Source organism: Natator depressus, chromosome 15, assembly GCF_965152275.1.
Source record: "Natator depressus isolate rNatDep1 chromosome 15, rNatDep2.hap1, whole genome shotgun sequence".
Lineage (NCBI taxonomy): Eukaryota > Metazoa > Chordata > Testudines > Cheloniidae > Natator > Natator depressus.
This window is the reverse complement of record NC_134248.1, coordinates 6,252,511-6,394,553: the sequence shown is the minus strand read 5'-3', so window position 1 is coordinate 6,394,553 and position 142,043 is coordinate 6,252,511. Positions and strand designations below refer to the sequence as shown.

General features: G+C 49.5%; 4 protein-coding genes across 5 annotated transcripts; 2 read left to right on the top strand and 2 right to left on the bottom strand.

Annotated features, from left to right (window-relative positions):
- The first annotated feature begins 31,637 nt into the window (after positions 1-31,637).
- LHX5 (LIM homeobox 5) lies at positions 31,638-45,441 on the top strand. The gene is made up of 5 exons (XM_074972791.1): positions 31,638-31,965; positions 34,592-34,815; positions 36,764-37,041; positions 39,835-40,000; positions 44,246-45,441. Exons 1-5 carry the CDS (start codon positions 31,793-31,795, stop codon positions 44,611-44,613), a joined length of 1,209 nt encoding a protein of 402 aa, XP_074828892.1. The 5' UTR covers positions 31,638-31,792; the 3' UTR covers positions 44,614-45,441.
- Positions 45,442-64,483: 19,042 nt separating this feature from the next.
- Positions 64,484-83,929, bottom strand: LOC141999418 (serine dehydratase-like). Of its 2 annotated transcripts, none has more exons than XM_074972796.1 (8): positions 83,808-83,929; positions 78,479-78,664; positions 77,961-78,000; positions 76,621-76,760; positions 74,066-74,154; positions 70,753-70,980; positions 66,136-66,260; positions 64,484-65,447 (listed from the first exon to the last, which is right to left on the bottom strand). In XM_074972796.1, the coding sequence occupies exons 2-8, from the start codon at positions 78,644-78,646 to the stop codon at positions 65,254-65,256; spliced, it is 984 nt and encodes a 327-aa protein (XP_074828897.1). In that variant the 5' UTR covers positions 78,647-78,664; positions 83,808-83,929; the 3' UTR covers positions 64,484-65,253. The 2 variants fall into 2 exon arrangements, with proteins under 2 accessions (XP_074828897.1, XP_074828899.1); XM_074972798.1 differs by having other exon boundaries at positions 65,308-65,447; positions 66,136-66,255.
- Positions 83,930-100,477: 16,548 nt separating this feature from the next.
- Positions 100,478-112,000, top strand: LOC141999370 (L-serine dehydratase/L-threonine deaminase-like). Its single transcript, XM_074972715.1, has 8 exons — positions 100,478-100,782; positions 104,370-104,530; positions 105,303-105,342; positions 105,872-106,011; positions 106,217-106,308; positions 107,282-107,509; positions 108,252-108,376; positions 110,367-112,000. The coding sequence occupies exons 2-8, from the start codon at positions 104,378-104,380 to the stop codon at positions 110,573-110,575; spliced, it is 987 nt and encodes a 328-aa protein (XP_074828816.1). The 5' UTR covers positions 100,478-100,782; positions 104,370-104,377; the 3' UTR covers positions 110,576-112,000.
- A 2,129-nt stretch (positions 112,001-114,129) lies between these two features.
- Positions 114,130-132,384, bottom strand: PLBD2 (phospholipase B domain containing 2). Its single transcript, XM_074973118.1, has 12 exons — positions 132,149-132,384; positions 127,324-127,417; positions 126,646-126,801; positions 125,811-125,911; positions 124,241-124,455; positions 123,749-123,843; positions 123,221-123,381; positions 121,906-122,001; positions 121,167-121,238; positions 120,272-120,424; positions 119,135-119,297; positions 114,130-118,800 (listed from the first exon to the last, which is right to left on the bottom strand). The coding sequence occupies exons 1-12, from the start codon at positions 132,379-132,381 to the stop codon at positions 118,633-118,635; spliced, it is 1,707 nt and encodes a 568-aa protein (XP_074829219.1). The 5' UTR covers positions 132,382-132,384; the 3' UTR covers positions 114,130-118,632.
- Positions 132,385-142,043: the final 9,659 nt, after the last annotated feature.

Sequence of the window (142,043 nt, the reverse complement as noted above, 5' to 3'; positions counted from 1 at the left end):
TGATATTAAAGCCTGCCCCTCATGCATAGAAGCAAGGGAGGGGGGCTAATTGCTTCTTATGACACTATAATGGTAGGACTATTTACAGTAGATTAAAATCCAATTCATAATGAGGTATAATAACTTTGCAAACGCCAGGATTCGTCAAAGGGTGAGGCGCGCCACTGAGCCTCCGAGCCAAGCAGCCTTGGATTCGGGGTTCGCGGCTTGGCAATGGTGGGAGAGGTGCTTGCCAAAGCGAGGCTGGCTTTTCCGTCTTGGTTGTCTTCCCATAGATTAAGCAGAGAGGAGGGGGAAGGGTGATTGGCTCAGTATTGAAATATCTGCACAGACTGGGAGGGCGACGGCAGCAGCCATAGACAGAGTGATTCACAAAGTCCCCTCCACGATGTGAATGGATTTAAGGGGCTAGCCGGTGGTGTTACAGCCAACTGTTTGGGAAATATGAACATCATCCACAAAATGCCTGGAGTTCTCAGTCTGTTTGCCTGCCAGTTAATATTGCTCTTTCTCCAGGGGAATCCTGCCTCCTATACAAAGGCCTTTAATCCTCAGGAAAAATCTAAATCGGCTTTATAATGAGGCCACTGGACCTTCCTCTAGCTCCAGCACGCATTTTTATGAAGGGAAACCTCATGTGGTCAAGAGGGGTGCAATGCTGTATTTTAGTCTAAACCAGGACATTGGGCTCAAAGCAGAGGTAACCAGGTGAGGGTTAGTGGCCTATGATAGGCAGGAAATTAGATAGACAATCTGGTGGCCCTTTCTGCCCTTCAGCTCTGACTCCTGCTATGTCACATGCCCCAGGATCCAACACTAGACCACAGCTGGCAATCTATATACCTGTGTCCGTGGGGAAGGGGGCGGTTGCCTATGGCCACTGGGAAATGAGAGCTCCAGGAAAGGAAGAGTGTTAGGTGACAAGGGTTCAGTTCCTTCCTCTCTCATAAGCATTGTGTTCTCTTGGGCAAGCCTGGAGACACACCACTATTGCATTGGGGGAAGATCCCTGAAGCAATTTACCACCACGCCAAATCCAAGCTTCAGCAAATGTAGTGAGGGTGGCTTATATCTTTTTAAATAACATTTTTGCCCTATCCCCTTAGCCAGGTGCTCACCTGGCAGTCAAAACACAACATTCCAAGAGGCACCAAATGACCCAGAGGAAGGACTGGGGACAGATGGAGTTGAGAGACAAATTGTTTTCACGGAGGGTGAAATTCATCTTGTGCAGAGAAGACAGCACATGGCCTACATGTTGCTTTAAGTCTTCTTTGGAGGACTTAAGTGATACATAGGCCCTAATGTCGGCCTAGTTCACAAGGTTGAACTCCATTGGACACAAACTACTAAATACAGCTATAAGGCCAAATGGTATGAAAATCTTTAACATATGCTTACAATGGGGCTTCCGGGGATTGGTGAATGAGATTTACAGACTTTTATCTCTGGGTCATCAGGCCAAATCAAGGTCTTCTTGGTAGTGACTGGAAGTCGCTGCCATCTGATGGCCTAGGTGAAATGAAGCCAGTGCTCTCAGCGCTGTTCCTAACAGCGAGTTCTCCACATCACAAAGCCAATGCCATAGATTGGCCTCACTGTTGGAAGAATTGATTAGGCCATCACCATTGAAGTCCCCTCTCCTACTAGATGTGGCCTTTCCTGGTCAGGTTTAGGCCTGTTGCCTGGGACAGCATGAGGGAGAAGCTTCCCCTGCTGTGTCCGGGCTGTATCCCCACTCAGAATCAGTGCCGATCTAAGGCCTTCCACACCGTCACTGAAAACACTGCGGGGCATGACTGTGCTGGCTCTGTAGATGGAGCAGACCCATAGATGTCTCCTCAGCCTGTTTCCATCCTAAAATATCTCAGCTTGGGAGAGAGATGAGTATGTGACCTGAGCTTCCTTAGTGGTGCCCCTCCATGCATATGCAATGATAGGCCATGTTATGGTACCTGTTGTGGTGCCATGTGTTTCCACCGCAGTGGAGACAGCTGAGCCACTTGTGCTATCAGTCCCCTGATTTAAACCGGGACGGGCCAGGTGGAAGAACCCTTTTAGTGTGCGGGCCTTGAATCTAGAATTTGCTTCCCCTTCCCTAGATCAACAGCCAGAGTCTGTTAACTTTCAGGGCACCTGCAAAACCTACCGGTTCTCCCAACCCTTGCAGAAGAAGACTGGTTCCCAGGTGGGCATAAGTTGGCTATTGATATTGGTTGTTACTGATGAGTTAGCTGGTTAGGAAAGAGATGGTAACCAGGTAGGATATGCAATTGCGCCTTCTGTGCATAGGGAGAGCAAATGTTAACAAATAAAAATGCATGAGAAAATAAACAGCGAGAGCTCTGAGATGATGCAGAGCAGGGGTGGCAATCCTGTTTTCATTCCTCCTGGCATTCTCTCCTGAGTGTCCTCATTGAAAGTGAAATTCACCTCTGCCTGGAGGGCCAGCACAAGACCATCAAAACAGGGCATAAATCGGACTTAAGTGATGCATGGGCCTCATCCCTGCACAGGGAGGGAGTGACACCCTTACAGCAGAAGCCATTGTCCCTTGTAGTGATCCCCATGGAGTGGGATAATCTAAAGGCCTGTGACCCAAAAACTACAAATCCAGCACTCTTGGGATCCCCACAGCCTGTCATAGCCAGGATAGAAATGACTCACTATGTGATGCCGTTGCACCATGAACACTAATCTCTTAAAACAAGGATAGTTATATGATCCAGAACCCTTCTAGACAGTTATTTATATGATGGTCAACCTCCAGGTGCTAACCGAGATCAGGGCCCCTTAGTACTTGGCACTGTACAAGCACGTAGCAAAAGAGGGTCCCTGCCCCAAAGAGCTTACACTCTACATCAACAAAGGGCGGAGGGGAGATGACTTGCCTCCTGTCACACAGTGGAATAGAGCAAGGAACAGAACCCAGGTGTGCTAAGGCTGAGGCTCGCATGCTACACACTAGACAACACTGCCCCTCCCTCCCTTTAGAGATACAGGTCCCAGCACCACACTATCTGAGCAGCTGGATGGCCGTCTGTTCCTCTCCACGGCCCCTGCCTCTGGTCATGTTGTGAAACAGCCGCCAGATTTTAAAAAAAACCTACAGCAATCCAGTCATCAAGACCTAAGTCTGTCAATCACCCTGCTTCACCATCAATATCTCCATCTCGCTGCTGACAAGTCAGAGGACAAAAAACAGATGAAATATTTCTTAAAGGATAACGTTTCTTTCCCTGTCTGGTCATTTCCCCAGCTCCACCCAGGAGCTGCTAAAGTTGCTGTGGTGTCTGTGGTAAGGGGCAAATTGTAAAAGCAACAAAGATTTTAATTTTTTCTTTAGCTGTCTCAAAACAAGTTACAGAATGCCTGGAATCGAAAATGGGAAAGATCTATTCATTCCCATCTAGTCTATTTCTCTGCTGGAAAAGGTCTGTTCCCTACAATGGCTTTCATGCAATGTTTTCTCCAGGCTGTCTTAAGCAATGATGCTTCCACCCCTTCCCCTGGGACAATATGCCGTGCCCCAGTACATCTCACTGCTACTAAGGTTGTCCTGATGTTAATAGTGGGCTAGGCTGTGAGCCTGCTACTTGCACTTGCTCACAGGAGTAGGCTCACTGAAGCTGACGGCAGTAGTCTAGAAGTGAGGTCTTACTTAGTGGGAGTAGTGGCACAGTAAGGAGGTATCAGATCCAGGTGGTAACCAAGGGGACATTGTCCTGGTGACTCCCTAACTCTTTTAAGGGAATACCTACACAGGTGAGTCTTGCAGCCTCTCCAAGGGTGAGAAGATTGGGCTTCAGCTCTCTGGTAGGTACAAATTCTACAGTCACGGCCAACCTGCTGAGAAAGCCTTCCCCTGCTGTCCCCCCCCAAACCCTGCTGAAAAAAAAATCTAAAATTTCCCTTTGCTCAGTTTAGCTCATTATTCCTTGAACTGTCCCAAACAAATTCCTCTCTCTCCTTTGGGTTTACACCCTACAAATGTTTGTTAGGTGATTATCATGCCCCCTTTAGTCAACTCTTAACTAATTGTTGTGGCCAGATCCTCAACTGGTATAGATCCATGGACTTCAACCAAGCCACACTAATTTATACCAGCTAAAGACCTGGCCCAATGTTTTTAGAGCTTGTAATTTGCCTTCTTACATCAGTCCTTCCAACCCCTCAATCCTTTTTCTCTCTCTTCTTTGAATTTCTTACTATATAGTCCCAGAATTAGTGGGTATTTTCCCTCCAAAATGGGAAATCCATTGTCTTCAGAAAGCAGATCATTCATAATGTCCAACATCTGTCCACCAGTCTTGATGAGTGCACATAAAGGGTGCTGTATAGACTTAACTAATTAGGTAGCTTGTTTCCGACCAGCTTGGTTACAGAATTTCGTACACTGCAGAACCAAGTCAATTGTCAATATAAAGAGCACTGAAAGGCAGCATTTCTTCTGAAGTGAAGAGGTCTTTGCCACAGGGCCCCAGGAATAACATAGCCATCTTCCTGAAAAGGAAACAAACAGCCTCATAAGATTCCCTGGGGCGCTAATATATTAGATTTAGACAATAGGAAACACCATGGACAGTCATGTTGTATGTATAGATTGTGGAGAATATCCCTGTCAATTCCATGTAGTCTCTGAGAGCCCGTTGTAGTCTAGGGCAGCTGAATGGTGCCTAGATATCAAAATGATTTGGACAAGATAGATAGATAGATAGCAAAGCTTGTGACTGGAAGAGCATCTCCTGTTACAATGGTTAGTTGAGGGAGTATGGATGAGTGGAAAATATATATATATATATATATATGGTATGAAGGGCAGAACCTCTATGTATATAAAGCCTCCTGAACTGATGCTAGAGCAAGTTCAGGGCAAAAAAAAACCAATCCCCTTAACAGTACTTTACACTCAAGTCATTCCCCTCAGTAGACAGAAGATGCTCAGGTTATGAGGATACAACCTTAATCAACACAAGGATGCTGGGTCACTCAGTATGCCCAGGTTGTAAATGATGATACCTCTAGAAGCTGAGTACCTCCAACACTACGGTGGGTTGATGGCAGATGGAACGTGTCCCAGCTTATGAAATATTTACAGCAGCACTCCTAGAATCATACCAAGATGTCACTGGTATGAGGTTTCTTGGCCACAGATTGAGCCAATTATCTTCTGGTGAAAATGATGCTCTTTAATTCATTCATATTTAGAAGGAAAACACTACTTTTTCCCTCTATTGCTGTTTCCCATTTGAATATATGTGTGCGTGAGAGAGAGTGAGTCTGAATGAAAGAGAGGGAGAGCGATGAAAAGATAAATGGGTTGAGAGAATGGAACTGCATCTGGATCAGAGAGAGAGCCAATGGCTACTATCCAAGTGAAATTCCAACTTTATGAGATAATAGGCTTTTCCTAACCAGCATTCACTATTAACTTCAGCACTGGCTTAAACCCCATGGCCTCAGGCATGAGAGAAGCAGAGCTCATATACGCTAAATGTTAATACTGCTTTAGCACTGTAATAAGCTAAAAGGTGGATGCAAGAGCTGGCACATTAACTCCTCTTTTTCATCCTTTTAACACGTTTTGGGGTAATATGAATAATAAATATTTGAGCTCATGAAGGTTAACGGATTGATAGTGCTGAAGATGAACGTCCCCTATTTATGAGAAAGCCAGTGTAAGTAGCTGTCTCACAAGCTATGCCCGTCTCATGTTGAAGTGTCAGGGTGCTCGGCTCGGATCTGGACAGCCTGCCTTCTTTAAAGTAGGCCTCACCGGGCTGACTTCAGATCAGTCGAGATTCTTGTCAGCAAGGAGATAAGCTCTGGAGCGGGCTTCCAAGGGAGGGTGTGGAATCCCCATCATTGGAGGTGTTAAAGAACGGTTGGGAAAACTCCTGTCAGGGATGGTCTAGGTGTACTTCCTGCCTCAGTGCAGAGGGCTGGACATGATGACATCTCGAGGGGCCTTCCAGCCCTACATTTCTGTGATTCGATGTTAGTCATGAGAACTTGCTGCTTGTTTAAAACATGAGACTTTCAGGGCATTTGTATTGCATTGTAACATAATCAATTGAGATGATTCATATTTATTCATTCTACAATAGCATTTATAAGCCCCACTCTACTAGGGACTGGACAATCACCTAGTGTGTGAGTCCCCATCCCAAGGAGCTTAAAATTGAAATAAACAAAGCAGGGTTATTATCCCCATTTTGCAGAGGGGGAGCTGAGGCACAGAGAGATTAAGGGACTTGCCCAAGGTCATCCAGCAGGGTTGTGGCAAAGCTAGGAATTGAACTCAGCTCTGCTGAGTCCAAGCTGAACATCTTAACCACAAGATCATCATCCTTCTTTGAGAGGCAACTATAAGAATTAGCAAGAGTTTAGAGATTAGCTATGGAGACTGCGAGAGAGAGACCCAATCCTGAAGTCTTTACTCAGTCTGTACTCAGAGTCTCATTTTCAGCCTGACCCTCAACATATCCTGCTTTTGTGCTTCCCCTGTTTTTCATCGGTGCAGCTGGGGTAATTTAGACCTATAATAACTACCAGAGTGCACCCATTTAGACCTCCCCGTGACCTGGGTTGCACTCACAAATAGTTGCAGGAGGAAAATGGCAGATGCAATTAAAACTGAGTGCGAAAAGGCCCAGCTTTTAAAAAATCTTCATTGGAGTGAATAGAAGCGTTCATATGTGGTGTACTGAGGACGGTGCTGGAATTTAACGCTATCACTGTAAGAGCAAGGGGGAGAGGGGGGTTTCCAGGTCCTGCTTGCAGGCTAGGGGGCGCTGTAGCAAAGTCAATCTTGAAAAACTCAGTTTAAAGCAAAGCGCGGTGCATTGTGCGTCTCTGCCTTAGGGAACAGGCTGTTTTCTCTGGTTTTGGATTCTTGTGTGTTCTCATTCTGAACCGCAGGAAACACAGTAGTGTTACACTGCAAGCTTTCCACCAGAATGTTTATCTTTACCTGACTGTTCTGTGTGTGTGATCTGAACATAACGACATGCACCTCACCTCATTACGGAGGCTCCGACAATGGCTCCAGAGTAAAAGTCTCCATCTGCTCACACACAGCACTGCTATTAAATCAGGTGTCCCAAGAAAGGTTTGAATGACCTTGGGGGACAGAGCTGTATGAGACGGGAAGTTGGATTCCCTATAAAGAGTGTCCCCTGTTAGGAGGGGGAGAGTGGAGGACCTTATGTTCTTGTGTTCTTAATGCTCAGGAAAGCAAGATGGCCTTTTGAGAAAGGAAGCCTTTGTACATGAGAGAAGTGTCATGGTTCCCTCTAGTTCTAGGTCATGGAGACCGTCTATGTGAGAACTATTAACAAGAGTTAGGGCAAAAATAGGTGGGAGCTGGACTGCTATGGTAAAGTGCTAGTATAACCCACTGCTGAGTGAGTGTTACAGGTCCCACTTTGGGCCTCATCAGCACATGGCATGAATCTGTTTCAGCCCGTTCATAGGAAGCCTGGCTGTCTAACTAAAGCTGTAGCTGCTTAAGCTCTTATCTCAGGAGGTCCTCTGGTTCAAGTCCCAGTAGTGTAGCCATCACATAAGTGGGAAAAGATCTAAGGCTCTGTAGCTGGAGCTGTAACGCATTCATATCCTTGGTGGATCAGGACCAGTGGGTTGCAGGAGGACTGTGGGAGAGACAGAAGAGAGGATGGCCTTCAGTATGGTGCAGTGTGATCCAAGTAGGATGGCAGAGCTGAGCCGAGAAACGTGTGTGCAGGAATGATGGGGAAACAGCAGGAGTTGGGGGAAAGGACGATTACATCTCCCAGGGGAGGAGCAAGGATGGCGAAACAGGGCAACTGCAAATGAGTGCAGAGGAAGCAACTATAAAATATGGTGCAAATGGGTTAATAGGGAGGTAGGATGGAGACCCTTGGAGCCTTGGTTGTTCAGGGTGAGTGGCTGGCAGAGACAGAGATGTGTGTTTGCAGCTACCGGCAAGCATAGCATAGGAGCCCTTCCCACAGATTTACCAGCCGAGGTGCGGTGGGGTGGATGACTCTGGGAATTTGCCTCCTATGTGAACACAAATTACCTCATTGGGGCCTGTGGATATAACCAGCATATGCAAACTGGCGTGTGCCTGGGGCATGTTTTGTGTAAAGGCATGATGAACACTTGTCTATCCGGGGCGAGCGGGGGGGTGTATATTAGTTGTATGTGCATGACAGAGAGGTGGACACTGTATATACTGACATGTTTGATGCATTCTTGTGCGTGCAGAATCCTCCATGTGCGTGCTCATGCGTTCATGCACCCTGGCCTCTGTGTGTTTGCCTTTCACTTTGCTCACTGTACTGTGACAACAGAATGCTTCTTTTCCTGCGTACCTCTTTCCACCTCTCAATCCTTTGGGGATATCAAGGGCAAGCCAGAGAAGGGTTACCTGGAGAAGAGGGTTGCTAGGCAACCAAACACCCACCACCCCCAAGCACCACAAACCCAAAACTCGTTCCAGGCCTGCAACCAGATTAGCATATTAATGAGGCTCTAATTTCCCTAGAATTGTCTGCACGTACAGGCTTGCTCGCAGCACACTGGCCCAGGAGTTTGCTATGCAAATAAACTGGTTTTACAGGCTGTGGCTTAATTAACTCATCAAGCTCATCTTCCTAACAGAAAAGGCAGACTAACTGCAGATTAATGGACCTGTGTTTGCTCTTCTCTCTCTCCCTTTCCCCCAATCCTCCCCTTCTCTAGCTAAGCCCTTCTGCCAAATATGCCTCCTCCCTTCTCTGATATCGCCTAGTAGAATGAGAGCAAGGTAGAATCTCGATCATACAGAAGGACTAAAGTCAGAGGGGGCCAATCCTGCTTCAGTCAAAGTCAATGGGAGTCTTGCCATTGACTTCAAGAGGAATGGGTTGGATTGAACCTTGGATGTTATAACTACACCTCCGACTTAAGCGGGCAGGTGAGAGGTTTGCAGGTAGGGGTTGAACTTTGTGACGCTGTCTCTTTAAAATAGCCACCTCCAGTGTGGTTGGTTTTTGTTGGGGGGTTGGTTTTGGTATTTTTGACCCGCCATTTCTAGCCGAACGTCAGCAGATATTTAATTGCCAGCAGTGTTGGATCTGGGAGAGAGGGGCATTCTCCCTGCCTGCCTGTGAATTAGAAACGCCTGTCTTGGCTGCCTCCCACACTAAGCAACTTTCTCTAGTTCTTGATGTCTGACCCAAAAAAAGAGGTTTCACAGAAACTCGCAGGGAGAAAGTTAAGATGGCTGTGACTCTGTATTCATCTGTGAGGTTCCTTTGAACATTGACTGGCTTGTATGTGTCCTCTCTTGAACAGACATTATCTTGTCCCCCGCTCCCTCTCCCCTTCCCCTCCCCCCCTTCTTCATCCTCTTCACTAACTCTCTGATGCTTGAGTGGAGGTGAGAGGAGGAATTTTCTATGGGACAAGCATTGCTGGTTTGCCCTTGTTCACGTGCCCCCTCCTCAGATCCTTCGAACTAGCTTTACTTTGCAATATGCAATTAAATTTTCCATACAGAACAAAAGGCCCTAGAGGCAGTTTTCAAAGGAACTCACTGTTGTGTGGGTGAAATAGTTGAGTGCATTTTTATTTTTCTCAGATTTGCAGGGGCTGGGGTGTTCAGTTGAGGGAGTGGGACATACCTCCACTGAGTTCAGTGAATGGCTTACGTCAGCTGAGGGCCTGGCTCTAATGTTTAATTAATAATTTAGTTATAATTAATTATTTGGTATTTGCCTAGAAGCCCCAAATGAGACCATGCTAGGAGCTGTGCAAACACATAGTGAGAGACGGTCCTTGCCCCGAAAAACTTACAGGCTGAATAGAAAAGGTCGATAACGGGTGAAAGGGGATACAGGCATAGAGAGGGGAAGAGACTGGCTGAAGGTTACCCAGGAGGTCGGTGGCCAAGCAGATGACAGGTCCCAGGGCTCCTGAGTTCCATTCTAGTGTCTGACCCACTGATGGACCATATAACAATGACGCACGGAAACCACCATTTTCAAAGTTGGTTGTTTTTTTTCCATGAAGAGACCAATCCTGCCAAATGCTGTACTTTCCTGTAAGTGGATGAGGAGCCCCCCTGAATTCAATGGGATTAGTCATGTACCTGAAGCACATGCATTGCTGCATTGGGATCAGAGTACTCAGCACCTTGCAGGATTGAGCACTAAGCATCTAAACCCATGTCCTGGTGTGACATACCAAGGTACAATCCAGGCCAATGAGTAGCTGTGTCACCCCTGCCCTCTAAGCCAGGGTGCCCTTTACAATGGCTTGCTGCTGTAGCCTCCAACCAGGTCTGCTCACAGTCTCCAGCATGAAGATCATTCCCAGCTGTGTGTGTATGTCCAGCCACACCTTGGTTCTTACCAGCCTTAAAGATTACCATACAGTGACCCCAACACACTCCCATCCCAGATTTCTCCTTCTTCCCCCTGAAATGTATGTCCTGTGCTGCCCAGCCCTCTCCTGGACAAGACAAATACATTGAGTCTGTTATTCCTTTAAGGGAATAATATGCACACAACTTGTTACCCCAAATGGAGTTACCCAGACAGTTCAATTGAACACACTGGATTAGATAAAACAATAAAACTACAAAGAAATTTCAAGTGAGTACAAGTCATGAGGCAGAAAAGTCAGAAATGGTTACGCAAAAAATAAAGATAAAATGCAACTGGTGCCTAACTTAACAAACCACATTAGATTCAAAGCAAAGTTTTCTCACCACATGCTTTCAGCAGTTTTACTGGTCATATTCTTTTGGTCAAGACTCCCTCCCCGGAGTTAAATGGCTGCTTCCTTTGGCTACGTCTACACTATGAACCTTACGGCGGCACAGCTGTAGCGCTGTAAGGTCTCTTGTGTAGCCACTTCATGCCAGCGGGAGGGAACTCTCCTGCCAGCATAATTAAACTGCCCCCAATGAGCGGCAGTAGCTATGTCAGCAGGAGAGCATCTCTCACTGACATGGCACTGTCCACACGGACACTTTTGTCAGTGAAACTTATGTCAGTCGGGGGGGTGTATATTTTCACTCCCCTGCCCTACAAAAGTTTTACCAATAAAAATGCTAGTCTAGACAAAGCCTTGGAGTTTGGGGGTTTTTTGCCCCTGCCTCTTTATCTCCCAAAGAATGGCCACTTAGTAGGTAATGGTCCGTCAGCCTTGTTTACACCTGGCTGCGGTGTCAGCTTGCCCTTTGTCTCTGAGGAGCTGGTTTGGTCACTCCCCAGACTTCCCTGGAAAGCATACTGATTTCAGCTTGTTTATAACTTCCCCTATAATGCTGTTACGTGCATTGTGCTGTGATGTTATTGATCAGCAAATTATGAGTTTTAAATGGTGCCTCCCAAGGCATATGTTGTACAAAAATTACTACAATAGTGTATGGGGTGTGAATACAGGTTACTCTGTCACACTTGGCTTTCAGTGGGCACTGCAATTGCTCAGCTCCTCTGAAAAACAGGCTGATTGTTCAAGTGCCTAAATCTGGAGTTAGATGTTTAACTTTAGGAACCAAGCTTGGAAATTTGTGCGTTTTGTTCTGTCTCTTCTTATCCCCCTCCACATTTGGAAACATTTTAAAAGGCAATTTGGGGAATGGTCTTTTATAGTGGAAGAGCCCATGGTACAAGGATACAGGCCCTGAGCCAAAGCTTGATGCTATTGTCTTCCATGGGCTTTGGATCAGGTCCATAAACACTACAGTAGGAGAGGAACTGTTTAGAGTGGTCCAAAGGGGGCGACTATAGCTAGGGCGAATGATAGCAAGTTAAAGAAGTATGGGCTGGATGAATGCACTATAAGGTGGGTAGAAAGCTGGCTAGATTGTCGGGCTCAACGGGTAGTGATAAATGGCTCCATGTCTAGTTGGCAGCCGGTGTCAAGTGGAGTGCCCCAGGGGTCGGTCCTGGGGCCGGTTTTGTTCAATATCTTCATAAATGATCTGGAGGATGGTGTGGATTGCACTCTCAGCAAATTTGCAGATGATACTAAACTGGGAGGAGTGGTAGATACGCTGGAGGGGAGGGATAGGATACAGAAGGACCTAGACAAATTGGAGGATTGGGCCAAAAGAAATCTGATGAGGTTCAATAAGGATAAGTGCAGGGTCCTGCACTTAGGATGGAAGAATCCAATGCACCGCTACAGACTAGGGACCGAATGGCTAGGCAGCAGTTCTGCGGAAAAGGACCTAGGGGTGACAGTGGACGAGAAGCTGGATATGAGTCAACAGTGTGCCCTTGTTGCCAAGAAGGCCAATGGCATTTTGGGATGTATAAGTAGGGGCATAGCCAGCAGATCGAGGGATGTGATCGTTCCCCTCTATTCGACACTGGTGAGGCCTCATCTGGAGTACTGTGTCCAGTTTTGGGCCCCACACTACAAGAAGGATGTGGATAAATTGGAGAGAGTCCAGCGAAGGGCAACAAAAATGATTAGGGGTCTAGAGCACATGACTTATGAGGAGAGGCTGAGGGAGCTGGGATTGTTTAGTCTGCGGAAGAGAAGAATGAGGGGGGATTTGATAGCTGCTTTCAACTACCTGAAAGGGGGTTCCAAAGAGGATGGCTCTAGACTGTTCTCAATGGTAGCAGATGACAGAACGAGGAGTAATGGTCTCAAGTTGCAATGGGGGAGGTTTAGATTGGATATTAGGAAAAACTTTTTCACTAAGAGGGTGGTGAAACACTGGAATGCGTTACCTAGGGAGGTGGTAGAATCTCCTTCCTTAGAGGTTTTTAAGGTCAGGCTTGACAAAGCCCTGGCTGGGATGATTTAACTGGGAATTGGTCCTGCTTCGAGCAGGGGGTTGGACTAGATGACCTTCTGGGGTCCCTTCCAACCCTGATATTCTATGATTCTATGATTCTATGATATGAAATTAAGCACAATGATTCCTGTGCAAGCAAGAAGCAACTCCGCTGGCTTCAGTCAACTGACATCAAGGGCAGCGTTTAACCTAATGCTGCATATCAAGAAACACTTGCTAACAGTGGTGTCCCTGAGGGTCAGATTGTGCAATCTTTATGCACCTTGGTGAGCACTTGCTCACATGACTAGTTACAGTGACGTCAGAAGGGCTACTCCAATAAGTAACTCCTCACCAGGGTGAGTAATGATGACATACTCTGCCCTTGCAGAATACAATTGTCCCACAAAGGACTTCATTGAAACCCTTTTCCTGAAGTTGTTTGACTGGACAGAGTCCTAGAGAATATACTGTACTCAGAAGCTATCCTGCATTGGCAGAGAAATGGACTAGCTGACCTAACAGGTCATTCCCGTCTCTAATTTCTGTGGTTCTGTGCTTCATCCCCCTTATTTGAAAGCATTTCATACATGGCGTGTCTAGTACAGGGAAAGAATGATACTAAATAATCTTTTTTCATTTCCTCTCCTCATTGTCAGAGATGATGAGAGCTGAGGGGTATTTCTGCCATGACATTAGCAAAGCAATGGAATAGAAAGGCAGCCAGGGATTCAGCATAACAGCAGAAAAAGAAGAGGCTATTCACTCCAGGTGGGGATAGCATAGTGTACGCTGGGGACACTCTCAGAGAGCCCCCTATTACAGTCTCATCTCGGCCCAGGAGAAGGTATTTTGATACCAAGGGGACAGACCAGGCATGGAGAGACACAAATAGGGGGCGCTGGCAGGTCATGCCAGAGATTCACTAGCAGGCAGTTGTGGGCATGTTACTCATTCTACGTCCTGTGCTCAGGAGGAACAGTCTTGTGACTGAAATGCAAGCTGAGTGACCCAGAAAGTGAGGTTCAGCGCCTGGCTCTACCACAGTCCTGTGTAACCTCGGCCTCCATCTCTCTAGACCTCAGTTCCCATCTGTAAAATGGGGACAATAATACTTCCCCTGTCAATTTACATCATAAACTCATTGGCACAGGGGGTCTCTTGCAACTGGGCTCTGTGCAAGCGAGCTAAAAAGGGACTAGCCTGGCAAAGCCTCACTGCTGTAGCTATGCCGCACTAACCCCGTCGGATTTTCCCGTCCGTGTAGGAACACCACCTCCCTGAGCGCGGGGAGCTAGGTCAACAGAAGCATCCTTGCACTGACATAGCGGCATCTGCATCAGCCACTCCCTGGTTCATTCCTTCTTTCCATTCCTCTGACATTTTGCTCCTGATTTCAAAGGGAGCAAGACCAGGCCCTAAGTTTTGGGGGGAATCTGAGTCCTTATTGGGCTGATTCCTGCTTCCCTTATTTTTCCTGCTCTTTTTGCCATCAGTAATAATAAAGGTATTGCAATTATCTGTGATTTTTGTTGATGAATGGCAGAGCAGGTTCTTCTGTGTGTTTGTCATGAAGTGGGATAGGCCCCCCACTCACTCTCCTATCACTGTGTTGTTGGCTCATCATATTATTCCCTACAAATAACATTTTTGATTATTGACCTTTCTTCTGTTTGCGAATCACTCACAGACCAACCCTAAATTTTGCTAATAATTGATTTGTCCTCAGTGTTCTTCACACAGACAGATGTCAGTGTATAGATTGCTTGCACAGTGTTCACTTCCACTCTTCTCTGTTCACTATTTGTGTTGCATGAGAGGTCACCTAAGTCACAGGATATCATTTCATCGCTGGATGACAGAAACTTTCTAAGCAAGGGATTAATGAATAAGTGGCAAATGGCAAATATCACACTTTGTGGGAGGAAAGTTCAGATGAATATTCTGGTCAATTGTGCTAAAAAATTTGGAAACTTTGGGGATCCAGGAGCAATTTCATGAATACTCAGTGGCCCTCTGCATGCTCACAGGTAATACAACCCCACCAATAGCAGCAAAACGAACTCGCTGCTCTTATTCATGAATCACTTGCTGTATTATTCAAAAAGATCAAGTAAAAATTGGTTTTCACCAGCAATGTCAGCTAAGGAAAGAGGTTGTGGTATTAGAGGGAGCTGCAGAGTGGGGCTCAGTTCCTCTCTGCAACAGGCTACCTATGTGCCCCACCTACAAGTCACTTGATATCTCTCTCTCTCTCTCTCTCTCTGCCTCCATTCCCTAAGCTGTGCAATGGAGTTACTCTGCCTGATAGGAAAATTGTGATGGTGTCAAATACTATGCTGGTGGAAGCCATGTCTAGATAGGCTCAAAGATACCCAGGGAGCAGGTATGTTGAGTAAGTAGGTACAGTTTTTTACCCAGAGCTTAATCCTGTCATAAATCTACACTTAAAAGACCTATTGATTTCACCATGAATTGTGGATCAGACATAACCATCTTTCTGATTAAGGCAACCTTTCTGTACCACTTCTCCTTGCTAAAAGAATGCAGTGAGGTGGGAATATGTCTGGTTCTATGTATTTACCAGTGCTGGATGAAAGACAAACTTTATTGAGAGACAAACTTTATTTCCACTTGTAGATTGGAATTAAAAAAAACTTTCTCTGGGGAAATTCTGGGCCTGATCCCAGACCATTAGTCAGCAGGACTTTTGTCATTTACATCATTAGGAGCAACGGTGGGCATGACCGGTTTTATGTTTCTGCTCTATCTGCTGAACATGTTTATTTGGTTGCTCTTAGAAACTTTTACAAAATGTGTTTGGTTTTTTGTACTTTTATTTCTGTGTTTTAACAAATAAAATATTTTGTCCTGTTTTGAAAGAAACTTTTTATAAACCAAATTACTTCTTTATGAATTCTCAGCCCTTGCTACAAAAATAGTTACCAATTTTCTGAAACAAATACCTTACCTATACTGTAAAGCTATTGTCAAAGGATGCTCAAAACAATGAGTTCTAGATATTTGCACCCACCGCTGTAATTTACAAATAATTTTTTTATCTAACTTTTTTATGCAATAACATTTGGACTGCATGATTCCATAATATAGATTCTTCCCTTTCTTTTTCATAATCTCTTCTTTAAAAGGATGGTTTAAACATTTGTCTGAGAGTAGACAACTCTTTAATCTAGGAAGAAAAAAAGCAGAATGGTTGGAAGCAGAAGCTAGACAAATTTAGGCTAGAAATAAAGTACAATGTTTTTAAAAGAGTGAGGGTAACCATTGGAACAATTTACCTAGGAATGGTGGATTCTCCATCACATGCAATCTTTAAGTCAACACTGGATATCTTTCTAAAATATAACTATAGCTCATGTAGAAGTTATGGGCTTGATACAGAAATTACTGGGTGAGGTTCTGTGGACTGCATTATGCAGGATGCCAAAATAGGTGATCAGAATGGTCCCTTCTGGCCTTGGAATCTATTAATCTACTGACTTTCTGGGGTTTAAAAAGCAGCAGCTGATCTCCTGTGCAGTACCTAGTTCTCATAAGCATTTGGTATAATAGATCCATATTGTGCCAATGCATACTAATGTTCATATACATTTGCAGCACACAGAGCAATGCTTTGGAGACAGCCAGATGTCAGTTTGAATCAGACTCAACGATACACCTGTTCCGCACACCAGACCAGGATTTCTCTGCTAGCCCCACTGGTTTCTGTAGCAGCAGAGCTTTCATTTCCTAAAACAATTGGTTTTTATCCCTTATGGCTCTGAAAAAAATAAATTCTGAATACAACCCAATCGGGTGCTGTTTTCCTGAGTCTGCAGACAGACAGACACAATTAGACAGATCCTGGGTTCAGAGACAGTCGACCAGAATAATTAGAGGCACGGAAAAGGCTCCTCATAGAGAGAGATTGAAAAGATTGGGACTGCAGATCCAATTGACTTTAAAGGGGCAAGTTCAGACCCAGGATTTAGAGGGCTCTTTTTTGTTTTCTCATGCCGGTTTACTTGTGGAAAAGTTTGTCTCACACTTTATTTTGGATTGAGACTCCTGTGTGTCTGTAAAGTCTTTTGATACTAAGAGAGGGTTCCGGTTTAGGGTCAGGTTTTCTATGTAAATCTAGTCATCAGGCTTATATGAGCCCCTATAGGAAGCTGACCACAGTGTCCTTTGCTAACAGTAATGTGACAACACAGGAGCTGGTCCTACAAGCCCTTACTCATTTTAATAGTCTTTATTTCTTTTGCTCATCCCTTTGAATACTGTCCTACTGTTATATAGTAAAGACATGGTGATAACTAAATTTTGCCATTAAAGCACTCTTTTATTGTGAGAATCAGAACCATTCATATGAACATGGGTTTGAAGGATCTGGCCCATCATAATATTTCAGGACTGAAGGAGGCCATGCAACCTGTAAGGGCCCATCTAGTTATCTGCCTTGTACTGTTAACATGCTATGATGGCCTGATGTGTGTGTGTCTACTCATCATTGCACTGAAAATACCGTATTTTATAACATTACACTAAAACACACCTTAAGGGCCCAATCCTGCTAATTCTGACTCACCTAAATTATCTTACTTAAGTGAGTAGTCCTAGCCATTTCATTGGAACTACTTGCACAGGGAAGGACCACTTGTGTAAATATGGGTTTGCAGGATTGGGCCCATAACTTCATATAAGACTGGATCCAAACCTCTCTGAGGTTAATGAAGGTCTTAACCCTAACCCTAACCCATTGATGTCAGTGGGCTTTGGGGTCAAGCCCGTAGTGTCTTTGATTGGGCCAAATTCACATCTGGTCTTAATAAGTTCATCTCTATTGAAATCTATGAATCTATTGATGCTGAACCCACTTACCCTAGGGGGGAGCTAGTCCCCTCCCTTCCAAAATGTGAAAATTCCTCTATCATCAGCACAATAAGATACTGTGTAAATTCTGCTTTCAACATATAGGGACCAGTTCTGAGCTCATTTAAATCTGGTGTAAATCTGGAGTAGCTTTATTTTTCCTCATTGTAACTGAGATCAGAACCTGATTTGAAATGTTACCTCTTGCTTGGCTTATAACTAGCATAGTAGGTGGCCCCAGAATCCCACTACCTCTCTGAACCCCAGTTAAGGTGTCAGGGAAGAGGGGATGTTTAGCTGAGGTTGGAGCAGGATTAGAAGGCTCCCAGCAAGGGAACCGAGAGCCTGTGGGAGGCAGGGGATTGTTTTTTACAGCCTATTACTCCTTGATTTTTAGTCTTGATTCTCTAACGGAGCAAATGTTGCTAAAACCTCCCTTGGAAATGGGAAAGGCAAAACTATCTTAGCAAACATTTATTCACCAGCTGCTGGGTGAATTAGTGCAGGAGAGGAGCACAGACGCCCATCAGGAATCGTTCGGGCCACACTCCAGTGCTCAAAAGGATCAGCTAGAGAGGTATGCCCTTAAATATAGATGCACAGGGACTGGAAGCTATAAGCCGAGAGGAGCAGGTTTGCCTACGTGTTTGGATTTGATTACCTTCCGCAATGTTGCATGTTTCTAAGGGGGACTTCTACCCTGCCATTCTCCGCAGAAGCGATCATAGGAATGAACATGGCAGGAGGAAGGCAAGGTACATATGGCAAAGGAGAGAGAGGGCACATATGAGGATGGATAGTTAACTCGGCCTCCTCACTACATGGCCCCTCCATGCAATGGCAGGTGTATAGAGAGGAGGCCTGCCATAAGTGCAGACATCAGCGGTACAGTTTCAGCTAGGGAGAGAACTCTGTAGACATTCATTTCTTGGGAGCTGGGGCAGAGGCAGGAAACCAAGCCAAACGTGTGTGGTGGGGAATCCGCGCTCGGGCAGGTGTACCAGCTCATACCAGCTAATGAATAAGCGAGAGAAAAGTTGGGGGAGGGGAGAGCCTTCGCATGCATAGGAAAAGTGGCTGCTGGTATTTTGTTCGGATCCGATTCGATCGCACTGGGCATTGGTAGCAACGGGGGCCACCCCAGGGTGACTTTCCCGGCGCAATTCGCTTCCAGCGCACACACCGCGCCGCGCTCTCCTGAACGAAATGACCGAAAGCACCGTTCAGTCTGAATTCAGGGAGGGATCTCTGCGTTCCCTCCAGCTCTGGGAGCGCTGAAAGATGGAGAGGTTTGGGGTGATTCTTCAGAGGAAAACGCCTGTCTTACAAACAGGGGCAGACAAGGCGCCGGCAGAGGAGGATGGGCTCTACGGGGACTCATTTCAGAAGGCAGGTCGCCTGGACTGGTGGGGTTGAGAGAAAAGTGTGTCTGTGAGCGGGGGGGCGGGATGAATGAGAGACACCAAATCCAGGCCAAACTGGGAGTCTTCTGCAGAGAAATTATCAGAGTTCTTTAATCTCGTGGAAAGTCTGGGAACTTTGAAGTCTCCCGCTTTGCTCAGACTGTCACTGAACTTCACTTCTGTTCAAAGCATTGTCTGATAGTCGCTTCCGCGGGTGGGAGCTCGCTCGCTCGCTCTTTTTTAACAGAAATGTGATATTTATCCCAGTGGGATATGGCCGCCTGGTTTCTCTCTCATCTCTGACTGTCACACCAAAGCTGTACGAAGAGGTGTAAATGGCACAACTCCAGCAAAGGGCAGCAGGCTATGCAAATTGATATCCTTGAAGCCCTGTGTGTATATGACACCGATTGTGTTGTCTCCTGAATGTCCGGCTTGCAATAGCCAGATCACTGGCTAGCCCCTCGGCGGCTAGATCTGACTGGATCAGGATGACCCTTGCCTTGCTTTCCAGACAAGCTCTATTGCAAATCGTTAACGTTTGCTGGGACTTCTGATCTCCCTGTCTTTCCCCGAGGTTAGGGCTTCAATTCGAGATCAGAAAGGAATGTGAAATTTAAAATTAATCTAAGCTTGTTTTTTTCTCTCGTTAGTTCTGCCCCCACGATGCAAACGAGTCCAGCCTGCCCACTTGAGCTAGTTGTTTAATTATGTTGCTTTAAAATCAGAGTACATTGATGAACGTGTGCTTGTGTGTGAAAGGGTAAGCTGGGTTGTTAGGTCGGTGGGGTCTGAAAGACAGACAGAGAGAGAGAGAAAAGGAGAGAGAAAAAATCGTTTAACTACATTTTTGTGTGTGTGATAGTTGAGTTAGAAAGAAAGAAAGATATTCTTTCTTTCTTTCTTTCTTTCTTTCTTTCTTTCTTTCTTTCTTTCTTTCTTTCTTTCTTTCTTTCTTTCTCATTAAACCAACACCGCAACCGTCTCCAGAAAGAGTTAAATAAACCAGGCTTGCAATTTCTTTGTATGTAACAATCCAACTCGAAACACGTGGATTATTTTTAACTGTTTCACCCAATAAAGACAGCGGTGCTTCTCCTTCTTAGGTCTCAGATACAACCTTGTTTTGGCGGGGAGAGAAGGTTTCTTGTGTCCATTAGAAATCTCTGAAAAAATAACCCTTGGAAATTGATATGCTGTGTTTAGCGGGTTTAGCTATATTACGTAGAGCTTGTTTATTATTTTTAATCACAGCTGGTGAGAAAAATAGCATAACGATCAAACCTTTTCTGCACCGAGAAATAGAGCCAGTGCCTGCAACTGACAATTTATAGTAGAAAAGCAGCGAGTTCGCTCATTGTAATTAATTAGTTAATGTTTATACAGCGCGTGGAAGATATAAAGTCCTATCTGAGTGCTGCGACTTATAATGATATGATCATATTTGTGGTTGCTCTGCACTATGTTACTGCAAATCTAGCTCTTTGCAGAGGAGTGAGAAAGACGGGGAAGATCTGCGCGGGATCAGTGTTTGGTTCTGGGGAAGAGAGGAAGGAAGTTTGTAACGATGAGTAAGCCATTCTAGACGCATCGAGCTTTCAGCACCCTGGCCAGCTCCCGGGCGCTTTGGTGCGCAGCGAACTCTCCATTGTCTTCTTGCGCCAGGATTGCAGAGAGCACAAAGCGATGTGAAGAGACCGTACTGTGCGCGCTGCTCTCTGGGGAAGATGTGGGACTCTCCACCCCCTTCGCCAACCTCTTTTTAGGGGGAGAGGGAGGGAGGGCCGAGAGAAATCAGATTATTTCTTTCCTTTAAGGTGCACTGTCCGCCAGGCATAGGAAGCACAGGTATTCCACAATGAGCATCTTCACCAGGTTAGCCGGGATGAAAGAAATAATTATTAGATCTCTTTCAGATTCAGGCTTCAAGACTAACCAGATATTTAAATTATAGATCTCTGTAAATGTTATTTTATGTTTCTGCTTTTTTTCTTCTTGCCAGTTCCTTCACCCCCCGGAACAGCTATATAAACCTTCTTAGCTTAACGTGAGGGTTTAAAAAACCCAAATCTAAACAATAAAAACACGTAATTTTAAATTTTATTTTCCTTTAAGTCACCCTATTGGGGGAAAATATAAAATATTTTTCTAAGATCTTAAGTTAAATCTTTTAACAGCATTTCCAAACTAAAACCGTGCGCTGGAGAGAGACGCCCGTGTATTTAACAGCTGTGTGAGCCAACAAAGAAGGATGTTCACACTTTTTGGTTTTAAAGTGCGTTTAATTTTTAGCACCAAAAAGCTGGACGGCCTTCCAAAAAATAGCTTTCATTTTCCCCCCCGTGCAAATCGGACTGAGGAGTGAGGTGTGGAGATAAATAACGAAGGAAACGTGCATCTTTTAAAATAAAACCCAACACTATCGACTGCTCCTGAATCGTATCCAAAGGAGAAAAGTGGGACTTTCCGTAACTGAGTAGAAAGACTATTTAAAAAAACAACGATCTAAAATAAAGTTTAGGAAGAGAGAGGTGTGCGCATTTTCTTGGCTGACACAAGTTTCCCCGCCAGGCTGTCGTGAACCCTTCGAGCCATATCATTTCATCCCCGTAGAAATTAACCCCAGACACCAGACCTCTCCACCGGCTCAGGAGTGTGTGTGACTGTGACAACTCAGCCTTTGTCCCCACAACAGTCTCCAACCCCGGCAGCGGAACGTAGCGAAGAGCAGAGTCGGGATTTGTTTCCTTTCCCGTCTGTCCTGGGCCGCCTTGGGAAAGGATCGGCTTTAGATTCCGCAGACGGAATCTGGACCTGACAACAAGAGCGTTTTGTTCTCCGCGAGGGCCCCCCCCCCACACACACACACACGCACTTTGATTGGCCCCACCCTTTCAATAACGGGACCAGAGTGTTGCCCTCTCAAGCCCCTGGGGTAAATCTAGGAGGCAGGAGATTAAGTAAAGTTTCACAAGACACCCCCACACATACACACCGCCCTCCGTCCCCATCGGCTCAGGTCACTTCCAAAGATACTGGAAATTACTTTTAAAAACCCGCTACCCCGGATCCCTGCTTTTCCTTCTCTCCCCCTGCGGGCCCAGCTCCCAGGTGTGGGGCTTCCCCGCCTTGAGCTGAGCTGTGGATGCAGCGAGCTTTCTAATGCAGATTTCCCTTTTAACACTTTCTAAACAAAGGCAAATGAGGGCATTGCTCGCTATATCAACAGGCAATCATTAGGCGCAAATACAGAGAGACACACACAGAGAGAATTTCTCCACCAAAGTACGAGTCATTCAAAAGGGCAATTAAACTAACAAGGGGATATAAGAGAAGAGGGCTGCAACCAAAATTTGGATCAACAAACTCTGCAAACCCTCCCCCATGTTAGCAGAGACAGAACAGTTATGCCCTGGGCTGTTTTCCTCCTGCTGCTGAAGTTTTCAAGGGCTTCTGTCTTTCTTCCCAGCCACGCTTTTTATACCAGCATCGCGATCTTTTATTTCACTGTAACACAAATGCTAAAATAAAATAATAATAATAATTATTATTAATAATAATAATAATAATGCAGGATGGTAAGTGTTCGTTTGCCTTTGTTAGCTTTATGTAAAGGACACTCACTCACACTCGCACACACCAGAAAACTCAAGCGCAAATCTTTGTTCAAGATCAGGTCCACGCATCGAAACAAGATCCAGCCTGCGGTCGGTTCTCTTTCAACGGCAGAGCAGCCCACGCGCGGCCACACTGGAGCAGGGAGCAGTACTGCTGTCCTCTGTGCTGTGAGCCGTTGACAAGAGGCGGGGAAGTGAAAGAATTTGGGCATCAGAAACTGCACTAGCAGGCGTGTTTTGCGGGCGACTGTTTAATCGGGCTGCATTGGAAAATAACCCGGACACTAGGCTCCGTAAGTGCTGGGTGTGGGGAAGGTGCGGCGAAGTGCCATGCAAAAATACAATTCAAAATCAACTGTTCAAAATACCCTTCCTATAAGAAAACGCGCACTGGCTGGAGGCTGGGGATCCCAGACAGTTTCCCAGTCCAGGGCGTCCTTTGGCTCCCTGCTCCGACCTCAGGGCCTGATCCATTGAAGTCAGCTGAAAGATTCCCCTTGACTAGGCTTTGGATCGGGCCATTGGCGCTGCCAGGTCTCCTAGATGCAGGCTTGGGGAAGGCGCGGTCGCCACTCTCCCAGCCCGCAGCCTGGAAGCAAAGCCCGGGGCTCGCTGCGGGGGGGGGCGCTCAGGTAAATGTGCAGCGCACGGGGACGGACAGGGGAGAATAACATACTCCCAAACCTCGCTTCTTGGGGCTGGCAGGGCAAGGCAGCTCCGGGTCAAAGGAAGCCAGTGCTCCAGGAACCCGGCCTGGTTCCTTGGGAAAGCCAATCCAGGGGGCCTCCGCCCTTTTAAACACCTCCAAAGCGGGGGCCTTTAGGAGAAACAGGCGTGTTGTGGCCTGATTGCTATGAGGAGTTGTCACTAAATCGAATCGAATGACAACTGTGTATAGTTCTGTTTGTGTATACACCTATACACTACTCTGTATAACACACATGCATGTTCTACACACGCCTGGTTAGACGGATACACAATATCGAATATCATTACAATAGGATCCGTATTAAGGGATCTATACGTTTTTCCTCTCGGTGACATGCCCTATAGAATATATCTGGGCAACAGCGCTATGTTTACATCCGTCCAACCACTGTGGGGTGGATTTGGGGAGAGAGGGAAGGCTGAAAGATCTGGCCCACCGAGTACATGTATTACTCCTCTGTCTGTGTGTGTGTGTGTGACAGCTTCAAAGTAAGTAACTGAAAATCACCCTAAAATACCGCTTGTGTTCCTTCCCCCTCCCTCCCCCCCCCCCCCCCCAGAGCCTCCGGATACACCCGCTGCTTAAATCCGAACCCAGCCACCCCGGAGGAGCAAACGAAGCGTGCCGGGGAGCAGCGTCTCTCAAAGATCCAGGCGAGCTGTTTATTTGAAAAGGAGCCCAGCATTAATGTGCAGGTGATTTTTACACCGGTGATAAAACACCGGGAAAGCCATGGCGCGCTGAGGCTCCGTGCCTCGCCCTTCTGGTTTTCTTCTTTAAACGGCATTGATTGGATTTGGTCTGCCTCTCCCTCGCGCTAGTAATTCAGCCCTGCGCCTTTCAAAGTCCTGTTTGGGGCTTAGTTGGTTACCTTCATTTTCCATAACTTCCTCCGAGACACTCTGCGGGAGAGCCCGCTGTCGCTCGGAGAGAGAGAAAGATAAAGGACAGGGAAAATGAGCCCCCCTCCTTTTTGTCTCGGTAGCACATTCATTCTGTAGGTGAAAGAAATGCCCATTTAATGAGACAATTAATTACCAGGATTTAATGTACTTGATTTGGTCCCCGTCCCCCACCCCCCGCGCACCCTTTTTCCTGGCACTAGTGAAATTAAAAAAAAAAACAGAACGGAAGATGCCAAGAAAGAAAATCGGATTGGCATTCGGAGGTTGCAGGAGAAAGTCTCCTAGGATTGCAGACCTGCCCAGCTCCAAATGGCTAATGGGCTTCCAGATTCTTATCAAATATTAGCCCTGGTTGTATTTGCATTCAGTCTATAGAGAGAGACCATAGGAAACACACATGCCCTGGGTTGGACAGAGAGATCTTACCAACGTGTGTATGTACACACCCAGGGAGAAAGCGGTCACTCTGTACAGATGTTTAATTGCAAATATCTGTTATACTATTTTGCTGTAAATTAGTAATCTAAACGCTACCTTTAGACCTACACATTTATTCATACATATGCCCCACCCTGTGCAAAAACACGGGTGTGTTGCATGCAGTATAATTATCTTGTTTTGTGTTTGCACATGTGTGTGTTGCAATAATGGGGGGGGGGTAGTGCAATTATTTTGTTTTGCATAAGTATGCATTTGAGGGGGGTTATTTTCTTGTGGGTGTGTGGTGTCATTTTGTTATGTTTGTGCATGAGTGGTGTGTGTGCAGTTATTATTTGTGTGTTTGTGAAGATGTGTTATCTTGCTCTGTTTGTGAGTGTGGTGTAATTGATTTTTCCGGGTGCACGCAGGGGGTTGCACATTAGTGTTACTTTCTGTGTAGTGAAGTAACGTTAGTATGTTTGTGTGCGCAGTGGAATTGTTTTATTTTGCGTGTGTGCATATCTGTATGTTTTGTGCGGGCATGTATGTGTGTGAGTTGGGCATGCCGTGTTGTTTTGTATTCACGGATATTTGGGGAGGGAGGCAAGCAGTGTTATTACTTTGAGTGTGTGTGGAAGTGAGTGCGCTCTGTTATTTTGGCATTGTGCCGTGTTTTGTTGGGGGGGTGTATATATGTATATAGGGGGGTGCACTGAAGTTCCAAATTCCCCAGCTGCCTTTCCTTTAACCTTGGTATTAATTGAGGGCAGATCTCTTTAAACGCTCCTGTAATGCATTCAGACGCTGTTGGAGGTTTATCTTTTTTGTACCGTGGGTTATATTTACACCCAAAACAAAATAATTACACTTTTGTTGGAGAGAGAGCGCTGGTGATTAGACTCCGGCTCTTTGCAGCAAACCCTTTCTCAGTGGTAGACCAGTACAATTTTTCACGGCTGGCTGAAATCAAACGCAGGAGGTAATGAATCCTGTGAGCAATTTAAATTTACAATTTGTAACGCAGCCACTCAGAAAGCGCCTATAGCCCAGCCACGAGATTCTTGCTGGGTTTGTTTAATGTTAAAAACTGCACCGTCCCTTTACCAGGGGAAAGGAGGAGATTTTAATGATGAAAATCATGCAAAAAAATGTCTTGCATCTCTCGTGACGCAAGGGGGGGCGGGGGGGCTAGCACAGAACCAGCGATTTCGAGTCGCTTTCGCATCACCCTCTTCCGGGCCACTATCCCAGTGCTTGAACGGAAGCCACTTTTGCAAGAAAGAGCAAATGAAATTTCAATGCAAAATGGGGGAATCCGTCTCTCGTTTTTTTTTAAAATAGTATTTTAAACCTTCCAGTTGTTCAAGGGGAGCTCTCTTCAGAATAACACTCCCCCGGACACAATCAACCCCCAGCTGTTTCAAGTAACACGGCGAAGATAGACCAACGATGATGATGAACCACGACCAAAAAAACAAAAACAAAACAAAACTATGAAATATCAACAAACTCGTCTGCGGAGCATCCTAACAGATAGATAATTAATTACAAACACAAGGGGGAATATGCAAACTGCATATTACAAATTCTACAGGGCTTAACTGATTGGAAACAGATTATTATCTTGTTTGTCTTTTGTCTGTTTTACTTATCCCTCTGCCGTCTGTTGTGTTGTAATGTTGATACACTTTACTCTTGAAAGGGGATTTTTTTATATAGTAAATTCCATCACCATCTTGTATAAGTGACACTGCTTCTCCATGCATTACCCTGTTAAGACACAATAGGTTTATTAGTTACATATAGGAGGATATTATGTTGCCTGAATAACCATCTGTCACCACGGTTAGCATAGGGGTAATGTGCCTAATAGTTCTTGCTGGTGTTTTGGTTTGTAGTAGAACTTGGGAGGTTTAAGAAAGAGAAAGCAACCCCCTTTCCCCAAAGCTAATGGGGAAGAAGGGTTTGCTGAGGAAAGCATTTGGGGTGGGGGTGGGGAGGCTGGTGGAAAGCCACAGAGCCAAATGACGGTTGTTATCTGCTAGTTGCAGGTGCTGATTGCCCAGGCTAGAGTGACTGCATATTTATTCTCCACATTACCAGTCAAAATAAATACCAGGTGACATACAGGAAATGGACCCGGGACCTGTAGAGGACATGTTTACTGGTCTGAAAGGAGACACGAAAGAACGTGTGTGTGTGTGTGTGTGTGTGTGTGTGAGAGAGAGAGAGAGAGAGAGAGAGAGAGAGAGAAGATACCGTGTGTGGGTGTCATGTTGGTTGTATCAATCTGTATATAGCATGTGGTCTTTACAGAGACAAAACCCTATTTGCACTATTCTAGGTCCGTAGTTCTGTTATTTGAGTCTTCCTCTATATTGATACATAGACACCTACACACGCAAAGATACAAAGGAATTCAACACAGGTCAACATAGTGTGCATACAAGGATGTAGGCATGTGTTTGTATATAATAGGTGCAAGAACACAGAACATATATAATCTGAAATGCAAATGTACATACATACCCGTCTATACACACATCTCTGCTGTTCATTTCTGCCTGTGTTCATCAGAAAATATATATAATACATTAAAATTATAGAGAGAGAATTATAATATATGCAGTCTGATGAATACAGGCTGAAATGAACCTCGGATGTGTGACTAGACGGTTACAGATGTGCATTATACTTGTGTACCTTCTAGCTGTAGCTAAGACCGAGCTGTATAATGGAACTTCTCCTTTTATACACTGGCAATTTAAACACGGGTCAGTTATTCTTCCACAGTCTCTGTAGTGCCGAATGCAGACCGGCCCCCACTTTCTTTGGTTCAGACCCTATGAAACTCCCCGCACCAGCGGCTCCCCTTTCGCAGGAACGCCGGGTGGGGCCATGCCAGCCACACGCCGTGTTCCGGACGCGCTGCTCGGGGGGAATTTTTCAGCCTAGTTCGTTTGTGGCCCGTGTTCATGAGAAACCGAAATCAATCCGCCTCCTTTCATTTATGTTTTTAATGTCCCTGGATGTGTCCATGGGAGTTAAAATTCTCTGTGTGAGGGGGTCACCTGCAGCATACCAAAGACCACAATTACGATTCTTCCCCGAGTGTGTTTCCTTGAGGGGGTTGGTGGGGGAAGGGGTCCGATCATAAGAAAATCAGTTTGAATTATTTCGTGGTAAATGAACGCACTCCCAGACCCTGAGCATATCTCGGACCTTGCAAAGTAGCCGCTGGCTTCGCTTCAGTGTTCTCTCCTGCTCGCGTTTATGTGCAAACGATGGTAAAATAAATTCTCGGGGTGGATACATGGCTAGAACGTGGAGTAGCTTTCCAGGAGCTGGCTGATCTGTGAAATGTGGTGACTATGTTGTGTGATCACAACTGGTGTGGGAGGGAGGCGTGCGCAGATATAAGCGTTCGAATATTACCCGGGGGCAAATAAACATGAAGAATTGGTATAATTGTTATATTAGATAAGATAGAAAATGTGTGTGACTGTGTATATAATATAGTGTGTATAAATATGTAATAGCGGTGGGTTTAGACTACATATGTCTATAAATTATATATTAGTAAATATTGTATATGCACATAGACAATGAAGCAAACAGACCAAGGTGTGTGTATGTATGTATGAGTGTGTATGTGTGTTTTATATATTCACACGTTTGACTCATATTCCGGAAAGAACTATTCCATTCCAAAGCAAAAACTAAAACCAAAACCAAAAAACCACAGTAATTTTCGTGTTGCCCTGAGATATAATATTTTGACCTAACCGTTGTAAAAGTATTTCCTCAGATTTTTCTCTCCTCCTCCCTCCAGAGAATGTTACCCTTTTTGTGAATTTCAGACTCTGCTGTTTGCTCTAGTGAATGATCAGTTTGTTTATGTATGGAACGGAGACCATTAATGGATATTGACTTTTATTTATCCTACCAGGGGTACCTCTCCGCTACAATGGGGAATTTCCCTATTGACATATTAACTAGTGCAAAAGATTCATGAAATCCAGGTTTTTAAAGCCCCAAGAAGGAACCAAAAACGCTTTTGGTCTCCCGACTTAAAAAAAAATGCATACAAGAAAATCAGCGAACAACAAGAAACCTCTGTGCGTACAAATAGTTCGCAGGCTGCTGTCATAGAAGAAGGCTGGAAAGACTCTCAGGGGTTTTTAATTTCCCCTTTCCTTTTTGTAAAAGAGAGAAGGTATCACTAAACTTCAAGTCAATTACTTTTCCCTCGAAGAAAGATTTTTAGTAAGTGTGACAGGGAATTTATGTCTCTTAGATCCTTGAGCCAGCGATGCCGCTGACGGAAGAAGGGCTTCTCTCCGCACATCTACCTGGATTTCTAGCGGCCCCCGTTTGCTGGTGGGGTTCCGGCGCTTGGGAGAGAGGTTATTTTATTTATAGCAGGATTGCTCGGAGCTGCTTTTAAGCTGCGCCCCTCACCCTCTCCTCACCCCACACGGCTCCGGAAAAAATGCAGCTCTCCGCATTGGTGTCTAAGTGTTCTCTTCGTTACCAGACTTAATGAAATGACTAACTAAACATTTGGGTACTTTCCCATTAACAAACGCTTTGTGAAACACTTGTCCAGCCCTCCCCTTCTAGAGGGGTGGGAATGGGGGCGGGGGGGACAGAGCAAGAGAACCTTATAACTTAATCTATTGTGCCAGCGTTGTCATTTGTCCCTCACATGACAAAAGGAGGAGGAAGCCGGGGATCGGCCTTCCCAACCTCCCCCCCCCCACACACACACACACACCCACACCTAAGTAACAACAACAACCACATCCTGCAAACAAACCGTCCCCCCTTGTTTAGCAGGCCAGCTGCAGCCGGCCTCGCTCACTAAGGCATTGTGGATGGATTAATTGAAATACCTGTCTCCAAAACTCGGATTTACACACTTGAAAAGCGCTCTTACTGAAACATTTGCAAATATTAGATTTATTAGGTTCAACAAGTACATTAATCCAACGATGCTAAGTGAAATGTACTGATCTATCTATAGCTATACAGATTCACCTATCTCTAGGAAGCCCGATCTATCTATCTATCTCTCTAGCTATCTATCCCTGCACACGGATAGATTCATAGATTCCAAGGCCAGAAGGGACCACTGTGAACATCTAGTTTGACCTCCTGTGTAACAGGCCCGAGAACTTCCCGCAAAATAATTCCCAGAGCAGGGCTTTTAGAGAAAATCCCATTTTGAGGTTCTTCACTATTGTTATGCATTTGTATCTGTTTAACTGTATTTCTATCTATCCATCTATGGCTACACCCACTAATCTATTGCCATTTATTCTTATCTATCATATATCGATTGCTGTACCTTCCCATATGTCCTCCCCATACGTTCCAATCTACCTAACCAGCTATATACATTCTTCACTGTTGTTATACATTCTTATCTATTTCATTTTCTGTCTATCTGTCTACCCAGTTAATCTGGAGCTACACCTTCTAATCTATCTGTTGCTAGCTAGATCATCTATCAATAACATTTTATCATCTAATCTATTTTATCCATTGCTATACCCTCTCATTTATCTAATTGCTAGATAGATGAGCTATCAACATCTTATCATCTATCTATTGCTATAACTTCTTATCCATCCATCTATCCATCCATCTATCTCTCCCAGAGTAGCAGTTTAAGACAACAACTTTTATTTTAACTCTGACATATTTTCAGCTCTAGAACATTTCTTTAAAAAGGTAAATTCGTTCGAGCCATCACCTTGCGCACAAGGTGACTGGGTCATTTAAAAGTCCGCAGGACCTGCAATTAAAGAGAAAAATCATACACAGCAGCACAAGAAGAGTAAGGCTCTCTCTTTCCAGAGGGGGTTTGCTTTCCTGGTTCTCCTCCCTTCATTCTCATGTTGACTCTGGCTTTAAAGATGTTGTAAATTACTCAAAGTAAACCTTTTTTTTTAAATGCTCCCCCCGCCCATCTGTATAACAAAGGCCAACTAGCTCGCCGGGGGGTCAATTACCTTAATATCTGAGAAGTACAAGACAGATAACTTTTCATCCCAAGACATTGTCTGAACCTGCCTTCTCCTGGGGGGCACTCCCTCAGCATGCCAGTGGCCTAAACACCCCCTAGATCGGGGTCCTTTGGCTTTTCTCTTTTTTAAATTTGGATTCATGGAGACCACTTGACAAAAGAGCCAGAATTTCCACCTTTTCTGCTTATGCAAAGAGGCCATTAGCTGCTTTCACTGGCTTTCTGTTGACACGGAGGCGAAACAGAGCTGGTTTTGCAGGTGCAGTGACCTCTCTGAGGTCTCATTCCCCCCAGCGCCCCAAGAAGAGAAAGATAAAATATTAACCCCCCCTCCACCGCAAAAAGTAAATCTGCACCCACCCACCCCTGCAAACAAAATAAAGGTAAATACTTACTTAGCCCCCGCACCAGGTAAAACCTACTACTCAACAATAGTGGTGCCTTGTTTTTTTCCCTCTGTGCCAAGCACAAGGCTGGAGCCAATTTAGATATGCTATAAATTAAGAGGTTGCCATGGCCACCGCCTTCTCATTGGCCCTCGGCCTCTCTACGTTCCGCGAGACGTCACCAAATCTGAATAAGGATGCGCGAATTACTAAACTGGGAGACAAAGCTGAAGATGGGAACAGCGTGAAAGTGGAGAAAAGTCCCAACCAGCCATCTACACGTAGGAACACCGGGCTCCTGGCTTTTTATGATTATTATGATTGTTATGTGTTATTATTAATCCCTTTCGTGGACCGGCTGCTTCCACAGAGGCGCTGATGCTGCTCCAGGCCGAGATGCTGCTAAATTGAAAGGCACCGGGCAAGTCACCCCACCAGGATATCTTTGCTTGGCTTCCCCACATTGAACCTGCTGGGAGAGGTGTGGGGGGCGTGGGGGAAGAGTGGGGGGGGTCTGGGAAGTCCACGCGACACTTTTTGCCTGTCCTCAGGACGCCCAGGAGAAGAAGGCAAGAAGCTGACAGTGTTGTTCTCCGTTTCCCCCCTTTGCGATCGCTTTCGGCGGCGGGGTGGGGGTTGCATTCTGCTTTATTTTGCTGGTCTCGCCTTCCTCTGCGGAGGTCATGATGGTGCATTGTGCAGGCTGCGAGCGGCCCATCCTGGACAGGTTTCTGCTGAACGTGTTGGACAGGGCATGGCACATTAAATGTGTCCAGTGCTGCGAATGCAAGTGCAACCTGACGGAGAAATGCTTCTCCAGGGAAGGCAAGCTTTATTGCAAAAATGACTTTTTCAGGTAAGTCCCGCAAGGAGGAGGCGAACCCTTCCCCGCCTGCTTGGCTAGCATAGCGGGGCAAGGTTACAGAGCGATACCCTGCTTCTGCGCCTTGCCTAGCGTCCTAGCCACTAAGCTGAGCGCGTTCTGTAATTGGCACCTTGTTGGCGTCTCCTCCATCGGTCGCTGTGGACTCCAGATGCTGCAAAAGGTGTCAGATCTATATGCCACTCCAATGCCCCAAAGGAACCCTATATGTGCCTATGGGGGGGGGGATCCATTTATTAGCCGCACGCCAGGTCGGTTTCAGTGATTTTTTAAAATCCGCAGGCGTCTTGTTGTCCCTATTGTCAATTTCCTCCTTTTGCGATATTCCTCAGAGTTTTCTGTACAGAAGGGAAGATCCTAGAACTGGGGGGGGGGGGGGGGCTCCAAGCTCCTTGGTCGCTCTGTAACCCGATTCGAATGCTTTTAATGTAGGTATATGCACACGGTTGAGCCAGATCGGAGCGGATCGCACGCCAGGCGAGAGAGTACGGGTTTGTAGGTTACTTTAAAAAAATCATTCCGGAGTACAGAAGAATAAAACTTCTCTCAGCAGAAAACTGATTTTCGAATGCCCGGGGGCTTTAAAAACAAAGCTACTTGTATTGCGGAGAGGCAGAGCGTAAATCAGAACTCAAGTGCAGAGAGGCCAGAGAGCGGAATATGGGGGGACATCCCCAAACTCCTTTGCCCCAACATTCCTGCCTGAACTTGGAATTCTCAAAAGCACACTAAAGTTCCTAGCAAGGGTTAGGAGCAAGGCTTTGTGGTCTAATTGGCTATACGTGCACAGAGCAAACTTGTCCTGTGCCGTTCCCTCCCCCCCCCCCCTTTTTCTTTTAAATCAACAAATGAACTCATTGAAAATGTAAAATCGCCCTAAATATCGCCTGGCCTTTTGTTTCTGGCTGTAATTGAGGTAAATGTGGGCATTTGTTTAGCTAAAGGGTGAAAAGCTCAGGGGATGATTAATACAGAGTGGAGGGAGACGGCAGTTTTCCTAGTCCAGCAGGCCCTAATGAAGGTGAATTTGAATAGGTTAAGTGTCACACTCGCCTTTACACATGTAAACTATCTTTAACGGCCCCTTTGCATTCAGCACCCCTCACGCTGCAACTCCTTAAATGCCTTTAATGATTTTTGATAAGGTGCAGATGAGCCAATTATGCTCCAGGATAAGACAAAAAAATGACTTATGACTTCTAATGCTTTCACTAAATCAACGTCATGGAAAGTGAAGCTGTTAGAAGTTGTGTTTAAACAAGGGAGAGGAAAAAACAGTTTTATTCCTCACCTTCTCCCCCATCGTCCACCCCACTTCCACTAGCCCTCAAACCTCTAGGGAGCCCGAATCAACACCCCAAAGTGGAAACTAAATTACCTGCCTTGAAAAACAGATACGATTCTGTTGCTTGATAGAGATCATTCCCTAGGAAAAATATTCCCTTTCTGCAATGCATAATAGTAATAATAATCAATCATTCATTCAATCAATCGGGGAGGGGGCTGGAATGCAGAATAAAAGGAGATCAAAACTAGACCCATTTTCAGCACTGGTGTGTGGGTTGTTTTATTGGGGAAGGGGGAGACCATTTTTAGGATCCTCACATCCCCTCTCCCCACTTGTATTTTGAATTAAATAAGCAGCCCTCTGTGTTTCTCTTTTGGAACTAACCACCCCTCTAACAACCAAAGTGTCCCGGTTAGGTATTTACTAACTGAAATGTGACCTCATGGAAGAGAACAGGAATATTCATAGGAATTATGACTGTGAGGGAAGATCCATTGGTTACCTCCTATGTCCTCGCGAAATGCAGCCTGAAAAAGAATGCAAACGCTCTGCAGCTTTCTGGTGGATACAGTGGGGTGTAAAAATTGCTCCATAAATCCCGCAAAACCAAAGCGGATCGTTATTTTTTACACCGAACCGTGGCCGCTCCTTAAAGCGGCCCATCTGCATCACAGGCATTCACGCGCATCTATAAAAACCTGGTCCACTTCCCTCGCCTTATTCTGAGCTGCGATCTAGCTACCAATGCATGTCTGCCCCAAAATACAGCTCCGAAAATTGCCCCTTCGCCTCCCAACTTGGGCGCCCCAAAGAGAAGGATTTTTCCCTTCCTCCGCGCCGTGTCTGAGCAAAACCGAGTTGAGCAAATGCTGTAATGCCGAGGACACTTTCTACCTGCCGGAGATAAGGGAGGGATCAAACAAAACAGACACCCCAGAATATTTCCCATGGAGACGGAACTATTAAAGTGGGGGTGAGGGGGGTGTCCATTAGTATGGAGTCAAACAAGGGCATTCGGTGCTGGGCGATCATTCACAAGTAAACGCGAGTCCTCTCTTGGGCTACTTGAGACGCGTTTTGTTCGCCGCGAGAGGAATCATTTTGCGCACGCATTTTGTTGGCGACCAAATCCGCTTTCCTTTCATTGTCGGAATCCAGGCAATTGCTTTCATGGCCTCATCTCCCCACCCCTCTTCACCCACGCGCCTGCAGTTGGGGGGATGCACTTATAGGGGACTGGGAGGCCGGGCCGCTAAGCACCCGGGTATTTACTTTCCTCCTGTCTCTCTCTCTCTCTCGCTCCGTTTTTAGGAGGTTCGGCACCAAATGCGCAGGCTGCTCCCAAGGCATCTCTCCAAGCGACCTCGTCAGGAAAGCCCGAAACAAAGTCTTTCACCTGAACTGTTTCACGTGCATGGTTTGCAACAAACAGCTCTCCACCGGAGAGGAACTTTATATCATAGACGAAAACAAATTTGTTTGCAAAGAGGACTATTTGAACTCGCCCAGCTTAAAGGAAGGGAGCCTCAACTCAGGTATGGAGCGTCCGCCAGTCTCTAACCGGGGGTGGGACCGTAGAGGCCTAGCATAGGTGTGAATTTAAAACGCATCCGGGAGGGGATTTTAGTTTCTTATTCCAACAGCAAATTCTAGAAAACTGCGGGTCTTGAAGTCTTTTTTGTATTGGCTGGGCCTCTCTCTCTCTCTCTCTCATACACACACACACACACACACACACACACACACACACACACACTGGCACCAGATACAACCTGAGCTATCGCTGTCCTATACCCACAAGTATGGGTGTATTGGGGGGATCCTTTACCGATTTATTATTTTCGATCTTTATACGTATATCTGGGTGTGTCCCCCCTTTTTCTTTTTTTCCTATTTCTCAAAATACTGACGGTTCGGAGAGGGTGGTGGAGGGAGAGCAGAAAAGTGGACTAAAACCTGGAGGAGGGGCTGGGGGGAAGGGGCTGGAGTGGGAGGAGGATGCAGGGTAAAGCCAGGGTTGGAAGTGAAGAGCGAAGAGATATTTCCATTTAAAAAAATCCAGGCCGCACATTCAGCAGGCGCTGGGGAAAAGCGGCCGCTGTCAATTACATTTACAGACCCAGCTGGGAACATGTGACCAGACCCGGGAAGGGGGATGTGGCAGTTTGGGGAGACAGCTGTTTTTCTGGGTTCCTGTTTGATTTGGGCAACGAACATTACCTTCCCCTAAACGCCATCCACGCTCTGCGATCTTTAAAAAATCCCCATGGCCTGGGATATTTTCCCGGCTTCCTTATGTGCGAAGAGAATCCAGACAAGGCCCCAAGCTCCCAACCCTCACTCGGGAGCGATCCCTTCACTGCCATGGGGCTAACAGCGTCTGAGGCCTTCCACTTTCTCCCTCTACTGATAAACTGCCTTCCTTTCCCCTAGAATCACACACAGATCCTCAGATTTTCCTTCCTTTCTCTCTGTGAGAGCCCCTCATAAAACGCAATGGATTGAATGCCCCAGATCCCCAGCGCTTAGTCTGCTGTGTCTGTGTCTCGTTGCGGCGTGTGTGCACAGTGCAGGCTATTCGCATTCACAGGAGCACGCCTTGTGGGCCCGATCCTCCTCTCTTGAGACAGAGGCAGAACTCCCGTTTGACTTCCTTGGAAGCTGTCTCGGCATCAGGGCAGCGGGATCGGGCCCTCACTGGCACAGCGGTCTATGCCTGTGGCCTGTGCTCCCCCCTTCCCCTGGGGTCCTTTCGGTACCTGCGGCTGGATCTTGCCAGGCGGCTCCCTTGGGCGCTGCTCGGAGCCAGGCGAGCAGAGGCTGCCCGGCGGTCTTCACGTTAGGGCCCTGTTTGGGAGCGGGGGAGGCGAGCAGCTGGCCTATTTCCGACCCCAGGGTCGGGGTTTCGCTGGCTCCGAAGCGTGGGGGGATGAGCCAGGGCCAAGGCGGTGAAGGAAATCCCCGAGCCCCGGTGGTTACAGCCAGGACTTTGTGGCATGGGTTCTTGTTCCCCAGCTGCGGCTCGATTTGTGTCTTAAAGGAAAAAGCTCAGCTGGTCCAAACGAAAGCGCTTCCTTCCCCAGTGTGGGAGCCTTGGACAGCTCCCTCTATGCCAATGGGTTGCAAATCTGCCATCCGGATCCAGTCACCCTGTCGTAAATCCGATGCGACGCCACCGAAGCCAGAGGTTTCACACCGGAGTCACACCCTCTGCCTGCTCCAGTGGCAGAAAAGGCCAGGGGTGTTGCGCTTCCCTGTTGCCACATAGCCCGATGAGCCCATGTTGCTGCTGATTCAGACCCTCATTAACTCTTCGTGGTGTTCACTGGGGAGTGATTGATTCGTGTTAAATTAGCGCAGAGAGTTAGGAGGATCTGGCTTCCAAAGAAGTTCAAACCCCCCCCCCTCCCCGGGAGGGACCGTGGGGGTGAAGGTCCCGTCTCTGCCCAGAGTCCTCCATCTCCCTCTGCCTCTCCCTTGCAGTGTCCTCCTGCACAGACAGAAGTTTGTCCCCGGATCTACAGGACCCCATGCAGGATGATACAAAGGAAACAGACAACTCCACCTCCTCGGACAAAGAGACCACCAACAACGAGAACGAGGAACAGAACTCGGGCACCAAGAGGAGGGGACCTCGGACTACAATTAAAGCCAAGCAACTGGAGACTCTCAAGGCTGCCTTTGCTGCTACCCCCAAACCTACCAGGCACATCCGGGAACAGCTGGCCCAGGAGACAGGGCTCAACATGAGAGTGATCCAGGTACAGACAAGCGCAGCTACGAGAGGTGCCATAGCAGAGCATAGGAGAAAGGATCAAAAACAGGGACTAGAGTGACCGCCCATAGCATCGACAGGTGCTTAACCACGTGGGGCGAGCACGTATCCGAGTCATTCCTGCTTCCCTCTCTTTGGATCCCTTGGGGTCCAGCTCCCAGCCACCTACTTTTGTTACATCACAGCCTGTCGCCATGGAGATGACTGTGACGTCCCAAACTCAGCAGTCCCACTTCAGGGCTGTGAGAAGTGGGAGGGGGAGGAGGGGAGAGAAAATTCTGATATTTAAAGAAAAGGGTTCTGGCAAGATGCCAAAGTGTCGGAGGAAATTGGCATATATTAACAAAGGCGAGGCCAAGTAGATCTTTGCCATGAATATCTCCCCTTGGTAATAATTATACATACCCCTTTAAGAGGCTTTACGAATGAGGTAAGCCCCCACTTTATAGATGGGGAAACTGAGGCACAAGGCAGCGAAGTGATTTGCAAAGGTTCACCCATGTGGCAAAGCTGGAACCCGAACCTAGGATCCCTCACTCCCACGCCACTGCTCAATTCTTACTGTCCTCTTGTGGTGTTCTCTAGATACTGAACGCTTCCTCTCGCCTAACCAAGAGGACAATTTCCTCGTCAATATTATGATAACAGTTCTAATAATTGGCCACTGTTGTTAGTACTAGCGATGATGATCAGAGATTTTGTTTTGAAAGCTCTCTAGTTATATAATTGTTTTCTTCGTCTGGAGAGTCCTCAGGCGAAAGCCAGCACTCAGTCTCAAGCATTGGTGTGCTTAGCGCCCCCTCCAGAGCCCACTGAACTCGATGGAAAGGCTCCAGTCCTTTGGATCTGGCCCTTACGCCAGACGTGGATCTGCAGACTTGCTGACCAACCCAGGCCTGGAGTTTGGGACTCAGCCTTTCCCGTGCGGATTTGAGCCCCCCACGCACTCTGGGCAGCGCTTTGAGTGAGTTATCCAAAGTGGATCGACTCCCATTGATTTCAGTGAGCTTCGGATCAGACCCAAGTTCCCTAAAGAACTGACTCAGCTCCCATCGAGGTCAATGAAAAGGCTCCGGTTGACATCAGTGGGAGATGATGCCAACCCAAATGGAGGCCATGTTAGCCAAAAACAAAAAACGACCAAGCAGTCCCCAGTAGACTCCGGGTCCATAGGCTGTATCTGGTGCTGGATGCAAAATCCAGCAGGCCGGATTATTACATCTCCATCCAATACCTGATGGCAAGTTCTTCCAAACACGATGTCAACCAGATGCCTCAACCTTCGTTCAGTTCCCTGCTTACTTATTTGAAGCAATGTCAGTTCTTCATTAAAATCTTTTTATCCTGTACTTGCCTGGTGGGACTTTCAGGCTAAGCCAGTCAGCGGAAAAGAGTTCAGAGCGGTCCCCGCCCAAAAATCCATTAATCATAAATTAAAAGTGAAAATCATAAAAAAAGTTGTAAAGCAAAGGGGGGTCTAGAGAAGAAATTAACTTCAGTCCTTTAAACTGGGTCAACCCGAGAGCTGTCTGTCTTGACATTTTGCAACAAGATTTATTCACACTGTTGGTTAAGAGAATCTGCACATTTATATTAAAGAGGAAATTGGGAAGGAATCAAAACAATTCCCAAAACAGAGACATAGATTGAGGTAAACCAGGGAAGTATGTTCGGGTCTCTTGCTACTGCTAAAGTAATACATTCAAAGGCGTTTTTGCTGTACAGTTGGCAAATATATAGTGTAGAGCGTGTGAAAAAAAAATTGTTCCAGACCAAACAAAAGGGGGGATGGAGTGTTCTGTATTTCACCTCTGAAATCTGCAAGATGGGAAAATGTCCAAGAATTCCTGTCTTGCCCCCCCCCCCACCTCCCGCTTTAGCATCGGGCGCTGTACATATTCTCCGTGTTCTCATTTATTGCTATACATTTCTATCTGTCTCCATACACTCTGTATTGCTCTACGTTTCTGTCGATGGGTGGATAGTTAGATTAGGAAAGCAGGCACCCCCACAACTGTTTGCAGTTTGAAAAGTCCCTTTAATTGACTTTATGTCTTCTCGGCTTTAGAGGAGGGGGGGGGGTAGGACGCACACTTCATTATAAACCTCTCCAAGGGTGTGCAAAAATCCTTCACTCTTGGATGGTTCTCAGAGTTCACTCGCAACTTTCCTCTTCTTTTTAATTCAAAGCCAATCTGCTCCACTGGCTAAACTGCAGAGTTTAATCCCCCGGTTGGAAGTTTCTCTTCATTTTTCTTCAGAGCCTCTTCGCCTGCCTCTTGTAAAGGGTCCAGAAAGTATTCAGCTTGTCCAAAGAATGGGAAAGTGGATCTTCGGGGAGCCTGTCAGCTGGGAGTTGGCGGGGGGAGGATGTGACTTGCTGCTGCCTTCATCTGGCAAATCCTGCAGGAGAAACTTGGAACATCTTGAGGCGATCATGTGAAGGGAACCCGCCTCTTAGCTGGCATCCTATTAACACCACCAGCTTCCTGGTCTGGCTGTATACGCGTGTACAGCAGCAGATCTATGCGCCCCTACATCGCAGAGACCAGTCCGAGCGTTAGTCGATTAGTCTGGAGACTGCGGCTGTCCTGGGGCAGACACGTAGTGCAGGAGACAGGCCAGGCCAGTTAAAAGCAGGCAGATCAGAACTGTTGTGCCGGCCCCTCCAAAGCGCCCGTGTGGCTTGACGGGGCCTTGGGAGGCAGCTGGCGGGAGCTGGGGGGCTGGGTGGGGGATGTTGTCACCACGTTGCTGATGTTGTTTAATTTGCCCGCAGGTTTGGTTCCAGAATCGAAGGTCCAAAGAGAGGAGAATGAAACAGCTGAGCGCGCTGGGGGCCAGGAGGCATGCCTTCTTCAGGAGTCCTCGGCGCATGCGCCCTCTGGGAGGCAGGCTGGATGAATCTGAAATGTTGGGTTCTACCCCTTACTCTTATTATGGAGGTAATGAGCATTTTATGGATCACTTCCTGGATGACCTCCTAACACTCTTTGTATTCAAACATTGTAAAAACAAAACAAACACAGATCCCAGAGCAAACAAATTAAGGCTGGAGGAATCTTTCTTTTTCTTTCTTTCATTCTTTCTTTCTTCTTGATCATTTTTCATTCTTTCACTTTTCTTTGTCTTTCTTTCATTCATTTTTATTTGATCATAGTTCTTTCTTTCTTTTCTTTCTTGTTCATCCATTCATTTGTCATTTGTATTTGATTATTGTTCTTCTTCATTTTTCTTTCTTGTCCATTCATTTGTTCATTTTTATTTGATCATTGTTCATTCTTTCATCTTTCTTTTTTCTTGTTCATCAGTTCATTTGTTCATTTTTGTATTTGATCACTGTTCCTTCTTTCATTTTTCTCTCCTGTTAATCGATTTTATTTGTTCGTTCTTTTCTATCTGATCACTGTTCTTTCTTTCTTTTGTTCATTTGTTCTTTCTCGTTTCTTTTTATTCTTTCTTTTGCCACCTTTAGAAATTAAGGCTCTGAAGTCTATTACATTTTATAGCATTTCATTGTGTCTTTTAAACGAGAGAGCCCGCTGCTTGCGTTCTGTATTAACTGGCCGTAAGACTCTGGAGTTTGTCTTTAAGGGAAGGTCTTGGTGCTTTCTCCCAATCCGGTTCACGCCACTTCCTTCCAAAGTGTTAGCTCCGGATTCTCTTCATTGTTACCGCCTTTCCTGGCTGGGTGCAGGAGAGGGAAGGAATTTATGGGTCTGGTAAAATTGTTACCTTCTGTGCCCTGAACATCGCCTGAGTGGAGCAACCCCGGCGCGTAGGCCCTTGTCCTATATCCGGGAGCTCCGCAGCCGGGAGAAGTGAGGGAGCCGTGGTTCCCGGGTGTGTCTCTTTCTACTCGGCGATTGTACATAGACAGGAAGAGATGCGGTCTTTGGGGGGCTTTGCCGCCTCTCGTGCCCCTAGGGGTTAGATCGCACCCATGCGCTGCTGATGCAATCTGGGATTCCCGAGAGAAAGGAAAGAGTTAATCTCCAGTTAAAGTCCCTCTCCGTCCCGTACGTGAAGGGTTCCGGATTTCACGGGAGCTGCGCGGGGCGCCATAGAGAAGCTCCCGCTGTGATGCTGTAGGGCTCGATCCTCCAGACTTTACTACTGGGGGTAAATTTACTGCTCCGGCGCGCGGTCCTGCCCGGTTACCTTACTCCTGTCCTGTCCACAGCCAGGGGCCGGATTCTGACCTCAGTTACCCCTGGTGTGAATCCGGATTCACACCGGTGTAACCGACCCCAGATTCTGGCTCTGTAGGACTCGTCGCCTGAATAAAGTTTACTCCCAGGAGTAAACGCTCCGGATTTAGACGCACAGCTGGCAAATGATCATGAAACCCACCTCAAAGACAGGAGGAGAAAGATACCTTCCCTGCGGCTTGGGGGCTGTTTCCTGGCCAGAGGAGCGGCGCGGTGGGGGGTGGGGGTTGTGGTTGTGTCGGTTGGGCTTTTGAGGCAGAAGGGGATTCCCTCGTCTCCCAGTCCCGCCCTTAGAAATACATCGCATGGCAGATGGAGCGCGCTCCTGCCCTGACAGAGACTGGGTGGGTCTTTTAAAGGAAGCATCATTTGTACAGAAAGTAACACGCGAAAAGCAGGGGGCTGCCCTGCCTCTGCCGCTGCTCCCCAGCAGCGAAACCCGGGGATGCTGTGAGTTCATTGCCGCGGGGCTCGACTGGCGCCTCAGCAAACCCGCCCAAGGCGCTCGGAGCTCAGAGCGGCCCCGCGGCCCCAGCCCCAGGCTGTAATGGAATCTCGCTGGATTCGAGACGTTTGAATACAACCTATTCCCAGACTTTCCTTCTTCCCATCCCTCCGTCCTTGTCTCTTCCCATCTCTCCATCCCTTCCTCTCTCCTTCTTTCCATCCCTCCATCCTTTTTTCTTTCTTTCCATTCCTCCGTCCTTTTCTCTTTCCTTCTTTCCATCCTTTCCTCTTTCCTTCTTTCCATCCCTCCAACCCTTCATCTTTCCTTCACTTTCTTTCCACCTCTCTCTCTCTCTCTCTCGCCCCCGCTGCTCATTGGCCCGGAGATACCGATCACGGATCATTCTCGCCCAGAAACCAACGAGCTAAGGACCCAACTGGCCAAGGCAGCGGGTAGGAGGGAAGGTGAGGGCCGGTTGCCATGACTTTGCCACCCTTCCTGTGGCATCTGTTTGAAGGGTCGTCGCCCCCCCCCCCCACTTCCCCCGCAGCCGCCCACATCCCCCCGCCCTCCCTCGCCCTGAATGCGAGCTCAGCTTGTCGAGATCTCCTCTAATCCCCCTGTTAGAGATTCCGTCCGGTCTTTGGCCAAGTTTGCACCCCTGCAGCAAGTAAGAAAGGGGCATTGTGATGAAGCTGTCTGAATGAACAGAGCCCCGCTCCCACTCAGCCCCCGCCCCCCCGCGTGTGTGCCCGGGAACAAAGCTCCAGCTGCCCCCTTTTGTACCTCTTTCAGACGGCATTTGTTCCAATTACCTCCGAGCTCCCGGAGCATATGGAAGGTCACTATCACAGGGGCCGGGCCCTGCGTGTTTGCTAGTTGTTTTCTCCCCCTTGTCGGCTCCTTCCCCTCCCCGCTCGGGCCATGTGGCCCCTCGAAATTCGGCCCCTTCACGACACGCAGGGGCCGATCTCTCCCTAGCGGTGCCTGTTGGGGTGCGGGCGGGGGGGTGTCATTGCCCGGCCACTGAAGGCAGCTTGGGATGTGGGGAGGGGGCGCTGAAAGTTGGAGCTAGCCCTAGCTGGGGGTTGCCAGCCTGCCTGGCTGCTGCGTGAGCTGGGGGCTTAGAAAAATGACCCCTCCCTTGCAACCCTGCCATTGCTGAGCGGGGGAAAAATCCTCCTGTTCTTTCCTTCTGTGCCAGTTAAATAAGAGATTTTTTTCCATCCAGCCATTTACACAGTCTCTCTCTCTCTCTCTCTCTCTCTCTCTCTCTCTCTCTCTCTCTCTCTCTCTCTCTCTCTCTCTCTCTCATCCTCCTGTTTCTAGAGAGAAAGATCTCCCTGGAGTTGTGAGGGTAGATTTTTTTTTTTTTTTTACAGAGCGCTATAGACAGTGACACCTTTTCTAGTTCTTTTTATTAATTTTTGGTCAGTTACAATTATGGAGACTATTTTGTTTTTAGGTTTGGGAAGAAATTCAGCGCGTTCAGATACTCCCCCCCGCCCCCCCCCCCCCCGGTTTCTAATCATGTCCCGGATTTCGCGGCTTTCCAGAGACTTTCGCTATTTTCAAAGATTCCGACTGCGATGCTGTTGTTCTGGGGGGTGCTGGGGGGTTGCTTGTCAGGATGAAAGCGCAATCAATGTCGATATCACTTAGGGGGGTTCATCGACTTAAATACACTGTTTTTTTCCCATCCGCTCCTACTTATTTGAAGCAAAACCTTTTAAAAATTACAACCTAACCCCCTTTCCCATTTCCCTCGGGAAAATATTTATTAGACGTGTTGTTATAATTCTATCTCCTCTGAAAGCATTTCCGCTTTATCTGGTTAGTGGAAGACGTTGGGGCTATTAACGGTTACAGTCACTAGTGCCCGGTTAGGAATCTGTTTATGCTGTTCTTTTGCACGTGATGAAGGTGGGATATTCTGCAGCTTGGCGGCTTCCGAAAAAAGCGCGCAAGTGTCAGATACAAATCTCTGTAGCTGATAAAAATGTCCCGGGTTCTGATCCTAGACCTTGCTCCCCCTTTGGACAATTGAGCTGGATAATCGTGGGGCCCCAGTAACGCGTTTGAACCAAGCCCTCCCTGGTTTTTGTCACAGGATCTGGAAATCGGTGTCGCTCGGCTTAGGGTGGGGACAGGCAGTGAAAGAAGCAGCCAGCAAATAAATGCGGACCCTGAAAGCTCACTTGCATGAGCTGCTCTTCTGTGGTGGAGCAAAAGCGACGGGCCAGGCGGCGGCAAAGGCCCGCCCCTCTCCGCGTTGCTGTACCGGGCCCCTGACCGCCTTTGCTCGTGTGCTGGGTACCGGCTGCGGGGAGAGAGGTGCGCACCTGGCCCTCGGGGCTGTGTGGCCCTGCGCGCAGACAGTTCGCAGCCGCTCCTGGGGGTGGGAGGCGCTAGCTCCGGCCAGTCCCGGAAAACCCTCGGGCTCTGCGCTGGGGAGTCTGGCTTCAGCTGGGCCGGGGAGGCTCTGGAGCGCCCCGGCCCCGCCTCACCCTCCTCTCTCTCCCCTGCTCCAGATTACCAAGGAGACTACTACGGGCCAGGCGGGAACTACGATTTTTTCCCCCACGGGCCTCCCTCGCAAGCCCAGTCCCCAGCAGACTCCAGCTACCTTCCGACCTCAGGGCCCGGCTCCACGCCCCTGGGGCCCCTGGAGCCCCCGCTCCCCGGACACCACTCCTCCGAAAACCAAAGGTACACCGACATGATCTCGCACCCCGACACCCCGAGCCCCGAGCCGGGCCTGACCGGCTCGCTGCACCCCATTCCCGGCGAGGTCTTCAGCGGCGGCCCCAGCCCCCCTTTCTCCATGTCCAGCAACAGCGGGTACAGCGGCCCCCTCTCGCATCCAAACCAGGAGCTGAACGAGGCAGCGGTGTGGTAGGGCTGACCCAGCCAGGGGGTGTGGGGGTGCTGGGGACCCCCGGCTCCCTCTGCCCCAGGCAGATCCAGCCTCCTCGTCCCAGCCCCGGCTAAGACACCAGGAACCAAAACCGGCCGCCTGACACTGATGCCAAAATTCTCCGGAGTCCCACCCCCACCCCAAGCCACAGGACCACAGGCCGCGGGGGGTCCCCGCACTCAGTGTCTTTCTTCCTCGCCACGTGTGAGCAGGCACGGCTGCCGAAACGTGCCAGTGCTGACTAACCTCTGCAAGGATCTGAAGCAGCATCTCTTGGACCAAAGCTGAACTGGACTGGATCACAGATTTCCTGATTGACTGGACTGCCTACTTTTCGGGGGCGGGGGGGCTTTTCTTTCTTTCTTTCTTTCTTTCTTTCTTTCTTTCTTTCTTTCTTTCTTCAATCCAGAATTGCATCTTTTTAATCTTAATCTGGAAAGGGGGGAACCCCCTCATAATCCACTTTTTTTTTAATTAGAAGGTTCGTTTTGTGGTGATGGAGGTGGGAATGGGAATTGGTGGGTCTTGCAAAAGAAAACCTTCACTGATGACAAGGCGCCCCCTCGTGGTTAGTTCTGGTTTAGCTTTCCAGGACTGTGGAACTTTAATGTTTGGAGAGACTTGGGGTTTGTTTTGTTTTCCACTGGGCAGGAATATAACTAAAACTACCAATAAAAAAGCGATCCAAGTCTGAATGTCTCTGGCAAACACCACTTCAAACCCAAAAGTTTATTGGAGGCCACACGGATTGAAGGATGTATTATAGTTTTTGCTTCTAGTTTCTTTATTTTGTATAAAGAAGAAACAAATAAAGTATGTTTTTGTGTTTACTGGTTATTTATTGTACTTTAGTCAACTAATGCTCCAACATTTTTATATTCTTAAGGGGGGGGGGAGGGGAGTGACAGGAAAGAGGTTTACCTAAAAAAATATTTAAAAGGCTAATAATTTTTAAAAAGAAAAGAAATTGTCTTTCAAAAGCCTTGTGGATTTCCTTTCACCACTGCCTCTTGCAGCTGGCGGCAGCGTGACTAGCTCGTGTCGTTCAGTGTGAATACAAGGCCTGTTAGTTAACTAATCCTCATTCACCTGGTCCCTTTTTTTAAGAAAAGGAAAGTAGCAACTGGGGTTTAAAAAATTCTGCCACAATAGCTTTAGCTTCTTGACATTGTTGGAAAAGCTCTGGCAGGAGACAGTGCAGCTGAAATATTGTGCAGCGAGCGCTCTTCTTTACAATGTACTGTAATGGCGCTGCCCGGTGTCAGAGGTATTTAGTAGTTAGTGTTATTATAGCCCCCCTCCAGCATTGGGCAAGAAGTGTCTATGACATCAGGGGTTTCATCTTGCAGTCCTGACTCAGCTGAGTAGCCCTTACTCACGGAAGTACCCAATTTCTGCAGGCCCATTAAAACCCTTGTGAGTCAGGAGAGCTCCAATGCCAGGCTAGAATGCCAAGTCATCTTCCCTCAGAGACGTTTGCCAGGCTTTCTTCAAACTGCCAAGCCCATCCGAGCCAAGGGACCGAAAGACTTTCATCGGCTTCGTCAGTGGGCTTTGGATCGAGCCGCCGTGAGATTCAAGGAGGGGTTGCTTTCAGTTTGTTTTTGCCTCTTGAGATTCATATTAGCTTGAGGTCAATGCATACACAACACAGGCAAAGAGTGATAATGGATGTTTTGATTATCTTTTCATCTTCTCTGCAAACCACCCCCACCCCCCAAACAAGTCTCCAACCCTACCCAGAAATTGGAGCTCGAGAGGAATGATTTACCAAGCGAGCGCCGCACTTGTCACAATAGCCCAAGAAAAGAGACGGAGTGAGACAATTTTAATTAGGCAGCCACATTTCTCTCCTCCTCCTGCAGCAGCAGCCCGAGAGAAGCAGAAAGCCCGCTCGGAGAGGGCGGAATTGTACACGGTGCAGCCCAGCCAGCAATGGCGGACTCAGTAGACCAGCAGCTGTGGGAGTCTGTAACTGCTCAGCGCTGAGGCGAACAGAGTAGCCTTATCGCTATAACTAGCTAGGTGATCAGTTTTGTTAAAATAAAATTGTCTGCAATGATTGGCTTAAAAGTGTGTTTGTGTGTGTGTTTGTGTGTGTGAGAGAGAGGGAGACAGACCTCAGTTTCTCAGCATGAATAGCTGAAGGATGTAATTCAATTGTTTTATACACATAATCTCGTCACACACACGTACAAACGCGACTGACACAGATGCACAACTAGACACACAGCACACACACACCCCTATTTTCTTTTCGATGCTACTTTACAATTCTGGAAAGAATTGCCCTGGTTTTTTGTTAATCACCCCAATGCAAACAAGGCCTCTCTCTGCTAAGAAGCAAGTGCTGCCCATGGGGGTATTAGGAGTGAGGCTTTCGGGGGTAGAATGGGGGCTGTGAGACACATGTTGATTTCAAACTAACGGTCGCTGCGTGTCATGGGTGCGTCGTCAGTGCAGAGGTATGGGAAAGGCTGGTGCTGGCTCCAAAGGCTGCTGACGTTAGCCTCTCAGCCCAAGATGGTGGGAGAAGAGGGGGGTCACCTGGGAAACAACAGGTGAAAGCCCCAGAACCAGCGCTTAGCTTGTTGATGCTGCTGGATCTTTCTTGCAGTTGTTTGTTAACCCCCCTGAGCTTCCATTGTGCCAAGGAAAAGGGGCAGGGAAAAAGGGCAGAGACTGAGACCTTTTTACATGGCTCATGCTCCCTTTCAGTGTGGGTGAAAAATACCTTTTCCGGGCTGGAGCAGGGGGCCCAGGACTGGTGATGGCCCATGCTGCTGTGGGATTGCTCAAGAAAGCACAGCTCCCGCTCTGTGGGTGTCGGGGGAGGTGGTATAGTCAGCAGCCCCGTCATTGCTGGAGAAACCGAGTGGTGCTGCTGTTGTGCGCTGGTCGTTGTCTGGGGTACAGGCAGGGAAGGTGATGATGGGGCGGTTGGGGCAGGAGGCCTTGTGTTGAGGTGTAGCTAACTTGCAGTAGCCCAGAACCGTCCCTGATCCTCCCCTGCCCAATGTCTGAGGGCATGTGGTTCTTGTGTATCCAGTGCTGTAAAAGGTTCCTTCTCTTCAGGGCAGCCCAGCTGCCCCTCACTCTGGAAATAGCCCCTGCCACTGTGAGATAATCACGGGACCCGCTGGGTGAGGTGACATCTTTCCTTGGGCCCACATCTCTCACCAACAGCAGTTGGTCCACTAAAAGATACAGCCTTACCCACCTTGTCTGTCTCCTAGCCTAGGCCCAACATGACAACTGCCGACCACAAGGCCTCGCTGGCCCCTCGCTGGGGCCTTCTCCCCGTTTTATGATGGGCTGGCTTTCTCACAGGAACCCCAAACTGGTGACTTCCCTTAGGGCCTGACCCAGTGCCCACTGAAATCAGTGGAAAGTCTCCCTGGCTCAGCAGGGCCCAGAAGACTCTCCGGGGTCCACTATCCTGACTTGAAAAGAGACCCCCAGATCAAGGAGAGGAGACCAGAGCTTTGCCGCAATGCAGAGCCAGGGTCACCATTTCCCATCCACACTATTCTGGAGCTGGAGCGTCGGGGCACGAACCAGGCATCTGACTGTGGCTGTTGTCATCGAGTTTAGTTTTGGTCCATCAATGGCTATTAGCCAGGATGGGCAGGGATGGTGTCCCCAGCCTCTCTTTGCCAGAAGCCGGGAATGGGCAACAGGGGATGGATCACTTGATGATTTCCTGTTCTGTTCATTCCTTCTGGAGCACCTGGCATTGGCCACTGTCGGAAGACAGGATACTGGGCTAGATGGACCTTTGGTCTGACCCACTATGACCTTTCTTTCTTTCTTTCTTTCTTTCTTTCTTTCTTTCTTTCTTTCTTTCTTTCTTTCTTTCTTTCTTTTTCTCATATTGTCTTCTTCTCTTCTCTTCTTTCCTGCTCTTTCATTATTATCTATCTATTGCTCCACCCACTCCACCCATATACCTCCCCACCTACCTCTTTACTTTCATCCTCCCATTTCCCCCTCTAATCTGTCAGATGGCTTCAGAGGCCTGCAAAGCAGGGGGTCACTTCTTTAACAAAACAAGGACAGTTCTAAGACAGCTGGCCTAGGTGCAAGCCTTTAAAGTCCAGAATCTGTGCGTTTTATTTATCCTGCCTTGCACAGAGCTGTAATTCTTAATAAGATGTGGCAGTTAAACTATATTGATTCCAGCCCGTATCACTCACACAGCCCTGCTGCCAAACAGCTAAAGATTCTCACCTCTTTTTTTTTCTTCCCAGAGATATAAATAAATAAAGTCCAAGGAAGGCGGCAGCTCTGAACTAATATTTAAAATGCAAAATCATTGTGGAGTTTTTTTTCCCCCTTGGCTTGCAGTAAAAAGATATAAACAGAATAAATTACCTTCCCTTGGTGGATTATGAGACTACCTATCTCCTGACCTGAATTTTAAGTCCTAACTCGATTGTACCACCATGCACTAGTGATTTATGAAAACCCAGTCACTTCTCTGCATATTTTCTCTGTTCAGCCAAGTGATGGAATTTATCCTTCCTATACCATTAAAGATTTTTAACAACTGGGTTACCTATCATTGTAAATGAGCCATTCTAATGATGAACTGAAACCTACGGGATTCCTGAGGAATGAGATTGTGTTCTCACTCCTAGTTTGGCTAATGCTTTGCTTTTAGGCAGTACTGGTCTATTGTAGATTCTCAGCTGGGTGAGTGGCATTATCCCCGTTTTACAGGTAGGGAAACTGAGGCACAAGATGGAGACATGATTGGGTGGGTCAGTAGGAGACCTGAGAGTAGAACCCAGTGGCCTAATTTCCCAGTGGCCTACCCCCAGTTTTATGCTAGTGTAACTATGGCCTTACACCTGAACAAGTTTCCAGGTGCGCCTGACTCCTATACCATGGCATAGCTATGGGGTACCCAACTACACATGCCCTCAGCAGTCCCTGCCAGGGAAGCAAGCCACTCTTGCTAGCAGGATAAACATTGTAGAACCAGATCCTCAGCTAGCGTGTCTGCATCACCCTATTGACATCTCTGGAGCTACACCAATTTACACCCACTGAGGATCTTACTCATTGGACTGCACCAGTCTTGGCTCAGGGTTAAATTGAGCTTGTTCCCTTTTTTAATGTTGTTTGTTTTATTCAGGTAATAGGAATTTTTATAAGGGGACTGAGGCAAGTTTAAGAAGTTGTTAATAACTTTTTCAGAGCACTCATATGGTGATTATAAAGCAGAGGATCAAGGTCCCTTCCTGGGTTATTAGCTTGTGACAGAACGTCGGATTTTTATTTTGTTATTTTAAAATTTTTATTTATTTATTTTTATTCTAGGGAACCAAGATGAGCTTCCCGATTTCAAGTGATTTTTAAGCAAAATGGGAAATTGACACCAGCTTCATTGCAATTACTGGAGCTGCTTATTTGCACCTCTGTCGCAGTCCCCATCTCCAGCCTCACTCCTTTCCCTTGCCCACTCCATACTCCAGCTAGAGAATCAGTAGGGCTCCAGTTCATGAACACACATAAGGTCGTGCTTAGCGAGACACCTGGGAAAGAATTTGCTGTAGTAAATCAGATAGGCTGCACCAGATCTTTTTGCCTTAGCATCCCAGGTTGGCCTCAGATTGCAAACAGGGGTTTTGCCGTCCTGTCAGAGAAAGGGGAGGAATGGATTGTTGCAGACCCCCAGCCCTACTAGCCCCGCATGGAAAACTGCAGGCAGTGGCAGCCATGTTTCACACCATAAGAACAGCCATATTGGGTCAGACGAATGGTCCACCTAGCCCAGTATCCTGTCTTCCGACAGTGGCCAGTGCCAGATGCTTCAGAGGGAATGACCAGAACAGGGCAGTTATAGAGTGATCCATCCCGTGTCATCCAGTCCCAGCTTCTGGCAGTCAGAGGTCTAGGGACACCCACAGCATGGGGTTGCACGTACCACTGCATTTCCTGTTGACACAGTGTGGTGTACTGAGAACTCTGTTAAAATTGTGCTCTATCGCTTTAAATTCTCAGGGGGTCTCCTGGTCCTGCTTGCAGGCAAGAGGCTCTGCAGGGAAGGATGCAATCTGGCCTAGCACTAACAGCGGTCAGTTTGCAGCCAGGGTAAAGTGTGGTGAGGAGAATGTCTCTATTTTTTACAGCATAGCCTGCTTGGCTGTCTCTGTTTTGGGGTTCTTGTTCTGCATGTAAAGAAATAAAGTAGCATTACGCTGTAGCCTTCCAGCAAGAGTGCTGATGTTTTTATCTAACTTCTCTGTGTGTATGCCGCAAACAGAACCTACAGAATACGTCCACATATGGCACCCTGGCACAACAACAACAATAATAATAACAGGTGTAAGCAGAGTCAGGATGAACTCCACCCTGACATCTGGTGGTGAGGTGTGGCAAGTTGTGGAAAAGAACTTCAGGGGCCGATCTCATTTGCATAGGCACACCTACCCTGCCTAGAATGAGGCCATAGCTGCCCAAATGGTCACTTTGGCTGCTGTGGGATCCCCAGTGTCTCTGTTATTGGGGCAGGAAGAATAAATTGTTATTACCCTGATTATGGGAATTGTGCTTGGAACTGTACTTGGCCTTTTGTTATGATGGAGGGACTCACCATCAACTAAGTAGCACTCGCTAGGCAAGGGTCATAGGTTCCAAAACCTCTGTGAATTGAGAGAGGCTGGGGACAAGTATTAATACTTAGTGGCATGGGCCTGTGGGTGATGGCCTTACATGCTAATTGCACTTCCTCTTCTCTCCACTATGGATTATCAGAGCTAATTTTGATTCTATTAGGAGTCTAGTTACAGGCTGCTGAGCTCACTTTGGGCTAAGGGTGCACCAGCACTGAGGCTCCCCTGCTCCAAGCTGAATTCACCAAAAAGCTGAAATCACTCAGTGTTGTGTTAAGTGGTGGGGGAGCCTGAAGATATATTGTGGAGTAGTTTGTGGGATGGCTGGAGTGCCTTGTGGACCGGCTGGTGGAGCAGTTTGTGGGACGGCGGGAGCTGCTTGTGGGCCGCGGAGCCGAGCGAAGCAGTTCGTGGGGCGGCTGGCGGAGCGGAGCGAAGGCCTATGGAGCTGTGGGGCAGTCAGCTTCAGATCATGTAAGGTGCCCCTTACCTCCCCCCCTGCCCCATCTCTACCCAGGTTGGGAGGTAAAGCTCTGCAGATAAACTTTTGAACTCTGGGGCTGCCCTGACCAGGGACAGAGACTTTTGGGTCATTGGACTTTTGGGACTTTGGGTGATTTGGGGTTGCTGGACTCAAGAACCAAAGGGAAAGGGCATGCCCCAATTTGCTTGGGGTGGGTTTTTTGCTCATGGGTTGTGTTATGAATCCTGTTGGTGGTGTTTCCCCAACATAATGCCACATTGTTTCTCTCTGTTATTAAAAGGCTTTTTGCTACACTCAGACTATGTGCTTGCGAGAGGGGAAGTATTGCCTCTTGGAGGCGCCCAGCGGGGGTGGTATATATTTGTCCCAGGTCACTGGGTGGGGGCTCGAGCCGGTTTGCATTGTGTTATTGGAATGAATCCCCTAGATATTGAACCCGGCCCTTGTTGCTGCCAACTCTGACGGGCAGAAGGGTTACACAGGTAATAATTAATATAGGGCCTGATCTAGCAAGGGGCCAAACACCCTCAATTCCATTGGACTTCAACTTGAATCGGAGTGTGTCAAGCCTTCCAGCATAGTTTGCAGCCCACCCTGAAGGGCTCTGGGTACTTCGTCAGAGGATCATTGAAAACGCACTGCCAATCAATAATGCTGATGTCAGTTTCTGAAGCGAGGGTGCGGACTAGTGGTTAGAGTAGAGTAGGAAGCAGGGGCATGCACGGGAATAAAAATTTGGGTGCTTTTGGAGGGGCACTTTCTGTGTCCCCCGGGGCGGAGGAGCTGGCTGTCCCCCCAACAGCTGGTGGTCCCGGCGCCGGTGGAGGTGGCTCTCACCCCAGCAGCTGGTGGAGGTGGCTCTCGACCCGCAGCCCCAGGGCTGGAGCCGCTGTCATCTCCTGCCCCAGCCAGAGGATTTCTCTGCCTGAACTAATTGGGGATGGGGGAGGGGGAGCATGCCCCAGCTTGCCTTCCCTGGTGCACAGTGGGAGTCAAGACTCCTTGGTTCTAAGCACAGAATTTCTGTTGGATTGGCGGATGATTTTGGGTAAATCACTTGACCTCTCTGCGTCAGTTTCCCCAGCTGCAAAATAGAGCATTGTGCCCCATCCTACAGACACTTCTGCATGTGCTTCACTTTAAATAGGTGTGTGGTTTCAATGGGAAACATTGCTACCTTATAGTAGAATCTAGCAACAAGGGTTGAGATCAGGGCCCATTATTCCAGATCCTTAGAGACACTTCCTGCCCTGAAGAGCTTGCAAATTGAATACCCAAGAGTAGGGGGAGAAACAGCCTGGTGAAATGAATTGCCCAAGTCATACAGCACAGCAGTGACAGAACTGAGGCTAGACTCCAGGTCTTCTGAGCGATAACCAGTTTTTTAGGCATGGCACCATTATGTCTCTTGAAAGCAAAGGCCTTTGAAAATTTCAAATGAGCCTCATTGTTATGACATCATTCCACTGCTAGCAATTAAAAGTGCTAACAACCTGAGGTGTAGGATCCTACCCAATAAAAAGTGACGTATGGTAAACCTATGCCATCCACTGATCCAGATGAGAGTTTGCAATGTTGTTTTTAAGAGAAAGTTTTTACATTTGTTCTGAAACATTTATATTTTCTGCTTTTTTGGAAGGGGAAGGATTGTGGACGGTAGAAAATAATCAGTTTTTGGACTTAAGATAAAAAATTGCTGGAGTAAGTTGGGTTGACTTCTTATAATTAATGGCACGCCATGTAATAGGATTCTCCAGCCTTTGGCGCTCCATGGAAACACCTTTTTACATAAGATATTGCCCACCATGGAGCAGCAGAGTTTTGATTTATGGGGTTTCATCCTCCAGAAAACATCTCCTGGGGTTGCCTGACCAGTAACATTTATCAGGGTGGGGAAGAAAGGAAATAAAGTAGAAAAGATCCTTTAGTGGGGGTTGCAAACTAGGCCCCCAACAAAATCAGCATCATTCAAAAAAAGAAGACATAGTAGATTGCTCCTCTTGTTATTCAGCTCTGAGAGGTCTGCCCTGGACAGCCACCTCTTGTGATCTTTCACCTCCAGATCTGACAGCAGCTCTCTCATCTCTCATGGACAACAGCCTGGAATCTACAGCTGTTGTTGCTGTTTATTATTTGTATTACTACAGGCTGGAGGCGCTGACTGAGACTGAGGCCTCCATTGTGGTAGGCGCTGGGCATAAACATAACAAGAGGGTCATAGATTTCAGGGCCAGAAGGACGATGAAGACCATTTAGTCTGACCTCCTGTGCAATATGGGCCAGAGAACCCCACCTGATGGTTTTTTTCCATCAAGCCCATAACTTTTGTTCGACAGAATCTCTTTTAGAAAGACACCCAGTCTTGACATAAAGACTGTGAGTGATGGAGAATCCACTGTGACATTCCTGCCCTGGAAACCTTACAATCGAAATAGTCAAGACAGACAAGGAAATATTATGATCCCCATTTTACAGATGGGAATTGTGACAGAAAGAGGGTAAGCAGCATGACCAGGGTCACATAGGAAGTCTTTGGCAGAGACAAATATAGATGTCAGGTATTCCGAGTCCAGTGCCTTAGATACAAGACCATCTGTCCTCTCTCTATTTGAACTAATGCAGAGGGACAGTCCTAACAATAACAGCAAAAAACAATAATGGTAGAATATCTAACCTAGCTGGTATCTAACTTAGGTTTCCTATCATGCCTAGAGTATATAAGCACTTAGCAGCTTTAATATCCTCCTCACTGAGCATTAAATGCATGTCACAATTACATGCATACAGCCCCACTAAAACCTCCTTTGAGGGTGGAGGATATCAGAGCACCCAAACTGCTGCTGTTAATTAGCCTGCACGTGGAGCGTGACACCTGTGGATTCACTCCATCGCCCACTGCCCTTTTGGATACATCTTATCACCCTCTGTTAGAGTATCTGCAAGATCCATGCACCGAGGCACACAGGGTGAGTATGTGGAAGAGATGGAGAAGGTGTTGTTACAGGCTGGATTTAACCACTCCCCTTCTCTTAAGACAGTTGCAAGAAGCCATTAAGCTCCTTTATGGAACGAAGCAGGTGAAACAATAGAAGTATCTACCCAAAATGCAAGCACGTCACCACCCAAAGCAAAGGCACATGCAAGGCATATGTGAGTGGAGGGTTTTCACTGGGTATTGTTTTGTGCAGGCTTGTTTGTCAATAAAGAGCCAGACCTGGGAACTTTGCTACATGACACCTGGTACAAAACCATCACCTGTGGCCACTATGACTGGTACAAGAGTCCTTAGCAGACACATGCATGGTATGTGAGTAACAGAGGGCCAGAAACCCTACAGGAAGAGAAAGAGAAGGCATCCAGGAAGTTTCAGACACAGCCAAAGAAGCACTGGCAGTGTGACACTGAGGAAAAAGCTAAGGGAGTGAACTTTTGGGCAAAGTGCTGGCTAAAAGAGGCCTGGAACTTGAGCAAAGAAACTGTCTCCTGTTGTCTGATTCCTCTGGCGTTCATGGAAACAGAACTTTGTACATTCTCTAAACAGGACTGCATCAACGAAATAGCTGACTCAACATCAATTTCCCCTCCTAACAGACACAATCCACAGGACCCTGGATTCTGGTTAATTGTTTGAGTCAAAAGGTCTTTGAGGTACCAAAGTAGGGTTTGGAGCTGTAGGCCAGGACCTCAACTGTTGTAAATAGGTCTAGCTTCACTGAAGCTCAATGTCTTCAGTAGATTGACCCAAATATACGATCTGGGGCATATGGCTCTTAGCAGAGGGGGAAATGAAGGGAACGAAGGAGGGAGAGGAAAGATAATGATGAAAGGAGACCATGGGTTAGAGCAGCCAGCAGAGACAAAGTAGAGAAAGGCCAAATCAGAAAAGAAGTGGGGAGTGGGGGAAAGGATTATATGAACTATGATAGGAAAATGGTGGATTCCAGCTGCTGAGAAAAACTGAAGAAGGAAAAGTGACGGAAAGACAGAGAAAGGGGAATGAGGGGGTTATAATGGGTGGGAGTTTGCCACGTGACCAGTGCTACCACAAGTACTTTATTAAATAACCAGTGCCCCCAAACAAATCCTCTCATTGGCCCCAAACATGCCTAGTGCAGAGGGCCCTGAAATACTAAGCGGCCAAACCCAAAGGGGCTCAGCAAACTCCGATGGGCGTCAGGTCCCAATAAAGGACTCAGGATTTGGCCCCCTGATTTCAGTGGCAGTTGAAGGAGCTCAGCCCTTTCAGGGCTGGGCCCACAGGGGCTACGGCCAGCAGGTGTAACCAAGCAGAAAGAGGCTGCTCAAGCAGCAGGGCAATCGACTGTCACGACCTGGCACAATATCACCGAGGGGCATAGGAATTGCAGCCAGCCAAAGTGCCAGGGAGAAGGCCACAGGCTGACAGAGGGGCAGGGTTTTTCCCCCAGCCAGGGAGCATGCACGCTGCTGTCATGTGCCAGCCAGCCCCGATACCAGGAATCGGCTGTGCTCCCCACCGCAGGACAAGCCGACTGGCTCCCGGAATCCTGATATAGGCAGGACTCCTGGAAAACAGGCCACGCTTGGCAGCACCTCGATGGCTCTTTGAGGTGTGGCCTTTGCTTAAACAGTCTAGGGATTGTCACACTGCAGCTTAACAGGACTGAGCCAAACCTGGGGTCGGGCTGGTGGTCCAGGCCTGGGTAGAGAGGAGGCTGTGTGCATGCCTGGGTAGAGGGGTTGGCTCTGTATGTGTGTGTGTGTGTTTAGACTGTATCTGTTTGTGTGCATAGAAGGTGTGTCAGTATGAGTGTGTGATCGGAGGGGGGAGGTGTTTGTGAGTGCGTGTGAGAGAGAGTGATGGGCGTTGTTGAGAATGTTTCTGTGTGTGAGTGCATATGTTTGTGTGCATGGTGCGTGTTTGTGTACACAGATGTGTCAGAGTGTGTGTGATCAGCAGCTGTGTGTGTTTAGAATGTTTTACTGTGTGTGTGCTTGTGTACATGGTTAGAGGGTGTGTGTGTGCGCACACCGGCGTAGCAAATGGGCATGTCTCTGTGTGCGTATGCATAGTTTGTACCACGTGTCTGTGAATCTGTATGTGCAAATATGGATAGAGGGTTGGCTGTATGTTTGTGTGTCTACATGATGAGAGAGAAAAGAGTGTGTGTGTGATTAGTGAGTATGTGTTGGTGTGCATATGGTCAGAGGGGGTCTGGGTGTCTGCTGCATGGTGACAGGTGGGTGTCTGTGTGATGCGGGGGAGAATACGGGTGTGTTTGAAATATGGCCGTGTTTTAAATACAGCTCATGAATTCAGCCAATAAATCACTGTAACAAGCAGGTCTCTATGTGGTGTTCTCTTCTGACCAGAGACTGCACAGAACGAATGGGAGAAGAGTGTAATAATTAATAATAATTATAATAAAAATGCAGAAAGACAGTAGCCAAGTAATTAAAGTGAGAAGGAGCGCCGGCTAATGAATGCACGGAGCTGCAGTCTAAACAATCTGACTGAGGAGAAATATTAAGAGTAATAAACAATAATACTCACTGTGGCACTCAAGCCAGCACCACAGTTACTGGCTGTACATGGGATGACATTGCTTTGACTGGTCTGCTACATTGGGAACTCCACTGAGTTCAGTGGGGCTTGGTGGGGAGCTGGGGGGCCAGAGGGACTATTTGAAGGAAAAAACAAGCCTCTAAGAGCCTGCCTTGGGGTCTTTGCTTGAGGTTCTGGGCCTATGATGCAGAGCACTATGTCTATAAGGGGCTGCAGGCCTCTCCCACAATACAGCTACACAGCAGCTGGGAGATGCAATCCCAGCTTGGGTAGACGTATACACACTAGTTCTGGTCAAGCTCGCATGTGACCACCATGGCACAGGCTAGTCGCCCACGCATAGATCTGGGCTGGCATAGTATTTGGGCAACTAGCCTGAGCCACTGCCCATGCCGCCACCATGGTGCTATTTTTAACGCCCTAGCTTGATTCAGCCTAGCGCATGTATGGCTCTGCGAGCTGGAAATCACACTTCCAGCTGCAGCGTAGAAATACCACCTAAAGGTCTCCCCTGCCGCAGGCCTAGGTGAGGCCGTAGAGTTGTATTCAGTTGGAATTATGCTAGGGCTGGAGGGCTGATAGCTCCAAAAAGGGCCCAGATACATCTCCCAGTGGGAGTCAAACTCAATGGAAAAACCCTGGTCAGGCAAGCTGGCACACTGCCTGTTCCTACCATGGGAAGTCAGCAGCTGTGGGGGGGGGGAGTGTTTGGTTAACTCCCAGGAGAGCTGAGTCCCGCTCTTGGCTGCACCACTGACTTGCGGTGTGATCATGGGCAAAAGTAACGTCTTCCCGTACCTCAGTTTCCACACCTCTAAAATGAGACTAATGACACTTACTTTGTTCAACGAGCTAACAGGAGGCTTCACTCATTGACAGATGTGAAATGCTGTGTTCCACACCCATTGCACTGTGCTATTAAACAGCTTATACAATCCACCCCAGAGGTAGCTGCTTTTCAGTGAGTGGCTCGGTGAGCTATACATAGAACAAGGGAATGGTCTAGATAATACTTAGTCCTGCCATGAATGCAGGGGACTGGACTAGATGACTTCTCAAGGTCCCTTCTAGTCCTATGATTCTATGATTTCCATGCATATACATTAGCTAGACAGACAGACAGGCTGTAAAACATAGTATTTATATGATGGTAGTGCTTAGAGGCCCCCAGCTGAGATCAGTGCCCACTGAGCTAGGAGCTGTAGATACACATCGTGAGTCAGTCCATGCCCCGAAGAACTCACAGTCGAAATAGACAAGATAGAGAAAGGCTGAGCTTGGAAATGACACAGCAGGTCAGTGGCCAAGTCAGGAATGGAACGCAAGTCTCCTACTCTAACCCCTCGACCATGCACTAATTGACAAGTTATATGTTGCATCAAAACCATAAAGTGTGCGGGATACACCTGGATGAAATGTGTAACTATAACATCGTATTAATTCACCCAACAACACGCCAGAGCCCCGTCAACAGACTCACTGAAGCCAGTGGCGTGATGCCAGTTTACACCAGCTGAGCATGTGGCCCCATATATTTCGTTACGTCAAATCACTTACCAGGAGAAGCATGGACGTCCTCCATGATCTTAAATCATAGAATCATAGAATTCTATGATTTAAGATCATGGAGGACGTCCATGCTTCTCCTGGTAAGTGATTTGACGGAGAAGCATGGACTTAAAGGCCAATAGGTGAATGGGGAGAGGGAGAGGGAGAAAGTCGAGCTGTGGAAAGTTACTGAGGAAAATTGGCCTTGCTAATTATTCATGTATCTCTATATGAGTTTTAAGGGAGAGGTTTAGCGGGCATCTGAACATCTCCCCTATTTCTAGGCAACAGGCTCACACACCACTCACCAGTTATGCAGCGCTGGATCCTTGGTAATTACCGGCAGCCAATGAAAATTACCAATAGAAATGCCAGTTAAAACGTGAAAGAGATGATGGCTAGAACAAACCAATAGGCCAAGTTCTTCAGGAGAAGGCAAAGGATGCTGGGAAGGGTGAGCCAGCAGCATCCCATACAAGCCTCTTGCACCAGCCCTGTTTTCAAAAGAATCCTCCCTCTGCAGAGCTTTGCTGATTCACACCCCGCCCCCCCCACCTGAGAATGGGAAAGTTGGTCTCCCACCAACCTACCTCCTCCAGAAGCCCCATGCCCCGCTCCCCCGCTCTTTCTGTCGTGTGAAAACAGCATCTGTTGTCTCAGGTGGACGGGAGAGGCAATAAAGACGGGGCTCCCCGTGCTCCTGTACGTGAGCTCCATAAACAGAAGACAGCTGAGAACAGCTGTTGCAGGGCCCAGGGTTTCACACAGCAAACAATGGGGGACTGAAGGCCTAGCAAACAGGTGAGAGGAGCTGCGGCGTGACTCATCCGGCAAAGGCAAAGATCCAGGAGACGAGAACTCGCAGAGGGGAGCAGGGATTAGTTATTTTTATACCTTGGAACAACAAGCCGTCCTGGCATCAGCCGCTTACTGCGCGACACTCAGACGGACACGTGCCAGGTTTGCCCATTGTGCCAGGTACTGCTTAACCAGGAGGTTGGTTCTGCTAGGCTGGCCTATTTCCACAGAAATCAGAGGTGGCTTTAAAGTCAGTTGTGGAAGGGGAGCTGGATGGTTTGTGAGCACCAGGCCCTTTCGTCAGGGATGCAGGCCAAATCTCCAGTGCTGTTTAGCAGCCTCTGTGGGCTCCTAGTGGACCGACCAGGCCACAAAGCCACTAGTGCTGGTGGCAAGTGCCAGCCGACTTGGTGACTAGGAATGGTGAGTGAAGCCCACTGAAGCTACGGGGGCGGGGGCCACAGACTCAGCTGAGTATGGGGGCGGGGGAATGAACAAACAGGTGCAGATCAGAGGGTCAAAATGAGGAAACTAGAAGGGGTTAAATCAAAGGAGCAATAGAATTTAAACTCTGTACCACGCCTAGTCGGGATTTGAACCTCACCCCTATTGACAGGCCTGAAGGCTGAGGGCCTCTAGCAAAGAGAGTCCAGGGAAAACAGTTGTGCAGGCTTGTCCCCCTCCCCAACATGCCTCAACCCTGCTGTGGAAGGACAACCTCTGTGTCCTTGTCTACACTGCCATAATCTCTGAATGTCTCCTTAGCTTCAGTGTATTTATCCTCACCATCCCCTGTGCAGTAAGGCAGGGCTATCAAGCACAGAGAGAACAGCAAGTCTCAGAGCCTGGGTCAACTGACTAGCAGTGTAGATGTTCCTGCTCTGGCTGGAGCCTGAGCTCTGAAACCCGGTGAGGGAGGTGGGGCTCAGAGCCCCAGCAGGAACATCCACACAGGGGTAAGCAACTATTTTTTGTCAAGGTCCAAATTTCTTAGTCAAGGTACAGCCAAGGGCTAGACTCCAGCAAAAATAATACAAAAATAATAACAATAATATATGGTCCATTCAAAAGCGTCTGGTGGTCCAGATTTGGCCCGCAATCTGCCTATAGACTACCTCTACACTGCTATTTTTACCCCGCCATGCGAGCCCCACAAGCCTGAGTCAGTTGACCCAGGCTCTGAGTCTCACTGCCATCAGTGCCCTCACTGGTACATTGCCCCACCTGGAGGACGGGCTAGGGTTGAAAGCGGTCAGGCAGCTGCTGTCATTTTACCCACGCTATCATGTTGACTTGTTTGGCGGTGCCAGCACGGCACAGTCTCAAATCTGTCTTGTTCACGCTGTTGATCTAGGGCTGCCATGCTCATGTTTTCAATGCTGCTTCGAGAGAGGGCCAGATGAAATAAGTGTCACACTAGCACCTAGCTCTTGTATAGTGCTTTTCATCAGCTGGTCTCAACGCACGTCACCAGGAGGTCAATATCACAGCAGGCTTCGCTTGATCCAGCACAGGAACGAGCATTTGCGACTGTCTGTATACTAGAGAGGTAGATATACCTATATCAACATTTTTGAGAGGGTGGGATAGCCATTAGGGAAGATGTGGGGTATGTCTACACAGCAGCCTAAGCCTAGAGTTAGTGGGAGTCAGGTCAGCTGACCAGGGTCAGGGAACCCTGGGCTTGAGCGTCTACACTGCATTGTAACCCTAGGTTAAGGATTTGCTAATTCATGCTCAAAGCTAAGGCTCCAGCATCCACACTGCAGTGCACAGACCTGAGTCAAAGTAACCCTACCCCCGAGTGCCTGGCGCCCCCGCCCCAAGCGCTGACACTCTAGCCCTAGGAATGTGTTGCACTGTGTGAAAACTCTACTGCTCGCCCTGGTTCCTAACTGCGGTGGTACTATTGATGGGAGACGGGTGCCCCCTGAGGAGCCCATGAGTCCGTACACCACATAATGAGCTCCTTTGATGGCTGTCGCAGTCATGAGAAGGCTTTATACTGAACTCCCATCTAACCTGAGAACTGGGCTCTACAGCCTAGGTGGAGTCACGCTGGCTGAACAATGCCCTGGTGAGCTTGGCCTGAGGATAATTAGCTCATCAGGCTCCAGGGCTGGGAAACTAGTAAAATTAAACTGTGCAATTCTGAGTTTTAACATAGGCTGGTCAGTGAAGGGGGTTTGGGTGGTTGGGTTTTTTTAATTTATTTTTGTCAGTTTGTTTTGAAGTTTGCCATAAAATGCAGGTTTCAAAGGAAACACATGCTGGCTGCTGCTGGCCGCAGAGTGAAGTGCATCCCCAGGGCTTGGGGTGCAGTGTGCTCCAGCCCCACCCTCCAGGATCCCTTCTCCCTGCCCCTACCACAGCCTGAGAGACAGGGCTAAGGGATCCATGGGAGGCGCGGGGGAGTATGGGGCTGGCACGCACTCACCAGCCTGACAGTGCAAGCTGCCTCAGCACATACAGCCCCCAGGAGGATAGGGGGCCCAGGACCAACTGGCTGCCCTGCAGGGAGAGACAGCAGCAGAGCCCCCAGCTCAGCACAGCCAGGGGATGGATGACCCCCCACATCCTGGCAGTCATGAGCCACCTCCCACTGGCCAGCTTTGATCCCTGCTGGGCAAGCTCTGCACAGCAGCAGCTGATCCCGTGGGAGGCTGCTGGGAGGTTTGGGGGCTGATTCCCACTCATCGCCCTTACAGTGCTTGCTACCCCAGCACCCCTGCACACACAGTCCCAGGGATGGGCAGTGGCTGGGGTGTTGGGGATCAGCCCCCACATCCATGCTGAGTTGGGAGCTCAGCCGCTCCCCCTCCCAGCAGGGCAGCTGCTTGGTCCCCACTCCACTTCCCCCCTGCCCTGCCCTCCATGGGACTGCCTGTGCAAGGGCACCCAGGCCACGTGCAGTGCTCTTGTGACCGGGAAGCAGCTCTCTTTGCAAAGAGTCTCTGATCAGTCTCCATTGCAAATGCGGCAGGTAACCTACCTGCGGTCTGGCTTTCAGCAGAAGGTAGGTCGTTAACGCTCATCGGAGCTGCTGCCATCTGCAATAGAGTGCAACAAACTGCACCCCAAATTGTTGGCATAGAGAGAACTAAGGAAATTGCCCCCAAGGAACTCAGGGATACATCCGGAGGACTGGTGCGACCCGTCAAGCTGAGACCACGTGCATACAGGAAAGCAACAGGGCTTGGACCCTAGGTCCCACTTTAACACAGGCCCAGATCCTCCATCCCTTCAGGGCCCTGGGACCCTGGGTCTGAGTGCTACATTAACACAATTGGTGTGTGGCTTCAACGGGGGTTAGGCTCGAGCCTGGGCGCACATTGCTGTGTAGACAGACCCCAGGAGTCAGGACTCTTGGGTCTGATTCTTCACTCTACCACAGTCTTCCTGTAACCCTGCTGTGCCTCCATTTCCTCTTTAAGAAGGGACAGTGAGACTTGCCCACCTAGCAGATGGCTGGATGCCTTAATCAGTGTTTGCGAAGTTCATGCAAAAGCAACAAAGGTGCAAAGCATTATTATGATGATTGAGTTTGGAAATTAAAATGGGCCGGAAATATGTTAAAACACGTCTGATTATTCCCCATTGTTTGCAGTGGTGTTGTAGCCAGGTCGGTCCCAGGATGTGGAGACAAGATGGGAAGAGAGAGAAGCTCAAACAGAAGCCGGTTCAATAAAGGATATTGCCGCACCCACCTTGTCTCTCTTTTATATTTGTCTTGGGAATAATTAAAACGTGGATCTGAACTGGCCACCCGCCCCAGTTACCCTTAATTTCCTCATTTACTTTTTCATACTCAGGGCAAATTTCTGCTCTTTGAACTGCTGAGCGGAGCTCAGCTGTGTGCGCTGCAGGTATGGAACTTCCAGGTCGGAGAGACTCTGCTGCCCCCTTGTGGACTGAAATCATATAATTTCCTTGCATCAGATGCTTGTTTCTTCTCTCCAGCACCTGCTGTGACCTCAGGGGAGTGTATAAGGCAGATTCCTTGGGATCTGGGCCCAGCAGGCTACAGGGACCCATTGTAGCAGTGGGAAAACCCTACAGGTCTGATTTTCAGAGATGCTGAGCTCCCACTCCTCTAGTTAAAGACAGTGGGAGCTGCGAACACCAAGCACCTCTGAAAAATCAGGCCGTGTGCATCTATGCGGAGGGTTGAGAGAACAGTAGCAAGGAACAGGAGATCAAGGAGTACCTTGGAGGATACAGAGTGGGTGTGGCTTAAGAGAGAAGGCCATTTAGGGGAGTTTGGCAGAAGACGACGACGTGTCCAGGGGACATTCCAAAGTTTTGGTGGATTTTAATAATACAGGAGACCCACAAAGGATTCTGCTTAAATTTGTTTGAGTCCTGCTTCTTTTGCTCCTTTCTCAGCCCTGAAAGGCTTTTGTTTTTAAAGGATTTTTTTCTAGCTTAGAAATATAAGCAGTGTTGCAAACTCCAAAATTTGTAAGTTGCACTTTCATGATAAAGATATTGCATTATAGTACGTGTATGAGGTGAATTGAAAAACACTATTTCTTTATCATTTTTGCAGTGCAAATATTTGTAATAAAAATAATAATATAAAGTGAGCACGGTACACTTTGTATTCTGTGTTGTAACTGAAATCACTATATTTGAAAATGTAGAAAAGCGTCCAAAATATTTAATAAATTTCAATTGTTATTCTATTGTTTAACAGTATGATTAATTTTTTTAATCACGATTAATTTTTTTGAGTTAATCGTGTGAATTAACTGTGATTAATTGACAGCTCTAAAGAAAAGCACCAAATATCATGAGACTTACAATAAAATCATCAGAATGGGCAACACAGTACCTGGAATAGCTAGGCCTGTTTTCCTGGAGAACTCCTTGGATGGTCTCAGAGATGGGTATTGTCAGATCTGACACCTTAGTTGAGCAGGAAGGGATGTTAGAGCTTTAACAAAGACTTCCTTTCTCCCTAGTGTGCTGTTGAGTATTCATGAAAATGATCATGAAGCCAGAAGGGTTTCACAGATTTTTAGCACAAATATTTATTCATCTGAGCGTTTGGCCTGGGAAGAGCGCTATGCAGAATCCGTCATTCACTTTCCTTTATTTGCTAGCTAAACAAGTTTCAGTCATCCAATCAGGAAGCAGAAACAACTCTATTATGACTGGTGACCAACCACAAATAACGAAGAGCTGACATGAACATTTTGCCCCATTGTCTGAGAATTATTCAGCAAATAAACCGCCGTGAATAACAGAAATCAGGGTCAGTCGTGAACGATTCACACTGAGAAAGATGGGTTAAAACCACAGTGATGGATAGTCACAATCCCTAACTTGCCTAGCTCCAATGAGTGTCCTAAAGTACCTTCCCAAATGGCACAGACTGCCACAGCTCAGAGAACCAACATTGCTCAGCTGACTCCTCCTTCATTCTTACCCAGGACACGGCAGCCATGCCCAGCAGCATTAACGCAGTCAGTGGTAAGCGCAGGATCCAAGCCATAAGAGTAGCTTGATATTTATTCTATAAACTGGTTTGAATGCCATTAGATGCCACTAACAAAAACCCAGTGATATGAATTATTAGTGTCTCCATGGGATCCCATGCGCCATCTTGGGGTCGGCATCCGCAGTCATTTCATGCCCAGCTGGGTTTTCAGGGCCTGGAGCCCAGCCATTTGGATGCCGCTTCCTCCGCACACTATGACAACAATGGAGTCCAGGTCCGGGCGCAAGAGCCCTTCCCGCTGCAGCTGTTGAACCCGACCCGTGTAGAGTAAGGCCAGAGGGGCTCCACAGGCAGGCTGGACCAGCAGCCGCTCATCATCTGGGCAATGCCGGCAGGAAGGAGAAAGAAAGAAAGATCCTTCATGCTCAAAAGCAGAAACTTCCATCACATGAGCTAAAGGAGGAACTCCACTATGCACTGGCAGTAGGCTGTTATCCTCACAGGGGGAAGCCACTAGAGGGAGGAATGACTGTAGGCACTAATTGGAGACTAGCCCTTGTGCTTTCAGCCTAAGCTGGTATACTGCATATGCGACCCGCTTGATCTGTCCACTAATGTTCAAATTCCCTCCCATTAAATTGTACTCGAAGCCAGTTGAGGAAGCCCGTCTCTACACCTAATTTCTTCAGGCCTATGGCACAAGTCCTTTATTGGCTGTAGTTTGGACCCTTCTTCTCGGGTGAAACCAAATATACATTATTAGGATACATTTGGAACACAGCTGGGCTGTAATTGCATGGCACGGCTGTAACTGTAACACAGATGGGTCTGTCAGTACCTCTGATCCCTAGAGCTGATTTCCCCAGTCCCTTCTTGACAGAAAAATGCTAACTAAACCTTAGTTCCTATTTCGCAGAGAACTGGTAGAATCAAGGGTCAACAATTTCCTTATCAAAAAGAGAGAAGTTGGAGCATGAAGCACCTCTGATAGGCATTGGGTGGTGCTGTTGGCTCAACTGTAGTCAGCCACAGAGCAGCATCAGCACCCAGCGTCTGCAGGACTTACCCAGGAACAGCTCTACAGCTTGGACTGCTTCCACATCCTCCACCAGCTGTGAGATGACCTGGCATTCGCTGGCACATTCCAGTGCCCGGGCAGACACCGTCTTGGCTCCTAAGCATTTGGCTACGCTGGGAAATGGAGAGCAAAAGAGAGAGAGCTCCCATTAGCACTCTGAGCTGGGAAATCCACCCCAGGCCAGAGGGTGGGGAGAAATTCACCCCTTGATCTCTGCAGCTAGGACTTCGTGGTGGTGCAGGGTTCTAGGCTGGCAACTGATGAGGAACAACATTGACCAGACACAGCACGGGACAGCTGTGAGCCCCACCAATGAGCCTCAGCCTTGAGTAGGAGGAAACCATCACAAGGTTACAAGGTGGGAGTTTGGTCTCCATGGCCCATCCAGTCTTTTGCCTCTCTGCTGGGATTGTCCCCAAGGTGGCCAACAGTGTTGCTGGGTTTTGGTGATGTGGAGCCCTGGACTGAGGCCTGCCAACTCATTGCACACAAGGGCCACCAAAGGGTCAACAGATACAGTAAGAATTTGCAGTCATTAGTGACTCAGGCTGGATTCAAATCCAGTGCCCCTAGAGGTGGAAGGCGCTGGAACTCTGCAATGATTGCTATGCTGCTGCAGACCCAGAGCATGAGCAGCAGCCCAATCTATGTCCCACCTATAAAAACCTTTCAATATGGTGTTCTCCAGAGCTTGTTAAAAGAGCTTGCAGAGCTTGCACCCTAGACAGGACCTGACTGTATCGCCCTGACTGCAGCAAACTAGAGCATTGTCCGATCATTTCATCCAGAGCAAAGGGATGGTCACAGGTGGCCTTTGAAGTCCAAGGCTGGGATTCCCAAAGGAGCCTACAGAGTTGGGCTCCTAGCTATCAAAGATATTTCCACAATCCCTCTACTGTAGTGTCCGAGCACCTCATGAGCTTCAATGGATCTGTCTTTACACCAGCCCTGGGCAATACTCTTCTCCCCACCTCTGAACAACATACTAATCCACAGAGACCTCCCTACCAACACTACAAAAAGAAGGATTCTAGGTGGACTCCTCCTGAAGGTCGAGACAGCAGACTGGACTTCTACATAGAGTGCTTCCGCCGACGTACACGGGCTGAAATTGTGGAAAAGCAGCATCACTTGCCCCATAACCTCAGCCGTGCGGAACACAATGCCATCCACAGCCTCAGAAACAACTCTGACAACAATCAAAAAGGCTGACAAAGGAGGTGCTGTTGTCATCATGAATAGGTCGGAATATGAACAAGAGGCTGCTCGGCAGCTCTCCAACACCACTTTCTACAAGCCATTACCCTCTGATCCCACTGAGAGTTACCAAAAGAAACTACAGCATTTGCTCAAGAAACTCCCTGAAAAAGCACAAGATCAAATCCACACAGACACACCACTAGAACCCCGAGCAGGGGTATTCTATCTGCTACCCAAGATCCATAAACCTGGAAATCCTGGGCGCCCCATCATCTCAGGCATTGGCACCCTGACAGCAGGATTGTCTGGCTATGTAGACTCCCTCCTCAGGCCCTACACTACCAGCACTCCCAGCTACCTTCGAGACACCACTGACTTCCTGAGGAAACTACAATCCATCGGTGATCTTCCTGATAACACCATCCTGGCCACTATGGATGTAGAAGCCCTCTACACCAACATTCCACACAAAGATGGACTACACGCCGTCAAGAACACTATCCCCGATAAAGTCACGGCTAACCTGGTGGCTGAACTTTGTGACTTTGTCCTTACCTATAACTATTTTACATTTGGGGACAATGTATACCTTCAAATCAGCGGCACTGCTATGGGTACCCGCATGTCCCCACAGTACGCCAACATTTTTATGGCTGACTTAGAACAACGCTTCCTCAGCTCTCGTCCCCTAATGCCCCTACTCTACTTGCGCTATATTGATGACATCTTCATCATCTGGACTCATGGAAAAGAAGCACTTGAGGAATTCCACCATGATTTCAACAATTTCCATCCCACCATCAACCTCAGCCTGGTCCAGTCCACACAAGAGATCCACTTCCTGGACACTACAGTGCTAATAAACGATGGTCACATAAACACCACCCTATACCGGAAACCTACTGACCGCTATTCCTACCTACATGCCTCCAGCTTTCACCCTGACCACACCACACGATCCATTGTCTACAGCCAAGCTCTGCGATACAACCGCATTTGCTCCAACCCCTCAGACAGAGACAAACACCTACAAGATCTCTATCAAGCATTCTTACAACTACAATGCCCACCTGCTGAAGTGAAGAAACAGATTGACAGAGCCAGAAGAGTACCCAGAAGTCACCTACTACAGGACATGCCTAACAAAGAAAATAACAGAACGCCACTAGCCATCACCTTCAGCCCCCAACTAAAACCCCTCCAACGCATTATTAAGGATCTACAACCTATCCTGAAGGATGACCCAACACTCTCACAAATCTTGGGAGACAGGCCAGTCCTTGCCTACAGACAGCCCCCCAACCTGAAGCAAATACTCACCAGCAACCACATACCACACAACAGAACCACTAACCCAGGAACCTTTCCTTGCAACAAAGCCCGTTGCCAACTGTGCTCACATATCTATTCAGGGAACACCATCACAGGGCCTAATAACATCAGCCACACTATCAGAGGCTCGTTCACCTGCACATCCACCAATGTGATATATGCCATCATGTGCCAGCAATGCCCCTCTGCCATGTACAATTAACTTAGGTTTGAATAGAGACTGGGAGTGGCTAAGTCATTATGCAAGGTAACCTATTTCCCCTTGTTTTTTCCTCCCCCCAGACGTTCTTGTTAAACCCTGGATTTGTGCTGGAAATGGCCCACCTTGATTATCATACACATTGTAAGGAGAGTGATCACTTTAGATAAGCTATTACCAGCAGGAGAGTGGGGTGGGGGGAGAGAAAGCCTTTTGTAGTGGTAAACACCCATTTTTTCATGGTTTGCGTGTATAAAAAGATCTGTACTTTCCACAGTATGCATCCGATGAAGTGAGCTGTAGCTCACGAAAGCTTATGCTCAAATAAATTGGTTAGTCTCTAAGGTGCCACAAGTCCTCCTTTTCTTTTTGCAAATACAGACTAACACGGCTGTTACTCTGAAACTTCTCCCCATTGTCCAGGTGGGGAACTGAGGCACACAGAGGATAAGAGACTTGCTCGTGGTCACACAAAGTCTGCAGCAAAGGTGGGAACAGTCCTTCTGTCTCCCCAGCCTGAGGCTACACCCAAACCACTGCCCATCCTTCCTCTCCTAACAGGCTTACCCTGCTCTGGAAACCCCAGCCCTAAGGGGGAAGACTGTCGGACTGGTCAGCTTGATCAGATCCTCATGGACAAAATTCATGGCAGAGAAACTCTTACAGGAGTTCAGGAAACAGCCTCCAGCGAAGCTACGGAGGGTTCCTGTGTTTCGGTATCTCCTTTGCTCATTTCAGCTGAGGACATGGTATTAGCTCCCCAGATCCCTGGGAAAACACCCTGCTTCCAAATCATCTTAGCGGGTTTCTGGCCAGCTCAGTACCTGAGAGGCCACGCCAGGCCCAGAGAATGAGGAGGCCACTGCTGTCTGAAAGCAGGACCGCCCTCACTTCTTAAGTTGGGCCCTGGACAGAGATAGGATCCGTCCTGATTTCTAGCTTTTTCTGGCTTGAACTGCCAGACAGGGGGCACAGGTCCCTGGCTGGCTGCTGGCATTCATAAATCAAGGGAGTTCAGGGTGGGAATATCATTCACAGAGGGAGGGTGGGACTAGGGTAGCCTAGCATGGCAGGGCTGCCCCAGAACTGCAGATCCTGGAATCCCAGGGTCTCTCCAGCCCCAGGGCAGCCTGCGTGGCAGGGCACTGCAGCATCCAGCCAGGCAAGCTGGCAGGGAACCAGGCAGGTTCCCAATGAAACCAGGTCTGTGATTCAGCAAAAGTTCGCACCCCTAGAGCGGGTTCCTCCAAAGCAAGGGTGTGCTGCATCAGTCGGAGGTGGGGAAGGGAAGCCTGGCCTTGAATTTCCTATTTGAAAGCCAAGCAGAGGATTCCAGCCTCCAGAGTGGTCAGTCCAGCAGCTGATACCAGCTGGAAACTCCCCACAGGAGAGTGAGTGAGGGGCATGGGCCAAGAGGTGCGGGTGGGGAGGGGCGGAACGGGGTGACAGCCCCTCCTCCACCACATTGGGTTAGGGCCGCGCCTCTTCTAAAGCACTAGCTCGACTATTATTGGTCCCACTTCCTCACTTCCCCACCCACTCGCTTGTACGTTGCATGCGCCTGCCATTTCCCTTCCCTGTCATTGTAATGAGTTTGTACAGCACCTAGCGCAACAGGGCTCCACCTGGCCAAGGCCTCGACATGCTGTTGCAAGGCAATTAAATAATAATAATAATATCCTCAGACCCCCACCACCCTGCCCGCACCCCCTCTGAGCCCCTCCCCTACCCCTTACAGATCCCCCCCGCCCACACACCCCCTGAGCCCCTCCCCTACCCGCACCCCCTGAAAATCCCCCCCTCCCCTGCCGCCACCCCCTGCAGAGCCCCCTTTGCAATCAATTCCCCCATGTCTCTGCCACACTCGCCCTCACCTGGTTATCTCCGGCAGGGTGACCAATCTCCCAGCCCTGAGCGCTGCATTGAAGCTATCAGCTCCTTTGGTTTCCACAGCAATAATGGGTACATCCTGCCAGCCCACGTCCTGCAGGCCGGCCACCACTCCAGACAGCAGCCCTCCACCGCCCACCGCCAGGACGATGGCTCCTGGCTTGTGGCCGAGCAAATCCTTCAGCTCCCTAACCATGCTGGCATGGCCTTGCCTATGGGAATGGGAGTGGGGACAGCAAACCGGCTGTGAGAAACTAATCAACGGGCACTTCAGTATGACGCATCCCTGCCGTGCCAGGGTCTGACAATGGGCACATGGCTGGGCAGCTTTAGTCCCAGCCCTCTAGTCCCAGGCAGACCTAGCTGCAGTTCCACGGGGAGGCTGGTCAGGACACAGGCTGTAAGGTGGGCCATGCGGTTGTTGGATCATATTAAAGAAGTTCTGTATTAAAATCACAAATGAGTTTGATTCCCCATAGTTTAAATTCCAGGGTATTACTAATTAAGAGGTCTCTTGGGTTTTGGTACTGTTTCTCTCCCTCTATGTGTGAAACTTGCAAGCTGCTAATTGTGTTAGTACATTCTAAGACAGAATCTGTTCTCAAAGCAATTCACAGAGACTCAAAGCAATACTCTAACAACAGAAACAGCACCCAGAGACTCCCCGCCCTTTTGTTGTATTAACAATTGTGATTAAAATAGAGATAGAGGATGTATGTGGACGGATGCTTGGTGTGGATAACAACTGAATGATCAGGGAGGTGCCAGCCTAAGAATCCAGTGTCCATCGGCTGAAGAAGGCGTCAAGTGGAAATAACCAGAGGACCCCCGGAGGGCAGACTGGAATCCACCCAACAGCCTCAAGAGTGGGAGAACCAAAGAACAAGATAACTTCTTGGAGCCGTCAGGAATGTGCTATCTGCTGATTGATTCAGCAACAGCATGATGAAGCAATTCCCATAGACTGGCATAGGAAGAAATTCCTATAAAAATAGACTCTTAAAAAGTGAGAACTTTGGGGTCTGATTCTGCAAACCAACTTCCAGGAGCATCAGATGAGCATCTGACAAGGCCCTGCTCCCTCCTCATGTCCAGGCCACCTGGCCAGTGGCTTGGCATGAGCAACTCTAAGGCTGGTAACTATGATGACAACCTTGCAGAACCTCTGTGTGTGTGTGTGTGTGTGTGTGTGAATGTGTGAATAAATATGAGATTGAATGGAATGTTATAGCTATAACTAACTGCTTACTATGATAACAACCTTGCAGAACCTGTGTGTGTGTGTGTGTGTGTTTGTATGAATGAATGAGTGAATAAAGATGAGATTGAATGGAATGTTACAGCTGTAACTAACTGCTTACTATGATTCTTTCTGTATTCACAATAAATGTGGTATTTTGCCTTTTTCCCTTTAATAAGATCCTGCTGGTTTTTAATTTATTGGTACAACACGGTGGCAAGAATCTTGGAGGTAGCAGAGAAGTGAGGAGGGGGCTTGGGACCATGAGAGGAGGGATGGATAGATGCACAGGCACAACCTGGGGGTGGAGGGGATGAGGGGCTCCCCAAATGTCTCTTCTCCTGAGGCTCCCCATCAGAGCAGTTGCAGGATTTCAGGGCTTAGCCACACCCTGCCTATCAAGTCTGACATCACTACAGCGCTGCCCGCCTCCGCTCTGCCATGCCAGCCATGCGTGGAACACCCGCTGCACGGACAGCCAGGTCACGTTCTCCCACTGCTCAGGCGCAGAGAGACACTGGAACGGCCGAGGGCTCCTCTCCATCTCCTGGCCTCCCCTCCGGCTTCTCTCTGCCCCCTGACTGGACCCCAGGGCATCTCTGGCTCCGGGCAGTCTCTGCTTCCCACCACCTGTGGGGCCCCACCTGTCTCCCCGGAGCTGAGCCAGCTGGGACTGGTGCAGAAGCCTGGCCAGCCTCGGTCAGTTTGGGGAGGGGAACAGTGGGGTGGGGTGGGGGGGTTGCCTGGGCCCCTTAAGGCAAGTGGGTCCTGATGGAGCCCGGCCGGGGCAGGCGCTGGCCTGGCTGATCGCACCACTCCTGAGGGGCCGGGGCGATTCCCCACCCTGGGACCAGCTCAGCCGCCAGCTCAGCCCAGCAGATACAGTTGCCTCCCAGTGTAACCGGGCAGCAGACCTTGGGGGAGTGGGTCTCTGGAGGGCCTGGGGAGAGGGGTGCTGGGCTGTGAGGGGGTGGGGAAGATCTGTGTGTTGGGGCACTAGGGAGTGAGGGTTCTGTGGGGGGTGCTGGGCAGTTGTCGTGGGGCTGTGGGCAGGGGTGGTGTTGTGCAGGGCGCTGTGCATTTGTGGCAGGATCTGGTGGGGGTGCTGGGCACACCAGGTCCGGGGGAGCTCTGGCCACAGGGCATCGGGGTGGGGGGGTTCTGGTGTTGGGGGATGTGTGGCACGGCATGGGGCATGCTGGCAGCACAGGGCCGGGCGGACCGTTGTGTGTCTGGCAACTGCTGGTTTGTAAATAGTGCCCTCGCACTGGGCTGGGTGGAGAGGGGCCACCCGTGCTATGCCGTTGCCCCGGCCGGCCCCTCGCTCCAGGGATCAACCCCTCCACGCTAGGCTCCATTGCCCCTATAGGGGCACACAAATATCTTGGGCATTGGGCCCACAAAAGGTTAATCCAGCCCTGCCTGGCCCGACAGCGGCCCCAGAGATCAGAGATCTGGTCTGATGAGCAGCTCCGTGCTCTGGAGCTGGCCTGCGACCATACGCTTGCCAGCTCAGTCCAAAGGGAGGACAAAAGGGCTTGACCCACCCACACTCCCACTGCACAGAGTCCACCGGGAGCAGCTGGAACCTGGAGAACCCAGCAACCTTGTGCAGTTCTCTCCCCCCAGTGCCATCTCTTCTGCACCCTGCCTGGCTCCTTGCTCATCTCACCACATGGATCCTGCCACAGCCTGAGGTCAGTCAAACGGGGGCCGATCGGCAATAACCCCCTGGAAGCTGACGGAGAAACCGTGCAGTGGGAGAGGGGAGACACACACACCCCAAAGCAGCACAGGGCAAACCCTCTGCAGCCTGATTACACAAACAGCAGCCCCAGCCATGAGCAGGGCATTGGCTTTGTAAAAGGAAGAAAGAGGGAGACACAGAAATTGGGGGTGGAGGGGTGGCAAGGCCCCAGGTGCGGGCCCCTGGGGGGGGGGGGATCCCGGCAAGGCCCCAGGCGTGGGCCTCAGGGAGCAGGGGCAGGGGTGGGTGTGGTGAGGCCCCAGGCCTGAAGAGACAAAACGGTATAAGGGCCAAAGCTCCAATCTCTCACCAGATCAAAGGATGGTCGAAGGGATGGACATTGACCCAGCCTTCAGTCTCCGCTAACGCCAGGGCTTTTACGTAGGCATCATCCCAGACCTACGGACAAAATGATGCAGGGAAGGATACGTGACCTGCCTGCCACGGCCAGCTTCAGCCAGCCCTTGCTACCCTGGCTGGCTAGGAATGGCCTGCCCACCACTTAGACTGCATGCTCTGTGGGACAGACCATCTTGCCTTTATATGTATGTGCAGTGCCAAGCACAATGGGGCCTGGCTGGTCAGGGGAGGCTACGCACCATGTCCTGGTTACCCTCTCCTGTCAGGGTGAGACAGGAGCCCATCCAGTGCAATGGAGTTACACTGATGGAAAACTGGGGGAAGAAGAGAATCAGGCCCAGTGATTTTTAGTGTGTGCATCTGTATGTTTGTGTCTGTGTGTGCGAGGAGAATGAGCCCTCCAGCTCTGTGAGCTTGTTTGCGTGCATTGGACCTTGCAGGGACAAGAAATGACACACCCGGCCAAATCTTGCATTCTGCCCTGTTCCCCAGTGACCTGCACTGGGTTATGTGCCAGAGGGTGAATGAGGCTGGAATTCAGCTCCTTTTGTCACCTCAGTACACAGGTAATGTCTGTTTATCTGAATTTCAATTCTTCTAACAGCCTGTGTCCTCCCCACAACCCAGCCCTGGTGAGCATTAAGGCAGCAGAGCTGCAGGTTGGAAGGGGAAGCAGGGAGAGGGGGAGCAACCGCAGGAGAGAGTTGCCGGGCATGCACTTCGGTTGGTCCGATTGTCCCCTGTTATCCAAGGGTGTCAGATCTCCCCCAGGCCATTCAGATCAGTGGAATTCACCAGGATATACATTTTTACTAGCCCCCCATTAGTAATGTATGGCAAGTGAAACACCAGGCAGAGTAAAAACAAGGAGCTGGAGATGAACTCTTGGGGAGGTTCTGATCCAGACGGAGCTATCCCAGAACCCCACTGGTGCACATTGCTGGCCTCTAGCAGTTTTACTACCCACTGCCATTCTGCAGGGGTTTGCCAGGTGCTGTTTTCCCCCGTTCCCAGGGCACAGAAGTGATCAATGTGGGAATTTTCTGTACTGTTTTTATGAACTATCCTGTAGTGGGGCAGGACTCACCCCTGCAGCACCCGCTGCTGGTCATCCAGGGAATTAGTGTTTCCAGCCTCCAGAGCACCCTCTGCAGGCTGGTGTCCCGCTTGCTGCTGGCCCCCCCCGAGTCCCCAGTGCCCCTTTCATGCCAGGGTGCTGCCCCCTGGCAGTACCCCCAGAGATCTGGGTCTCCCCCACAGGGAACCCACACCCTCTATCCCCACCTCACCTCAGTCTTTGGCTACTGCCAGTCACCATCTAGCCTCCACTCCCTGCGGTGGACTGCAGTATAATTGCCACTCATCATCAGCAAGGAGGGTCTGGACCTGCTTATTCTGCCTACCCTTGAGCTGCCCTCTGCAACCCCAGTACTCTTTTCCTAGGGCTTCATCAAGGCCTGCAGCCTGGGGGTTTCTCAGGCCAGAGCTCCCCAGCTCCTCTGGCCTTTCCCCAGCCCTGCTCCACTTTAGGTATCCTGCTCAGCTCCCAGCAGTCAGGCCCCTCCCTCTCAACATCTAGAGAGAGACTGTGTCCTCCTGGCCCACTGCCCTCTTATAAAGGCCAGCTGGGCCCTGATTAGGGCGTGGCTGCAGCTGTGGCTGTTTCCCAATCAGCCGAGGCTGGCTGCTTTCCCTAGCAGCAGCCCTCTCGCAGCCTCAGCCCTCTCCCAGGGCTTCAGGGCAGAAGCGAGTGAGCACTGCACTACGTATCCATATGACTCTCCCTGTCACTTTGGGATTGCGAGCCAGTGAGCGCAGAGGGGTTCAAACGCTGCTGGTGGGCTGACCAGGAGACACAGGGGGTTAGCGTCACGTGGCTCTCTGGGCTGATGCGACCTGGTCGCTGAGAACTGGCTAGAATCAACGCAAATCAATGGAGGATCTGGGAAGCCAACGGGAACCCCAATGTCTGAACCACTGCCAGGCAGCGACGGCAAGGTCCAGCAGGCAGAACATAGGAACTCAGCCTGGACCTGCAGGCTGAGGACAATGGACTGAAAGGTGTCTGGGGTAACAGCTGAGCCCACAGACACACAGGAGCTCTCACCTGGCACTGACAGACAAAGGGACAGAGAGAGCCAAGATGGTTCCTGAAGCTTTGCCTCTCCATGCTAACCGAAGGACTTTCGGATTCTGGAGACCAGGTGACTAAGAAATTGTTACCGTGTCTGGGAAAGGCTGCCTGCTGTCGCTGCAAATACTCCCTGGGAGCATGGCGCCCCAAAGGGGCCCGATACAAGCCTCCAGCCAGAGTCTGGCTCAGCTGCAGGGAGCCACGGAGAGAGACAGAGATTGCTGGTGCCCGAAGGCCCAGTTTCGGTGTCATGGACTCCATGGACCTGCCCTGAGGTCCTTGGGGTCTGGCCTGCTAAAGGGGTCACTCCCACGGGACTGGTTACAGGCTGGGGCACAGAACAGACCATGTGGATCCATGACAACGGGTACCTTCCCAAAGACCTCCACCTCCGTCCCCTGCTCTTCCAACTTCTGCACAGTGGCCTGAGGGGTGTTCGTTGGCACTATGATGGTAGCAGGGATCCCCAGCTTCTTGGCAGCATAGGCCGTGGCGAAGCCAGCATTCCCCCCTGTAGGGACAAGGAGACAGGGATTGGTGAACAACAGTGGGGGCTTGGGGACACCCCAGCGTGGCAATGGAACAATGATCCAGCAGGCTCTGGATTTGGGCCCCACCCAATCAGAATCAGAAACAGACCCAGGTCTCCACATCTGGGTCCTCGCATGGATTCGGAACACACCGCAGATGAGGGCTATTTGGATCTGGGGCTTGCATGAAGCCCCCCACCATGGAGGGGACCCTAAATCACAGCATGCTAGCCCACACTGCTCCCTTGTCACAAAGATCACAGCATCAATCACTGCCCCTGCTGGCTTCCGGGGCAGAGCTGGAAGCGGGCGCGTGGAGACAGGCACCCAGGCGGATACAGAAATGCGCAGTGAGCGGCACCAGCCTAAATGGCTCTAACCTGCGACAGAATCTGGACCAAGCAATTCAGATAAAAGAGCCTTGATGTGCCAACCTGGAGTGGGGTTTAAGCCCCAGCCCCCTTCAGTGGCAGGTTCCCGCTCTCCCTGGCAGAGACCAGGCCGGAAGTCAAAGGGAGAGTAGGATTGTAAGACCTGTTTGCCAACACACAGCATAGAATAACCCGCCGCCTCTTTGGGGCTATTTCCCCACTTGGATTTACAGACTCTCTATTCACTGGACTTTGGAATGAGCAAGATCATGCCAGGTGCAGTGTAATATGGACCCACCGATACAGGCCAAGCCCCCATGCACCCCCAATATATCCTGCAGTCAGACTGAACTCGAGTGCAGGGAGCGTGGTGGCTAGTGCAGCTGAGAGGGTGAATGTCCGGCTTTCCACCCTTCAGATGACTAGCCGTTTCTCCTTCCCTCTGTACCTCCAGACCGGCTGCTTTCTGTTTACTGCTGAGGCTAGAAACATTGAGTCATGAGACTGCCTCAAGACACAAACATTATGCCCAGAAATGATCCACTGCATCATTTCACACCGCTTCCCTCTCCTTGGGTTCCTGGTTGAGTCCCAAATGTGTCTTCTGGCCTGGATTTGAAAGGCCGGATGCCCTCACCTGGGCCTTGGCAGGGCGAGAGCTGATGTCCCACTTCCCCTATGCTTTAAAGACATCTGCATCAGCATCCCAGGGAACGCCTGGGTCACCTCCCCAAGGATCAGGTGATGGAGCAGAATGGCCCTGTCTTGCTAAGTAGCCCAAGGGAGAAGAATAGTTTGAAGTAAATTTACCTGTCGAACAAACAAAATGTTTGCAGCCCTTCTTGGCAGCCTGAAACCAAAGAGAAAGTAGAGCTTGGAATTCACTTAACTCACTTCTCAGGGCTGGTCCTGTACATCAGCCAAGACAGTTTGGAGGTAAAATTAGCGATACAATTACAGCTATAATACTGCCACGGCAGTTGTACAATTTGGACGACACCCACACTCGAATGCATTCTGTGCCATATACACACGTTATTTGCACCACCATGTACACACACCAATGTATATTGCACCCATACTGCACACACATCTACACTAATGTTTCCACACCATTTTGCAAGCACATACAAGTGTGTTTTGCAACACATACCCACACCAATGCATTCTGCACCACTACGCCCACACCAATGCATTTTGCACCACCCTACCCACACACAAAAGTGCACACATCCTTCTTCTGGGCATACTCCTGGCACATTGTGTCAGTCACCAAGTGCCTCAAAATGTCAGAAGAGCAAGGGCTAACGTCCCAATGCTGGGCTCACCTCCTGACAGAAGTAGCTAATCCCCCGAATCTTGAACGAGCCGGTAGGTTGGACATTCTCCAGCTTCATGTAGACCCTGGTGCCTGCAGCCTTTGACAGGGCCGTGCTTTCCAGCACAGGAGTGAGGATGTGGAACTCTCTCCCATCTCTGTCCAACTGGGCTGCCATTGGTGTCAAAGGAAACACCTAAAGTACAGACAAGGCACGTCCCAAGGCAATGAGATAAGACAAAAGATTCCAGAGGCCAAATCCTACTCTCAGTTAAACCTGGAGCATTTCCACTGATTGGCAGTTATTGGAACAACCCTGGATTTGCACTGAAGTAAGTGAAGGAATCCAGCCTTTCATGCCACATATGGATAAGGGTGCAGGGAAAATCTAAGAGGCCAAAATCTGCTTTCTCTGCCCAGGGAACCAAGTAGGTAGGTGCAAAATGACTAGTACCACAAGACAAGGGCTTTGTCCTTGCACAGAGGTGTTGTTCCATTCTTCAGAGTGTCCATAGGCGCTGACTCCGTGGGGACGCCGGGGGACAAGCACCCATGGAAAAAAAAATAGTGTGTGCTCAGCACCCACCAGCCCCAGCTGTTCAGCAGGGCCGCCAATCAGCTCTTCGGCAGCTGGCAGGAGGTGCTTGCGGGAGGGTGGAGACAGTGGGCAGGGGACTGAGGGGTGGGGGCGGGAAGAGGTGGAGCAAGGGCAGGGCCTTGGAGGAAGGGTTGCTGTGGGGGCAGGATCTCAGGGTGGAGTGGGGGTAGAGCACCCCCGGGGAAAAATAAAAGTCAAGACCTAGGAGAGGGTCTCTTTGCATGGATTAGAGTTGCAGGATCTGGCTCCAAGGGAAGGATATGCCTTGCAAACTATTTTCAAGGACATCTGAATGCCTTGAAATTGGAACCTTTGTGTAGTTCCTTGCCAAATTGAAACCCTCCCCCCCTATTTTTTGTGCAAAAATGCCAAGAGTGAGCTATTTTGAGTGAAAAAGGGCCTCTGTATTTGAGTCAAATTGCTATCACTGTAACAGCATGGCCTTCGGTGATTTGCGTGGCTTTTGCAGCTAAATTCTTGTTTAAAAAAAAAAATTACAGCGCCACAAAACTGGATGAAATCAATACATTTTGGAAACTGTCACAAACAAACTGCTTGAGAAATGCTCTGCCATTTGCCTAGTAATGAACACAACCCAGGTATTCTTGCTCCAGAAGCAGAACCTCCTCCCACTTGAGCTAAAATTCAAGGAGACTCTCCTTTAGCAAAAGCAGTATCGGACATATGACACACCGTTAGCAATTTTGATATCATGCAGTAGAAGACAGTGGTGACACCTGGACACTAGTCTGCTTATTACAGTGTAAAATGTAAAATAAAATTCTTCTATTTTGGGGGGGAAAAGAACATTTAATAATTATTTATTGCAGTTACTCTGGATAATTGTGCTGACATCAATAGTCAATACGTTATTTCTTGGCTTTCTTTACTCACATGGGACCAGACATTTGGCTAAAATAAATCAGGAGAGATCCATTGACTTCCATTGCACTACGCTGATTTACACCAGCAGAGGATCAGGCCTGTATTCTTTCCTTGTATTTTTCTTAAATTTTCCTTTTTATTTAATGTTGTTATATGCCCAGATGACCAATGGGTCTGTACTGTGATATTACCTTTCCCTGTTCAAACTGGCCATGCTATGTACTTTTCGGAGTTACTGGGGGAAAATGATACTAATTATAAACGAAGGAGTGGTTGCATTTATGAGAAGTGCTGGCTGAAAAATTTCCCTTCAAACTGGTTTTCAACAAATTCAGTTTTCAACAAGAAGAAAAATCTCAGATTAATAAATTCATAGCTGTTAAGGCCAGAAAGGCACAACTATGCTCATCTAATCTGACCTCCTGCACAGCACAGGCCAGAGAACCTCATGCAGTAATTTTTGCATCAAGCCCATAACTTCTGTATGAGCTACAGCATATCTCTCAGAACGATATCCAGTCTGATTTAAAGGTTTCAAGGGTCAAAGAATCCACCACATCCTAAAGCAAGTTCTTCCCATAGATGATGACCCATCCCCTAATTTCCAGCAGGGAAGGGCTCATCCATGGCTGTGGGTTTGGTGGGAGGTAGAAAAACACCACTGCTTGTTTTGTAGACCGTCAGGAGCGGGATTCCTATGCTGCTCAGAGACCCAGCCAGCTCATGTCACTGGTGGCTGGAATGTGGCTCTGAACCCTTTACCCAGAGATCAAAAGCTCTGTCTAGCACATGAACAAGAAATGGGACCGAACATTAAAAAACCAAGAAATGGAGACTTCCAAATCAATATCAATGTATCAGCCACGCCAGTTTAAACTCTGGGTATCTCACAAACAAAAAAGAGACTTTCCAGCTACTTTCCCAGCATAGCAGCTGGTATCAAGACAAGTGCCCCAGGGGTTGGTTTTGTTCAATATCTTCATTAATGATCTGAAGGATGGTGTGGACTGCACCTTCAGCAAGTTCGCGGATGACACTAAACTGGGAGGAGTGGTAGATATGCTGGAGGGTAGGGATAGGATACAGAGGGACCTAGACAAATTGGAGGCTTGGGCCAAAAGAAATCTGATGAGGTTCAACAAGGACAAGTGCAGAGTCCTGCACTTAGGACAGAAGAATCCCATGCACCGCTACAGGCTGGGGACCGACTGGCTAAGCAGCAGTTCTGCAGAAAAGGACTTGGGGATTACAGTGGACGAGAAGCTGAATATGTCAGCAGTGTGTCCTTGTTGCCAAGAAGGCTAACAGCATATTGGGCTGCATTAGTAGGAGCATTGCCAGCAGATCGAGGGACGTGGTCATTCCCCTCTATTCGGCACTGGTGAGGCCTCATCTGTAGTATTGTGTCCAGTTTTGGGGCCCCCACTACAGAAAGGATGTGAACAAATTGGAGAGAGTCCAGCGGAGGGCAACGAAAATTATTAGGGGACTGGGGCACATGATTTACAAGGAGAGGCTGAGGGAACTGGAATTATTTAGTCTACAGAAGAGAAGAGTGAGGGGGGATTTGATAGCAGCCTTCAACTACCTGAAGGGGGGTTCCAAAGAGGATGGAGCTCAGCTGTTCTCAGTGGTGGCAGATGACAAAACAAGGAGCAATGGTCTCAAGTTGCAGTGGGGGAGGTCTAGGTTAGATAGTAGGAAACACTATTTCACGAGGAGGGTGGTGAAGCACTGGAATGCGTTACCTAGGGAGGTGGTGGAATCTCCTTCCTTAGAGGTTTTTAAGGTCAGGCTTGACAAAGCCCTGGCTTGGATGATTTAGTCGGGGTTGGCCCTGCTTTCAGCCCAGGATTGGACTAGATGACCTCCTGAGGTCTCTTCCAACCCTAATCTTCTATGACAGACAGACAGCACTTCCTGCCTCTGTCTCCTCATCAGCCCACCCATCCCAGTGATTTGCCTTTCCCTGCTGGGGGACAATCAGGTGCCTCCTGAGCATCATCAGCATCAGGCTTAGCAAATGCAGGAAGGAAGTGAATTCCAGATCCGAGCATCCTGCACAGAGCGTGCCCGGGTGCCAGTTCTACTTCCACTGATACTAACTGCCTCACTACCGGCCAGGGAGATCTCTCCAACAGCTGGGACATTTAGGGCCTTAAGGATCAGACCCGGCACTTTAGGCTTGCCCCAGAAATCACTCAGCAGATCTCAGAGGGTGGGTGTCGTGGGCTCTCTGCACCAGGCCCTGCTAACCACAGCTACTGTGTTCTGTGCTAACAGCAATTTCCAAGTGGTTCAGATGTGCAGCCTCACAAAGAACCCCTGGCAATGATGGAGACAGGAAAGAACAAAACCTAGGGAAGACTAAGCGTGGCAAGCTCCCACGGCCAAAGGAAAGGACTCAACCTCTGTGCTAAGTGCAGATAATAGGAAACACATATAGCAGCCACAAGCTGGGAATCCAGCAGCAACTGGGGATGGAACAAAGTGCCAAACCTCGGAGACAAGCAATAGATGCACCCTGTCAACCATGGGCACTGCTACAATCTCTGCAATTTCTCCTGGCACTTTCCCTATCACCTCACTTTCATCTGGTTCATAGCTAGCCAGCTGCCTCTCTGTTAGACGCTGGGGACCTGAGGCTCAGTTTGTCCGTGCCTATTCTGGGGGCAGGAATGAGGTGGGCAAAAGAGATTTTAACCATCTTTGTGGTTCCTTTAACCATACATATTTTGGGGGGCTCCGCAGGACACTTTCCAGTCCCTGGTGTAAGTTAGAGCAGCCTCAGAGTTGCTCTGATTTAGGATTTGCCTCCTATGGAAGCAGAGAGTAGTACAGTGCACATCAGCCATGCTCCCTTTCTGTCCCTAACATGCCCTCTATGGCAGGAGCTGGAAGTAGGGTCATTGCAGAGCTCTCATGCTAGTTCCACATCAACGAAGGAGAACCTCTGCACAAGGGGATGTTTCATTCCTTGCCCCTTTATGCTGCCAAGAGGGCACCGGGGGCATTATTATAACTGAGAGTTGGACCCCAAGCAAGCCCTTCTGATGCACCTTGAGAATCAGAAATCTGTCTGTCTATCTAGCCCATCACCAGAGTTATCAAACACGTTACTGAGGGTGACAGCACTGCTGCAGAACAGGGCACCAGTTCCCCACCCGTCTGTCCCTGCCCTTTCCTTCAGAAGATTCTTGGGCCCCAATCCTCAAAGGTAGGTAAATGCCTAAATATCTGTGAGGATCTGGGCCCGTCTGAATCCCAGTTGGATCCTTTCTCCTGATCCATTCAGGAGCTGCTCTTCATAGTCCCCGGGCAGTTTGCTTCAGAGAGCACACGCGTGGGAAAGCTAAAAGATGGCCATTGCTAGCCGCACAGGTTCAGCCAACGTCACCCAGCGATCGAGGGAGGCTGCGGTCAGCATGGCCTTCAGAAATGGGGAATTCTTGAGATCAGAACCTTTGACCAGTTGTCAAAGGCTTGACCAGCCCGAGGGCTGAAGAAAGAGGACAGAGTTCACTCGCTCATTTATTATTTACTGACATGGAGTGTGATCCTGGCACATATGCACGACCTACATGCACTTAGGGAAGTGCATCAGACTCATTCAAGGGTTAACAGGTATAAACAGATAATCTCAGCCTAAACTGAAAATATTATCTCCCTAAAAGAACAAGGCTGTGTCCTTAGCAAATCCCTTTAGAGTCAGACACACCCCCTGCATGCAAGGACAGGATTGGCTCCCTGACCTCACCTCTCCCCAGCCCTCTTAGCAATGTCCTTAGCAGCTTTGCCTGTCAGTTGGGTTGCATAGTGACAGGCCTGCCATCTGCTTCATATTTGGAATATTTACCTTGTTTCTGGCTGGGATCTCTTGCCTCCTTGCCCCAGGCCCGAAAGGCGATGCCCTTCCCCACACATACAGATGGGGAGGAGCCGGTGATTCCAAACTGCAAACAGCAGAGCAAAGTTTAAGAAATGGAGGCGGGGAAAGGGAGTTAATGAGGCATCGTCATCTTGACGAGCCCACTTCTGCCCAGAAAATGTTTCACCGGCTCTTGTTGCAAACATCGCCGAATAAAACAGAACTGGACGAGATTAGAGAAGAACAACAGATTACACCCTATTCGCCAGTCTATTTACTTGGCGTTTTGCATCCTGTCAGTTTCACTGTTTAGTCAGGGTAACATTTTCAAAAGCACCAGAGTGATTAAGCTGCCAAAGCCCCATTTCCACAAGTGATTTGGGGCCACGTTTTTCTAATTATTAGGTGTGTAACTCTGGGGTAGCCGTCACTGAAAATGCCAAGGTCAAGGCAGGCTGCAAAAAAGGAGAGCAGATTCTCCCAAAACTGGTGGTTAACACTGAAGTTAAACTCACCAACACGTCACAAATTGTGTTTCTGATCCCCCCACACTGGTTATCAAGAAGCAAAAAAAAAAAAAAGAAAAGAAGAAAAGAAAAAGAAAGTTAGATAAGTCCCAGCCGACTGCGAAGAGCTACAGAAGGATCTCACAAAACTGGGAGACTGGGCAACAAAATAGCAGATAAAATTTAATGTTGATAAATGCAAAGTAATGCACATTGGAAAACATAATCCCAACTATACATATACAATGATGGGGTCTAAATTAGCTGTTACCACACAAGAAAGAGATCTTGAAGTCATTGTGGATAGTTCTCTGAAAACACGCACTCAATGTGCAGCGGCAGTCAAAAAAGTGAACAGAATGTTGGGAATCATCAAGAAAGGGATAGTGAATAAGACAGAAAATATCATATTGCCTCTATATAAATCCATGGTACGCTCACACCTTGAATAGCGTGTGCAGATGTGGTCTCCCCATCTCAAAAAAGATATATTGGAATTGGAAAAGGTTCAGAAAAGGGCAAAACAAAAAATGATTAGGGGTATAGAACGGCTTCCATATGAGGAGAGATTAACAAGACTGTCCAGTTTATTTGAGCATGAGCTTTCGTGAGCTACAGAAGCTCATGCTCAAATAAACTGGTTAGTCTCTAAGGTGCCACAAGTACTCCTTTTCTTTTTTCTTTTTACGAATACAGACTAACACGGCTGTTACTCTGAAACCTGTCATTATGCAAGGCACTGCATTTAGCCGCATGGAGTGGAAATCTATCAACTGCATGAAAAAACTTGTTGCTATGCATCCGATGAAGTGAGCTGTAGCTCACGAAAGCTCATGCTCAAATAAACTGGTTAGTCTCTAAGGTGCCACAAGTACTCCTTTTCTTTTTTCTTTTTACGAATACAGACTAACACGGCTGTTACTCTGAAACCTGTCATTAACAAGACTGGGACTTTTCAGCTTGGAAAAGAGGCGACTAAGGGAGGATATGATAGAGGTACAGAGATGAGTGGTATAGAGAAAGTAAATAAGGAAGTGTTATTTACTCCTTCTCATAATACAAGAACAAGGGGCCACCAAATGAAATTAAGAGGTAGCAAGTTTAAAACAAACACAAGAAAGTATTTTTTCATTCAACGCACTGTCAACATCTGGAACTCCTTGCCAGAGGGTGTTGTGAAGGCCAATACTATAATGGGGTTCAAAAGGGAGCTAGACAGATTCATGGAAGATAGGTCCATCAATGGCTATTAGCCAGGATGGGCAGCAATGGTGTCCCTAGCCTCTGGTGCCAGAAGCTGGGAATGGGTGATAGGGGACGGATCACTTGATGATTACCTGTTCTGTTCATTCCCTTTGAGGCACCTGCCATTGGCCACTGTCAGAGGACAGGATACTGAGCTTGATGGACCTTTGGTCTGACCCAGTAGGGCCCTTCTTATGTTCTTATGTAAATCACAAAGCCCCCTTTATTGCATTCCAGTTCTCTGGTTCCCAATCAGCACCTAGGTCCAGTACAGTGAGAAGTTATTTGAATACAAAGTATTCTTCTGAACCCCAAAAGGCCGTCAATATTAGGTTGGATCGTACCCAAAATACCACACTGCCAGCCAATCTTTTAGTGTCTAAAAAAGAAAGAACAAGAAAACAGCTGGTAAATGATAAAGCACTTAGATACATACACAGACTACAAAGGCCACAGATCAGGTTCTTGGCAGTATTGTTGAGTTTGCTGGCTTGAAAGTCTCTCTGGAACACATCCACAGCTGGGATGGGTCATTCATTCCTTTGTTTAGAGCTTCAGTTTGTAGAAAAGTTCCTCCAGAGGTAAGAAGCAGGAGTGAAGACAAAATGGAGATGATGCAGCTGCCTTTTTATATCCTTTGCCAATGTGGCTTGTACGTCCCTTGTCCTCCCAAACACAAGCTTCACAGCACATGGCATGGAAAAGCCTTAGAGCTGTGTCCATAGGCATGTCCCTACATCCCTTGCCTTCTCTCAATGGGTCTTTGCCACCTGATGTACTGGGGTTCCACTGAGCCCGCCTGCTCCGCCAGCCCGGGTTCCCTCACCCTGTCCTGCTGCCTACACACACACTGGTAGGGACACACCCAGCTGCAGAATCACACAGAGTCTGCAATCAGCTCTGTGTGGGAAGACTCAGCTTGGGGATTGCCCTGCACTCAAGTGCACACACCCTCTGGAGTGCAAACCCCAAATTATGTTGTCTTGCGCTGTACAGAGATCTGTACAGCACAAGCTCATGAAATTTTCTCCCTCCCTCAGTGTGGAGGAAGATATGCACAGCTCCCCCCACCCCCATCCCGTTATGACTCGCACAAGCTGGGTTTTAGAAAACAAAACAAGTTTATTAACTACAAAGGATACATTTTAAGTGATTATAAGGGATAGCAACAGGTCAAAGCAGATCACTGAGCAAATAAAACAAACACACAAACTAAGCTTAATACACTAAATTAACTGGTCAATAGTAGCAAATTCTCACCCCAAGTGTTGTTTTGTGTAGGTTGCAGAGTTTCTTGAAGGTAAACTGCACCACTTGCAGCTTAACTCTCCAGGGATTCCTTTCACAGGCTGACCTTTCTCGCCTGGGCTCAGCCCCTGCCACCCCCAGGTTAGTTCCTTTGTTTCTTCAGGTGTTTTCATCAGTCTTCCTTCTTGGGCGGGGAGGCAGTGGAGAAGACCCAAAATTAACTCACTACCCAGTCTTAAATAGGATTTGCATATGGCGGGAATCCTTTGTTTCCTAGTTTGACGCTCACCCCCTTCCAGTGGAAAAATACCAGCAGATCAAGATGGTATCCTATACCAGGTGACATGATCACATGACCCTGCAGTGTCAAAGCAGCACCCAGGAAGCTTCTCAGGAAGGTGGGAGATTAGTATCTTCAGAGTTCTAATGGCCCATCCAGGCTGATTGCCTGTTGTCTGGTGGGTGTTCCCCAGGTGCAAGCACTTTTGTAATTGATACATAGTCCATATTCCGAACTTCATGTACAGAAATGATACCTGCTTACAAATAGGATATCAGTAAATCATAACCTTTCCAATGATACCTCACATGACACATCTTGCATAAAACATATCTTAGTCATGCCATATTCAGATCATAACAATATTTCTATGAAGAATATGGGGAGTAATGCCACAGGATCAATTGTATAGTTGATGATCCTTGATGGGCCATCGAACAGGCTAGGCAGTGCTGATGCCAATCTGTCCGGAGATGTCATCCAGATGCACAGCACAAGTTTGGAAATACAGATATACCATACATATCTATAACAAAGGTGATGCAAACAAGATTATCATACTTGGCAAATCATAATATCTTTATAGATACCTTACATGGCATATCTAGCACAATTCACTGGAATTTTATAATATTGGTACTAATAATTGAAAGAATAGTAAATATGGCAGGCAACCAGCTTGGCTTAACAGTGAAATCCTTGCTGATCTTAAACACAAAAAAGAAGCTTACAAGAAGTGGAAGATTGGACAAATGACCAGGGAAGAGTATAAAAATATTGCTCGGGCATGCAGGAGTGAAATCAGGAAGGCCAAATCACACCTGGAGCTGCAGCTAGCAAAAGATATTAAGAGTAACAAGAAGGGTTTCTTCAGGTATGTTAGCAACAAGAAGAAAGTCAAGGAAAGTGTGAGCCCCTTACTGAATGAGGGAGGCAACCTAGTGACAGAGGATGTGGAAAAAGCTAATGTACTCAATGCTTTTTTTGCCTCTGTCTTCACGAACAAGGTCAGCTCCCAGACTACTGCACTGGGCAGCACAGCATGGGGAGGAGGTGATCAGCCCTCTGTGGAGAAAGAAGTGGTTCGGGACTATTTAGAAAAGCTGGATGAGCACAAGTCCATGGGGCCGGATGCACTGCATCCGAGAGTGCTAAAGGAGTTGGCGGATGTGATTGCAGAGCCATTGGCCATTATCTTTGAAAACTCATGGCGATCGGGGGAAGTCCCGGATGACTGGAAAAAGGCTAATGTAGTGCCCATCTTTAAAAAAGGGAAGAAGGAGGATCCTGGGAACTACAGGCCAGTCAGCCTCACCTCAGTCCATGGAAAAATCATGGAGAAGGTCCTCAAGGAATCAATTCTGAAGCACTTAGAGGAGAGGAAAGTGATCAGGAACAGTCAGCATGGATTCACCAAGGGCAAGTCATGCCTGACTAATCTAATTGCCTTCTATGACGAGATAACTGGCTCTGTGGATGAGGGGAAAGCGGTGGACGTGTTGTTCCTTGACTTTAGCAAAACGTTTGACACGGTCTCCCATAGTATTCTTGCCAGCAAGTTAAAGAAGTATGGGCTGGATGAATGGACTATAAGGTGGATAGAAAGTTGGCTAGATTGTCGGGCTCAACGGGTAGTGATCAATGGCTCCATGTCTAGTTGGCAGCCGGTATCATGTGGAGTGCCCCAAGGGTCGGTCCTTGGGCGGATTTTGTTCAATATCTTCATAAATGATCTGGAGGATGGGGTGGATTGCACCCTCAGTAAGTTTGCAGATGACACTAAACTGGGAGGAGAAGTAGATACGCTGGAGGGTAGGGATAGGATACAGAGGGCCCTAGACAAATTGGAGGATTGGGCCTAAAGAAATCTGATGAGGTTCAACAAGGACAAGTGCAGAGTCCTGCACTTAGGACGGAAGAATCCCATGCACCACTACAGACTAGGGACCAAGTGACTAGGCAGCAGTTCTGCGGAAAAGGACCTAAGGGTTACAGTGGACGAGAAGTTGGATATGAGTCAACAGTGTGCCCTTGTTGCCAAGAAGGCCAATGGCATTTTGGGATGTATATGTAGGGGCATACCCAGCAGATCGAGGGACGTGATCGTTCCCCTCTATTTGACATTGGTGAGGCCTCATCTGGAGTACTGTGTCCAGTTTTGGGCCCCACACTACAAGAAGGATGTGGAAAAATTGGAAAGAGTCCAGCAGAGGGCAACAAAAATTATTAGGGGACTGGAACACATGACTTATGAGGAGGGGCTGAGGGAACTGGGATTGTTTAGTCTGTGGAAGAGAAGAATGAGGGGGGATTTGATAGCTGCTTTCAACTACCTGAAAGGGGGTTCCAAAGAGGATGGATCTAGACTGTTCTCAGTGGTAACAGATGACAGAACAAGGAGTAATGGTTTCAAGTTGCAGTGGGGGAGGTTTAGGTTGGATATTAATTGGGAATTAAAACCAATAGTAAAAGGTTCTATAGTCATATAAATAGGAAGAAAACAAAGAAGAAGTGGGACCGCTAAAAACTGAGGATGGAGTAGAGGTCAAGGATAATCTAGGCATGGCCCAATATCTAAACAAATATTTTGCCTCAGTCTTTAATAAGACTAAAGAGGATCTTAGGGATAATGGTAGCATGACAAATGGGAATGAGGATATGGAGGTAGGCATTACCATATTTGAGGTAGAAGCGAAACTCAAACAGCTTAATGGAACTAAATCGGGGGGCCCAGATAATCTTCATCCAAGAATATTAAAAGAATTGGCACAAGAAATTGCAAGCCCATTAGCAAGAATTTTTAATGAATCTGTAAACTCAGGGGTTGTACCGTATGATTGGAGAATTGCTAACATAGTTCCTATTTTTAAGAAAGGGAAAAAAAGTGATCCGAGTAATTATAGGCCTGTTAGTTTGACATCTGTAGTATGCAAGGTCTTGGAAAAAATTTTAAAGGAGAAGGTAGTTAAGGACATTGAAGTCAATGGTAAATGGGACAAAATACAACATGGTTTTACAAAAGGTAGATCGTGCCAAACCAACCTGATCTCCTTCTTTGAGAAAGTAACAGATTTTTTAGACAAAGGAAACGCAGTGGATCTAATTTACCTAGATTTTAGTAAGGCGTTTGATACCGTGCCACATGGGGAATTATTAGTTAAATTGGATAAGATGGGAATCAATAGGAAAATTCAAAGGTGGATAGGGAATTGGTTAAAGGGGAGACTACAACGGGTCCTACTGAAAGGTGAACTGTCAAGCTGGAGGGAGGTTACCAGTGGAGTTCCTCAAGGATCAGTTTTGGGACCAATCTTATTTAATCTTTTTATTACTGACCTGGGCACAAAAAGTGGGAGTGTGCTAATAAAGTTTGCAGATGATACAAAGCTGGGAGGTATTGCTAATTTAGAGAAGGACAGGGATACCCTACAGGAGGATCTGGATGACCTTGTAAACTGGAGTAATAGGAATAGGATGAAATTTAATAGTGAGAAGTGTAAGGTCATGCATTTAGGGATTAATAACAAGAATTTTAGTTATAAGCTAGGGACGCATCAATTAGAAGTAACGGAGGAGGAAAAGGACCTTGGAGTATTGGTTGATCATAGGATGACTATGAGCTGCCAATGTGATATGGCTGTGAAAAAAGCTAATGTGGTCTTGGGATGCATCAGGAGAGGTATTTCCAGTAGGGATAAGGAGGTTTTAGTACAATTATACAAGGCACTGGTGAGACCTCACCTGGAATACTGTGTGCAGTTCTGGTCTCCCATGTTTAAGAAGGATGAATTCAAACTGGAACAGGTACAGAGGAGGGCTACTAGGATGATCCGAGGAATGGAAAACTTGTCTTATGAAAGGAGACTCAGGGAGCTTGGTTTGTTTAGCCTAACTAAAAGAAGGTTGAGGGGAGATATGATTGCTCTCTATAAATATATCAGAGGTATAAATACCAGAGAGGGGGAGGAATTATTTAAACTCAGTACCAATGTGGACACAAGAACAAATGGATATAAACTGGCCACTAGGAAATTTAGATTAGAAATTAGACGAAGGTTTCTAACCATCAGAGGAGTGAAGTTTTGGAATAGCCTTCCGAGGGAAGCAGTGGGGGCAAAAGATCTATCTTGCTTTAAGATTAAACTCGATAAGTTTATGGAGGAGATGGTATGATGGGATAACATGGTTTTGGTAATTAAATATTCCTGGTAAATAGGCCCAATGGCCTGTGATGGGTTATTAGATGGGGTAAGATCCGAGTTACCCGGGAAAGAATTTTCTGTAGTATCTGGCTGATGAATCTTGACCATATGCTCAGGGTTTAGCTGATCGCCATATTTGGGGTCGGGAAGGAATTTTCCTCCAGGGCAGATTGGAAGGCCCTGGAGGTTTTTCGCCTTCCTCTGTAGCATGGGGCACGGGTCACTTGCTGGAGGATTCTCTGCTCCTTGAAGTCTTTAAACTACGATTTGAGGACTTCAATAGCACAGATATAGGTGTGAGGTTTTTTTGTAGGAGTGGTGGGTGAAATTCTGTGGCCTGCGTTGTGCAGGAGGTCAGACTAGATGATCATAATGGTCCCTTCTGACCTAAATATCTATGAATCTATAAATCTATATTAGGAAAAACTTTTTCACTAGGAGGGTGGTGAAACACTGGAATGCGTTACCTAGGGAGGTGGTAGAATCTCCTTCCTTAGATATTTTTAAGGTCAGGCTTGACAAAGCCCTGGCTGGGATGATTTAGTTGGGGATTGGTCCTGCTTTGAGCAGGGGTTTGGACCAGATGACCTCCTGAGGTCCCTTCCAACCCTGATATTCTATGATTCTACGATTCTATGAATATCATAATGCATTCCACATATTCCATACAGCGTCACAAGGTGCCTAAAGATGCAGATAGGCTCCTAAGTGAGTTTTTTTAAAGCTTTTAAATCAATGGGAGTTTGGCACCCAGCTGCTTTGGAATATCCACTAGGCACTGATCTGGATCTTTTGATGCCTAAATACCTTTAAAAATCTGGCCCTCAGGACTTTCAGGGAGACTTAGGATCCTATAATTGCAAATAATACATTATAAATACAAATGCCCAAGTCACTTTTGAAAATGGGATTTCATTTCCTAAGTCACTTAGGTGCTTTTGACACCCTCCATTTCTTCGCCTGTTTGTGTGGGTCTTTCATGCAGCAGCAGGGGAGAGGGAAAACAGAAAAATATGGCTATAAACACACAATTAGCACAGAGGAAGGGATTGCTTTGGGGGCAGATGTAGCACCAGAAACTACTTTGAACTAATTTTGTGAAGTGAACCAGATTTCAGTTTGACAATCCCTCAGCAGCCAGGTGTGGTCCATGCAGCTGTCCGCCCTGCAATCCAAGGGCCACTCCTGATTTTCACAGTCTGGCCTAATTCCTGCAAACCAACCTTTGCCAGCAAGTGAATAAAGCTCTGGGTTTAGTTTGGAGCTTGTGACACTAAGCTAGGATTCATCTTCACAGCATCATGATGCAAAATTGCCCTATGAGGAAGCAAACGTTGTGGCATTGTGCTGCAGTGACAGACAATTGCAACCATATTATTTTGCTCCATGGATAAATAGATGGCATTCCCTGTCAAGGCATCACAGTATTCTCCAGTCCTCATGCCACGGTAACCCTAACTACTTTGCCAGGCATGCACCAAACAGCCATGCAGCACCAGAGAATTTCCTCCACAATTCTAGGAACTTTAACCCCTTCATGGCTGGGTCTCCATCCTTCCTGCTGTCCAGCTGTTGTTCTATTAACATACATGGGACTATTTAGATAGTGGGATGCACTTCCCAATATGTTCAGGAACTCAGCAGGTGCCTCCCATCCGATATCTCTGGAATGTTTGGCTGCACATAAATAAACTAAAATCCCTAACGGGGGTGTGGTGCATGTGCATAAACAAGGGCAAAGGGAGAGCCATGTGTGCAAACCCCACAGGCATCCGTATGCCAGAGAACTTGGTGCGCAAAACCTGCATTTGTGTGCACATGCAAAAATGCAGGGAAATGCGTGTGCACACTTCCACCTGTGCAAACATTCATGAAAAAGCCACACGTATCCATGCCAGCTAACATGGAGTTGCTCAGCAATATGCACAAGCAGATGCATAATTTGCTGGTGCTGCTTAAGAACTGAGTTTTGGAAATTTAGCTCTGAATGCTAAAGGCCAAACTGCAGGGTCCCTAAATCCACTTCCAGGCCCCCAGCTGCAGGCATTCCCAACAAAAGGCAAGCTGAGGGCATCAGCTCAGCAGCCAAAGACACAGGCTCTGCTCTGCTTTGTGAAGCGTGAACAAAACAAGAGCACCACACAATCTCAACACTGCATCAGGGTATGACCGACAGCTGGAGGGGCAGGGCTGAATCAGGGAGGGAGGAATAATGTACAATATAGCCAGGGTCTAGGTGCAGATTATTTATTTGCACAATAATGCTTCAGTCTGCACCATACACACAAGTGTACTTGGATTATACAAGAGCTGCGTTTTATAATCAGGCCCAGTGCATCAGGCTGTGTGCATCCAGATTTCCTGAGCTGCAAAGGACGGGAGGGGTAAATTATCTTTGCAGCCAGAGCACTCATGGTTTTGGCCTGTGGTTGTCATATACCTCAAACAGAACGTTAAGATTTTCAGACTGATCAGACATGCACACGAACAGTCCATCTTCTTATAAAGTAAAAGATGCTTGTGCATTTGTGTGCATACATGTGTGACAGCAGTTGTACGCATGTGCATATATGTTACTTGTGCGCACATGTGGGCATGTGTATATGTAGGTAGTGCATGTGCGGGCATACACAGAGTGCAAGCTGGTGGTTGTATGTGTGCATGAATGTGCATTTTGTTCATGTGTGTGTACATATATTTATACCATCATGTGTTTGTGCATATATGTATGTGTACATTTGTGTGCATGTATATTTACATGACTGTGTTATGTGTATATGTTTGCAAGCACATGAGGGCCTATATGCATGTGTGTGGATATATATGTGTGTGATCATTTGTGCATGGATGAGTATGTGTATGTCAGCACATGTATGTTAACATGTGCAACTTCATGTATGTCAGCACCTGTGTTCATGTATGTGTTATAAATCAAGTGTTGTGTAGGGGCTTGTCTACATGGGGAAGTTTTGCCTCTGTAACTTTAGTTTACACAGCATAAACTGCCTCACATCCACACACAAAGTACTGTTTTCAGTTTATTTGGAGTCTTAGCCTGCTTTAATCAATCTGCTTTGAAAGGCAGCATAATGCTATTTCAGAATGAGTTGTACCAGGCTACAGTTCCTGTGAACCCACCCCTATTTTGGATAAACTAAACAGCTTCAGGCCGGCCTCCCCCTGCTAGCCCATACTGCATTGCTTCGCACCTGAAACAGCCCCTTCCTTTACCTGGGTGCCCTCCTCTGCTCATCTTGACCAGATGGCACCTCCTGGTTTAAATCCTGGCATACACCTTTGCGATTCCAGCTCCTGGCTGGTTCACATGCCCAGAGTATATTATAGTGACCATGCCCTGTGCTTCTGCACGGTTACATCTGAACAGGAGTCACCGAAATGCCAAGCTCTACGAGCAGGTACAAGCACAAATGCAGGGATGCACCCTGTACCAGGCCAAAGCAGGCCAAAGAGTTGAGGCAGAATTATAAAAACACTAGGGACAAATTGAGACCTCCCGGGACATTTGCTTACTACAGGGCACTGGATTTTTTGCCAGGGAGGCCACTGCACCGCACTACATCGTGGACAGTTTGGAAGGCATTCAGGTGACCATGGACTCCAAGAAGACCCCCAAATCCCCAAATAGCAAAGGTCTCTGTGAGCCACCCAACCCTGAGCCAGAGACAGTACCAGAGATGGTCCTCAGGTAAAGAGACAGTTGGACAGTGCTGCTGAGGGGGCCTCAATCAGCAAGTATTGTATGTTGTATCACAGCTAAGCCTTCCCCCCTGTTTTTTCTAGGAGTTCAAGCCCCACAGCCTCCCTGGAGTGGATGCCAGTGGTTTTATTGCTCACACTTAGCAATTCCTGCGGGAGGAACTCAAAGCACTTTGCAGCCATTAATAAGTGAAGTCTCACAACAACTCCAGTGAGACTCCAGATTATCATTATCACCATGTAATGAATAGGGAAACTGAGAGACCATGAGGTAACACAACTTGCCCGAGACGGCACTAGAACTGTGGGACCACATTTTCTGGCATCTAGCCGGGCACCTAAACCACAAGACTATCTTTTTTCTGCATATGAGCACCCAAGGTGTCTCAAAGCCATGAGGTAGACAGAAGTAGGACCATGCCTGTGCACTCAAACACCACCACCAGGCTGTGCAGCTTGAGATCTGAACCCCTTTCACTGGATCAGGCCAGATGACAGGGGTTATGCCCTTGTCTTTCTGAAGAGCTCCATCTGAGTTTTAACTCCCACCACCATGGACAGCAAAGAGTTACTGCTCCCCCGCAGCATTACTCCACTGGGCACGAGCCCCACTCCGGGAGAACCCGTGATCCGATACCCGGATACCAAGCCACATTATGGCAGTAAATAGAAATCCAAGAAACCCAAACACTCTGATGTAGATGGGCCATTCCATCTTATTCACAGCGGTGTTTACTGTCTCTCTTCTCAGGCCAGCAATACTTTCTGTTGCCTCTGAGCTACCCTTATTGGGGCTTTGTTTTGCTTTTCAGTTTGTCACTGTTGATAGCGCCACAATCAGCCATGCTCCTCCAACTCTCAGGCAGGAATACTCCCACCATGGGCGCTGACTCCGTGGGTGCTCCAGGGCTGGAGCACTCATGGAAGAAAATAGCGGGTGCTTAGCATCCACCAGCCCCAGCTGTTTGGCGGCAGGGGGAGGAGCTTGGGGAGGGTGGAGAGCAGCGAGCGGGGGCTGGGCGGGAGCCTTAGGGAGTGGGCTAAGCAGTGGCAGAAAGAGGTGGAGTGAGGGCAGGGCCTTGGGGAGGCGGTGGAGCAAGGGCGGAGCGCCCCAGGGAAAAATATACACCTATGACCCCCCACAATCATTAACGTCCTTCTTCAGCTCTTGTGCATTATAGGTAGCACAACACCACCTATAGTTAAGGTTGCCCAGCACTTTCCGTTGTAAGCCCCTGTTTTCAGTTGCTTACAACTCGCCAAACTTTAATGAAATTTTTCACATCAGGTGTTTGCCACAAGCTGATTTTTATTTTTTTTTAAAGTTTCAGCTAAAACAGATCAGTCATTTCTGCCAATGAAGCTAGGGGCAAATATGTTGCTTTGCCCACATTAAAAATTCGTAGTTTCCCTGATAACACACTAATAATCACCATTAAAGTTCACAGCTGCTTCCCACTGTCTGGTTTATTTCTCTGTGAGGCACAGACTACCTTAACTTCCCCTCCCCGCCCACGGAGCTTGGACAGATCCCAAGGTACTAAGAGGTCAAAAGTGTGTGTCAGCTCAGAGTACTGACTCCCAACCTGCTCCTGCTGAAGTCCAAGGGAAAACCTTTGGACCAGCCCAGGGCCAGGAGCAAATATTTGTCTAAAAGCTGTTTAGTGCAAGATCCCTTAGGAAATGACATCGCTTGTCTCCTTGTTCCTGCATTTCCCAGCAGACGGAGGGGGCTCCACGCTCTCAGCCCCTGGCTCAGGGCAGGTTTCCTGCTGAGCTTTTATTCTCTTAGCCCAGTTGCCAAGGGAGAGCGAGGCTGGCACAAACAAATCCAGCAGCCCCTGCTTCCCCTCCACCCCCACTCCAGCTGTAAGGCACAATGGTCAGAGGGCAACACCTGGCATTCGACTGCTCTGCCATGCCAGCTGGGGATGGTGGTCAGTCCTGCAGGGAGAGGCGAGAGCGGAGGAAATGTTAGGTGTGGAAGCAGGGGAAGAGAGTAGATGGAGGTTGACTGTTAAACAGAAAGCTGGGGAGAGGTGCAATAAAGGGGAAGAGACCCCGAGTCCTTAGGGGGGGGCCCCCAGTCAGCAGCTCGCACTTTGCCCCATGGTGCATGAGCAGAATGATCACACTCCATCAGCTGGGTGAGAACCCCTGACTTCCCCAGGGCAGCCTTTTCTGAGCTGGCCCTGGCGGGGGGAAGGAGGGTGTGTGCTCCTCCTTGGGGTTGAGGGACGAATTAGAAATGAAACATCCCCACTTGTCCGTCCAACATCCCCACTGCCCATTCTTTCCTTTGCCTCCTAACTCCTCAGTCCCCTCCACACAGTCCAACCCCTGCAGGCGCCGTAATCCCCTTCTCCCGTCTGAACAGATCAGCAGGAAGGATATGGCTTGAGAGTGCCAGCTGCCCACGGTAACTGAGCCAGATACTCACCCTGGGCAGCAGCCGATGGCAGGTGCCCTGCATCTGACGAAACGGGCCAGGTTTCACTCTTGGCTTGCATTGCAGCCACCCATGGGATCCACTGCCTCCCCCTCATAGTTTAAAGCTACAGCGCAATTAAGGCCCGTTCACTGGAACAGTCTCTCCAGGTGCTCTGCTCTTTATCCATTCATGCACTGAGAATTCGGGCCCGGGTATTAAAGACTTGGGGGTCCCGGGGCATGAGTATTTCAGTCCTGGAGACCTGCACTCTCATCCTGCCCTGGCGGGTCTAGGACTGGAGCTGCAGGAGATGCTGCAGAGTCTGAGCTTGAGAGGCATCAGCAGTGGGGGACCCAGGACAGGAATAGCAGCAGGGGGCTGTGGGCTGAGGTAGATTGGCAGAGCTACTGTAGGTGGGGGTGTGGGAGCACAGTAGGGGAGGAAGCATTGTCTTGTGGTTAAAGCACAGAGCTGGGCATCGGGAAGTCCAGATTCTTTACCTCTGTCTGCCACAGATATTAGGTGCCCCTGGCAAGTCACCTCACCCTTGTTGTCTGTTGCCCCAAGCTGGGTATTCCCCTCCCCTAGGGGATAATACAGCTCTTCTGCTGCAGGTTGATTCGCAGCAGCTTTGGGGGGAAAGCAAAGCACCCCAGCGATCTTTGAGAACCACAAACTCCACAGCAGCACAGCAAACCCGGAGCAAAGCAGCGTCAGCCGACAGGGCAGCGGCATGGAGATAACCAATGGGGCACAAGCGGCGTTGCTGGCGGACCCCTTCTCCTGCTCACAGCGAGATAAAGCGGAGGCCTCCTGAAATGCAGTTCAGCAACCCAATCAGCAGAAGCTTATAGGGCAGAGGCCTAACGCAACTCTGAAGTGGCCCCGCGGCCTGGAATCCCCGAGCCCAGGAGCAATGGGGGACTCTCATTCTATTTCTGGCTTTTCACTATGTCCAAGAGGGTTTCGGGCTGTGCGAGGGGGCAGTTCCCCTGGGGGGGTTGTTACTGCTCAAGCCCGGACAATGACACAATGGGACATGTTAAGGTGTACAGAATTCAGGGTGGAGAAGGTTGATCCAGTTGAATAACATTTGCATTTGATTCTGCCAATCACTGGATATTCCTGATCCCCCAAAAGCCGTAATGGTGAGTGGAAGGACCAATCAACAGCTCAGGACTTGCAGCCCAAGTAGGCAACTGGTCCACCACCTGCACAGCCCTCAGCTGTGGGGCCCCAATCCCAGCCCCGTTGCCAGTCGCCACCTGCAGGAGGCCGTGGGGGGAGATGCTCAGGGCTGCAGTGCTGGCAGGAGGCAGTATGCAGCACTCCTGGATATCGATGGCCCCATCTCCGCACTCCCTCAGTGCTCAGCCAAATTCAGCCCCCGGATGAAGAGCAGCTGGCTAAGGCCAAATGCAGGCGAGACCGAGGGGATGTCGGTATGAAGAGAGAAGTGCTTTGAAGAACTTGCCTCCTCCTTGGAGCAGGGATCACCTTTCTGTTCTGTGCCTGTACAGCGCCTGGCACAGTGAGGTACTGGTCTGTGGCTGGCACTATGGTAACGCAAATAATAATAGCCTGCAACATTCTCCGCCATCGAGGGCACCTGCCCTCACACTGCTTAATCCTTCTGCGGCCTTATGATCTCTTTGGACTTGCCAGTGCTGTTAGCTACTCAAAGAGCGCCCGAAACACCCACTTCCAGCTGCCACTGACCCATAGACTGCATCCCAACCCATTGGCAGAGACCTGCCCATGGTGAATCATACACTTGTGACATGTAGGCATGTGTATTGCAACACACTGGGCCAGATTCTCGTCCCATACACCGGTGTCAATTGGAAGTGAATCTTCATGGAAGTCACTGGTAGACACTAAGCTCAGAGAGGTTTAAGTGAGAGTAGGCTCCGGCCCTCTAGATCTACAACACTCCCTGAAAAAGCACCAACTGGAACAAAATGCAGCAGCGCCCTGGCTAGGTCATGTGCCTGTCCCCTCCTGTGTCTGCTCTCGGTACCATGTCCCCATTGAATAGCGAGTCCAGGGCAAGGCTTCTGTCCTCATTCTCAGTGCCCTCCCTGTGACTGGCCCAGGCTACCTGAGTAACGCCACAATCACAACCACACAGAACAGCTACATGCCTCCAGAACTACACAACTGTGCATGTATATGGGGAGGCTCGGCGTGCAGGAGACAGAACTTTCAGAAGAACTGGAACATAGACTTTGGAACTCTCTGCCACAAGAGACCCCAGGCTCACCATTTTGAGAACTAAATTCAAAAAATTCTCTCTGACTTAGCTTTCCCTCAGTGTGTTCTTCCTACTCAGCACACTCACACTGTCTAGATCACCTCCCTCCCCAAACAGAATACCAAACCAATCCAGCTATTGCTTCTACAGGCTGGGAATGAACGGAGATTATTATTGTTATTTCTAATTTGAAATAGTTCGGAGGTGCTGGTAGATGGAGGGAGGAGGCCCAGCAAAGCTAACTGACTTGTCCCTGATCACACAAAATCAAGAGTAAATAGAACCCTGGAGTCCTGCCTCTCCTCCTCCTACCCCCCACCCCATTTAATCATTTCATGACACTGCCTCTTAAAAAGTAGCTAACTATAGAGATGCAAACGTTCCAAAGTCTCATGGGGAAGCGGGAGTGAGAGAAAGATGGGGGTAGGAGAGAGAGAATAAAATTAAGCCAGGTTTGGATAAACAGTGATCCCGTTTATGGACTCCCTTCATCTGTTCCAGTCCCTTGCGTGCATTTCTCTGAGAAAGCAAGAGGACTGGCTGGCCTTGTGAAAGCAAAAGGGCCCCCCTGCCTTTCCCCCTAATCATAATTCCAGACCTGGCTCCTCAGCCTGGTTTGAGCCGGCTCAGAAACATCTGACTCAAGGAACCTTTGTCTGAGCAATGTCCCTCCCCAGTGTGCGTCACCCTCCTTTTGGCATGGGAGCGCCTGAAATAGGCTCTTTTCCTTTTGCAAAGAGCCTGAAGAATTCTCCCTCCCTGACCTCTCTTCCCTTTCGGTATTGTTGCTGCTGGTTCCCCTTTAGCTGGAATCTCTCTGCTGAGCAGGGGAGGGGAATGACATCAGAGGCAAGGAGGTGTGGGGGGGTGCCCCATTCCCCAATTGGCCACCAAGCAAAAACCATGGGCCTATAAAACTTGCCAAGGGACTAGCATCCTCCAATGAGACAGTGACTGCACAGATTACCCTAGCTGCTGAGAAGGGACCACAGGAGACCAGCAGCCTTGCTCACTCCTGCACTGAACAGCTGCAGCTATAAGCCATCAGGGCATACATTAGCTCTGCTTTAACGCTAACCGGTAAGTGCCTCACTTTCTTCCTTTCCCAGCACACAATGAGATTATTATCTGTTACTAATAAATACATAGGAAGGAGTGGTCGGAGCTCAGGGCTGGGAGCACTTCTGTTCTAATCCCAGCTCTGACACTGACTCCTTCCAGGGTCGTGGGCAAGTGACTTCATCACTCCATGCCTCAGTTTCCCCATCTACGCATCGATGATAACAGCATTTCCCTGGCTCGCAGGGCTGTTGGAAGGCTGAATTAAAGCTTCCGAAGTGAGGTTTGGTGAGATGAATTAGGGAAGGTTTCTGAAGTGCTCCTACTTACCTATTCTGCTTTCATCATCTTAGCCCCTGAAGATCTTTGAAGACGAAGGACAATCCTTTTCAAAACTGGCCACTGATTTTTTGATTGTCTCGGTTTCTTTGGTGCCTGACCTGAGATGTCTTTTAGGCCAGAATAAGTGGCCGCTTCTGCACAAAACTGGCCCTTAACTGTTTTGTCCAGTGCAAGTCCAGTAATTACTGATCGGGTTCCTGTGACATGCTAGGTAGCTGCTCAAACCTATGTGGAGTCAGCATCTCCATGGTGCTCTGCACACTTTTAACAGCAATAAACAGGATTTCCAAAGAATGTCTGTTTCCCTGCTGGATTTCTGGGGACCCCTCCCCTTATTCCTCCCTTCCTTTTCCAGCTTTTAACTCACAAGTCCCTGCATTTCTGCCATTGCCTGTCTAACCAAGGACTCACTTTGGAGCCACAGTCAGCTGGATGGCCAGAGCAGATGCTGTGGGGCAATGGTGTATTGTGGGGCAATTCTCTCCTCCCCCCAGCACCCTCTGTCCCAGCCACACGTGCCAAGCCATTTGCCTTCACAGAGATGATCTGTTTGTGTATTTCCCCTGACAGATGATTCTCCAGAGGGATCAGCTGTAATTGGGATGGCACTGAGTTAAGGCCCAGAGCTAAGAGAAGGGTTTCCAGCAGCATTGCAGCGTGGCGGGGGGATCTCTTTCAGCTCAGAGATGGTGTCCCCCCTGCAAATAGGCTGTCCCTGAGTTAGTAGCAGGATCTTTGCCTTGTGCATGTCTATGGAGCCCCAATTCATGGGCTCAGAATGAAGTCCCCCGGTTGGCCTCACGTCACAAGACAGATGCAGCGGGCAGTAGCAGGGTTAGTTTCACACACACATGCCCCAACACTGTACCTCTGCCTCCACTTCTGGGACGAGACGGGAGTTGAGAATCATGGTACGGTCAGTCCTCTGCCTCGATGTGAACTAGGCCCAGCTAGGGTGATGGGCTCTGGTGACGGAACGGGACAAAAACCCCTACGTCATTCCACACATAGCTAGGTGGGAATGCTACACAGGATCACTGCAGCTGGTTGAGAATTTTTCACCAAAACATCTTTCCATCTGAAAATGCTGATTTGTCAAAACTGAAACTTTTTCTGGGAAAAGGTCAGTCTTGAGAAATTTTTCAACTGAAGTTTTTTTAAACAAAGTTTCCAAATTGCCAAAATGTTTCATTTCAACATGTTCTAAATAAAAAAATCCCAGTTTGCCCACTCAGAATAACTTTGTTTCAACTTTTAAGCTAATTAGAAGTAAAAAAATGGTCAAAATTGGAACAAAACATGTAAATTGACCAGAACCAAAATTTGTTTCAGATTTCAAATTTGTGTTAATTTTCAAGTTTGACTTTTTGTCCTGATTTGGGAAGGGAAAATTTTTTGATATCGCAAAAGCTTTCATAGACCAGGAAAACCATATTGCTGGCCAGATCTACTGTTTACTAATAATCAATGATTCATGGAGTTGGTAAAAAATTTTTTTCTAAAATGACAACTTTCCCCTCACCCCCCCACCCCGCAACAAACAATGGCTTTTTGACCAAATCAGATTTTTTTTGTTTGGCTGAAATTTTTCGAAGAAAACTGAGAAACATTTATGTGTTTCTTTCGGAGGCGGGGAGAGGAAAAAGCAAAAAGGGGGAGAAAACCCCAAAAGTATTTTTATATAGTTATAAAAATCCCTAAAATTCTGTGGAAAAAATGAGCACAAAATGAAAACAATTTCAATTTCACCTCCCCCCCCCCCCCACCGTGGAAGAAAAAAAACTTAACATTTTTTGACCAGCTCCACTGATATATCAATTCTGTGCATTCTACGGAGATTGTAGACAAAAATGAAGGGAGGTCTTTGCCCTCTAAAGAACGTACCTTCCAGACATACAGAAAGACAAGGGATAGGGGGGCAGTGCTTGAGTATGCCAGGTCCCCCTCTAGTGGCTGGTCCATGTAGAGGATAAAAGCCCACTACCGCTGTTAAGCTCCTCTAACTCAAGTGGCAGCAGCAAGGACTTTTTATGGTCCTGGAGGCCCCAATTTGCAGCCCTGCTGATGGCCTGTGGTGGGGATGTTACACAGGCATCCTATTAGGTCCATGGTCTATTTTGGGGGTATCATTTACTACCCATCATTGAGGGGGAAAGTTGGGTTTATCGGCCTCGCCGTGTTTTGAGGAGAGAATCGAAGGGTGAGTGAGGGCAGAAACATGGCAGACATGGCCTAGCAGGCCACGTGGAAAACAGGACAGGAGTGGAAGAAAGACACAAATGAATGATGAGGCTCGGGATACACTCTACTGACTGACCTGGAGTCACATGGGAGTGGCACTCAGGCCAGGTCTGGATTTGGCCCCTCAAGCTGAAAGGCTCCATATCCCATTCCCCCCAGTGCAGTTCATCCTGGATGACATCTTTCACACACAGGGACACAAAGCACTTAGCCAAAGAGACCCATAAGCTAAGGGGCAAAGGAAGTTTTTAATGTGAAAATCTACAGAGAGAATGGGACTCGGACAAATCCGGCAGACACAGTCCAGCATGGCCTGCAGCTGGGGAGCACAGAGGGGACCAGATCTATACCAAGAGCTGAGAAGAGGGAGTGGATGGACCTGAGGCCACGACGGTTGGATAGAGGTGGCCAGAGAGAGCCTTGGGAGGGTGACATTTTAGGCAGGGACCCATGTACCCCAGGGCAAGTTGAGTGTAGATTCTGCACCAAGATCCCTGGGTTGCTGTAGCACTTGTGAGTCAGCCTGGTAACTATGTGGCCGCTTCACTGCATTTAGAATATGGATGGGGCTTAATTAATTAAATAGAGAAATGAATGAGCCACTCAGCACAGCAAACCTCCCTCCCCCCATTTGTCTTAGATTAAATCCGTTTATTTGATGTTGGTTCCACACTTTCATTGTGACACAGATTTTTTTGCATTGTCCACCTGGGAGAAGGGAGAAGCTGGAACAGCTGGATAGGGGGAGTTGAGGCTTTTTATGCCGGGGGAGGAGGTAATTTGGAGGTGAGGCATAAATAAATTAGCTGAAATGATCAGCAGTGAAACAGTTAACCATCCTGACACTTGAGCCATTATTAGCCTTCAGAGTTAACGGTTCGTTGAAACGAATGGGCAGCTCACACCTCTATAAAATGGGAGCTGAGACCCTGGAGCATAAATCCATAGCAAGAGGTGGGTTCCACGGTAAACGCACAGAATACCCAGGGTCCTGATGATGGGTCTTATTTCCCTTATTCCCTCAGAGCCCAGCATGACTTCTGCCAGGAGCTTGCATGTGAACACCCCCCTGAGGGACAGCGTCCCGCTCTCCAAGGTGGCTGGCACCAATGTCTACCTGAAGCTGGACAATGCTCAGCCCACGGGCTCCTTTAAAATCCGGGGCATCGGCCACCTCTGTAAAACGGTACGGACTCTGAGCGGCAGTGGCAAGGGCTGAGTGTTCGACTGGTGGGGGGAGAAGATTGCAGAGCCAAGCTGGAATGGGCCATTGCTGGCGGGGGGTGGGGGTGGGAGGAGGTGGAGAGACAGGGGGTAGCTGGGAATCTGGGATCCATTTGCAGCAGGCACAGCAATCCAGTTTGGGCATTCTCTGCAGCAATCCCATATACTGTAGGGAGCATTGGCTCATTGGAAGCCTGACCTCTAACTAGGGGTGACAGAGGATAACCTGGCCTTGATTTCTGTACCTACCTGGAACGGACTCTGGTGTAACCCCTAGGAGGGGAAGAACCTGGCCTGGATTCCTGTGCCCACCTGGAGGGGACACTAGCTATGCTCCCTACATCTCTTCAATGCGTCCAACTGACTGCCGTTGAGCAGCACACTGCAGCAGTCCCATAGCGGATACCTGATCCTGGGCATGCACCCACCTAACCGTCTGCTCTCAGACTGAAAGAGGAGGATGGAAATTGCTGAGGCTCCACATTATTGGGGCTGCGGAAGCAGAAGGAAGGCTGTTGCCTGGCCTTGCGTGGTCATGGCAGCTTTGATGGCAACGCAGGGACTCTACAGAAGGGGCCGACGAGAGGCATAAAAGGAGCCCCCGGGGAGAATGACCTGAAATATCAAAGGGGTTGGAGGGGCTAGGCTGCCGAGAGAGGAGCCGCTCTCGTGCGGTTACCGGCTGTGGCCACGTTCACTCCCACTCACTCCTTCCTCTTGCTTTGTCTCCACAGTGGGCGGAAAGAGGCTGTGAACGCTTCGTATGCTCCTCAGGTGAGATACACCAACCCAGGCCCTGGCTCCCTGAGGTGGCTGGTGTCTGTGTCACACCTAAGCCCAAACTGCCCCAGAAACTCATGGGCACTGGCTCCTCTCCTTGTGCCTGGATGTAAATAATGCCCACAAGGATGCCCAGGGATCCAGATCCAGGCTGCCCCTGCTGGCTGGTGCTGCTAGCGGTGGGACTATTGCCAAGGGAAGAGAAGCCCCAGTGATGGTATTGGTGTGGGTCATGCGAGGGTGGCAACAGGGCTTTAGACATCTTTGGTCACATGGGAAATGCAATGTTGAGTTCCTGGGACGGAACAATCCTCCCCACCACACCCTGACACTGTCTACCTGTTGGGGTGCTGCAAGATTCCCACACCTCCTGAAATTCCTGGGCAGCCCCAAGGCTTGGGGAGGGCAGAACGAGAAGACGGCAGAGGGACACACAGCTTTGGGAGGCATCAGAGGCAGCATCGTGACTTCTGCTGCATGGTGGGATGCAGGAAACCATGAGGCCCGATGTGGTTGCTTTTAGGTGGCAATGCTGGCCTGGCAGCTGCCTACTCTGCCAGGAAACTGGGCATCCCAGCCACCATCCTCGTGCCCACGTCCACGCCAGCTTTCACCATCGAGCGGCTGAAGGACGAGGGGGCCACTGTCTGCATTGTGGGAGAGGTAGGTATATGCATGTCTGGGTAAGGGGGTATACAAAAGAGAGCAGACTGCCTGCCTGGGGTGAGAGCCTCACTATCTTCTCCCACCATGTCCCAGAGCCAGGACTGGGACAGATCTGCAGAGGGAGCTGCCCCACGGGCTGTGAAGTTCATGGTTCTGTCCATAAGCCACTGTGAGTGGCTAATAAAATGTCTCTTCTCTGCAGATGCTGGATGAGACCATAGAACAAGCCAAGGAGCTGGTGAAGAACAACCCTGGCTGGGTCTATGTGCCCCCTTTCGATGATCCCCTCATCTGGTATGTGGCCTGAGGGAGAGGGGGACACCAGAGGCTGGAAGGCTTTGTTTTAGCCATTGCTGCTTATTAACATCCCTGCTAGCCTGAGTAACCATGGGCCAAGATTAAATCTGACTGCATGCAGCCCCAACAAGGTCATTCTGTGTTGCACACAAAGGAGTGGACTATCTAACAAGAGGTGGTGCTGTGGCAGAAGTCCACTCTCTGCTTGGACTGCATTAGTGTGGCCACCATCTCTTGGCGCACCAGGCATGGGATCCAGCATGAAGTCTGCTGGACAGAGCGTGAGCATCTTTTGACCACATGCACCACATGGTGAATTTCTAAAGTCAGCACATCCACAGAAGCTGCTACCACCAGCCTAGCCTGGATAGCTGTGTATTGAACCTGGGTTGGGAGCTAAAGGACATAAGAAAGGGAATCCATGACCATTTCCATGTTCGTTCAGACCTGGGCTTCACCAGCACCACTGCACTGATACGCCCCACCCCTGCCCTAAAAACAACAGCTGTGTCTCAGTACCATTATGACAAGTGCTTTAGAAAGTCCTATAGCTGGGAAGACCTAGAGGGGTCCTCCTATCCTGGTCAGAGGCGGGACCTCAGCCTGCTTGTCCACACAACCCCTTGCCTTCTAGTTCTCACGCCTGGGCCTGTTCTGAGGTGTCACTCATCCCCATAGGCAGCGAGATGCAGCCTGACTCTGGAGTGCAGCCTTTCAAAGCTGAAATTGTCTCAGGCTACTAAACCAAAGTATCCCAGACTGGGGGAGACCCAGCTTCTTTGATGTTGGAGTGAACCAAGAGTAACTCCACTGAACTCAGTGGGATGACACTGGTGTTGCTGAAAAAAATCAAGACCTGTATTTTCCAGGCTCTTATAGAGAAACGTGGTCAGGACTGTTGATCTCGGGTCATCTCTAGCCATGGCCTTCCCTTCCCCTGGTCCCAATCTCTCTTGCTATCTCCTTGTAGGGAAGGCCACACGTCCATAGTGAAGGAGCTGAAGGAACACTTGGACTCCAAGCCTGGGGCGCTGGCCCTGTCTGTGGGAGGCGGCGGGATGCTGTGCGGAGTGGTCCAGGGTCTCCGTGAGGTGGGCTGGGAGGATGTGCCCCTTGTTGCCATGGAGACCAAAGGGGCACACAGCCTGAATGCTGCCATGGCTGCTGGACAGCTGGTGACACTGCCAGAAATCACCAGGTGAGTGAGGGGAGGAGGACGAATCGGAGCACTCGGCCTGTGACCTGATGTTAAGGGAGAGGAGCCATGGCTTGGGGTGGGCTGGGCAGAACCACAGCTTGGGGTCTGATGGAGGAGAGACTTGAGGCGGCAGGCTCACGAATCCCTTCCCTGTTCTCTACTCTGCAGCCTACATGTCTTGGATGCTATTTTGGTTTGGCTTACTCCTCCCATGGGGTTCTTCCACCCAGCCCCCTCCTGTGCATAGCACAACAATGCTGCCCCACAGGGGCAGCCGGGGGCAAAGTTCTCTGGGCACTGCAGATGGGAGTAAGCACTTGGGCCCAGATCTACAAAATTAAGCTCCTTTGTGCTCTAGGGAGAGGTAGGAACCAGGCTTCACCAGGAGGTAACTCATGCCACGCACACCCGATGGCAGCAAGGGAGAACCCGAAAGGGCTGTCTATCCAATCAGAGACAGGGGCCAAGGGAAGATGCTTGAACAAAGGATTGCTCAGTGCTACCCAGATGTGGTAGCAGCACAGAGAGATGCAGCATGAATGCAGGGATCCCTGCTCTGGCAAGGGGAATGTGGGGGTCAGTGGGGACTCCACCCCAAGATCCCACAGGGCCCTGCTTGAAAAAAACTGGCTGACTGCATGCTCGCAGGGATAGGGAGCGCTGACGTCACAAGGGTATGCTGTGGGGACTCCCTTATCACCAGCTGACGTGTCTCTTTCCTCTTCTCCTTTCCTGGCTGCAGCGTCGCAAAGACACTTGGGGCAAAGACGGTGGGAGCGGAGACGTTGAAGCTGGCCCGAGAGCACCCAGTCTTCTCAGAGGTCGTCACGGACCAGGAGGCAGTCATGGCCATCGAAAAATTTGTGGGTACGTAACAGTCCCCTCCCTGAGCGTGAGGCCCCCCACACTCACAGACAGCGACATGCCAAAGGAGAGTCCTTTTTTCCCAGGACACTGCTGCTCCCCAAAGGTGAATAGAAACATTTAAAATAGCCCCGCTGACCATGGCCAGGGGTTCTAGTCATACAGCATGGCAAGGACTGTCTGTGTCCCATTCATTTGCCAATTCATTCGTACACAATGGCTGACCACCTCCCTGACCATCTCCCTTCTGCCCACCCCCAAGCAGGTGCAGCCCCAGCACCAGATTGTGCCTGTAACAGGTCAAGGCCTCCTGCTGCCTCCTAGTGGCAGGTACACATCCCTGCAGGTCTCACAAATCATTATAGAGCCCACTAGACTAGAGAGACAATGTGGGTGAGGTCATAGCTTTCATTGGACCAGCTTCTGTTGGTGAGAGAGACAAGCTTTTGAGCTACACAGACACAGCTCTTCTTCAGGTCTGGGGAACAAGTGTCAGAACTAAATACAAGTTGGAACAGATTGTTTAGCATAAGTAGTTAACACCTATTTCAGGGGACCATTCAACATAAGGTGGCCCATTAACACCCTTCCAAGCATGGGAGGAAGGGAGAGAAGGCAGCTGGGGGCGTTGTTAGCAGGTTACAGATTGCTGTAATAAGCCATAAATCCAGTGTGTCTGTTCAGTCCATAATTTTTAGTATCTAGCAAAGTTCTGAATTTAAGCTCCCCAGCTCACCTTTTGAAAGAGTTGTGCAGGTTTCCTTTGATGAGGAGTGCTGAGAGGTCATCTATAGAGTGATCACTTTGTGAAAAGTGTTCCCCCACAGCTGACAGGGTGTTTTAAAACCCACTGGAAGAACCTGGCCAGGTTGCGTTACAGGGGCCCTCTTCCAGCCCAAACCATACTCTTAACAAAAATTTCACATGGGACTGCTTCTCCAGATCCTTCCTAAATCTTGGGCCACTCCCCTTCCTGATGTGCAGGAGCACCGGATTCTCCCATTCCCAGTCCCCCTGACAATTGAAGCTTTTAAATAGTCCTCCCCATGCATTGGCTTTTAATCCTGAGCCCCAAACAATTACCCACCCCCGGGGCTTTCCTCTGAGATTCTTTCTGCCCACTGCCACCCAGGCCTTTGCTCCAGACACATCTGTCTCTCTAACACCAGAGAGAGCCAGCAGAGACCTTCTCTCAGCCTGGGTCTTCTTTATAGAAAGCACGCCTGGCCCCACCCAGCTGGGACATGCCACCAATTGAAGTTGCACCAGATAGGCTAAATTGGCCCCACTGAGAAGCTGCACAGGGAACTGGTCCCCCTGCCTCTTAAAGGGACAATGCATCCTGTGACTGCCAATGAGAACTCCTCTCCTGCAACCCACTGTGTTCCCTAGAGCCACAGCTGTCCCCAAGTCCCTGACAGGCTAATGTAAAGCTACCTCCATGCGCTGACCCTATCCCCTCCCTGCTTCCTCTCTCAGAAACGGCCTGTTTCACTCATGGTGCGGAGGAGGGGAATCTGACAGAGAGCGAGTGAGAGCACCCCCTGATGTTCTCATTACCCCAGGGGGTAGTCAGTTAGGCCCTGTGTGTCCCTGAATGCAGGGGAGAGCAGTGGCTGCTTTGACCATGATCAAACAGGTTGTTCTTTCCAAGCTTTGCCCTCGGTAGGGAAGAGCGAGCCCACCACAAGTTTTTCCAGCCCCGTTTGTGGCTTGTTCTCTTCACTGGCCCTTCCCCAGAGAGCTGTCATGGATCAAGGCCAACTTTTCCCCCCAATCGGCGCCTTGAAACAGATAGTGAGTGCGACCGAGTCCATGAACCAGGGACTCCTCCCTGTTCATGGGCCAGCAGTGAGCTCACCACCCGGGGCAGCCAGCTCTGTGTCACCCCCCACCCCTGCTAGCTGAGGCCTCCTGCCCCGAGCGGATGTGTGATAGGCGAGTGACCACCAGCTAGCCCCTCCCCCATCTCTCCTCCCTCCCCCCCGTGCAGACGACGAGAAGATCCTGGTGGAGCCAGCCTGTGGGGCGGCGCTGGCTGCCGTCTATAGCGGCGTGGTGCAGAAGCTGCAGGCAGAGGGGAAACTGGGCCATGCCCTGGGCTCCCTGGTGATCATCGTGTGTGGGGGCAACAACATCACGCTGGCCCAGCTGCAGCGCCTCAAGGAGCAGCTGGGCATCCAGAACGTCATGGCGGCCTAGGCTGGCAAGGCACCACCCGGGGGGGGAGGGAGGAAGAGCTCTGGAGTTTTATCCAGGGCCTTATTTTAAGTGTGGGATGCTGGTTTTAACAGTCCGCACATCAGCAACGATGCGCATTTCTAACTTGTGGTCACGTCACGTTGCCTCAAACGCTGGATCACACAGGCTGAGGCTAAATCTAGGACTCCCAACCTGCCTACAACTTCCAGGCATGGGTTCGTCACCAGCCAGTGAGCAGGAAGGCTCTCCCCCAAGGCACACACCTCCACACAACGCTGTGCATTATTATCAACATCAGTTCCAGCAGCCCCTTCAGGCCTGCCCTGAGATCAGGGCCCCGTTGTGCCAGGTACTGCACAGACGCGCAGCGAGAGACAGACCCAATCTAGCCCGACAAAGGATGGGAAAGAGGCCCGGAGAGAGGAAGTGACTTTGTCCAAGGTCACACAGCTGAGTCAGGCATAAACCCAGGTCTCCTAGCTCCTTATCCACTGCCCTGATCACCAGGCCATGCTGTGTAACTGACACCTTCTGCAACACCGGGGCATGTTTAGTCTGAAGACTTGGGGGGAGTCGGGGACCTGATCGCAGTCTTCAGGTATGTTCAGCACCATTATAAAAGGCCGTGATCACTGTTCGTGTCCACTGGCAGTAGGACAAGAAGAACTGGGCTTAATCTGCAGGAAGGGAGATTTAGGTTAGATATTAGGAAAGACTTTCTAACTCTAAGGACAGTTAAGCTCTGGAATAGGCTTCCAGTGGAGGCTTTTAAGGCAGGTTGGATGAACACCACTCAGGGGTGGGCTAGGTTTACTTGGTCCTGACTCAGAGCAGGGGGCTGGGCTCGAGGTCCCATCCCACCATAGATTTGAGAGATTCTCAGAGGTGAGCTCCTAGCCCTGGATGGACTGTAGCTCTGTTTCGGCATAGCCAGAAGACAGGCTACCAAACTAGATCAGCCGCTGGGTTGGTCTGGTCTGGCCTGGCCTGCATCAGTAGGCTGATCCTTACCTTGATGAAAGCTTGAGCTGGTGTAAAATACCACTGGAATTCCTCGCCTGGCCTGCATCAGTGGGCTGATCCTTACCTTGATGAAAGCTTGAGCTGGTGTAAAATACCACTGGAATTCCTCGCCTAGTGGTTGCACAGCCCATGCCTTCTGGGGAGGTCCCTTGTGCCCTCTGGTTTAGCATCCCTGTCTCACCAGCCTGGACCTCTCCGCACGGGGGCAGAGAGCAGGCTGGGCCAATCTCTCTGGAGCTAGATCTGTCACTTCACTGCCTACGCTGCAGGCTGCAGGTGTCGGGGAAGGTTTTGTGTAACGTGAGATTAGTCTGAGGCATGAGTATTGGATGTTGTAGCCAGAATTCAGCACGCCCTAACATGCTGGCTTTTCTAATAGTGTCCACTATTTAACTTTTTGCACATAAAAAAAATTCAGTATTTCTATAAGGCTGCATCTCTCGTTTGTTTCCAAGCTGCACGGCCATTTTCTGCCCTGGTTGCAAGGCTGCCCCAGTGTCACCATCTTGTGATTTTATCTCACCGTTACTACTTGGAAAACCTGAGCGCCTCATCATACCCCTGTGAAGCAGGGCAGGGCTGTTACCCCATTGTATACATAAAGCTCTGAGACAGAGAGAGATAAATGACTTGCCCAAGGTCATCCAGAAAGTCTGTGGCAGAGCAAGAAATGGAACTCAGATTGCTCGCAGATACCCTAACCCCTGCACCACCCTCCCTCTCTGCTGTGGAAATGTAACAACTCTTTTCCGTAGGGTTTGAATCCAGAAACTTTTGTACCAAAGCACAGGCCCCTGCCACTTGAGTTAAGGGAGTAGCTCCATTAGCTGTCGGCAGTAGTAGGTTTTTATCCTCTAAGTCAGTGGTTCCCCACTTTTGCAGCCTGAAGGCTGAACATATTGTGACACACGAGGTCAAGGGACCATAGTTTATAATTTGGGGGGTAATTCTGGGTCCTGATCTGCACCTTTCGTGCTGCTCCGGTGGGACAAAGGGAAGAGAAGTCCAATTTCCCCCCCATCCCCACTGTAAGACAGTCCCCATTGGCACAGAGCCAGTGTAGCTGGCTCCTCTACTTCCCTCTTTGCAAGTCCTGCAATGTTAGGGGGAGTGGCTGGTTTCTGGCTGTCTCCAGCTGGCATGTGAACAAGACACACACATCTAGATTCTTGATGAGAAAAACACCAGGAGGAAACAAACAGCATAAATAAGAGCCAAGACATGTTAGCAATCCCACTGATTTGATGGCATTACTGATACTAAGATTAGCACTGATCTGTAAAGGAGGGTTTTTTAAGACCCCTATGATCTTTCCCTTTTTAATCCCCTTGAAATCAACCCATTCTGCTCAGTCAAACAGAGATGTCTGTCTGGGAACGCTGGGTGATGTTTTTGAAACTGCTATCCCTGTGCTGGGCTCTTATGGCTAAGGTGAAAATTGTCCTGTCCTCTTCCATTCTACGTTTTCAAGAATCAGGGAGGGGGGGGGGGGGAATTCCTTCTAGGGAGGAAAGAGATTGATGAGCTCTCTGTGACCCCACCTCTCTCCCCCTTCTCTTGCTCAGCTGCTGCTGGATTTGAAAGCAGGCACTGAGATTCCTCATCTACCCTACATCCATTCTGCCACAGACTGGCCCACGAAGGAGTTCTCTGCAGAGGTCTCTTGGGGTTTCCAGAGGAGGAAACTGTATTGACATGCTATTTGGGTTGACAGCAATGGACTCTCATGGCATTAGCGTAAGCTGATGCCATTGGGTGGGTTGTCAGCACGGGGGTTGAACCTGTGACTTTGGAATCCAAACCCAGGGGTTTCTAGTGCCAGATCAGCGAGGGGCTGTACAGATAAATATGTTACACATTGTAAGGTCCTCAAGTAACTGGCCCCCCTCACCATGCGAAGTACCATACTTTGCTTCAGCGATTATACGGGATTATTGTGAACATCTAGTCAGACCTCCTGTATAACAGGCCACGGGTTGCTCTTGAATTAATTCCTGTTTGAACGAAGGCAGATCTTTAGAAAAAACATCTCATCTTGATTTTAAAAAACTCCAGGGATGGAGAATCCACCACAACACATGGTAAATTGATCTCCGTGTTAAAAAACTGCCCCTCATTTCTTGCCTGAAGTTCTCTAACTTCAGCTTCCAGCCATTGGAGCTTGTTACGCCTTTGTCCGCTAGCCTGAGGAGTCCTCTAGCTACTGTTGAGTTTCTTTTCCCTGTATAGATACTCTGGATAGATACGTAGACAGACAGGGAGTCTGAACAAACGCTCGCTCAGCTGGGGTGTCCTTCACCCCCCACCCAGCCTGAAGGGCTGACCAAGGCGAGACCATTGAAGGGTGAGAAATAAAGCAGGGTAGAAAATGCAAGTTATTTTGCCAAAACACCAAAAAAGTCCCTTGTTTTCTTAACGGGCCCATGCAAATTTTTCAGTTAAAAAAAAAACAAACAAACCCTGAAAACATTTCAATTTTCTGTACAAATGTTTGGGTTTCAGAAAAACTGATATTTTGACATAAAACCCTAAACATCCCCCCTCACAATAAAAGAAATTCCACGTTCAGTTTTGAATTTTTCACCAAAATGCGGTAACGTTTACCAAAATGAAAATATTTCACTAAAAATGTTTATTCAGTCAAAAAACAAAACAGTTTTTGTTTAAAACTAGAAGGTGCATTGAAAAACAAGAGCCCCCCTCCCCCAAGCTATTCTGCATTGAGGGCTGCTGGCAGCACACACTGCTGCACAGAAAGACACTGGTAAACAGCTGAGGCCTTGGTGGGGTTCGAGGTAGGAAGCTGGTGCTTTAGCACAAGGGTCTGCGCTGGATCCAGGAGGGTTGGAAGGGCGGGGGGGGGGTTCTTTCGGGGGTCATCTGCTGAGGCCTGAAATCCCCCCACCCCTCCAAAAAGACAAGACGAGAACTGGGGGTAGGCAGAGCTGGGGAGGTAAGTTCCATCTTAACAGGTTTAGGTGAAGGGGGTATCTGAGCCCAGCTGAACAAACGAGTCTGTCCCTTCCCTGCACTCCTTAACCCACCATCTGACACAGGCAGGGCCCACAACAGCTTGGATAAGTCCCGGGGCCTGAGGCGTTTCCGTGCTCATACCACACAAGCAAGGAGCCCCTGACCCTCCTCCCCTTCCCATCAATCAACCAACTCCCTTGCAAGAAGTGCTGGTTCCAGCCCAAGGAGACCCGCTGCTGGGCAGCACCTAGGATCGGATGCCTGCTGCCTTTCCAGCTGTCTGCACCATCCCCAAAAGGCCACATATGGAATATTTCACTGCAGGCCAGCCAGGTTTGTTCTTTGAGAGGCACTGCTGGAGAATGTGCCTTTAATAATATCTCATAGCACTTTACAAAGGAGGTTAGCATCATTAGCCTCATTTTACAGATGGGGAAACCAAGGCAGAGGGGGTGAAGTGACTTGCTATGGAGCAGTTGGAAGGGTTGCCATACAAGAAAAGGACCCAAGCCCATGGGAGTCTTCAAGGGGCTTTGGATCAGGTCCTAAGTGAGAAGGGAAGAGTACGAATAAAACTCCCTGTCTGTTGCCACCTATTCAACACAGACACGTGCACGGCACAGAGGGGAAGAGATTTTTCTCTTAAAGACTCAGCACCCTGTCCTTTCAGTCAAAGGCTGAGAAGGCTCCCAAGGCTGGATTCTCCTCTCACCACACATCTGTCAAGAGAAATGAAGTCACACCAGGGTAAGCAAGAGGAGAATCAGGCCCAAGACCTCCAAGGAGTCCTCCAGCAAAAACCAGCAAGACAAAACTTGACAATTCTCTACCACTTGTGCTGAGAGAATCTCCCTCAACAGTTAGCAGCATAGAGACTATGATACATAAAACATGTCTCTTTGAGCAACAGAAGTTAGTCCAATGAAAGATATTCATGTCGTTTCTTCCCGTATGTTCCCATGTGTAGAAAGATGATGCCAATGATGAGACATTTAGAGGGTGCGGATTCTTTAGCGTGGACTGAATTTATGGAGGGGCTTCTGAAGGGCATGATGAATACATTGCCACTTGTTTGCCCCATGTCCTAATCCAAGAATCTAAGCCAGAGGGGGCAGCTAATTAGACAAAATTGAAAGCCCCTAAAAGGAAATCTCTCCCCTATGATCTAGTTGCTCTGTAGAGCCAGATGGACTTAGCCCTTGGTGAGCCCTTTATAAAAACCTTCAACACACTTTACAAACATTAGCCAATTAATCCCAAACCAACGAAGTGATTACTCCCAACTGCTCACTGCCTGCCAGAGCAGATCAAGGCACCTAAACTGAGAGGACTTTGTAATCATTTTATGACCGCTAGAAATATCACTAGTGGGCCCGTTACCATCTCTCTAGCTCTGGTACTTACAGGTCTCCCATCACCGAATACCTCCTTGTCTTTAAAGGTATTTATCTTCATACCACCCCTGAGAGGTAGGGCAGGGCTATTATACCCATCACAGAGATGAGAAAACTGAGGCACAGAGCAGCTTCCTCACTTGCCCAAGGCCACACAGGAAGTTTGTGCTGGAACAGGGAACTGAATGCAGGTCTCTAAGTTGCAGGCTAGTGCACAACCCCTGGGGCATTCCTTGCTCTTCTCCAAAGTAGTCCCAGTAGCTCAGCTGGGCAGATGAGGCTCGATGCTACAGGTCGGCATGAAGGCTGGAACACAGTTGCCGCCCCACACACCTTATGGCCATACCATGCCATGTTTTGACAGAACGAGGAGTAATGGTCTCAAGTTGCAGTGGGGGAGGTTTAGGTTGGATATTAGGAAAAACTTTTTCACTCGGAGGGTGGTGAAACACTGGAATGCGTTACCTAGGGAGGTGGTAGAATCTCCTTCCTTGGAAGTTTTTAAGGTCAGGCTTGACAAAGCCCTGGCTGGGATGCTTTAGTTGGGGGTTGGTCCTGCTTTGAGCAGGGGGTTGGACTAGATGACCTCCTGAGGTCCCTTCCAACCCTGAGATTCTAGGATTCATGCTTTGGCCCTGGCCCCAAAACAGCCCTCGGGCAGCAGTCGGCTTCTAACACAGTTCATCTGCAGCCACCAAGGAACTGAGTCTCTGAGATGGGTTAGCCAGGCCTCCCACATCGCACTGTATGGCTATCCCAAAATGCACCCACCCCATCTCTTGCCCCTGGCCCCAGCAGCTGGCCAGCTTTTCCGTCCCATCATGTTCTGGCAGTTGAGCAGCATGGACCCACTGACCCCGTTGTGTTGAATTGCTGCTTTCATGGATGCACCCAACTGTGTGAGCACTAAGAGCATCAGAGCTTGGGGTCAGGGGAGGGGCTGAGTGATGCAGATTCAGGGGCATCCTCATGCTCATGCCAGAGAGGGCTGGTGGGGTTGTGATGGTGTGAGGAAGGTGTAGCAGACAGAAGCAAGGAGCCCTTGCTGCTAGCTGGAAAAGCGACCTCACAGGAGATCTTCTGCGCCCCATACACAAGCTCAGCCAGACGTTAAGGGCCTGGAGCAGGAATCCTGGGGTGAAGTTCTCCAGCCCGTGCAATACAAGGTCAGGCTGGATGGTCAGAGTGGTCCCTTTGGGCCTTACCAATCTAGAAGTCTTCATGACAGCTGAAACCCCAACCCGCCACCTCTCAGGGTGAGATCCAGGCAAGAAACAACTCAGTGAGTTTTATTACTAAAACCAAGCCAAACAGCTCTTTTAATCTCATTTGCACATGAGCCCAGAACTCCTGAGTTTGCACTGGGGCCACAGAACAAGCTCTGTGCTGCAGCTCCACTTGAGGCCAGCTGGCAGCTAAGCCAAGGGGGTGAGAACACCTCCGCCCAGGGAGCCAGGGGCATCTGCAGCATCTGAGCCTGGCTTTAAGCCTTCCTTGTTGTTGCTTTTCAAGGGGAGTGAGGTCTGCCCTGGTGGCCTCCTGACTAACCCTGCTCCATTTCCCTTTAACAGGCAAAAACTTCCTCACATGCACAAGCCACATGCCCGCGGCACCCTGTGGGTCCAGGCCTCAGGAGGCAGCAGGTACAACAGGCACAAAAGCAGACAGATTTCAGGTTGAGGCTGCACCCTGTGTGCAGCCTGCTGGGCTTTTCCTTTGGGCTAGAGGTAGCAAAGCAAGGGGCAAGGGCATCCCCTGAGCCACAGGTGCATCACGTAGCAGTGGAAAGTTCAAAGGCAGCACGGGCCGTCATCCCCAGGCACTGGAGTGCAGTGCAGAGAGATGCAGCGAAGGAGTGGGCACTTTGCCAGGGATCTTCCTGGGGCTGCCAGACACCAGCTGGGACAATGCACCTCCAAGGTCCAGCACTGAGGGTTAGGGGATGGAGAGGCAAACCTGCCTCTGTGCGTTACCTTCAGAGGTGATAGCTCCGACTCCACTACAGAGAACGATAGTGCTCCTTCCCGTGGGTCACCGCCTGCTGCTCGGTGCCAGCACAGGAGTTGGCAGCCCGGGGGGGCCCAGCTTCACCCTCCCAGCAGGCAGCTCCTCCTTGCGGTGGGACCTGGTGGCAGCTCTGGTCTTCGGAGGCGGGAGTAACAGTAACTGAACAACCAGCGGGGCAGGAAAGGGAGGGCAGCTGGGTGGCAGGAGAAGAGGCTGGGGTTCCCCTAGCTTCTGGTGAGCATCACAGTTTGTTCAGAGGGCGAGCAGCCAGTTTGCAAGCTAAGATAATGCAGCAAAATGACAAGCTACGTCCACTGGGCCAAACCAAGGCCTGGCAGAAGCAGGTGCAATGGCCATCGGCTTCACCGAGCTCCAGCCACTTACAACAGGGCTAAATTTTAGTAGCTGCACTGTACTCAAAATCATCATGCTGCCCTCTCTGTCACTTTGCCCCCATCCCAGGTATCCCCTCTGTTCCCTGTGAAAAAAGAGATACATTCTTCCCTTATTTCTCAGGGGAACTGCTGCTAGGGATGGAGCAGCCCCACAGGGGATAGACCAGAGTCCAGACTATACGGAGACAGAGGGAGATGAGACACACCATCAGCACTCCTGCTCCAACTCATTCAACCACATGTGCCAGGGGATCCAGTCTCCACTTCAGTCCCACCAGATCTTGATGGGGGGGAACTTCCAGAGGTCGGGGTGCCCCATGTGAAGCAGGTTGCTGTAGGGAGAGGTGCTCCACTGAAAAGGGGGGACATCGTCCCAGGTGGGCCCGCAGGCAGCAATCAGGCTGTAGCCCTTGGCCATCGCATAGGATGTGATCTAGGGAGAGAAAACCCGGTGTCTGACGATTTCCGCAGTGTCAGCGGGAGCATCTCTGGCACAGGTCCTGCCAGATGGCCTCCGGGGGACAAGACAGGGAGAAACACTTGAGCTGGGCTGAGTCCATGGAGCTGGAGCGCACACACATATATAGATTATAATGCCACGCCCCCAGACCTAAGTTGTCAGCAGCAGGGATTGGACCGACCACCTCTGGATCCACCATCAGAGCAGCTCTTCTGGATCTGTTAGCCAAAGCTGCAGTAGGCTTCCCCCCTGCAGGAGCGTGCGCTCACCCATCAGATTCGCCCATCACCCCCCCCGCGGCCCTCACCTTCATATCCGTGCCTCCGTGCGACCGCTGGCGCAGTGCAGCGAAGGGGTAGGTCCCGTTGGCAGGGTTCAGATCCGACCTGGCGGCGATGGCGTTTTCGGCGTTCTGGGGCGGGTCGCAGCCCTGGCACCGGGACAGTGGGTCCTTCAGGAAGTCGTTGAACCTGAGAAGCAGCACGAACACGTTCAACGGAAGCAGCCCCAAAGGGTGAGGAGCTGGGCCCCACCCGGTGTACGCCTGGATGAGCCACTGGGGCAGCTCTGCACTGGAAGGGAGGGGGAAGACCCTAGGCTGGGTTTGAACCAGGGATGGAGGGGAGCTATTCTGCTCTGTCTAGGCTCTTACACCAGGCTCGTCACTGTAGCAGCTGCCCTCAGAGCCTGACCAAAAAGCCAGCGTTGTCAGGACAGAGTTTCATTACCTTCAGTGAGCGTTGGATCAGGCGCCTGGAGCTATGGAGGTGGGATCTAACCTCAGCCCTCGCTCGTGCCGAGGTTAGACCTTGCTGGATTAGGGGGCAGAGGGAAGCGGAGACTGTGGTCAGGGGTGATCTGGCGATCAGCCCCAGGGGAGGGAAGCGCTGAGAGTTTAGCCTGGTAACTAGAGACAGTCCTCAGGAAACCCTCAGGATCCTAACATCTCCACGCTGAAGGGTGCTCCTGATCTGGCTTTTTGAGCCAACCTCTCTGTGTAACTGCACCTGCCCCAGCTGTCCCCCAGCCTGACAAAGAGGACGGGCTGGCTCCTTCCAGACAATAGCGATAGTGCCTCATCATGCCATGACACGATCACTGCTGTGACACCACACGTTGTCGAGACGCAGTGACAGCGCATCAGCTCCAAGGATGCTCCAGGACCCATAGTTAGCTGTGCGTGTTTGGAACGCTGCCTTGTCAACATCAGGATAAGGGGCAACCCTACAATAACAGAGCCCTTAACACTCTCCCTCTGCCCCCATGCAAACACACAGCTTGACTCCCCCTGTCTGTGCCGGTCTCCCTCGCACACCTTTTCCCAGGCCAAGGTGCCGGAGGGCGTGGGGCACTTGTGTCTTGAGGTCCGCTCTTCCTACGAGTGATACAGCCCTCCCGGCACTAGACGTCGCCAAACTCCCTCTCCCCACAGAGAAGCCCTCACCTCATGAGCTGGATCATGGAGTCCATGTCTTGCACGAGCGTCTGATTGCGCCTGAAGATCTGGGCCCGGGGGCTTTTGTCGTAGGTGAACCAGTCGCCGTATTTCTTCACCAGCTCCAGCTGGCCACTGGCATTGAAGATCTGCTCAAAGTACCTGGGGATGTGGGGGAGGGAGTAACACACAGGTTGAGCAGAGACCCCTCCTGCCTTTGTACATGTGCCTCAAGGAATCCCACCCCCACCCCAGAGAGGCCGGGCCAGGTGCCAAAGGGATGGGGGAAGGTAATGGATGGCTTGTTGGTTAGGAGCACTCGCCTCGGACTTGGAGGTTCAGTTCCCTACTCTGTCCCAGACCTCCAGTGTGACTGGAGGCAAGTCACTTAGCCTCTCTGTGCCTTGGTTTCCCACCTATAGAAGGGGGATAACAGCCCTACCCTGCCTCAGGGGGGTCGTGAGGAGAAATCACAGGCGGTAAAGTGCTCTGAGACCCACTCAGCGAGATGTTATTAGAACAGCCTATCAGGGCAAGGCCCTTTCTAAAGGGGAATTTCCACCTGGTTCTCACCCAGCTGCCAAGCCCACCCCATGCCAACCGCCAGCCAGCAATTAAAGGCGGAGTCCCTCTTAACAGCTGAGTGCTGCCCCCTTCTGGAACCAGGCAGCACAGCTCCCGAGAGCACATCACTCCCAGCCCCAGCTGGCTGGGGGGCAGAGGAGAACGCTCCTCATAAGCCCAGCGGGGTTTGGATCAGGCCCTCACTGCAGTTGGAAGAGCACCCCACAGTGGGCAACACGGCACCAGGGGTTGGGTGCCTGTTCACCCAGCTGACACCCCCTCCCCCAGAGTAAGATGCCCGAAGCCAAGGGGCTGGAATGGAGAGAGAGAACCTCCTTACGGCACATTGTAACTGGCCCAGTACCCCTTCTGGTACAGCTCCTCTGTTTTGTCAGCCACGACCACCAGCCCCCTGAGAGACAGAGAGAGAGAGAGAGAGAGAGAGGGCGGGCATGAGAGACCAGAACACAAACGGGAAGCAGATTGCATGCTGGGAAAGCAGGAGTGCGGCCTCCATCCTGGATAACCAAAAAGCCAGACAATCAGGGGGCCAGATCCAATGAGCAGCTGCCCCAAGCACAGGCAGCCAGCTGGCTCCCCCAAGGTCCTCTGGCTCAGCAGGGCTTCCGTGTTTGATTCATAGATACTAAGGTCAGAAGGGACCATTATGATCATCTAGTCTGACCTCCTGCACAACGCAGGCCACAGAATTTCACCCACCCACTCAGTGCCTAGAACGACTGAACCACAACCCTGCAGGAGAGCCTGGCCAGGGGCAGCCAGACCTCCATCAAACCCCGCCACCCCTCTATCCAGGCGACAGCCTCAGCATTAAAGACAAGGACTATGACCTCGTCTCAGCAACAGGGGAGGTCTCAGCCAGTCAAGGCTGTGCTGTAAACACAAGTGTCACAGCTAAACCCAGAGCAGGGGCAACAGACTCCATATCAGCGGGTGGAGCTGTAACAAACCCGGCATCATCTGATCGCTCTCCAGAGCCCATGAGGAGGGCTGGGAGAAGGAGCGAGTTCACAGCTTGATAACATTACAGCTGGATGTTCCCTTCTGAAGGCACTTACGGGATCTGCTCCAGCACCGTGAGCACCCCCTGCTGGAGGCCAGCTTTGCCTGGCAGGAAGGTGTTATAATCTACAATCATCCACTGGTTGTTGTACCTGGGCAAGAGACGAGAGGGGAAGCGTTTGGAGTTCAGTGCCCTCGCACCATGGTAGTAAATGTCAAGTAATAGTCCTGGTGTACTTACGCTGCCACCACGTGGCTACTCAAGGTAACTATACTCTTTGGTGTGTGATTTCCTTACTGTTAATAAATGTACAGTCAACCTGTGGAACTCCTTGCCAGGGTGTGTTGTGAAGGCTCAAAGTACAACTGGGTTCAAAAAAGAATTAGATAAGTTCATGGAGGATAGATCCATCAATGGCTGTTAGCCAAGACGGTGAAGAGCGCATCCCCTTGCTCTGGGTGTCCCTAAACCTCAGGCTGCCAGAAGCTGGGACTGGATGACAGTCGATCACTCAATAATTGTCCTGTTCTGTTCATTCCCTCTGAAGCACCTGGGACTGGCCACAGTCAGGGACAGGATACTGGGCTAGATGGACCATTGGTCTGACCCAGAATGGCCATTGTTATGCTCCGGTTTGAAGGATCTCGGTGTGGCTACAGTGTAGGCAACTCTCACATGACTGCAGTGGACAAACTGACACCAAAGTGAGGAACAAAACTGAACACAGGTCAAGGTTTCAAACAAAGATTCCCTCCTACTCTGGTATTTCCACTCATTCGCCCCCACTTCTCATCCCCTCGCCATGTCAGGTCCGGACATCATTTGGGGCTGGTTTCAGAACAAACTGCAGAGACATCAGAAGTTGTTATTCCATAAGCAATGCCTGCAGGTGGCTCTGAGAGCCAAGCAAACTTCCCTGTGGCAGGAGCAATGGACGCAGTTATTGTTACAAATCCATGGTGACCTAGGACCTCCCGACTGTCCCTGGACCACCTCACAGAGCCTGAGTTTCAAAGCAACAAAGAGATGGAACTCAGGTCCTCCTCCTTCAAAACCAGAAGCCCCTTCTGTCTGCATAAGAGGAGAGACTCCCTAAACTTTGCTGCTTGGTCTCAGTGCCACTGACATCATGCAACGTGACAAAACACAACACATTAACTAACATGCGACACCACATGGCCAAAGCATGTCACAAGGTCACGTGATGTCCCATGATATTGTGCCATCACCACAGAGTGCCTTGTGCAAAAACTGGACATCAGAGACAGGTTAGATCTTTCTGCTTGACTGAACTCACCCATCCCATCGCTGCCAAAGGGAAGGGAGAGGGGGACACAAAGGACGATCTGGATGACTGCCAGTTGACTTACGTGCCACTGTTGAACTGCTGGAAGATGGCAGCCCACTCGGCCCCGCTCCTGGCTAGCCGGTTTGCCACTATATTTCTCAGCCACTCCAGGACACTCCCTTCTGGATGGATGTACTTCCACAAGGCAGCATTGCTGTTCCCAATGGTGGTTTCCAAAGTCACCTGCAGGGTACAGAGTCATAAGCGAATCCAGGTAAGGGTGCGTGTGACCTAACAGAGGCCAGACCTGGGCTCCTGGCAATGGGGCAGGAGAGTGACACAGGCAGAACTGGAGGGGCAACCTGCCCCATTGCCCACATGAAGAGTGCAGTAGTAGGGCAGTACATAGGCAGAGGAAGATTTGGGTTCTGCACTGAGATGATAGGATTCCTGGTGTAGACAGTGACCCAGGGCCCTGCTGCATACAACCCCCTTGAATCCCAAAGCAGCAATGGGACAGGAGACTCAACCCCTGGCCAGCAGAACCCAGGGACAGCTGGACCATGGGGGAGGGAGGCAGGGGAGGAGGATCCAGGCAGCAGCTGCTCACCAAGCCACTGCTCAAGATGTAGAAGTCGTCTCCTGAGAAGATGGTGCCGGGATAGGACGAGAACGTCTGGATGTGCCCCGAGATCATGTTGTCACCTGGGGAAGCAAATGGCAGGGAGACATCAGGGGTGCAGCCGCCACACCCCATCACCTCCAGAGATGGGCCCTGCCAGCTTCCCACAGCAAACTCCACCCCAGGAGTGGCAGCAAGATCCAGCGGCAGGGGGAGCAGGACCCCTCTCTCTTTACATAAGGAGCCGGGAAGCTTACACACCATCTTAGTGGGCTCTGGAAGCTCCAGTCTGGTGGCTACCCCTCTTGCCCTTCCCATGGGACAGCCAATCCCGCTTCCTGGAAGGCACATACATGCTTACTGCTGCTGTCTTATCACCCCCTCGTCCTGCCCTCCCTCCTCCTGCCCCGGGCTAAGGAGCACCAATCCTGGCAACAGCCCACACAGCTATCTCCCAGGCCCCCCGCCTGCATTACGCACTGTGGGCTGAGGTCCGGAAGGGCAGCATGTATTTCTTGATGATGCGCAGCATGGACTGGTAAGTGTTCCAGGTGTCATGGGAGACCAAGAGCTCCTGGTTCCCCGGCAGCAGTTTGATGAGCGCGGAGCAAGACCCTGAGCCCAGCGTGTGCTTCCTTTCAGTTCCGTTCAAGGCTGATTCCAGGTCCTCCAGGTCCCCACCCAGCTGGAACAAGCTGGAGGGGGGAAAACAGAGACACACATGGGCTCATAACAATCCCAGGCAGCTTAGACAGAGGCCCCTGGATTTGCCAAGGCAGAGCAGAGCCTCGGGCCACCTACCCTCACCTTGGCTGGAATCCTGCTATTGGTTACCCCAGCTATGCCCACTCCCCGGGCTGGAGGAAGCAGGAAACTCTACCCTCGTGATCCTGGCCATTTGCATGTGATGGCCGTAATGATCCCTTCTTTGTCCCCACAGGTTCTCCCTGCAGCCAGGACTCCCTTATCTGACCATGGATAAGCTGCAAGCCTAGTGACGGTCATAAAACTGCAGCCTGAGGCAACTGCAGACACAGGGCATGGGGGGCAGAACTTCCAACCTTTGGCTTCAGTGACTCAGGCCTTGCCTCAGCCTCAGGGGCTAATGAAACAGTACACTGTTAGAGACCAAGGCTGGAGCATATATGTATTTGGGAGCAATCTGCCCTGCTGTGTGGGTATAAATGCATTGTGGGTAGGAAGGGCTAAGAGGGTCCAGGCAGAGGTACTGGACAAGAGCTGCTGGACTGCATTATATTTTAATTAAAACGGGAGGTCCTCTCCATTCTGGGGAGTCGGCCCAAAGAAGTCACCAAGGCATCATGCAAACATTAACAAGCTGTTCTCAGCACCTTGGGAGGAGGCAACTCCTCTCCCTGGTTTACAGATGGGGAAACTGAGGCACAGAGACAGGTTGACCAGGAGGGGGCCTGCTTTCAGAACCCAGCACGCAACATGTGAGGCAGAAGCAAATCTGGCCTCACACTTCTTCAGCAACCTTGGCTCTGCAGGGCCAACAAGAGCCAGGGCATGCTGGTGGGGTCAGCAAGCTAAGCAGATGGGGGCTGAGGGTTCTGCAGAGACAGGGGGTACAGCAACAAGTCACCATATCCAACCAGGACGCTGTATTTTAAAGATCATGTGGTGGGGAAGCTATCTAGAGCTCAGAGGAGAAGCACGGAGTCAGAGCTCCTGGTTCTACTGCCAGTGCTGTTGCCGACTCACTATATGACCAAATTACAGCACCTTTCTGTGCCTCAGTTTCCCTCCGTAAAATGCGGGTAATAATGGGTCCCTAAAACCTACAGCGTCCCTTTGCTGCATGCCTATGGGATGCAGCCCCAGCTCCTCCCTACAGCCACCAGTGAACTGCAGCTGCTGAGCACGTACCAGGCCAACAGCCATCTGCTTCCCCCAGCCCCACTGTGCTGGAGCTGCCCCATTCACTCCACCCCATCTCTCCAGTTCCCCTTTGCTCCTGACATCAGCCAAGACTGCCAGGGTTAAGTCCAATCACCCAGCTCCCACCCTCATGCCCAAAGGGACTTACAGGAAGCCAAACGGGGCAACTGAGAACCGTCCAGTCGGGAAAGCCACTCGCCCGTTATAACCATCCTCCAGGCCCTTGAGCTGCAGCAGAGCCAGACGCACCTGTCGGGGGAGGGACAGGCACATGGTGAGGCCCCCATGCACAGGGACCGGCAAGCAGGCCAGGGTCTGAGATCTCACCCCACATGGTGTGACTTATCAACTGTTGGAAATGGCCGACTGTGCACCTTGACTGCATTGGCCTCGTTAACACTACAAAAGTAATCTTCCCTCTCTTGATATTCACCCCTTATTGTCGACTGTTGAGAACAGGCCACTTCCACCTTAACTGAATTGGCCTCATTAGCACTGACCCCCCCACTTGGTAAGGCAACCCCCATCTTTTCATGTGCTATGTGTATATACTGCTTACTGTATTTTTCACTCCATGCATCTGATGAAGTGGGTTTTAGCCCACGAAAGCTTATGCTCAAATAAATTTGTTAGTCTCTAAGGTACCACAAGGACTCCTAGTTGTTTTTGCTCATACACACTAACACAGCTACCACTCCAAAACCTGGACCGAGTGAGTGAGAACTCAGCGACGGATCAGGCTCTCTATGGCTTGACCCCAAATCCATCCTCATGCACATACAGAGCTACCCAGACCATGCTGCCCAGACAAGGTCCTGTAGGAGGGGAAGTGAGGAGGAACTTCTCCAACTGACACTCCAAAGATGAGAGTTACAAAAGACAGATCTACTCACCCCAGCTGGAATTTGGCCAGGACTCCTGGGTTAACTTAACCAGCACACCCTATATATGCAAGGCACTGCCCCCTAGCAGCACACACCCACCTGGTACCAGTACTCCAGATCTCCTTTCTCCATTTGCTCCTCCATCCAGGCCAGGTTGGTCTCTATGTAGCTCTTCAGCTTCTCGCAGTAGACAGTCTGGTATTTAAAGGGGCCGCAATAGCCCACCATGGTGTTCATCCAGTGCATGTAGATGAGCTGGAGGAAGAAGGGGGCACAGTGTAACAATGGGACAGGCCAATCTGAAGACCCAGCCTGCTCACCCCTTTCTATCCACTTAATGTCCTTGAGTGAGGGGCTGGTTCTCCATCACCTCTGGGTAAAGTCAGGCTTTCCTCGCTAAGGCATCTCCGATTGGATGGCTGGAGAGCTAGGGACAAGCCGAACGGGGTGGGAGCACAGATAGGCAATCCCAGTCACCCTGCGTTTCCACAGGCTTCAGTCTAGGCCAAGCTTAGCTCATAAGTGAAATGAGCTTGAGAATCTCAGCCTCGCCTCCACCGGGCACAAGTGAGCCATTAACATGCAGCACCACTGGCCATCTCTGATCGGAGAGGCCCAGGAATGGACTAAACTGAGCCTGAGTCTAGATTGAGGTGCAGTGGCATAGCAGGGTGGGGGGAGCCTAGGACTGGGACACAAGGGGGCTCTGCAGACCAACCCTAGCAGAGCTCCAGGCTCCGAAGGTCTGACTGTCCCCTGCCATGCACCAGCATTTACCTGCTCAGACACAGTGGCTTCGGCCAGTCCCGCAGCATAGGCCTGCAGGCTGTCATTGTACTTCTCGCTGGTGGCCAACTCCAGGAAGGACCACCTGCACCAAGCAAAGAGGACACCAAACGAACAAGGGAAAGATCACACACAATGGAAAGTCCCCATGCGGCCCATGGCAATGCACTCCCTCCACCCAGGCTCCCTGGGGGCTGTGTTTGTATCTTACTTTATCTGAAGCGTCCTTCAGATAAAGGCTCCAGTCAGACAAAGCAAACTACTCCCTGGGCCTCTCTGTTTGCCGTCTGGAGCTGCTCCCAAGAATCCCTCTGCCACCACACAGCTGGGGCTAAAGACACCCTGGAGCCAGGGGAGGTGCTTACTAGGGTCTTCCTCCATAAGGGGGACATCAAGGGGAAAAGGAAGAGGATGGGGGACCAGACAAGCTTCTGCTCTCCCTTAAAGGATCTGCACAACCATTGTCCCTTAAATAAGTACTGGCGTTTCCATGGCATCCAGCATTGCAGGGTCTTCTACACACAGTACTCTGCACTTAGAATCTCGAATATCAGGGTTGGAAGGGACACAAACCTTCGCTAATTTAACACCTCCCCCCAGGATTAGCAGTGGACAGAGGTTGTATATTCTGGGGGGCCCTCCACAGGGGCCAGCGGAGATACAAGGGGGCAGGGCCTTTGGCAGCTGGCTCAGGGCCATCTGTCTGTCTGATAGGCACCCCTTTGCAGCACAGTTCTCCAGTCCCCGGATAGGTCACGGGTGGATCAGCCTCCAACAGCAAATGAAACCCACCAGGCAGCAGCACCTGGGACGTTCAGTACCCACAGAGCTACTGGGTCACTTTGGAGAGCGGACAGCACCTCCCCCCCCCCCCCCCCCAAAAAAAAAGCTCATTCGATCACTTTGGAGCCTCCTGCCTCTCAGCCCGGCCTACAGAACAGGGCCAGGAGCTCACGCCCCAGAGTCAGCCCTGCTGAGATCAGTAAGCAATACTGAAGGTCAGTGCAGGAGGGCGTCAGCAACTCCGATTGGCTCAGGCAGACAGATATTCACACCGAGATAATGCACTGCTCCACTGCGGCTGGCTAACGGGCCCCCGCCCAATGGAGAGTGATTTATAAAAGAAACAGCATTGGTGCCAGCTGGACTGCCCTGGAGACGGAGGGCCCCTAGGACAGGTACGCCAGGGGCACTGGCACTGTGAGCTTCCCCGTACTGGTGCTAGAGTCAACCCTAAATGGGATCCCACTTGGTAATCAGCAGGATCCCATTATTGGTGACTCGACAGCACAATACGCATCCAGGCCTTACTGATGCTAAGTATTTCCGAGTGCTAGGCGCACCTTAAACCCTCCAGTATTAGGTACACAAAGAGGCTTGACCAAGGTCACACAGCAAATCAGATCTGAATGCCACACCTCTGCCAGAACCAGCATCCAAACTTCCTTCTTCCAACTGACCTAGGTACATCACCATTACATCTAAACACAACAGAGTGGCTGCTGCTGGGAGACAGCGGTCATTGCATGCTGCAGACAGTTCCAGAGCGAGCAACAAATGCAGTACTGCCAACTCCAACAACGCTGGGTGCTCTTCGTGAAGCCCAAGCTCCTGGAGTCACATGACCATGAGAGTCTCCACTTTATTTTATTTATTTAAAAAGGTAAGTTTCCAGGCCTCACAGTTGCAGAGAAAAGCTTGAAAATGTGACAGCCTCAGGGTTACCACACCAGAAGACAAATAAAAAGAACCCTAAAGTTATTTTTTATTATTATTATTTTTAAATCTCATGATTTTTATGCCACTCGTGATTTTTTTTGGAGGGTTTAACATGACTTCTGAATACCTGGGATTAGCAACAGGGACTGTTCTCTCATCTAAAGAGTCTGTGTTTATTGCTTTGCTTAAATCTGAAATAAGTCAGCTCAGCCAAGGCACAGCGGGATTGCTCTTTACCTGTGCATGGTGAAGCATCACAACTATTTCTCCTACACGGGGTGAAGAAAAATGCCACCAATGACAGGCTTGGGGTGGGCTAGTGAAATGCAGGTATTTATTGCTCTCTGAGCCAGCTTTTGACCTGGGAGAGGGGACTGCCCAACATGTCCAGCCTAACCCAGAAGATGAGAAGTAGCCTCTTGCCTCCGTAACCGTGCTAATTGCACTGAAGGGGCATTTATCGTCTGCAGCCTGCTGCTTTGCTAGACCCGCACTGTGACTCTGCTCAGCTAGTTGATGTCCCATAATGCACTTCAAACACCCATGGCTAATTAGTGATGCTCACTCAAAACCTGCCAGGCGCTGGAATGACAGAGGTTCCCTAGCAGCAGCTGTATTAGTCTGTATCCGCAAAAAGAACAGGAGTACTTGTGGCACCTTAGAGACTAACACATTTATTTGAGCATAAGCTTTTGTGAGCTACAGCTGAATGCATCCGATGAAGTGAGCTGTAGCTCACGAAAGCTCATGCTCAAATAAATGTTAGTCTCTAAAAAAAAAAAAAAAAAGAACAGGAGTACTTGTGGCACCTTAAAGAGGTTCCCTGAATAAGAGGCACTATGCAGCAACAGGACTCTGATACTAGCATAAGCAGAACCAGAGTTTTGAGAGCAATGATTGTACCAAAAAGGTGGCTGCTTCTTTCCTGTACTCAGTTATTTCAAATTGAGGAGAAAAGCTGAAGCAGCTTCAGTTTCAAAATAATCATCATGGCAATAGTTATATATCTTTACCCCATCCCCTTTCAGACTCTATTCCGGACCAGTGGCTCTCAACCTTTCCAGACGACTGTACCCCTTTCAGGAGTCTGATTGGTCTTGCAGACCCCCACGTTTCACCTCACTAAAAAACTACTTCCCTACAAAACTGGGCATAAAATACACAAGTGTCGCAGCACACTATTACTGAGAAATTGCTGACTGTCTCATATTTACCATAGTATAAAATAAACCAGTTGGACTATAAATATTGTACTTACATTTGGATATAGTACATAGAGCAGTAGAAACAAGTCGTTGTCCGTATTAAATTTTAGTTTGTACTGACTTCACTAGTGCTTTTTATGTAGCCTGTTGTAAAACCAGGCAAATCTCTACATGAGTTGATGTGCCCCCGGAAGACCTCTGCGTACCCCCAGGAGTACACGTACCCTTGGTTGAGAAGCACTGTTCTAGATCATAAGCTCTTCAGGGCAGGGGCTGTTGCTTAACATGTGCTTGTACAGCACCTGGCACAGTGGGGCTCCAGGTGTTGGGCAGCAGCATAAAGCTTTAAGACAGGCTCAATCCTATGTGGAGCCTCTTGGTGCTAGGGGCAAGGGGAGTAATAATGTCTAAAACACAAGGAGGAAGAGCCACTCGACAGTGTCCCTTTCACAAGCAACGCAGAGGGATGTGCACACCCCCATCTAAGCATGCATGTGGATGGAAAGTGCCCGCAAGGCCTTACCCACACTGCAGCTGGCAGCGTCCTTCCCACTGCAGGTAGACACAGGCGTTCGTTCTGCTCCAGCCAGCGCACTGAAGGTAGCAGTGTGGAACAGGCGGCAGCTTGGACTAGCGGAGCACGAATGCATTGCGAGGGTCGCAAGGGATCCAGGCACTGTATTTGGACAGCTAGCCAAAGCCACCACCCGCGCCACTCCAGCCACACTGCAATTGCTAGCTCATTTGCTCCAGCGCAGCGAGGGCCCGCATCTACCTGCGCTGGAAAGCACCATCCCAGCTACTATCCTTATGAGGAGAGGCTGAGGGAAGTGGGATTGTTTAGTCTGCGGAAAAGAAGAATGAGGGGGGATTTGATAGCTGCTTTCAACTACCTGAAAGGGGGTTCCGAAGAGGATGGATCTAGACTGTTCTCAGTGGTAGCAGATGACAGAACAAGGAGTAATGGTCTCAAGTTGCAATGGGGGAGATTTAGGTTGGATATTAGGAAAAACTTTCACTCGGAGGGTGGTGAAACACTGGAATGCGTTACCTAGGGAGGTGGTGGAATGTCCTTCCTTAGAAGTTTTTAAGGTCAGGCTTGACAAAGCCCTGTCTGGGATGCTTTAGTTGGGGATTGGTCCTGCTTTGAGCAGGAGGTTGGACTAGATGACCTCCTGAGGTCCCTTCCAACCCTGATATTCTGTGATTCTATACTAGGTAGACATACACAAAGTGATCTCAAGGGTGAAACTGCACGGATGCTACACACGCCGCATTACTTCCCCTTTAACGGCAAGAGGGGATTTCTCCTCCGCCAGCAATTTGCAAAGGGTTTTGCAACAAGTGGAATGCAATAACCGCAATGGAAAATGAAATCATATGCGTGTGGGGCCATCGAGACTGGAACAAAAGGCCCTAGCTACTGGACTGCGGGAAGGTGGCCCAAACACGCCTGATGCTGCAGAAGTGGCAGAAATGGCATGAGCCCCTGGTTAGGGGCACTCCAGCGTCACTGAACAGCAGAAGCGAAAGGGTGAGGAGAAAAGATACAGTTAGATCTTGTTGACAGATGTTTTTGTGAGCACAGGGCGGGGCCGGGGAGATGGAAGAGGGCCAGAGAAATCAGCCAAAACAGCCCCTGAAACTCACCTAGGCAGGGCAGCGCCAGGACCCGACCCTCGCACCCTGCCGCACCCCAGTCTCGAGAGCGGCGAGGGAGCCCCCCACCCATCGGCAATGGAGACCCCAACCCAGGCTCGCTCGCTCCCAGCAGCCGGGTCTGAGCTCGCCCGGCGTCCCCGGGATCCGCCGGATCGGGACTGGCCCGGCGCAGGATCGGGACCTAGTGTTTGCATACACCCCCCCCAGCCCCCCATGCGGGGCCCCCCTACCCCGTGTCTTGGATCCGGTCGGTGAGGTTGGCCCAGGCGACGGCGGCGGGGTCCCAGCCCGGCACGATCCGCAGCTGGCCCGAGGCGGGGTCCAGCAGCACCGAGCTGCGGCGCGTCGCGGGCCCGGAGAGGGGCCGGGCGGGCGGCAGGAGGCCCAGGAGGAGCAGCAGCAGCAGCAGCAGGGCCAGGGGCGGGCGGCGGCGGCGGCAGCGGGCGCCCATTGCCATTGCCATTGCCATTGCCCCAGCCCCTGCTGCAGCCGCGCAGCTCTGCGGGAGCCGGGACGGGCGGCTGGAGGCGGGGCTGCGGCGCCCCTCTTAAAGCCACCCGGCCCCTTAAGCGCGGCGCCTGGGGCGAGCGGGGGAGGAGCTGGCAGAGGCCCCGGAGCCGTAGACGCCAGGCAGGGCTGGCCCCTGGGGATTGCCCGCCCACCGCTAAAGGACCCTCCCCCAGCCTAAGGGGAGGAGCCCTAAGGTCCGGATCTCAATTAACCGCCGGGGGACAGCTGAAGGTATAAGAGGGACGGGAGCGAGGTCACGGGCTAAACAAAGGGAACCGGAGGGGGACGCCGAGCAGAGAACCCCGGACAGCGCCCGCTGCTCCTCGGAGGCGTTAAGGGAGGCAGCAGACGCTGCCCAGAGGAACTCCCCCCGGATTCGTGAGCAGATGGAGGATCGGGAATAGGCCCCACAGACACAGGAGACCCCATCGGCCAACCTCCTCTCCCTGGTCTTGTAGATGGCCACTTTGGCCAGTGCTAGGAGTAGGTTGACGAGGAAGTCCCACAACTTTGTGGGGCCACGGATAGGGAGTGTGTAGATAAGGAGGTGAGGGGAAAAGTGCAGCCAAAAATGCAAGAGGCTATCTAAGAGGAGCCAGAATAGGGGCTGCAACCTGGCACACTCCAGGTTCACGTGCCCCAGGGTTTCCCTCACGCTGCAGAAAGGGCAGGTGTCTGGGACGGGGGTGAACCGCGCCAAGAACAGGCCCACGCTCACAGCTCCATGAAGGAGCCACCGACTGATATCCCCAGCGGGCTTTGGGACCAGGGTGGAATATAGGCTGGCCCACCGGGATTTCTCACCCTCCAGAGGTGGCAGGAGGTCCCGCCACTTCGTGGCAGGGTGGGACGCAAGGGTGAAGGGTGTGGAGCACGAGTGTGTACAGCTGTTTCCTTGGTGCGATCCGGAAACGAGCCAGCTGCAATTTGTGCAGCCGGCTCACGGTGAAGGGGCAGGATGGCCAGGTGGGTCCACAGGGCAGGGGCCTGATGAGACGGTCCAGAGGGCCTGGGGTGTAGGGTGTGCGGCAGGCGCTGTCCCGCAGAACCTGGTCGAGGTAGACCCGAGCAGTGGGCGGTAAAGCGGCCCTCACCTCCTGAAGTACATGCCAGGGAGTATGAGGGCCGGAGAGCCCCATGTGCTGAACGAATGCCAGGCAGGGCTGTGTTAGGCTGGCATGCTGCCTCTGCATGCTGCACTTCCAACTGCACCCCCACAGACATCATCTTCCAGTGCATGGGCCCCAGTGCGGGTGTCATCAAACACCAGCACCCCATCCTCCATGGGAACCCCATCCTGAAAGCCTCGTCTTCTGACCTTCAAACAACCCCTGAAGTACCTCATCTGATGCAAGCTCCCCATAGACCAGGACACCCCAACTCAAAGCGGCACCAGACCCTGCCAGAACAACAGATGCAAAACCTGCAGACATCTTTCTACTGCTCCGATGATCAACATCCCCATTCACATCTTTCAAGAGATCGCAACCTGTGGTGTACCTCATCCAGTGCCCTAAATGTCCCAATAACAACTGTGTTGGTGATACCAGACAATCGTGATGCTCTCAAATGAACTCACAAAGGGAAATGATAAAAGACAGACACATAGACTCATAGGGAGCTTGAGAGGTATCTTGTCCAGTCCCCTGCACTCAAGGCAGGACTAAGTATTATCTTCTAGACCATCCCTGATAGGTGTTTGTCTAACCTGCTCTTAAAAATCCCCAATGATGGAGATTCAACAACGTCCCTAGGCAATTTATTCCTGTGCTTAACCACCCTGACAGGAAGTGTTTCCTAATGTCCAACGTAAACAGCCCTTGCTGCAATTTAAGCCCATTGCGTCTTGTCCTATTCTCAGACGTTAAACTCACTCCTCCTTGTAATAACCTTTTATGTACTTGAAAACTGTTATGTCCCCTCTCAGTCTTCTCTTCTCCAAGATCTTCTCCTATCACCTGTGGGGGAACACTTTTTTCACAAAGCAATCACTCTACATCTGACCTATCCGGTCTCAACCTCAAAGGAAACCTGCACAACACCTTCAAAAGACGAGCCTGGGAGCTTAAATTCATAACTTTGCTAGACGCTACAAATCATGGATCAAATAGACACACTGGATTTATGGCTTAGTAGAACAATCTGTAACCCACTAATAACCCCAACAGCTGCTTCTCCCCACCCTTCCTTTTCTCCCTATGACAGGGGTGTTAATGGGACACTTTATCTTGAATGGTCCCTCGAAATGTGTATTAACTACTTATGCTAAACTATCTGTGACACTCTGAGTTAGTTTCCCAGAGCTGAAGAAGAGCTCTGTGTAGCTCCAAAGCTTGTCTCCCTCATCAGCCCAGGTTGGTCCAATAAAAGATATGACCTCACTCACCCTGTCTCTCTGCTGCACCAAGCACAACTGCACGGAAACTGGGTGCCAGTGTTGCCAACTCTCATGATTCTGTCACGACTCTCATGATCATTATTGTTTTCCTTAAAGCCCCAGCTCCTGGAGTCAAGTGGAAGTGTGATGATTTCAGCCTTTGTTCTTAAAGCAAAAGTAAGTTTCTAGCCCTCACGGCTATGGAGAAAGCTTCAAAATGTGACCCCAGCATGGGCGGCGGGTGAACCACCAGCTGCCCCCTTCCACAACTGGAGCCCGGAGCCCCCAGCCCCATGGTCACCAGCCCCCCACCTGCCTCAGTCCCAGCGCGCGCCAGGAGCAGGGCAAGCAGGAGGGGGCTTCAGGGAGTAGCATGGGTGGGGTCATGCGGGGGTGTTTGGGGAGGCACAGCCTTCCCCAGCTTATTGGACACCTTGCCCCTGGACCCAGGTGCCCCCTATTGGCTCAAAGAGCAGAGGGGAAATGAAAGAACAGCAAATCCAGTATTTTTACATAATCTCACGCTTTTAAAGGCAATCTTGTGATTGTTGGTGAGCCCCACACGTGATTTTTGACCATTTGGGGTTGGCAACAGAGCAGGCCAAGCAGGGAGAAGCCAGTGGCAGAGTCGAGTTGCCAGGGACCGAGGGGCAAGGCTGTCCTACAGGTGGGCTGTTCCTTGTCATCAGGGTTGGTTCTTGGCTTCTTTGCAGATCAGCAGATTCCGTGACATTTAAAGACAGTCCAATCTCTGAGTCCCTGAGCAAGACAACTCTGCAATCGAGGGAACATCTCAATGGGTACGATGGGCATGGTGTAAGGATGAATGTGAGTGGGTCCGAAAGGTCCAGACTGGGCAGGGATGCAGTACAACCGCATGGATCAGAGCCAGGTCAGCCACAAGAAGGCCCACAGGTAATGGGAGATTCACCCACCAGGGAACGGGTGGTTTTATTACCTAGATCCAGTGCTACAAGGCATGGCGTACAAGCGGCTTTGTGCTGATGGGGTGATACCATGGAGGGTCCAGGTGGGGGTCCAGGTGATATGTACTGAGTACTCCAAGCAGCCCTAGCAGAGCAGTTTGGGCAGGGAGGGTGGCACAATAGATGAAATCCTGGCTCTATTTAAAAAAACAGAGGGAGTTTTGCCCTTGACTTCAATAGGACTGTGTTTTACCCCATGCTTGATCTTGGCTCTTGCCACTGCCGTGCGATTGGGTGGTTTGAAGAGCACCCGAGATTTGCTTGAACCAGCCCTGCCAACTGTAACAAAAAACATGCAGAGACTGCATCCACTCCGGGGAGACACTTGGTGCTTCAGGACAGCTGATGACTTGTGACCTTCGCTCTCTGACTCACATGCACCTGAGATGGGGTTTCCAGCGCCCCCTGCTGGATGGACTCAGTACAAACACTGCCCACACCAGAATGCGTTGGCTCTGGGATCTGCATTGGTTCCAGTATGTTTCCAAGTGGAATGGTTTTAAAGCCCTCGGTCGTTTGGGACCTGGTTGTCTGAGAGCTGCGTCCCTCCCCATGCAGCTGCCATTGGTATGGGCACTTGAGAAAGCAAAACAAAAAATGTCAGGCTTTTGTTAGAGAAGCCAAAGAGGGCTCATGGGAGCTCAGCCCCTCTCCCTGGCCTCAGGAGATCCCTTGGAAGTACACTGGCCCTTTAAGACCTTGCTCTCCTCACCTTCTAGTCCAGTGGCTCTCAGCCTTTCTAGACGACTGTCCCCCTTTCAGGAGTCTGATTTGCCTTGCAGACCCCCATGTTTCACCTAACTTAAAAACGACTGGCTTACAAAATCGGTCTTAAAAATACAGAAGTGTCACAGCACACTATTACTATAAAAACCTGGGGTGCAAGTTCCAAACTGCTTTGTCCCACGGAACCACACTCCACGTTCACAGCTACAAATAGACCCTTCTTTCTCAAATATTTCTACATATCGGTTAAGTTTTCCTTTACATCCTTTCTCAGTTTGCTAAACTTGCAGCTGCTGCCTGTATTTTAACACACCTTAATACAGTTAATCTCTCTTGGCTCAGGTCTCCCTGCCTTCCTAGGTTGCTCTTCATCCCCTTCCCCCACCTCTCCTCACTTCTGCTCTCTCTCTTTGTTTTAAAAGTTTAAAGTTATAGTTTTTACAAAAACCTCCAGAATATAAAACAATTGAAAACCGAACAAAACAACAAAGAGAAAATAAGGGAAAAATTTTACTTTAAATAAATCCCATAAATCATTTATTTTAACCCTTCAGAAATGCAACAGCTGGAATTACGCCTAACTTTCTTAAAGATATGGTTGCCAAGCAACAAAAATGCAGACTTTGCTTCTATCCTAAGCACTAACTAATATTTGAGACATGGGCTTTCCTTATTACCACATAGCAAAGTTTTAAAATAAAGTTAGTATAAAGTAATAAAAAAGGCTTTAAGTTACTAAATTAATACCAGCAGAGCTGGGACAGCACACCAAAATACTATAAAATAGTAATTATAAAATTGAAATATAAGTATTGTCCTTACATTTCAATGTATAGTATAATAGAGCCATATAAACAAGCCATTGTCCATATGAAATTTTAGTTGTACTATCTGTGCTAGTGCTTTTTCTGTAGCCTGTTGTAAAACTAGGCAAATATCGGGATGAGTTGATGTACCCCCTGGAAGACCTCTGCGTACCCCTGATTGAGAATCACTGTTCTAGTTCAACTCCAGTTATCCTCAGGCTCCTAGGTCATATCCTGCCCCTTCAGGCCTGCTAGCCTATTTTTAATGAGCCTTATTAGTATTCGTTATTTCTATTCCAGAAGCTCCTAAAGGCCCCATTTAAAATAGAGATCCCACTGTGCTAGCATACAGCGACGGACAGTCCCTGCCCTGGAGCGCTTACAGTCTAAAGAGACAAGTCAGACAGAAGGTGGGAGGGGAAACAGACAGGCCCAGAGAGGGGCAAATTGCCTGTGTCAGTGGCAATAGAACCAGGTGTCCTGAGTCTCAGTCCAGCTGCCCAGGAACAGGAAATATTGCACAAAAGGGTAAGTCGGAACCTGTGCCTCTTCCCTGGGGTGAGAACTGCACAGCATGGAGACAGCTTTCCTGACATTGCCTTGTGATGCCCGTGGCATGGAGCAAGGGGTGTTGCTTTGAAATCACGTCAGTGGTTGGCAATCCTGCTGTGAGCTCTCTCTGATGGGCACCGGGGCACATTTTTGCAGTTCTGAGCTCTCAAGGAGGCTTGAGCTGTACGGCAAAGGCATTTGTAACTTTTCTGAACACAACAAACCCAGTGCCCCAGGGTGGCTGGGTTCATTCTTTGCTCAGTTTTTCCCCTTAAAGGCATGTGATTTCAGATGGCAGTTTAACAAGGTGGGAAATTGACCCTTTAAGCTCTTAGGGCTCTTATGTCGCCAACAGTCAGGCTTCTGTTTTCCCATTATCAGCTCCCTTGGCTGGGCTGAGAGGTCTCTTATCTGTATCAGTGTTGTCCCATGAGCACTGGGAGGGGGAGGAAGCAGGAAGCACAAAATCAAAGCCAAGCACAATGACTTGGCCTCATGCTGGCAACGCAGGAGAATCAATTGTGATGGATGATCTTCCTCCCAGACTGGGGAGGTGGGAGCAGGGCAGGCTGGAGATGCAAGATGGTTTAGGTTTGGTTGCCAAGGAAGGAGAGGCAGGGCCAGAGATGACTGCAGTGCCTCTTGCTGGAAGACCCCTGAATTGGTGCCTTTGGCTGAAGACCTTCTGCCTTGTTATGTGGAAGAAAAAGAAGGTGCCATTTGGGGTGAATCAGCTCATAAAGAACATGCCACCCCATCCCCGCCTCTGCCCCTGAACAGGAGATAGATGGCTGGGTCCAATACTTGCTATGGACCATTCTAAAGCAAAGGTCTCTACAGGCATTGTCACATGCCCTCTTGTTTGTTTGGTATGGCCTAAGCAGCCCAATATGTAATATCCTGATAGCATGGTCTCCGGGGTTCAGCTATCACGGGGATGAGTGTAGTACCTGAACCCGAGTGGAACAGCAACCAGGGCTTGGGTTGTGACCTTTCATGCAAAACCATCCCAGAATTTATGCTGAGCCTAGTGCATGACAGGAGAAGGCGTTAGTGGCTGCTGTGTGGATGCCGATGCAATGCAGACCTTGCCAGGCACCTCACCATCAAGTCTCAGTGCCTGATGTAAGGAGCTCCCAGAAACCCGTGACTCTCCATGTGAGCTGTCTTTTTGTCCTGTGTCCGTACAGCACCTAGCACAATGTAACTGGGGCCGATAGGCCTGACATCAATGATAGTCATTAACATTTAGCTAATAGTGCCTCTGCCCCAGCTCCACCCATTTGCTCTATAGAGGGGCTGAAGACACAATCAGTGATGGCCCCTTGTCATCACTGTGCCCTTAAGCTTTGTTCCAATCCCTTGGGGTTGCTGCTGCTCCCCAGAGGTAGGAATGGAACCCAATGTCCTGACTTCCTGTCCCCTGCTCTATCTGCTGGAAAATGCTTCCTCCTGGTGTGGGCATCTCTGTCAGTCTTGATTCATAACAACTTCAGAGCCAACATTGGGATCATCCCAAATTGTCCTGGAAGGATCTGGATAAGCTCTACTTACTGTCCTCAGGGGAGAATCGCACGCGATGGGTTGAGTGGGGCACTAGGTTTAACCAATTGGTGGAGGCCCCTATCCGGTGGCTGCACCAGGTGCGTGTGTATCCTGCATGTGACTGTCACGGAAGCTCAGTTCAGCACCTCTGAGGTTTGCGGACACAGCGTTACTGGGACAGTTGGAAGAGCAGAACGTGTGCTGAAGTTGGAGGCACGTTGGGGAAGTTGGAAGACCGGAAAGTGGAAGGGATGTGCTGCTGACCTGGTTTCAGCTGGAAGGAGGCCTTTGGATTGCTAGTTGTGTGATAGTCAAAGAGGCCATGGTTAGGATGACCAGACAGCAAGAGTGAAAAATCGGGACGGGGGTGGGGGTAATAGGAGCCTATCTAAGAAAAAGACCCCTCTAAAATCGGGACATCTGGTCTCCCTAGCCATGATTCACACAAACAGCCAGAGAGCATCCCATTTATTGCCACTCCAGTGTAGCTACACTGATACAAACCCTCATGCAGACAGGCAAAGTCTCTGTAAGCTGTGATGTGCACTGGTGGACTCAGATCCATCCCCCTCACCCCCCACGCTTGGAGCCAAGCTATCCAGCTATCGCTAAAGTTTAATAGATGGTGACATTGTCTATCTGTCAGAAGCCAGGACAGCCCACCCAGAGCCAAATTTTCAAACGTAGGCATTACGGAGTGGCCATTTGCCAGGCACTCCCTTGTGGCCAGAGGTGTTTCTGCAGGCCTCCCCCCCCCCCGCCGTCTCTTCGGGGGTCCCTGAGAGTGCAGTATAGGCTCTCGCAGGGCTCTCTCTCAGGTCAGTAGCCCAAAGTAATTCAAAATAATCCTCAGTGTCCCAAACGCAAAGTCCACCATAGCAGCACCATAGTTCACACCCATCACCAACACTCCTACCTTCCATGGACCCCTTCTCCTGCTCAGCAGCAGTTTAGCCTCCTCGCTCAGCCTTCCTTCCTCCATCCCTGTGCACTCTTTTCAGAGGGAAGGTGGCATATATGGTACGATCCTTCTGAAAGCCTCGCCCAGTTGGCTGGAAGGTCGGGGAGTCCTGCTCCCACCCTGCACTACAGGGCTCCTCATCCCTGGCCTCTAAAGTGACAATGTTCCATCCCACTGCTAAGTCTCTGGGACTACCTCCTCTCTTCCAGTTTTGGCCGTTTCCTAAGCTTGTGCTCACACCATCCTCCCTGAAGCAGGGTCTTCTCGTCCCCCTAAGGCTTAACGGACGCCCTGTCACAGAATGCATGGAACCACAGATGCAGAATGTGTCTGCCGTGACAGGTCTTATTTGCACGGGCAGCTATCAAGCCTGAGCACATGATGTGGTTGCCTGCCCTAGCAGGGGACTGAATTTGATGACCCAGGGAGGCCCCTTCCAGTCCTATGTTCCTAAGCAGTTTGCAAATTGGATGCACAAATGATCAGAATCCTGTGAAATGATCTGATTTGCACGTCTGGTCACAGTAATTGTGCTTGCAAATTAGGCATGTAGTAAATCGTGCCCACAGATTGCATGCACTGTTGTACCCCTAAGTCATTTGGAATTCTAGCTGCAAGTGACTGCTCAGGTTAGGGGTCACAGTAGAGTTTGGGGACTTATCATTTAGCATTTTACTGCCCTTAGTGGGCAAAGGAACGGACTGGGCTGCCCAACCCAGACCTGGATGCAGGAAGAAGTGAGAAGCTGCAGCACTAGGAGACGATGCTCCATTTTATCTGGAGTAATTCCAGGCTTCTTCAATGTGATCCAGACCTGTGAAAACTAGGGCACTGTGTGAGGGGTGGAGGGGGATAGGGAGAGGCATGAATTAATGACCAGGCGACAACACCACCTAATCACAACCCCTCTCTAGTTCAGACAGGCTGTCCCCGCACATTGACAGCCCCACCCTCTAGAGTTCAGGGAGACAGCAGAGCCAGAAGCAGAGAGCCCTTAAACCAGTGCAAAGCAAGCCAAGTGAAAATTCCACAAGCTGAAGGACTGGGGAGAGCAGGAAACTGGCCCAAGGGAGAAAGGAGTGTACAGCTCCAAGGGGGAATGAGGATGGGAACCAGGGCTGACTCACAGAAGGGCTCTACAGTTTTCAGTGTCAGTAACTTTATTGGCCTGACAAAGGTGCGGATTAAGGAAGTGCTTGGCTGCCAACTGGCATTACCCCACCCATCCCCCCTGCCTGCCCTTTACACGGAGACACTCTCATGCTGGATGCATTTTTAGGCAGTCTTTCCAGGGCTTCTTGAGTACATTTCAATGAGACAGGCCAAATCTTCCTTCCTATTTCATACTGGGGTCTTGAGAACTGTGGTTTAGTTTCCCAGCTGGGAAATGTGGGGAGAAGGGTGCTGCCGAAGCCCATGTTCTGTTATGCAGAGGCATGGGAACTGCATCGCTGAAGAAAGAGGATCTTGTTCAAGCACATTGTGCCCGGAGTGGCTCCTGAACACCACACATATTCCACAGCTTAGCAGCCCCTTGTATATCTCCATAAAGCTGTATCGATCTGTGGCTATGTGCAGCGCCTAGCACAATGGGGCCTTGGGCCATCACTGGGACTCCTACAGGTAATTAATATGGGGAATGTACTGCATATACTGCTGTAT

Excerpts from the sequence above, each read along its gene's own strand:
- LHX5 (XM_074972791.1), top strand. The coding sequence starts at position 31,793 with ATGATGGTGCATTGTGCAGGCTGCGAGCGGCCCATCCTGGACAGGTTT. Across the intron at positions 31,966-34,591 it reads TGCAAAAATGACTTTTTCAG|GAGGTTCGGCACCAAATGCG; the intron begins GTAAGTCCCGCA and ends CTCCGTTTTTAG. Across the intron at positions 37,042-39,834 it reads TCAACATGAGAGTGATCCAG|GTTTGGTTCCAGAATCGAAG; the intron begins GTACAGACAAGC and ends ATTTGCCCGCAG.
- LOC141999418 (XM_074972796.1), bottom strand. The coding sequence starts at position 78,646 with ATGGCAGCCCAGTTGGACAGAGATGGGAGAGAGTTCCACATCCTCACT. Across the intron at positions 78,001-78,478 it reads TTAGCTACTTCTGTCAGGAG|GCTGCCAAGAAGGGCTGCAA; the intron begins GTGAGCCCAGCA and ends CTTTGGTTTCAG. Across the intron at positions 76,761-77,960 it reads ACATTTTGTTTGTTCGACAG|GGGGGAATGCTGGCTTCGCC; the intron begins GTAAATTTACTT and ends TTGTCCCTACAG.
- LOC141999370 (XM_074972715.1), top strand. The coding sequence starts at position 104,378 with ATGACTTCTGCCAGGAGCTTGCATGTGAACACCCCCCTGAGGGACAGC. Across the intron at positions 106,012-106,216 it reads CTGTCTGCATTGTGGGAGAG|ATGCTGGATGAGACCATAGA; the intron begins GTAGGTATATGC and ends TCTTCTCTGCAG. Across the intron at positions 107,510-108,251 it reads ACACTGCCAGAAATCACCAG|CGTCGCAAAGACACTTGGGG; the intron begins GTGAGTGAGGGG and ends TCCTGGCTGCAG.
- PLBD2 (XM_074973118.1), bottom strand. The coding sequence starts at position 132,381 with ATGGCAATGGCAATGGGCGCCCGCTGCCGCCGCCGCCGCCCGCCCCTG. Across the intron at positions 123,382-123,748 it reads ACATCTTGAGCAGTGGCTTG|GTGACTTTGGAAACCACCAT; the intron begins GTGAGCAGCTGC and ends TGTACCCTGCAG. Across the intron at positions 118,801-119,134 it reads ACGGAGGCACGGATATGAAG|ATCACATCCTATGCGATGGC; the intron begins GTGAGGGCCGCG and ends TTCTCTCCCTAG.